Source organism: Pocillopora verrucosa, chromosome 4 (assembly GCF_036669915.1).
Source record: "Pocillopora verrucosa isolate sample1 chromosome 4, ASM3666991v2, whole genome shotgun sequence".
Taxonomy (NCBI): Eukaryota; Metazoa; Cnidaria; class Anthozoa; order Scleractinia; family Pocilloporidae; genus Pocillopora; species Pocillopora verrucosa.
In genome coordinates, this window is record NC_089315.1 from 15247354 (window position 1) to 15371502 (window position 124149).

Here is a 124149-nt window from a genome sequence, read left to right on the forward strand (position 1 = left end):
ACCAAATTGGTGAAATCCATGATAACTTCAACAAATAGCTAGGTATTGCCTTCGAAAAGTAGGCGGCATCCATCGTGATTCGTGGTATCAAAACAAATGTCGGAATTGGCCACATTTCGCGGTGAATCACCCATTTAACATCGCTGCAGAGCTGAATTTTTTTCCAAAATCAGAATATAAACTCTCCATGTCTGGAAGCTGAGGGAGAAATGAAGGTTTTAGGCTTCTGAAGTGAAGAAATAATCGCTTAAATTTAGGTCCAGTTCGATGTTATACTGTTCTCACAAAGGTCCGCACAAAAGAGAAGACCGCTGATAGCTTGTGCCGTACGTTGTGCCGTATGGTTTTGTTTTGTATCCCAATGTAATATTTGGAGAGAAAAATTTTGGACGAAAAGAATAAATGCTTTTACCTAGAGTTTGATATCATATAATTAATAAATCAATTTCAAATATCCTGAGCTTGCTTCTCTCGGTTCCGCGTCGATTGTATCCACAGAACAACAACCTGTCAATAGCCGGAGAAATCGGCTACCAACGTGTTAAAAACTTGACACATGCTTCGTATGAACAGATGTTATAAGTGTTGCTTTTAGTAAATTTTCAATCGATTTCATCAAAACATTTCACTGACTACTAGATATTATAATATAATACACTATAACAACGCCGTCAGAACTTGATATCGGAAGTAAAGGTAGTTTGTATCTGTAGAGCATATTCTACACTTTCAGCCACCGTATAAGACATTGTTTACATAAGTCTACTGAGAAACACATTGAAAATCACTAATCACGTCCGACAGTTTGTCTAATCACTAATCACGTCCGACATTTTGTCACTCAATTTTACAGGGACCTCAAAATGACTACAGATGGCTCTCAACAAAGGCACATTGAATTTCTGAGGTGTGTTACTGTGGTACCGTTCACACAGGTCCTACGTATCGTAACAGATTGGATGTGAGACTTTGATCACTTTGTTAACTTTGTCTACCAGATCTTGTCTCTCGGAATTTTCCTGGACGCATGGGATATCTTCCTCCTCATCCAGCGATATCCCGATCACACCCTGATCTTTTCGCCGCATTGCTGCTAGCCGGGAGAAAAAGCTCTGAACTTGGCTCTCTGTCAGCCACTGTCCTCTAGTGAACAAACGTGCATTTGATTCATTTTTCGCATTTCCCATGTCCACTGCAACTTGTAAACCGTGCCGTTAGGTATTCTTTAACCTTCTCTGAAAATCTAACGCTGCCCCTTGGTTTGCTTACGGCCCATCTTGTTCGTAGAGACGAGTCCAAAATTTTTCTCTCCAAATATTACATTGGGATACAAAACAAAACCATACGGCACAACGTACGGCACAAGCTATCAGCGGTCTTCTCTTTTGTGCGGACCTTTGTGAGAACAGTATAACATCGAACTGGACCTAAATTTAAGCGATTATTTCTTCACTTCAGAAGCCTAAAACCTTCATTTCTCCCTCAGCTTCCAGACATGGAGAGTTTATATTCTGATTTTGGAAAAAAATTCAGCTCTGCAGCGATGTTAAATGGGTGATTCACCGCGAAATGTGGCCAATTCCGACATTTGTTTTGATACCACGAATCACGATGGATGCCGCCTACTTTTCGAAGGCAATACCTAGCTATTTGTTGAAGTTATCATGGATTTCACCAATTTGGTTATTAGAAAAATGCTGAAGTGAGCCATGAAGCCGGGCTGCAAAGCGGGTAAGCTGTATTTATGACGAAATCTGCTCCAGTGGTTCGATTTTGGTGTAGGCGAAAAAATCGCGAATGCTCGTACATGTGCTGATTCAAACGGTCATAACTTTTGAAAAATCGAAAACGTACAGGGGTTTTTGCATATTTTTACCTCTAAAGGTCTAAAATTAACGGCTGTGTAGGATAGAATCGTCAACCAGGTCCCAAATCCCAAAACTTAACGTCTAAATCAAGGTTATTTACGGCCATCGGCCGATGGCGATTTCTAGTGGTCAGAATATGCTAAAATTCGCCTTTTCAAATATATTGAGAGGGCAAATTCTAACTTTCTTGGCAAACTAGAAAGGTTTTTAAGCAATCTGATATAAATTCTGTGGCTTAACTATGCGAATCAAATATTTTACAATGTTACAAAATATGCCTATTTTTCAATTTTCGAGACGTTGCGACGGTCCCTACGGACTGGAAAATAATTATGGCCCCTAATGCAGTCAGAAAATTATTTCGAATCAAACCAAATCTAATTTAGTTCTTTCCTAGGTAAAGTCTTTCTGTTGACAGAGTTTCAGGAAAAATTATTTTTGACGCAAAATTGACCGGGTGGAAATAAGAGAGACAGCCTCTTAAAAGCTAATGTTAACATGCATCTGACAAACAGCGGCAAGTCACCCAAAATTTACTACTACTACTTTCATATTTTGTAGCGCAATATGTCCTAATAATTGTGGTGCAGTTTTTTGTGAAAATATATTTTAGTTCTCGAGAAATGATTTTTTTTCGTTCGACCGCTCAAATATGCAAATTTTCACCGTGAACATTACCCGAGTTGTGTGACCTCATGTAACGAATTTACCTGACCTCCGGTATTTCTGTCAGCATAATCCTTTGTTTTATCATCTAAACTTAATCTCCTGTCATTATTGAAGCTGGCAAAGAAATATTTATTTTTTGGTGAATATTTTTGTCCAACATACTTTTTCTATGACGAAAAGTAGCATCAAAACAAAGACAGTTTTAACAATGACTGATATGACAGAACCTACTGAGCTTCTAGGTTCTAAAAGACAAAAGGATGGTTATAAAGTTACTGTAAAAATTTCATTGTGTATTTGTGTTGTGCTATCGTGAGACGAACTCAAAGTCCGGCAAAATTTACTTGCGAGCGACTATGAAATATACATGGCGTGCCTACTTGTCGCCACCGTTTACCGGCATAAATCACTACAATTTGTAAAAAAAATCTAACATAACACTCTTATTTATGATTTTGTAAGACCAATAGGCTGGTTCGGTCATTATATTACGCTTGGGTATTACTTTTTGCCAAGAGCCCAGGTTCTACGTTGTGTTTTCCCTTACTCCATTTATATCATAACCTAGTCACGCAATAATTGATACCAACACAAATGAATATTTACCCTGTAGGAAGATTTTTGTTTATGTTGAATTGACAATATTACAATATGTTATTTTTGTGGTCACTGATCGTTGTTTCAGTAGCAGTTAAAAGCGGGTTGTTGCTTCAACACTATTGAATTTATAGCGTTCTGGCAGGAAAGCAAAGTGTGATGCTCTGGGAATAAAAACTCTTAGGGGCCTTTTACATGATATCGGAATGAGTTGTGTTCAAGAACGAGTTCATCCCGGTTGCCACATGATACCACAGTAAACTTATTCGAAACGATTCATTTCTGAATGAGTTTATTGAGGTTTTCATTCCAGAACGAAACACTCGTTCTGGACGACCTTTCGTACCTGTATAAAGTAAACGCGGTACGACACTCATATCTGTAAGCGTAGAAAAAGGACGTAAATACTTGTTTTTTACAAGCTAAATTATCTTGCATGTAAATGCGGTATGAAATTCATTTCGTTCCGGAACGAAACCCGTTTTGGATTTATGTAAAAGGTACCTTAGGGACGGACCATCAGATTTTGCGGAGGGGGGGGGGGGGGTCTTTTTGCCAATTGCACGATGTTTTTTCTTTCATTAAGGCTGTGCTCGATTTTTTCGGGGGTTATTGCCCAACACCCCAACACCCCAACACCCCAACACCCCCACCAATCAAAAATCTAATGGTCCGTCCCTAAGATGCTATCAGGTCCTACAACTTTTTATGTGACGAAAGAATTTGGATATATATGTATTACTCGCGTTGTTGTTGTTTTTTGTATATATTACCAAGCGAATTTCAAGTGATAATTTGAGAAAGTAACAAGCAACAACAAAAGAATTCCTATCAAAGCAAGGTACCATTTTCAGTCGTACCCGGTCGAACACCTTGAAAAGAAAGGATGACACGCAAGCAGTTTACTGCAAATTTGACATGAAAATAATTCTAATGCCTCTTTGACAAGAAAAAAAGGCTTGAACAGTAGACATCGCAAGATCTTTGGCTATGATACAAAAGAATACTTACTGCACTAAAAGTGCACACATCGAGTTCTGGATGCACTTGAATAGTCTGCTTAACAAATGCAGACGTACAGTTGTTTTAATCCCTACCAAATTATGTTAAGACGAACAAAACAAAAAAAGGTACAGCCGTCCTGCCTTGAAGCAGGACAGATTTTGTGAAGTATCGATCGGAAATGGGTGAGGATGCTTGTCGTACCTTTCAGGGGTCAAAATCAATGATCTAGCAACTTTAACGGTATTAAAACTTAAGTGGACTACCAGAGACCTAACTGGTACCTTTTAGGGTCTTCTTCGCTCAATAAAATACCTGAAATAAGCATTACTAGGAGGATTTTAAAGATCTGAATTGAACCTCTGGAGCACATCGATAAAGGAGTTTTTATTTTTGGGATTTTTCAATTTTTTGTGTTTAAATTGGTACTTTTTTGGGGTAAACATCAGTTGTTGCCGCTCCCACACGGATATAAGACTCAGGTACCTTTTATTATTTTATAGTGGTCGTTTTCGAAATTCCCGGCCCGCATCCCAGCCCTATTATGTATAGGGGTTCCTTGGGGGTGCTGATACGTGCAGCACACTTCAAATTTAGCAAGAAAAATTTTGATGTGATTTTCAGTGAGAGAAAAAAGTTTTTTCAGCGTCTTTTAGCTAGTGCGGAAGGGCCCTTTACAGCTGTGTGCTTAATTACGCGTCCCGCCAGACGCTAGACGGCGGGAAGCCCACAAAGTGCTCAGACATTGGTATAGAAAACTCTGCCTCTGTCTCTATTTTTGGTAGCCTATTGACCAATTCCCAATCGAGACCTTAGTCTGACGGGGCGCGTAATTTTGCACAAGGTGGTAAGTAGCCAGGCTATATGAATTTTCCAGATGTCTTGCGTACTATCTGTGGTACACGCTTGCCCATTCCCTAATAGGCATTTGGAATCGACTTAACCCTACCTTTACCATGGCCGTACACTTCTTAAGGCACTCTACATCTATTAATGGAACCACGACTCCACCCAACACCGCTACCGAGATTTGATCTATAAGTGGGGCAAATTGTAAAATCATCGATATCTTTTGGCCTCTCGAAGATGCCGGCGCGCGACAAAATAAGATCAACTTCAGTTTCTGGATCTCCACAAGTGACTTGAAATGTCTCTTTTACAACTACGCAAGGGAACGACCTGAGATATGCAACGTCGTTCTTCTCGATAACTATACACAAACGTCCCACCAGCGAGCGATTTAAATGAACAGCAAATATTCTTGTTAGGATGTAAGATGAGACGCTTATACAACAGATCAATTAGCTAAATCAGTATGTATCTTGTCAATCGAATTGACTTTTGTGAACATTCTTTGACTTCCGCCGGCAAAGGAATCATTGATGGATCTGTACATTTTAGTTTTCAGAATACAGTAATTCTTGGACGGTTTTTATAGATATGCAAAGAGGAAATTAAAAAAACCCACCTCTTGGTAATTCGGAGGTTGACTCATCTTTGAATTTACATGTGTCACGCTTGTCATGCAACTGATATAATAATGTAGAGAATATTAATAAACTGCAAATTAAATCTGGCTAAAATGTGGTAGAGCATAACTTGATCATCGAAACAGCTAATACAATCATAAATAAACAAGGTAAGAGTGTTACGTTAGATTTTTTTAACAAATTGTAGCGACTTACGCCGGTAAACGGTGGCGACAAGCAGGCACGCCATGTATATTTCATAGTCGCTAGCAAGTAAATTTTGCCAGACTTTGAGTTCGTCTCACGATAGCACAACCCAAATACACAAGGAAATTTTTACAGTAACTTCATAACCATCCTTTTGTCTTTTAAAACCTAGAAGCTCAGTAGATTCTGTCATATCAGTCATTGTTAAAACTGTCTTTGTTTTGATGCTACTTTACGACATAGAAAAAGTATGTCGGACAAAAATATTCACCAAAAAATAAATATTTCTTTGCCAGCTTCAATAATGTCAGGAGATTAAGTTTAGATGATAAAACAAAGGATTGTGTTGACAGAAATACCAGTGGTCAAGTAAATTCGTTACATGAGGTCTCACAAATCGAGTAATATTCACGGTGAAAATTTGCATATTTGAGCGGTCGAACGAAAAAAATCATTTCTCGAAATGAAAAAAACTAGACCACAATTATGAGGACATATTGGGCTACAAAATATGAAAGTAGGAGAGAAAACGAATTTTGGGCGACTTGCCACAATATTTCAAATTTGTTCAATAGATGCTGACATCCTCTCTTAAAACAAGTTTTCAGTGACGTTAAACGTTAGTAGCGGAATCACTTTCCTGCCGTAATTGAATGTGGAGAACAGGTAGCAATTACGAACGTAGCGAAATTGAAATGTAGCAAATCTGGCTGTTCCTCAATATCCCTCTTGTACAAGAGCCTCGAAAACGGAGGCTAAATTTCCTTTAATAACTCCAACTAATTAATAAAATTCAAAGTGTCAGAACATAGCTGATCGACATGTTCCGATCTTTAATCGGGTTGAATACGAACGCGGTAACATTCATGAAAATAAAAGTGTATATAGTAGAATAGAAACGTTTTAAGCCAAATTTCTCAGACTAGGCGTTCTTATCAAAAACCCACTTTACAAAAAAATTTGCAAATGAAAGAAAATGACTTTCGATTGTGCAAGAATGGTAAAAACATGATTCCTAGTTTACTATTAACAGAATAATAGAAGTACAATACCAGTCCCGGTAACTCGTACCTTCACTAACTCAAACTATTTTCGGTTCCCTTAGGAGTTCGAGTCAGCGGGGTTCTAACGTAAAGACAGAAATTAAGGAAAGTCAAGTATGAAGAACATGAATTACTCTAAAAGCCATCATTATCTTTTATTCAAAAAAACTGCAGCATAAACTTACACTAAAAATTTAGTATCTAAATCGAAACAGGATCTTTTTATTCATTAACTGACCTCGTAACCTAAAAATTGTCCAATTCTCGACATAACAGAAAATTTAGAAACATAACAGAAACTACGAGTAAAATTATCGTCTTTTTTCAAATTCAGCTATCATTGTTTCCTGTATTGACTGAATTTTTCTCAAAACGCTTTTGTCTCTTAAAATTATTTAGATTTTGAGAACATTCACGTCGCATTTGGACATTTGAACCTACTTCAGAGCCTAGCTCAAGGTCTACCTCCATTTCCTGACTTATCTGGTAGTAACAGGTACCTGTTGATCTTACAACCTGGTAACTGACCTTTTAAAATTATTGACGAAAATTTATGGAAAAATTTCTCGCAATAATAGAAGCTTCCTCTGATCACCTCTAACGTAGTCTAAGCTGCAGTGTTGGGATGTACTTTTTACTTGGATCAATCAATTTAAACTGATTTGCGGTTTACGATACTTTTGAAGAACCTTTCTGAATTAAAAAGGAATGTTCTCTTATGGCAAAATAAGAGGAAGGAAAAGCTGTACATCAATCGCCCAAATGGGTGCACTTACAAGAAGACCCAAAAGATTCCTTGTCTAATAACTGTTTCACACTCCCCCTCCTTTAAATGATTATTTCTCAGCGTATTCGTTAGTGCTCGTATCGAAAAGGATTAAAATCAAAGTAACAAAAACAACTAGTCTCTTCCAATCGTTCGAAGGTTTATTGTTATTTGCCCGACTAGGATTTCGAAGAATAGGTATCATTAATTCATGAAAATACATGATATTGCTTCAGAAAAATTTCAAGTGGGCCATTATGGTGTAACACGTTAGCCTAACCCTACCTGACTTTCCCCGTTCCTGAGTCCAAATTAAATCAACGCAATTGCTGCTAAATCAGAAATATCTGAAACTTCGAAATAGATTAAGAATTCTATTGATCCATAGCCTGTTGTCGGAACAATATGTTATTCATTTTTCTAATTCAAATAGGTGATTGCCTTAATGAGTTCTTCAAGGAGGTGGAAAATTTGACTCACCTTTTAAAAGCTAATGTCAAAGTCATGCATTAAGAATCAACATATCGAACAACAGAATTACTGAACGTCCGTCACAAACTTTTACGATATATTGAACTCTCGCTTAGAGCTAAAGCACGACTCTTCAGTTTTCCGTTATTGCTCAGTGTGATCACCACCCACCACCTCTTGGTAAGTAACCATAGGACGCATAACTCCGCCAATTATGAAACCTACTTGTCATTTTTTATTTTTAAATCAAAGTCGGATAGCTTGTTTTGCACTGGAACTACCTCACTTCCCCTTTCCTTTTTAATGAGAAATTCTGCCACATTTCAAATAAGGTGCAACACGAAGAAAGTATGTTTCTGAAATTGGAATTTACAAACTTTTCTTTGTGTGCTAGATTTTAAGAAATAACTCCTCTACCCTCAGTTTTTATGTCATTCTGATCGTGGTAATTACAAACGGTACTATGTTGGTGGAACTAAAAACTCCTGGGCAAATTGCGCATTTTCTTAAATAAATCTATACCAGCACCTCATTTCATAACTGTATTAAAAAGAAAGTACAAAGTGAGAGTTTCTACGAAATCAGTCATATTACGATTTGAATTAACTTGAGACTTGAAAGGAATTCCAAAACGAGGAGAGTTTTACAATTGCTCACTCACCGGTAAGGTGCAGTAGGTGCGACAAAATGAGCTTCCGAAGCTCCACTTTAAGGTTGTTCGCATGTTGACTTTCATTAATCAGTTTTTATGTTTCCACTCATTTACAAATTTATTAGTAAACTGATTTAATGACACCCTCAACATTCCTACTAAGGAAAAAATTAATCATTTCAACTCAGAAAATTTACCATAAAGGAAAAGAAATAATTATAGTATCTCATTTGTCCCAAACCAAACAGACCGGACAAGTATGTTGGCAAACCATCGACAACGGCAACTTCAAAAACCCCCTTAGAGGACCTCTATCATTAAAAAAAAGGAAACGCGGCTCTGTTATCTTTCCTTTCACGTGCAGTTCCATTTTTTCCTTTCAATAATTTCAAGTATTAAAGAATTCAGTTCTTTCTCTCAGTGCCACGTGTCCAAGCAAGGAAAATCTTAGTTCAAAAACTCTGAAAAGCGGAAGGGAAAAAGGATGAAAGTTAACGTTTATTTTGCTCCAAATCCCATCATTGTCACGTAGAAGGCTAACTTCTTTCAAGAGATAGAAACCTGAATTTATGATCTCCTGCACATTTTCAGTCAAAATCAGTAACTTAGTATGCGGTGTAAATTTGTCATTAACAATGTAACATGCTAACCTGACCAGATTTATATTGACCCATGTTTGCTTAGCCGGGTTCATCTTAAAACATATGCTGATTGCAAATATGAAAGGCGACACATGAAGACTATTTTTCTTGCCAACGTCGTGTTACTATGATAACAATTATCGGAACTCTTTTCCATTCCGGTCAACGAATTCCCATTTGAATGCCTTTAAACTGATGTTACAACTTGATACTTGTTTGATGTAAATTTCAAAGTATTAGTAAGGTGCAGATAGGTGGAATCTGGTGAGAGAACGTTTTACGCTTAGGGGAACGCACCGGGGACTTTGTCCCTTAAGTTCTTCTTTAATCCCTGTTCTCTACCTCAGGTCTGCATAATAGATTCAATAGATTCAAGCTCTTTTCTTTAATCACAATGTGGCAGACTCTGAATTTCATCACTTCTAACTAACTCTACCTCTCATTCTTACGAAGTACTGACTTGCGAACCAACTGACCGTATCAGAATCCAGACTGACCTGCTTTCACGAGAATTTCACGAATGAACAACAAATTAGTTGACGTTTCTGATCAAAGAAACAGTCTTTGACTACGAAAGCCAAAAAGAAAGAACTTAAGTAGTGTAGGTCTTAGGCAAGAACAGAAGACCGACTAAGCCCTTCCACTATTGAATGATAGCCAAGTTAGTCAACATAGGGGATGTCATCGTAATAGCTAAAGCCCAATTCATTATAAGTTAAGACTTCGAATTCAAAACTTATCTAGACACAAATGAATCACTGAATCATACTGCCCCATAATTCACTGACTTCACAATAGTTATGAAGTAATCGACTGTCTAAGCAATTACTGAACAGTTCTTAATTCATGTCAGTCCATTTAGATCCTGCATAAGACGACCGGACCAAGAAAAATGAAGACAACAACCGTTTGGTGTTTAGTAATTGCTATCTCAGTATTAGCCGTTACCGAGTCCTCGAAAAGACACTCCACCGGTAGATACAAACAATCTATAAGTCTCTTAATTGATTAAATGCGTGAGTTTATGGTATCTGTTCGTTGTGCCAGGTCTGTCGTGGGAGTTGTACCAGCATTCGTTTCTCGCGTCTTCTATCTAATTTAGTTGTTCATTTAGTTGCTTCTGCAAAGAAAAAGACAAGTCCGGACTTGTTTTTTGGTTGGATAAATTGACTTTTTGTGGCCTGATTGTTGAAAGATTCGTCATTAAAGGACTGTGTTCTGGTCGTGGTTACGTTCTTCACTTGACTGCGTGACAGTCGTAGAAGTTGATTATGCGTTACATTTTAAACGAAAAATATTGTCGAATTTGTTGTCGTAATTTATACTCTATGTTTGGTTGTTGCAAGATTCATCTCGTATGACCAAGTGGTCTTTAAAAGGAAGTTTCCAATCTTCTTTGACTTCTATCAGCTCACCAAGGAAATTAAACGTACACCAACTACCTCAAGACAAGCTACCAGCGCTCTGAGATTACTTTTTTCACAGCATTACCGGAACAAGCCGAGGAAAACGAGCTACCTTACCCAGCGATTTGAAACCAATCAACGCTTTTAAGTTAACCTCCGTACGTTCTTATATAAATGGAGTTGGAGTGTACTTAGGTTCTAAATCGGGTTCTTAATATTTGTTTACAAAGGAGAAATGTAGTGTATTAGGACAGCAGTAGTTAGTAAATATATCGGGAACTTAAAAGTGTGTGCGAGAGCGGGAAAGTGAGGGGTGATGTACTTCGTGTGCTCGGAAGCTTATGTTTTTAAGCCTTTGTGGCTTCACTACACTACAGGAAATCTCTATTCGTGGGCGTATGCCAACCTCATAGTACCCTCAATTTACATAGTTAGTTAGTCGGATATGTTGTTGATTGATGTATTGACAGTACAGTATTGTGGCGTTACAACACTGTCCGTTTTTAGGCTAGTTTTTTTTTTTAACTTTGTGTATCGCATATGATGTACTGTAATATATTTGAAAAAACCCTGTATTGAAATTTAAGCTTAGAATAGTTTTTATGTGAAGGGTGAAGGGTTGCTTAACTGGGAAATTCTAGCCAAACATGATCGGTTAAACTTATTTTAGTTAATGAAGATTTAGATATATGAAAATTCACATATTTGCACTGCGGTGGAAAGATGAAATTAGAAGATCCTCGCAGCTAAGAACACTACTGAAACTAGTAGTTGTAAGTAGGACCTGAAAAAAAATTTCAGGCCCGTACGGGATTTGAACCCATGACCTCTGCGATACCGGTGCAGCGCTCTACCAATTGAGCTAACAAGCCAACTGGGAGCTGGTCAATGAATTGGGTACAAATAAACATCCGAGTGAATGAAGATTTAGATATATGAAAATTCACATATTTGCACTGCGGTGGAAAGATGAAATTAGAAGATCCTCGCAGCTAAGAACACTACTGAAACTAGTAGTTGTAAGTAGGACCTGAAAAAAATTTCAGGCCCGTACGGGATTTGAACCCATGACCTCTGCGATACCGGTGCAGCGCTCTACCAATTGAGCTAACAAGCCAACTGGGAGCTGGTCAATGAATTGGGTACAAATAAACATCCGAGTGAATGAAGATTTAGATATATGAAAATTCACATATTTGCACTGCGGTGGAAAGATGAAATTAGAAGATCCTCGCAGCTAAGAACACTACACTACACTTCATTGACCAGCTCCCAGTTGGCTTGTTAGCTCAATTGGTAGAGCGCTGCACCGGTATCGCAGAGGTCATGGGTTCAAATCCCGTACGGGCCTGAAATTTTTTTCAGGTCCTACTTACAACTACTAGTTTCAGTAGTGTTCTTAGCTGCGAGGATCTTCTAATTTCATCTTTCCACCGCAGTGCAAATATGTGAATTTTCATATATCTAAATCTTCATTCACTCGGATGTTTATTTGTACCCAATTCATTGACCAGCTCCCAGTTGGCTTGTTAGCTCAATTGGTAGAGCGCTGCACCGGTATCGCAGAGGTCATGGGTTCAAATCCCGTACGGGCCTGAAATTTTTTTCAGGTCCTACTTACAACTACTAGTTTCAGTAGTGTTCTTAGCTGCGAGGATCTTCTAATTTCATCTTTCCACCGCAGTGCAAATATGTGAATTTTCATATATCTAAATCTTCATTCACTCGGATGTTTATTTGTACCCAATTCATTGACCAGCTCCCAGTTGGCTTGTTAGCTCAATTGGTAGAGCGCTGCACCGGTATCGCAGAGGTCATGGGTTCAAATCCCGTACGGGCCTGAAATTTTTTTCAGGTCCTACTTACAACTACTAGTTTCAGTAGTGTTCTTAGCTGCGAGGATCTTCTAATTTCATCTTTCCACCGCAGTGCAAATATGTGAATTTTCATATATCTAAATCTTCATTCACTCGGATGTTTATTTGTACCCAATTCATTGACCAGCTCCCAGTTGGCTTGTTAGCTCAATTGGTAGAGCGCTGCACCGGTATCGCAGAGGTCATGGGTTCAAATCCCGTACGGGCCTGAAATTTTTTTCAGGTCCTACTTACAACTACTAGTTTCAGTAGTGTTCTTAGCTGCGAGGATCTTCTAATTTCATCTTTCCACCGCAGTGCAAATATGTGAATTTTCATATATCTAAATCTTCATTCACTCGGATGTTTATTTGTACCCAATTCATTGACCAGCTCCCAGTTGGCTTGTTAGCTCAATTGGTAGAGCGCTGCACCGGTATCGCAGAGGTCATGGGTTCAAATCCCGTACGGGCCTGAAATTTTTTTTCAGGTCCTACTTACAACTACTAGTTTCAGTAGTGTTCTTAGCTGCGAGGATCTTCTAATTTCATCTTTCCACCGCAGTGCAAATATGTGAATTTTCATATATCTAAATCTTCATTCACTCGGATGTTTATTTGTACCCAATTCATTGACCAGCTCCCAGTTGGCTTGTTAGCTCAATTGGTAGAGCGCTGCACCGGTATCGCAGAGGTCATGGGTTCAAATCCCGTACGGGCCTGAAATTTTTTTCAGGTCCTACTTACAACTACTAGTTTCAGTAGTGTTCTTAGCTGCGAGGATCTTCTAATTTCATCTTTCCACCGCAGTGCAAATATGTGAATTTTCATATATCTAAATCTTCATTCACTCGGATGTTCATTTGTACCCAATTCATTGACCAGCTCCCAGTTGGCTTGTTAGCTCAATTGGTAGAGCGCTGCACCGGTATCGCAGAGGTCATGGGTTCAAATCCCGTACGGGCCTGAAATTTTTTTCAGGTCCTACTTACAACTACTAGTTTCAGTAGTGTTCTTAGCTGCGAGGATCTTCTAATTTCATCTTTCCACCGCAGTGCAAATATGTGAATTTTCATATATCTAAATCTTCATTCACTCGGATGTTTATTTGTACCCAATTCATTGACCAGCTCCCAGTTGGCTTGTTAGCTCAATTGGTAGAGCGCTGCACCGGTATCGCAGAGGTCATGGGTTCAAATCCCGTACGGGCCTGAAATTTTTTTCAGGTCCTACTTACAACTACTAGTTTCAGTAGTGTTCTTAGCTGCGAGGATCTTCTAATTTCATCTTTCCACCGCAGTGCAAATATGTGAATTTTCATATATCTAAATCTTCATTCACTCGGATGTTTATTTGTACCCAATTCATTGACCAGCTCCCAGTTGGCTTGTTAGCTCAATTGGTAGAGCGCTGCACCGGTATCGCAGAGGTCATGGGTTCAAATCCCGTACGGGCCTGAAATTTTTTTCAGGTCCTACTTACAACTACTAGTTTCAGTAGTGTTCTTAGCTGCGAGGATCTTCTAATTTCATCTTATTTTAGTTAAGTTTTTAAATCAATCCGATGAAACTACCTAATCCTTGCTTTGCAATTTTGTCACCGATTATGTGTGATTTTCCTTCAGAGGAATTGCGAAATGAAGGAAAAAGATTTCTCTGGGGCGGACCTACCGTTCCCCCTTTTTTCGTTGGAGACAAGCGTCCAGTTGGCCTTCCTGACATTAGTAGAGGGATGGAAATCCAGCAAGGAACGCCCCCCTCTTTTGTTTCTCTCTTCGATCCAGTCACAAACACTCCTTTTTATTCAGCCTACAAAGTTTTACCCGGGCAGGCAAAAAACATTGGCACAAAACCGAGGCCCAAAAATCCAAAATGGATGGATCCTCCAGGTACATATTGCTACTTCCTAATTTTTTTGCGCAAAGCAACGTCTGTTTTGCAAAGAATCTCTATGGTTTCAAGAGAAATGAAAGAGCAGTCAGGAGGCTTCATACTCCCGTAATTTAAGAAAAGAGATAAAAAAGCGACATGATTCTCTGGAATGTTCAAAGATCACTTTCAGTCTGTACCTAATAATTTTATCATCTTGGGAAGGACAAAATATTATCACTATCGTCATCGTATTCAGAAGAATATGATTTGATTATTTCAATGTAAGAAGTTATCTGTATTCATGGAAGAATGTGGCTTATGATTATAGGTGTTCCTGGTGTCGATAATGCTTATAAACAAGCCAACCTAGAGGCCAAACGCAGGTTCAGGAATGAACTTACCAGAGGCCATATGAATCCCTCAGGTATCAATTCCTTTAACGCAAATTTCATGAAGGCTACTTTCACCCTTACGAATGCTGTACCTCAGTTTGAAGCATCAAACAATGGACCTTGGAGGGTTTTTGAGGATATGATAAAAGATTATGCCAAAAAAACCTGTGGGAGCCAAACCCGGCAAGGAACCCTTTACCTACTGACAGGCAAGTCCGAAAATGGCCTCAAGTCCGTAACGAAGCCGCATGTTTCGACCACATTTACAGTGGGACAAAATACAGTAACACTTGAAACTCCCCAGGCTGTTTGGACGGCGGGATGCTGTGTGTGGAAGGAGCCCGGAAAGTTATTTGGAAAGTTATGGCAAACTGAAAAGGCCGAGTCCTTTGCAGTGATGAGCAACAATCATTACGACGGAAACCAGCTACACCAGACACAAATGAGTGTAAATGTCCTGGAGACGCACTTGAGGGCAACAACATCGACAACGAACGTGGATTTGTTCCCTGGAAATACAAATTGTGCTCGAAACAACAAAATACTATAATGATAAATCGTCGAGAAATAAATACTGGGCTCTAAGCATTCTAAAGAAACTGTTCTAGAACCATCTTAAAAACAAAACGAAAAGAAATTCGCTCCTTTCATTATAGACCGTACTAAAACATGTAAAACCCTAATTTAAGACGAAGCATAAATGGACGTTAGCATTTAAAATTTATCAAGTCAAAGCTTATTTACCATAGGCTTCGAGTTAGGCAATGAATACTTGTATTTATTACAGCAAGATATCTTAGTTGATCGGGCAATAAAATGAATGGGTCCTTTATTTGCGTGACTTTCTGCGTGGAAAAGCGAAACTGGCGAAATTCATCTCCATCTTCACTCCAATACAATTTAATCCAACCCAAATCCACTCTAATTCACCGTAAGAAATTCTAGCCAGCCCTTTCCGACCCTTTATAAGTTGATAACGTAAATTGACACAGTAACGAGTTTCAAAGACTATTCATGAGGTTATGAATGCTACTATTTCCTCTTATGCGACAACTATTTATTAATTTACTCGAGTTAATATGTATGAGTCAGAGACATGTCGCGAATTAAGGCATAATTGTCGATTTTCTTTCAAAATTATGAGGGATTTCCATAAGTTTAGATTACTATCACGCCTATTCGATGAAAAGAAAGCCATTTGTCCTGGAGGGCTCTTCAAAAGCAGGATATTTACAAGGTGTAAATTTAAATTCCCTCTCGTTGAGTTGAAAATAAGGACAAGGTATGCGAGACCAGTCATGCATTTGATAGCACGCACGGCTTTGAAACAGTGCAGCTGGGATTTGACTGCAACCACCGTAACTCTTTTTAGAAAGCGGTCATGCGATAGAACTTTCAAGTATTTCTGATGACCCAGGTGGCGAAGTGTTGCAAAGCTTGAAGATTACCAAGTAGGTGGTTGCTGTGATCGACCAAACGGACGAACATTGAAACAATTTATTGAATTCTTTGAGCTTAGTTGTTTTCATTAGGATCTTTCTATCAAACATATGCTTAATGCTACTGATTTGAGTTGGATTCGACATTGGGGCCAAAACAGTTTTAGGGATGAGATCTTAAAAAATAGGTTTGGATCAAATGTAACGCCAAAATCTTAAATTACTGTTACCGGTAGGAAGCATTTCTCGTGCAGCGACAGACGGATATCAGAGAGCTGAGAAAGCAGCCGAAGGTTATCGTGGAGCGTGACCTTCATCTTATTTGGTTTCAGCAGAACACGACCCACCCACACAAAGTATCAGTAACGAATTCACAGGAGAACAACATTAAAATCAGAGCTCACACTATTTACAAGAAAATGTAAACTTCAACGTCGTCAACATAAAGCTTTCAGAAAAACAGTGCCTGAAAGCTGATGATGTGTCGTTCACGTTGATACCGAATGGGGCAATTCCTTATTTATACTGAGGACAGAGTTATTTGTACTTAAAAGATTGTGATTGCCCTGCAATTTTTCTTTGTAAAGAGAGAAAGGTTATCTACGTATTTTCATTTCCTTGAAACTGACTTTTTATAACATGTATCAAACCTAATCTCACAAGATTAAAGAAAACCTTTCATGTAAATTCTGGTTTACGCCAGTTTCGCCACATGCCGAGTTCATTACGTTTAAGTTCGCTACAAGTTCGCTTCATCAGCTAACCAAGTTCGCTACCACACAAAAAATTACGAATTAAAAGGAAGACCATTCCAATACTTTATGTACTGACGGGCTGAGAATTCAAAATATACCACCACTTAAGCTTAGGCGCGAAATGTCCTCTAGATCAGAAACTATGCCAGTAGAGGTTCGTTCAGTTAACTCTTGCTCTTGCATTTGAAACTTTAGCGTAAACTTAAAAGAACAAACAGGATTTACATGAATATGAATTTGACCGATGAAAGTTTGAAACTCCTGGTATATAAGTACGAGCTTACATCCCAGCGAGTATTTGTGATTCATCTGTTGCCCTAAGATTTTCGATTACTTCGGTGTAGAAAAATGCATCTTGAACTGAGCTGGATTAATCCATTTTCATATTCCCTTACCACTTCATAAGAGAGTATTATCTTGATTTTACTCTAACGGTTGTCTCCCATTATCCTCAAGACTTCTGGTTTAACATTTTCCATGAACTCTCTCCATCCAAAACCTACTGCTCCGCAGCCTACCCTCTTGGAGCCTAGTCCTCTGGGGCTTGAATCCAAAAGATCTTCGACATCTTCAATTCGAAATTGCCTTGTAAAATCTCTTAACACACTTGCTGATTCATAAGCTACAAATTGTGTGCTCTTGACAGTGTTGATTGAAGCCTCGAGTAGATGGTATTGTGGGGTGGCGATAATAATCATTATTATTGTACTTATAAAATAAGGTATTTAGTGGCGTTAAACGTTAATAGCGGACTGACTATCCTGCCGTAGTTGAATGTGGAAAACAGGTAGCAATTACGAACGTAGCAAAATTGAAATGTATAACAAACTGGCTGTTACCTCAATTTCCCTCTTACACGAAAGCTTAGAAAACGAAGGCTAAATTTACTTTAATGACTCCAACTTTAAGGAAAATCATCCATCGATAAACTGCAAAGTGTCCTAACATAGCTGATTCACATGTTCCAATCTTAAATCGGGTTGAATACGAACGTGATAACATTTATGAAAACGCAATAGCTATATAATGAAGTATTTAGCCAAATTTCCTGGACTAGGCGTTCTTATCATAAAGCCACTTTAAGAAAAATTATTAAATGAACGAAAATCACTTTTGATTGTGCAAGAATGGTAAAAACAATATTACAGTAAACTACTCTCTAAGCACTTTACTGAACATTTCTTAATTCATCTCAGTTCATTTATATCCTGCATTCGACAACGGGACCAAGAAAAGTGAAGAGAACCGTTTGGTGTTTGGCAATTGCTCTCTCGGTGTTAGCTGTTACCGAGTCTTCGTTTTTCCTTGATGACAAGCGTCCCGTTGGCCTTCCAAACATTGTTCGAGGGAAAGAATATACCCTAGAAACGGTCCCTTCTTTTGTTTGTCTCTTTGATCCAATAACAAACACTCCTTTTTATTCAGCCTACAAAGTTTTACCCAGGCAGGCAGCGAACATTGGCACGTAGTCGAGGCCCCCTAAGGTAAAATGGAGGGATCCTAAAGGTACGTAAATAGCTATTTGACAACTATGTATTGCAAGACCGATTGAAGGAAGATCAATCAATAAAACAAATACAGAGGCTTGGAGTATACCCTACGTTAGTACAAAACACTTAACATCACTGAAGAAGTGGGGAAAGCTATCATAATACTACTTCGTAAAATTTTTCTGTAGCGTTTTTCTGTGGAAATACTAACTCCTTAAAAGCCTCTTGATTCGTATGTTCCTAACAACGACTATTTTTCAAAGAAGGCTACGTTTCAAGAGAAATTAAAGTGCAGTCAGAAGGCTTCATACCACCGCTATTTCAGAACAGAGACAAAAAAGCGATATGATTCCCTGGAATATTCATAGATCACTTTAAGTTGCAACTAGTAAATTAATCATCGTGGTAAACGACAAAATACTACCACTATCGGCGTCGTATTCATGAGAATATGATTTAAAAATTTAACGTGAGAAGTAATCAAGTAATCTGTATTCATCGACGAATGTGGTGTTTCTGGTCTCGACGATGCGTATAAAACAAGCCAACCGAGAAGCCCAGAGCAAGTATCGGAATCAACTCACCAGAGGCCATATGAATCCCTCAACTATCAACTCCTTTGACAAAACTTACATGGAGGATACTTTCGCTCTTGCAAATGCTGTAACGAATCCACCGGAAAACAACATTGATATCAAAGTTTGTACTATATTCATAAGAAAATGTTAACTTCAATGTCGTCTACATAAAGCTCTCAGGAAAACAGTGCCTGAAAACTGATGGTAGATCGTTCCCTTTAATACCGTGTAAGAGAAGCCCTTATGACTTCGCTTTCCGTAGGAAGAGGCTATGACAACTCCTTATTTATACTGAGGACTTATTATTTGTGACTACGATTGCGATTGCTCCGTACTTTTTTTTTGTAAAGAGAGAAAGGTTATCTACCCATCCTTAATTCCTTGAAACTGACTTTTTATAACATGTATCAACCTTTAACACAAGAGTGAAAACAACATTCATGTCAATTCTGGTTTACGCCGGTTCCGCCACATGCAGAATTCATTACATTCAAGTTCGCTACACGTTCGCTGCTCATATGTCGAGTTCGCTTCATCAGCTCACCAAGTTCGCTAACACACAAAAAACAGGTATTCATTAACCTTAAAAGTTAGCAGTAGACTGACTCTTCTGCTATAGTTGAATGTGGAGAACAGCTAGCGAAATCGAACGTAGCGTAATTGAAATGTAGTAAAACTAGCTGTTACCTTAATTTCCCTGACGCAATAAAGCTTAGAAAACGAAGGATGTTTTTCAATCTCAGTTTCTGAAGTTTCACAATGTTATATATTATTTCCGTAAAATCCTCGACTTTTACTTCTAACTTGCCTGGCAATCGATTTCAGAAAACACTAAAAGAAAGGACTGTGCAAAAAACAATGGATTGAGGAACGAGCCGAGTGTGATGTTATCTGTCCACTCTGAAGAGTTATCTACTCCATATGAAGTTGATGTAGTGGTAAGGCTACGGGACAGCTAGCCTGGTTTCTTTCGTTCTTGTTTATGTGTCTCCCTGATGTTATGAGGATTGCTCCCCTATAGCGGAAAAACTGACTAACCACAGCAAATAAAAATAATTGTAATTGTAACAAAGAAGCAAGTTTTACATGAAAAGATGTACAATAAAAACCCCGCTAACTCGAAACGGCAGAATGCGATTTCCCTCTGACTACGGGTTTGACCTCTTTTTTTTTCCAGTTATTTACTATCTGCTGACTAGAACTCGGCTAACTCGAACTCCCTTTTAACTCAACTAGTTTTACTTTCCATTGGATAAAATTTACTTTAATAACTCGACCTTTAAGGAAAATCGTCGATAGGTAAACTTCAAAGTGTCAGATCAACATGTTCCAATCTTTAATCGCGTTGGATGCGAACGTGATAACATACATGAAAACATAACAGCGTAGATAATAACACGTTTAGCCAAATTTCCCAGACTAAGCGTTCTTATCAAAACGCTGCCATTAAAAAAATTACAAAATGAACGAAAATGACTGTTGATTGTGTAAGAATGGTAAAAAGAAGATTCCCTGTTTAGAATTAACAGGAATGGAAATTCAACACTAATTCCGATAGATCGGACCTCCGCTAACTCAAACCATTTTTTCGGTTCCCTAGGGAGTTCGAGTTATTTTTTCCTCAAAACGCTTTTGGCTCTTATAAGTATTTTAATTTTGAGAATATTCACAACCCATTTGGACGTTTTGAATCTACTTCAGAGCCTAACACAAGGTTCGCCCTTATTTCTTGACTTATCTGGTAGTAACAGGTACCTGTTGTTCTAAGAACCTTTTCACTGACCGTTTTAAAAGTATTGAAGCAAATTTATGGAAATCAGTTAAGCTGATCAAGATTTTACGCTACAATAGAAGCTTCCTCTGATTTCCTCTTAAGTGGTTTAAACTGCAGTGTTAATTTTTACTGGGAGCAATCAATTCAAACTGATTTGCGGTTTACGACACTTTTGGAGAACCTTTCCGACAATAAAAGGAATATTCTCTTATAGTGGAATAAAAGGAAAGAAGAGCTGTGGGTGCACTTACAAGAAGAAACAGAACAGTCCTTGACTAAAAATTGAATTTTTTTTGCAGTCCTTTTCCTTGATACGTTAGCAGTAATATCGAAAAGGATGAAAATCGAAATAACAAAGAGAATTAGTTTCTGCTAATAGTTCAAAGATGTATTGCAATTTACCCGATTAGGAATTCGAAGAATAGATATCATTAATTCATGAATATTCATTATATTGCTTTAAAAAAATCTGGGCCAATATGGTGCAACACGTTCACCTCACCATAACTGACTTTCCTCTTTTCTAAGTCCAAATTAATTAAACACAATCGCTGCAAAATCAAAAATCTCTGAAACTTCGAAATAGCATAACAATTTTTTTAATCCATAGGCTTTGGCTAGAACAATACGTTGCTCATTTTCCTAATTCAAATGTATGATTGCCTAAATGAGTTCTTCAAGCAAGTGGAATAATTTAATTCATCTCTCAAAAGCTAATGTCAAAGTTATGCATTAAGAATCAATATATTGAACAACAGAATTACTAAACGTCCGTCGCAAACGCTTACAACATATTGAACCCTCGCTTAGAGCTAAAGCACGACTATTTAGCTCTCGGTCATTGCTGTGTTCGCCACATAACACCTCTTGGTGACTAACCATGAGATGCATAACTCTACCAATTATAAAATCTATTCATTAGTATTGATTTTTGAAAGCAAAGTCGGATAGCTTGTTTTGTTATGGAACTACCAGACATCCCCTTTCCTTTATTACGAAGAATTTTGTTACATTTCAAGTAAGTTGCAAGACTAAGAAAGTATGTTTTTTAAATTATATTTTACTACCTTTATGTACTAGATTTTAAGAAATAACTCCTCTACCCTAAGTTTTTAAGTCAGACATATCGCAATTATTACAAACAGATACTATGTTGGTGCAACTTCAAATCTCTCGGAAAATTGCGCAATCTCGTTTCACATCTGTATTAAAAACAACGCACAAAAAGACTTTCTACGATATCAGTCATACCACGATTGAAATTTATTTTGGAAGAGACATTTCAAAACGAGGAGAGTTTTTACAATTGCTCATTCGTACACGTTCCAATATCAGTTCGATCTTATTTCATACTAGAGAAAACAAGAATTTATTTCAACTTAGACAATTCGCCACAAATTTTCTGAGGAATACGGTGAATAATTCTAGTGTCACATTTGTCCTTTATTTCACGAATAAACAACAACTTACCTGACGTTTCCAATGAAACAAACAACCACCAAAGCCAAAACAAAAAGGAACTCTAGTAGTGTAGGTCTTGGGCAAGAAGAGAAGACGAATGATAGCCAAGTCAGTCAACATTAGGGATCTCATTGTAATAGCAAGAACCCAAGTAACTTCAGACTTTGAATTCAAAACTAACCTAAACACAAATGAATCGATAAATTATAATGCCCCACGATTCACTAACTAAATACTCCACGACAGTATTAAAGTAAACGACCGTTTAAACACCTTACTGAACGTTTTTTTCATTCATGTCAGTTCAATTTGATCCTGTATTCGACGACCGGATTCGGCGAGATGATGACCACAACCGTTTGGTGTTTTGCCATTGCTATCTCAGTGTTACCTGTTTCCGTATCCTCGAAAAGTAACTCCAGTGGTAGATACAAACAATTGATATGTCTCTTAATTGATTAAATGCTTGAGTTTTTGGTATCTGCTCGTTATGCCAGATCTGTCGAAGGAGTTGTATCAGCATTCGTTTCCCGCGTCTTTCATCTAATTTAGCCTTTCGTGTAGTTATTTCTGCGAAGAAAAGGACGCATCTAGACATCTTTTTTCGTCGCATTAATTGACTTTTTGTGGCCCGATTATTAAAAGATTCGTCTTTAACGAAGTGTGTTCTAGTCGTGATTACGCACTTCCCCCTGACGTGTGTCACCATTTGGCAAAGAAAAGGAAATTTTCAATGTTGTCTGACTTCTATCAATACACCAAGGTGATTAAACCTACACAACTAACTTAAGACAGGCTACTAGCACTCTGAGACAACTTTAACACAGCATTGTTAGACAAAAGAGGGCGAAGAAAACGAGTTACCTTACCAAGCGATTCGAAATCAGTCAATCGCAGCTAACGAAAGCTAAGTAAAAAACCTGCACACTAGCAAAAAGGTTCTTTCAAGTTAACCTCTGTCTAAGGTTCCTTGACAAATGGTGTTTACAATGAAATTGTACTACTTAGGTTCTAAATAAGGTTCTTAATCCCTCAGTTAAAAAAGAGACTTTTATTCGTGGGTGTGGGTGTAACACTGAGCTTTATTCTAAACCTATAGTGTCCTGCCTTACATAGTTGACTGATAAAACAGTTAGAGATGTTACACAACTTTTGACGCATTGACAGTACAGTACTGTGATCTTGTTCCCTTTTTGTAACGAATACATTATACTATAATAAATTTGAAAAAACTCTATATTCTAAAAATAAGAACCTGTATTCAAATTTTAGCATAAAATGGTTCTTATGTGGAGAGTGCTTAAGTGGAAAATTTTAGCCTTGAGTTTTTACTATAACAGAGTCTTCCCACAAAAAGCATCCGGATAAAAGTGACCAATAAGCTTCACAAAACCAGAATTAGTTCAAGACCCGACTGACAGATAGGGTACCCCCGTCTCTGATGGTGAAGCCACTCAGTTGTCATAACTTTAGGTCACTGTTATTGATCTAACTACATGATTGGTCAAATTCATCTCAGGAAATTAGTTAAATTAAACCGATGAAACCGCCTTATTCTTGCTGTGCAATATTGTAACCGTGCGATTTCCTTTCAGAGGAATCGCAAAATGAAAGAAAAAGATTTCTCTGGGGCGAACCTACTGTTCCTCCTATTTTCGTTGTAGAAAAACCTCCGGTTGGCCTTCCTGACATTAATAGATGGACAGAAATTCAGCAAGGGACGCCCCCTTATTTTGTATCTCTCTTTGATCCTGTCACAAACACCCCTTTTTACCCAGCCTACAAAGTTTTACCCGACCTGGTAGCAAAACTTGGCAAGCATAAGGGGCCTCCCATAGGTTGGAAGGATCCTCCTGGTACATAAATGGCTATTCGGCAGTTATTTATTTCAAGACGGATTGGAGGACAATCAATCCATAACACAAATACGAAGGCTTGGAGTATACCCTGCATTACTAATAAAACACGCAACGTCAGTAAAGAAGAAGGGAAAGCCATCATATTGCTGCTTCTTAAATTTTTCCCGCACCGTTTCTCAGTACAGAAGTTATCTGTATTCATCCAAGAATGTGACTTATGATTATAGGTGTTCCCAGTGTCGACGATACTCATGCTCGAGCGAAAACAAAATCCAAACGTAGGTTCAAGAATGAACTTACCAAAAAGGCCATATGAATCCCTCAGGTATAAACTCATTTGACCCAAATTTCATGAAGGTAACTTTCACTCTTGCGAATGCTGTACCTCAGTTTGCGGCATCAAACAATGGACCTTGGGAGAAATTTGAGAAAAAAATAAGAGATTATACCAAAATTACCTGTGGGAGCCAAACCCGCCGGGGAACCCTCTACTTACTGACAGGCAGATCCGAAAATGGCCTCAATGGCGTACCGAAGCCGCACGTTACGAGCACATTTACAGTGATAAGCAATGATCATCATGACAGGACCCAGCTAAACCAGACACAAATGAGCGTAATTGACCTGAAGAAGCGCTTAAAGGCAGCAGCATCGACAACGAACGTGCATTTGTTTCCAGGAAATACAAATTGTGCTCGAAAAAACAAAAGACTATAATCATAAATCGCCGAGAGATAAATACTGGGAACAGGCTATAAGCATTCTCAAGGAACTGTTCTAGAAACCACCATATTCGTTCCTTTTATTGTAGACCCACTAAAACATACATATAAACCTTAATTTAAGACGTAACATAGTTGTAGATTAGCAATTAAATTGATCGAGTAAAAGCCTATTTGCCGTATGCTTAGAGTTAGGTAATGAATACTTTTATTCATTGCCGCAAGATATCTTAGTTGATTATGCTATAAAATGAATGCAACTTTATTTGTATGACTTTATACGTGGACGAACTAGTTTTACTTTCTATCTGCTAAATTTACTTTAATAAATCAAACTCTAGGGAAAATCGTCGATCGATAAACTTCAAAGTGTCACAACATAGCTCCAATCTTTAGTTGGGTTGAATACGAACGTGATAACATTCATGAAAACCTAATAGCGTATATAGAATAACATATTTAGCCAAATTTTCCAGACTAGACGTTCGTATCAAAAAGCCGCTATAAAATATTGCCAAATGAACGAAAATGACTGTTCATTGTGCAAGACACAAATTAGAGAAAGTTTAGTATGAAGAAGATGAATTGCTCCAAAGGCCATCTTTATCTTTTATTCAACTAAACAGCAGCATGAACTTTCACTGATAATTTAGTATCTGTGTCAAAACGGGATTTGTTTTTTGTTATCTGACCTCGTAGCCTGAAAATTATCTCATTCTCGACCTAAGAGAAAATTTAGAAACTACGTAAAATCATTGCCTTTTTTCAAATTCAGCGTTTTCCAAAACGCTTTTGGCTCTTAAAATCATTTTAATTTTAAGAATACTGACAGCCCATTTGGACATTCTGAACCTACTTCAGAGCCTAGCACAAGTTCCACCCTCATTTCCTTACTCATCTGGTAGTAACAGGTACCTATTCATCTCAAAACCTGGCGAATGACCTTTTAAAATTATTGACGAATATTTATGGAAATCCGGTTCGCTTATATCTTCAAAATTTCTCACAGCAATAGAAACCTCCTCTTTTCTCCTCTAACGTGGTTTAAACTGCAGGGTTTGGATTTAGTTTTTACTTGGATCAATCAATTAAAACCTATTTGCTCTTTACGATACTTTTGAAGACGAAGACACAAAAGAGCCCATGTCTAAAAATAGATTTTTTTTTACATTCCTTTTTCTTGATACGACCATTCCTAAGAGTATTCCTTTTTACTAATATCGAAAAGCATGAAAATCAAAGTAACAAAAAGAGTTACTAGGTTTATTGCTATTTAACCAACTAGGAATTCGAACAATAGACATCAGTAATTCATGAAAATACATTAGATTGCTTCAGAAAAAGTTGGGGTCGAGGGTGTAACACGTTAGCCTAACCCTACCTGACTTTCCTCGTTCCTAAGTCCAAATTAAAGAAACGCAATTGCTGCGTTTCTGAAACTTCAAAATAGCATAACTATTTTAATCCATAGCCTGTTGTCGGAAAAATACATTGCTCAGTTCCTAATTCAAATGAGTGATTGCCTAAATGAGTTCTTCAAGCAGGTGGAATACTTTCATACATCTTTCAAAAGCTAATGTCAAAGTCATCTATTAATGAAGAACACTAGAACAACAGAATTTCCGAACGTCCGTCGCAAACGTTTACAATATATTGAACCCTCGCTTCGAGCTACAGCACGACTCCTCGGCTTTCCGTTATTGCTGTGATCGCCACTTATCACTCTTGGTAAGTTACCATGGGATGCATAACCCTGCCACTTATTGAAATCTATATATAATTAGTGATCTTTAAAACAAAGTCGGATAGCTTGTTTTGTTTTAGAACTACCACACTTCCCCTTTCCTTTTTAATGAAAATCTGTGCCACATTTCAAGTAAGTTGCATTACGAAGAAAGTACGTTTTTTAAGTCGTATTTTATAAACTTTTCTTCGTGTGCTAGATGTTTCTATTTTAAGATGTTTCTATTTTTAGATGTTTGTATTTTTAGATGTTTCTATTGTTAGATGTTTCTATTCTATTTCCTCAGTGTCTATGCCACACAGGTCGCGGTAATTACAGACGGTACTATCTCTCGGCGCACTTTCACACCTTTTTCACACCTCGTTTCACACCTGTATTAAAAACAAAGTGCAAAGTCATACTACGATTTAAATTAACTTAAGACTTGAAACACATTTCAAAACGAGGAGAGCTTTACAATTGTTCGCTCAAATATGTTATTTCGGTAAGGTGCAACAAAATTAGCTTCCGAATCTCTACTTTAATGTTGTTTCTATATTGACTTTTTTTAGTCAGTTTATGTTTCCACTAATTTACAAATTTATGAATAAAATGATTCAATGACATCCTAAACATTCCTACTAGGGAAAAGAATTATCTCAACTCAGACAATTCACCAAAAATTTTCTAAGGAATAGAAATAATTCTAGTGTCACATTTGTCCTTAATCAAACAGACCAGACAAGTGTGTTGGCAAACTATCGACCAAGCGACCACAAAAACCCCCTCAGAAGACCTCTATTATTAAAAACACGAAAAAGCAGCTTCATTATCTTGTCTATCCACGTGCAGTTCCAATTTTTCCTTTAGTAATTTAGAGTATTAAAGAATTCAGTTCTTTCTCTCGATGCTACGTGTCCAACAAATGAAAAGGTAATTTAGTGTTAACAACTGAGTTGAAAGCTTAAATTTGCCGCCGTAAAGAGTTCAAAAAGCTGCCCTTTCGAGCGTTATCCCTTCGTCTATTGCTCTGACGAAGGGCTACCGCTCGAAAGGTCAGCTTTTTTTACTTTTTACGGTGGCCAATTTACGTTGTCAACTCAGTTGTTAACACTAAATTACCTGCTATACTCTCCCACCCACGCAGCACCAGACTTTCTTTAGAAACTTACCACCTTCAACCATTGTAAACCTTAGTTCAAAATCATAAAAAAAGGGGAAGGAAAAATGGATGAAAGTTAACGTATATTTTGCGACAATTCCATCATTACCATGTAGAAGGTTAAATTCCTTCAAGACATAATAGCCTGAGTTTATGATCTCCTGTTTATTTTCCGTCATATTCAGTTACTTAATAAGCTGTGTAATTTCATAATGTAACATACTAACCTGACGAAATTTGTCTTAATCCATGTTTAGTAAGCCGGGTTCATATTAAAAAATATGCTTGTTGCAAAAATGTAGGGCGACACAAGAAGACTATCTTTCTTACCAACGTCGTGTTACTACGATAACAATTTTTGGAATTCCTTTCCGTTCCGTTCAACGAATTCCCATTTAAATTCCTTTAAACTGATGTTATAACTTGATACCTGTTTGATGTCAATTTTAAAGTATTGGTAAGGCGCAGATAGGTGGAATCTAGTTAAAGAACCTCCAATGATAAAAGGAAGGCACCAGAGACTCTGTCCTTTTAACCCAAGTAACTTCTGACTTCGAATTCAAAACTTACCTGGACACAAATAAAGCACTGAATCCTACTACCTTATGATTGAAGTATTGAAGTAAACGACTGTCTAAGCACTTAACTGAACAGTTCTTCATTCATGTCACTTCATCTAGATCCTGCATAAGACGACAGGACCAAGAAAAATGAAGAAAACAACCATTTGGTGTTTAGTTATTGCTATCTCAGTGTTAGCCGTTACCGTGTCATCGAAAAGTAACTCCACTGGTAGATACAAACAATTTACATGTCTCTTAATTGATTACATGCGTGAGTCTACGGTATCTGTTCGTTGCGTCAGGTCTCTCGTGGGATTGTTTTAGCATTCGTTTCCCGCATCTTCCATTGAATTTAGGCTTCATGAAATTGTTTCTGCGAAGAAAAAGACACGTCTAGACTTGTTTTTTCGTCGCATGAATTGACTTTTGTGTCCTGATTGTTGAAAGATTTGTCTTTAAAGAAGTGTGTTCTGGTCATGGTTACGCACTTTCCCTTGACGTGCGTCCCGGTCGTGGGAGTTGATTATGGGTTGCGTTTTAAATAAAAAGAAAATAATGGTCGAACTTGTTGTCCTAATTTATACTTTATGTCTGGTCGTTGAAAAATTCATCTAGTAATCCAAGGAAATTAAACCCGCACCAACTAACTTAAGACAAGCTATTAGCGCTCTGATACGACTTTTTCACAGCATTACCAGAACTAAGAGGCCGATCAAAACGAGCTACCTTAAACAGCAATTCTAAAACCAATCAATTGCAGCTAACGAAAGCTACAGTAACATCCCGCATATAAGAACCTAAGTTTTTTTACGGTAACCTCCGCACGTTCTTATATAAATGGTGTTTACAGTGAAATTAGACTACTTAGCTTCTAAATCAGGCTCTCAATATTTGTTTAAAAAAGGGAAACCTCTCTTCGTGGGTGTAAGTGTGACACTGCGCTGTATGCCAGCCTCATATTACCCTGCTTTACATGGTTAACTTGTACACACAGTCGGATATGTTGCACAGCTATGGATGTATTGGCAGTACAGTACTGTGGTCTTATAACACTGCCGGTGGGTCATTGCCATCGATCTAACTACGTAATCGGTTAAGTTAATTCTAGTTAAGTTGTTAAATTAATCCGATAAAACTACCCTATCGTTGCTTTGCAATTTTGTCACCAATTATGTTTACTTTTCCTTCAGAGGAATCGCCAAATGAAGGGACAAGATTTTTCTCGAGCGGACTTCATGTGCCTCTTTTTTTCGTTGGAGGCAAGCGTCCAGTTGGCCTTCCTGACATTAATCGTGGGAAAGAACTTAAGCAAGGAACGCCCCCTTCTTTTGTTTCTCTCTTTGATCCAGTCACAAACACTCCTTTTTATTCAGCCTACAAAGTTTTACCCGGGCAGGCAAAGAACATTGGCAAGCATACGAGACCCAAAAATACACATTGGAAGAATCCTCCAGGTACGTAAATGGCTATTTGACAACTATTTATTACACGACCGATTGGAGCACAATCAATCCATAAAACAAATACAGAGACTGGGAGTATACCCTGCGTTACTTAAAAACACGCAACGTCACTAAAGAAGTGGGGAAAGCCATTATATTGCTTCTTCCTATTTTTTTTTCCGCGAAACAACCTTTGTTTTGCACAGAATCTCTATGTTTTCAAGAGAAATGAAAGTGCAGTTAGAATGCTTCATACTCCCATAATTTCAGAAAAGAGATAAAAAAGCGACATGATTCCCTGGAATGTTCAAAGATCGAACTTATGTAACTAGTAATTTTATCATCTTGGGAAAGACAAAAAATTACAATCATCGTCATCGCATTCAGAAGAATATGATTTGATAATTTAAATGTGAGAAGTTATCTGTATTCATGGAAGAATGTGGCTTATGATTATAGGTGTTCGTGGTGTCAATGATGCTTATATGCTAGCCAACGCAGAAGCTAAAAGAAAGTTCAAGGGTCAACAAATTGCCAGGGGCCATATGAACCCCAGCGCTATCAATTCCTTTGACACAAGTTTCATGAAAGCTACTTTCACTTTTACAAATGCTGTACCTCAGTTTACGAAATCAAACAGCGGACCTTGGCAGCAATTTGAGAAAAAGATAAGAAATTATGCCAAAACTACCTGTGGGAGTCAAACCCGCCGAGGAACCCTTTACCTACTGACAGGCAGATCCGAAAATGGCCTCAAGGGCGTTACGAAGCCGTCCATTACCAATACATTTAAAGTGGCAACTAAAAAAATACGCCTTGATACTCCTCGAGCTATTTGGACGGCGGGATGTTGTGTGTGGAAGGTGACCGGAAGGCCAAGAGCAGAGTCCTTTGCAGTGATGAGCAACAATCATTATGACAAAACCAAGCTACATCAAACACAAATGAGAGTAACTGACCTGGAGATGTACTTGACGGCAGCAACGAAAGTAAAGTTGTTTCCAGGATATCCAGATTGTGCTAAAAACTACCATCCCCTACCATAATAAATCGTCCAGAAATAAATAATAAGAACAGGCTCTAACATTCTAAAGAAATTGTTCTAGAGACCGTCATAAAAACAAAACCGAAAAATTCGTTCTTTCATCACAGACCCCCGTAAAACATGCATGTAAAACCTTAATTTAAGAGGGAACATTAGTAGATGTTAGCATTTAAAATTCGTCAAGTAAAAGCCTATTTGCCATGGGTTTCGAGTTAGGCAATGAATAATTGTATTAATTGCATGCAGCAAGATATCTTAGTTGATTGTGCAATAAAATGGATGGGATCTTTACTTGAAGGACTTTGTGCGTAGAAAAGCTCGCGAAATTCATCTCAGTCCACTCCATTGCACTCTAATACAATTTGAACAAACCCAACTCCACTCTAGTTCACCATAAGAAATTCTAGCCAGCCATTTCCGACCCTCTACAATCCAACCCAATCTACTAGTTTTAATTTCAAAGTACTTCAGCCAAATTCGTCAAAACAATTTATTCCAAATCAGTCTAATCCACTATAAAAGGGTAAGTTTCTAAGAAACTGCGGTGCTGCGTCTATGAGAGTATAAAAGGGCAATTTCAAGTGAAATAGTGTTCACTTGCTTGGATTATAGTGGATAAGGTAATTTAGTATTATCAATTGAGTTGATAACGTAAATTGGCCATCGTAACGAGTTTCAAAGCTTAGCCCTTCGTCATTCGCTCTAACGAAGGGCTAACGCTCGAAACGTCAGCTTCGTAACTCATTACGGCGGCTAATTTACGTTATCAACTGAGTTGATAATACGAAATTACCTAATCCTCTAAAATCCAAGCAATTAAACTCTAGTTCACTTGTGTCCACCCCGATACCTTCTTAATAGAGTGTCTCTGCAAGAGCGGTCCGTTTGATTTTGCTTGAGACACGGATTTCGCTCATTTCTTGTGTGTTGTAAGATATTTATGTATCTATACTAAAATCACAATTCGTTTGATCAGATCTCTTTATTTTTTCAGAGTTTACGGAAATTAAATTTCACTCGAGCGAAGGCTTGTGCTTGTGACACTTTTTAGTTCAAGACTTTAATTTAGACAACTTTGGAGGACAATTTACAAAAAACTACGGAACTCAGAAAAAAAACAAATACCCCAGCCATGTATCTTGCTCTATCTTATCTATTGAGGCGACTTTCGTGAACATCACGCGTCAATCAAGCAAGCAAGCAGGAAGACTTGAATGACACCTTATCGGTTCGCCTTAGTCACACACGCCAAAATCGATCAAATTCAAAGTAAATTTTTGAAAAAGTAAGGCGTTCTTAACTGATCCAACTAACATAGCTAGGAAGTAGGTGCCATAGAAAAGGTAACTACAGAAAAAGAACTTTGCGGCCCGACCAGCCACTAAGTGAAAACAGTACGGCTCAGTGGTGAGGTGCGTGGTGTGGGGTGGGTGCGGGCAGATCATCAGAAGATTTTTGGGAACATTCGAACATATGCATTAAAATATCATAATAAGCATTAGGACTCTCATTCTTAAAGCGAAGGCATGCTTCGTGTTGCAGACAACTTTTGTTTTGCTTAGTATTCTTTATCCTTTCAATTAAATTTCGTTCCAAATAGGACTGGCATCAATTCATAGATTTCTAAATAAATCTTTACCACGTAAATAAATATGTTTAGATAATCGAGATAACCATTGAACCTCTTGTATCGCATCAGAAGTAACATGTCTTGTCTTTGCCCAACTCTGAGAGCGTGTAGCGGCAAAGACATGAGACACAAGTGTCGCGTCTCGTGGCTTCTCCGTGCTCACAGGATACGCGTGACCTCACTTCCTTTAAGAAAAATAAGAGATTGCTCGGAGTCTGTATTCCGTTAACCATTTCATAAGTGTGACGCGAGTCTTTTCAATTGAGTGAAAAAGTAACAAACCCATTCTTTACCTCACGAGCGTAACTACTGACCACTCACGAACTACAGTAACCTTCGCCTTTGGCGCGGAAATTGAAATCGTATCGAGTATACAAAGTTATAGTGAGTTCCTTTAGATCTCCCGAACTTCTATCACGTCGGAAACAATTACAAGTACTGGAAGAAGTCGTTCGCTAGCGAGACGTTCATTATGTCTCAGGACTACTTTTTGAATAGCAAAGATGGAAAAAACTTTGGTTCATCACGTGGCTTCAGTGGTTTGGTACGACTGTCTGAATGTAATTATGAAGAAAAACATCATTTGATAAGCTGCCACCTGTCTAAAGAGGTCTTAAGTGAAAATGAGCTAATCTTGGAAAGTACTGGCTTATTTCACCTCGCTCAGGAGGATAAACAAAAACTGTGGATTTGCTATAGGCATCGCCACACTTTGGGGAAGTTTTGGAGAAATGCAAAGTAACATCTCAGTATCCTGATCATGATGGTGTCAGGAAGCGTATCCAAGGCAGAGATGTGATTACTCTGCATATGTCTCAGGACATTCAAAAGCTGTTTGGAGTTATTATTCCAGTTGAATCAGGTAGTCTTCGGTAACATTGTCTGTTATCTATTTTTGTCCCGTGACATATCTGCTCGAAAATAGAAGAAACTCTTTATTAGATTAAGGGTACTTAAGTACACATTATGTTGAAGAAACATAGATCCATGTGTTAGTGCTTAATTGCAGGTGGAAATATGTACAATGGTTTGGTTGATAATCAATAATGTTTTTGTAGAAGATCAAATCACCTGACAACGCAATTCATGCGTACGGTTCATAATTATTTGCGGTCAGTTTTCCTCAGTTTTTATGATCCTCATTAACTAGTAGGATTAAATTTGCAGACTAAACACCCCTTATTTGATTAAGAATAATTAAATTAAACAGTGTATGTCGCTTTTCAATTCCTGATGGATGCTACTAGGCTTCATTTTGACTGAGAAATTTGCAATCGCTTACCTCAGCTCTCTGTGTTCCATGCCGTAAGAAGCACAAAAAAAAAGGTTGAGGATAGTGATTCTTGGTTGAAACAAGAAGAATCAGAGAAGAATCTATGGTCCCCAGGAACGCCACTTTTAAACACGAGACAACTAAGGTAAATTGAATGGAGTGGTGTTTCTTTTATTGAAAACTATCGTTCAGATTATAAGATACGCGAATTACTCTCCCTACCGATTTTTTCTTACATTCTGTAAATCAAAAATTTCAGTTATTATTAAGGCTTTCTTATTGATCTTCTTAATAGAAACAGTTTCCAGGACCCAAAGGGAGAAAAAGAGAAAACAATTTCTGTGTAGTTTGGTAAGGCAACGTACCGGCTTTATACTTCTTCCGGCTTGATAACGATAATGATGACAACAATGGGTGAAAAGCACCGTCTGCTAATAATGACGATTATCATAGTTATAAACAAATCACAGTTAAACTCCTAAAAAAAACTCAGGGGGTCCTTTGTCTGTACCACGAAGTATACCTTCACTGTTTCGACTAGGAGTCCTGAAGCTTTTAAAGCATGTATTCGAATATCTTATGGCGATAAGCCCGCCACCCACCCCACCCCGCGCTATACTGTTTTCACTCAGCGGCTGGTCAGCGGTCACGTTTATGAGGTAAACATGGCGATCGCTACCTGATCACCGTTCTTGTCGATCCGAAAATCAAAATACCAGCGTGATGTTGCCTCGTAGATGAAACAGTTTTGTTATTTGATTCGTACTCCACATTCTTTTGTTTTGAAAGCTATACCGAGAGAGACTTACAGCGGAATATTTCTCATTTCAAGGAACTTTGGAGACAGTAGTGAGATTGTATCAGTGGTGAGCTAGGATATAGACTTTGGTGGGCTTAATTCAGTTTACTAACGATAAGTATTGTACTACTTTTAGGAGTCCTTTCTTGTTCAGAACATCACTCGCTGTTTAATAAAGTAGTTGAGTTTGTAGGATTGTGGTGTTTTTCTGTCGGTTAGGTTATACCGTAATACTATAGGGCAATAAAAATTCAGAAGAAATCTTTGATTAACCTGACAGCTGAGAAGAAGCAAATCTTCTTATTGGTTATACACAATGTACACAAACCCTATAAGTGATTGAAATTTTATTCGACCAGATACATGCAAAGCAAAGGAGGATATTAGCTTGCACAATTCTAGTTTCCCTTCTAGTGTTCTGTGATCTTGTTTTCTATCAAATGGTAAAGTTCATAATTTCCCCAATTCCATAATTGTAACTTGTTTTTTCTTCTTTCTTGACTGTCTTAACTTTTGTTTCCAAGAAATTTGAGGAGAAAATGAAATATGTACAGTTATCATAGACACTGTGTAATCATTTGTACACTGGAAGAATATTCTCTAAATATTAATCACTGCAGTAAGGGCATGCACCTACACAAATTCTTTCAATTTTTACACCTTTGAACCTTAATTGGACAAAATTCTCTTAATTCCTCCACCTTCCAATCTTTATTATGTAACCAAAAATTTCATGTTGATATTTATGAGTAAGAGGTAGGTCACCACTTAAAGCATGATTGTCGAATTGCTTAAATTTCATTATGGCATTATTCATTTATTTTCATGGAGAATAATGAATGTGTAGCGGGCAACCAACACTGTTTATTAATAAAAAACAAATAAACATGATAAAGAGTGTAAGCACAGCTGTAACAGGAGCACACGAAAACAACCCCCAGGCGCTGGGTGTCCCAGCTCGTGCAAAAGAAAAACTTGGTTCTAAGCAATAATGCAGCAAAATAAATTGAGGCAAGCATCTTACCGAAAAACCACACGGAATAAGTGGAGACAAAAGAAAATAGGCTAGACTAAATAGAAACTAGGGAAGCACCGACGAGCATCCGCTGAAGAAACAACGGGGAATAATCCCGGCCCTATGGACAGCACTTCCCAACCTGCTGGGTTCTGTCAGAAATTTAACGAAAGACTAAAGGCCTGGATGACCCTAACAGCTAGATATACTAGATATAGAGCGAGTGACCTCAACAAAATTCTCAGGAAGAGCCTCATGATACCGAAACTTAGATTTAGGATTCCTCCAACCTACATGTCGGTGAACCAGCACAGAGTCAAGAGACTGGAACCCAGATCGTTAGCTCCACCAATTCTAATGCTATGGGTGCTATACATACGAGCATCAGAAACAAACGGAGAAATATGAGATCGAAAGTCACTCAAGACAGTTGAGTAACTAATTCCTAACGACTTGTGGAATTTCTCGGATAATTAAGATTTAACAATCCTGTGAACAACTGGATAGCAGGAGTTGTTGGTATCAGGGGTAGGTAGGGTAGGTAGGCTTGCGAAACCTTGCTAGAACTGAAATGCTTGCTGGCTTCAGAACGGGGTAAAAATACCACTAACAGGCTAATCGTTGAACCTAACTTAGAAACTGCCAAAAGCATAGTCGCTGGCGTCGCAGAAAATAACTGCTCCGGGAGAGAACTTTGGCTGAATCCCATAACCGTTAAATGTCTCAATATTAAGAAATCCAAAAACGTAACCCCTCCAATAGAGGAACAGAATTAGGAAATGAACAGTCCCAGCCAGACTGCGCTTGGATAGTATAATGAATCTGCCAGGTAAACAGACCAGCATTGGGACCGACTATATGTGTTGCGTTTTAAATGAAAAAAATATAAAAAACAAAGGAACTTGTCGTCGTAATTTTAACTTAAAGCGTCATGTATGGCCGTTGCAAAATTCGTCTAGTATCCCACGTGGTCTGGGAAGGAAGTTTTCAATCTTGTTTGTCTTCTGTCAGTTCACAAAAATGATTAAACCTACACCAACTTACTTAAGACAAACTACGAGCACTCTGAGATGACTCTATCAAAGCATTTCCAGAACTAATAGGCCGATGAAAACGAGCTACCTTACCGAGCGATTCGAAAACAATCAATCGCAGCTGACGAAAAACCTGCATATTAGAACATAGGTTCTTTTTAAGTTAACCTCCGTCTAAGGTTCCTAGACAAATGGTGATTACAATGAAATTAGACAACATTGGTTCTTAATCTGGTTCTTAATATTTGTTTAAAAAAAGGGAAACCTCTATTAGTGGGTTGAGTGTCACACTGTGCTGTATGCCAACCTCATATAGTGCCCTGTAGTTAGTCGGATATGTTGCACACCTATGGATGTATTGACAGTACGGTATTGTGATCTTGTGACACTGCCAGTGTTCTGGCTAGTTTTTGTTGCCCTTTTTGTAACGAATGTAATGTACTGTAACATATTTGAAAAATCTCTATATTCTAACAGTAAAAACCTGTATTGAAATTTTAACCTTAATGGTTATTATGTGAAGAGTGCTTAACCCTTTAACACCCAAGATCTCATTAGTATTTCTCCCTACTGTCTGTCAATTGATTATCACCATGTTAGTTTGGAGAATTTAGTATTGGATCAATTAATAATCCCATGATTTATGTTTTCCTTTATTCTTCTCACTTTTCTGCATGATATTGTATACATATTGTAAGGAGAAATTCTGTGGGGGTCACTCGCGGGAGTTAAAAGGATAAAGGGGAAATTTTACCAAAGAGGATCTTTAGTTTTAAGTTATACATGGGTTTTTATTGTTGTTGAGTCTTCCCACAAAAAGCAGCCAGGTAAAAGTAACCAATTAACTTCACAAAACCAGGATAAGCTAAAGACCCGACTGACAGATAAGGTACCCCTCGTCTCTGATGATGATACAGCTCAATTGTCATAGCATTAGGTCACTGTCATCGATCTAACTGCATGATCGATCAAATTAATTCAGTTAAGTAGTTAAATTAAACCGATGAGACTACCCCATGCTTGCTTTGTAATATTGTAACCGATTATGTGTGATTTTCCTTCAGAGGAATCGCCAAATGAAAGAAAAAGATTTCTCTGGGGCGGACCTACCGTTCCCCCTTTTTCCGTTAGAGACAAACGTCCAGTTGGCCTTCCTGACATTGATCGAGGGACAGAAATTCAGCAAGGAACGCCCCCTTATTTTGTTTCTCTCTTTGATCCTACCACAAACACTCCTTTTTACTCAGCCTACAAAGTTTTACCCGAGCAGGCAGCGAAACTTGGCACGCATAGGAGACTTAGACAACGTTGGAGTGATCCTCCAGGTACGCAAATGGCTATTTAACAATTACTTACTTCAAGACCGATTGGACGACAATCATTCCATGAAACAAATACAAAGGCTTGGAGCATACCCTGCGTTGCTATAAACACACAATGTTATTTAGAAGTGAGGAAAGTCATCATATTTCCTCTTCTTAAATTATTTCCGCAGCGTTTCTTAATAGAAGTACTAACCCCTTAAAGGCCTCTTTACTCGTATGCTCCTAGAAAAGCCTTTTTTTGCAAAGAGAAATGTGCAGTCAGAGGGCTTCATACTCCCGTAATTTCAGAAAAGAGATAAAAAGAAAAAAGCGACATGGTTCCCTGGAATGTTCAAAGATCACTTTTAGTCTATAACTAGTAATTTCATCATCGTGAGAAACAAAAAAATATTACCACTATCGTCATGGTATTCATAAGAATATGAATTGGTTATTTAAATGTGAGAAGTTATCCGTATTCATGAATGACTGTGGCTCATGATTATAGGTGTTCCTGGTCTCGATGATGCTTATAAACAAGCCAACCGAGAAGCCATACGCAGTTTCAGGAATGAACTTACCAGAGGCCATATGAATCCCTCAGGTATCAACTCCTTTGACATAAATTTCATGAGGGCTACTTTCACTCTTACGAATGCTGTACCTCAGTTTGACACATCAAACAACGGACTTTGACAGGAGTTTGAGAAAAAGATAAACGATTATGCCAAAATTACCTGTGGGAGCCAAACCTGCCAAGGAACCCTTTACTTACTGACAGGCAGATCTGAAAATGGCCTTAATGCTGTACCGAAGCCGCACGTTACGAACACATTTACAGTGGGACGAAGAAGAGTGAGACTTGAAACTCCTGCGGCTGTTTGGACGGCGGGATGCTGTGTGTGGAAAGAGCCCGGAAGGATCTTTGGAAACTTATGAAAAACTGAAAAGGCCGAGTCCTTTGCAGTGATGAGCAACAATCATTATGACAAAAAGCAGCTACACCAGACACAAATGAGCGTAAATGAGCTGGAGGCGCACTTGAAGGCACCAGCATCGACAACGAACGTGGATTTGTTTCCAGGAAATACAAATTGTGCTCGAAACAACAAAAGACTATAATCATAAATCGTCGAGAAATAAATCCTGGGAATAGGCTATAAACATTCTAAACAAACTGTTCCGGAAGCCATCATAAAAACAAAACGAAAAAAATCCTTCCTTTCTTTATAGAATCTTTTAAAACATGCATATAAAACCCTAATTTAAGATGAAACATAAACGGAGGTTAGCCTTTTAAATTTATCAAGTAAAAGTTTTTTTTTTCCATAGGCTTCAAGTTTGGCAAAGAATACTTGTGTTTATTGCTGCAAGATATCTTATTTGATTGTGCAGTAAAATGAATGTAACCTTAGCTTTACTTCCACAACTTTGTGCGTGGAAAAGCCGGCGAAACTCATCTCAGTTTACTCCAATGCACTCTAATACAGTTTAATCGAACCCAAATCCTCTCTAATTCAACATACGAAATTCAAGTTAGCTCTTCCTGACCCTCACCAATCCAACCCAATCTACTAGTTTAAATTTTAAAGTACTTCAGGCAGATTCGTCAAGACAATTTATTCCAAACCAGTCTAATCCACTAGACAGGGGTTAAGTTTCTAAGATACTGCGGTGCTGCGTCGGTGGGGGAATATAACAGGGCAATTTATAGTGAAATAGAGTTCATTTGCTTGGACTATGGTAAATTAGGTAATTTAGTACTATCAACTGAGTTGATAACGTAAATTGGCTATCGTAATGAATTCACTCCAAAGTACACCACCTTGCCTCAACTGCATTCATGTCAAGAATCGATAATCTCAAAATTCCCTATTTGGAATGGTTGTCAGCATTCCTAAGAACACCGTTATTGAAAGCTTAAGCCTAAGCATTTTCAAACGCCATTCAATTAAACTTTCATGTTGCAATGTGGTACATGTAACTTAAGCAAAATTATACTTACACAATTCTAAACAAGGGATGTCAGCCTACATACTCGCTCGCTACAACTTTTGAGGGATCAAAGAGAAACAAAGAACAAAGAAATGAATATGCGAAGCAGTAAAAAAAAAGTTGGAAGTTTGAATTCTAAAGAGAATCTACATTACAGTCATCAAATCCTTAGCTAATCCTATGTATCCTCGCAAATATATACGTTCAATTATTGTCATAACTTCGCCCAGGCATTCATGCTTTCAAGGAATCATTGAGTTTTGCCTTTTCCGGAACAGCCCACTCAGCCTATGCTCTAGACTGAATTCGGGCCGATTATATTGTTGAGACTTAACCTGGGGCTTTCAAATGGAAATTCGGTAAAAGTTATCCAGCACTGAAATAAACCTAACAAGTATAACTTTCTTTCTTTGAGTACTAAGGCAGCTAAAAAAATCGCTGGAACTGCGAAATAATACAATTATTTTCATCCATAGCCAGTCGCCGTCGCCAGAACAATACGGTGCTCACCCTAAATGAGTAACTCAGCAGGTGAAATTATTTATTACATCTTTAAAAAGCTAATTTCAAATTTATGCATTAAGAAGCACTTTACTGAACAAAGGAATTACTGAACGTCCGTCGTAAACATTTACAATATTTTGAAGCGTTTTTGGGACCTTGCAAGACCCTATGGCGTTCCGTCGTTGCCGTGTTTTCGACATATTCCTCCTTGGAAAGTAACCCTCGGATGCATAACCCTGCTAAATAATATTTACCCTCATTCGATCATGTACTTTTTTATAAGATTTTTGAAAGCAAAGCTGGATTCCATGTTTTCTTCTGGAACAGCATAACTTGCTTCTTTTGTAGAGGCATTTTACCACATTGAATATCTAATATGAAGAAAGTCAGTTTTTGAAACTGCAGTTTATTGGCTCTTTGCGAACCAGAATTTAAGGCCCCCTGTCTCTACCCAGAGTTTCATTATCAAACAGACAACTGATGTTAAAAACGGTTAATGTGTTGGTGGAAATTCACATCTCACGACAAATTGCGACTTTGCTAAATCCATATCAACACTGAACTCTTAATACAACTGTATCAAAAGCGAAATACAAAAAATCATATTCTACGATACATGTTTTACGATATAAATCATACTACGATTTGAATCAATTTTAGGAGACATCTCAAAACGAGGAGAGTTTTCACAATCGTTCATTTGCCGTTTATCATATTACTTTCGAATGGACTTTATTTCGGTAAAGTGCATCCGGATTTTTATTCTTAGAGTAAGCAATGTATGTACGCGCGTCTCCCGATATTCAGCTTAAAAGTTTCCACTCATTAAATCAAATGTTTTACAGACGCCCTCATTATTCATGCAAATAAAACAGTCGACGGGAAACAAGCCAAATGGCCAAGAGTTTGCCAAATAATAATAATTATTGTAACATTAAAAATACGAAATAGTGGCCTCATTACCTTTTCATTCCAGATGCAGTTCCATCTCTTTCTTTCATTTGTTTCGACGATTAGAAATTTCTCTCAATGCTACGTGCCCATGCAGTGGAAACGTTGTTTCAAAATCATTGAAAAGGGAAAGTAAAAAGGATGAACTTTATCGCTATTTTGCTACAGTTGCAATCACTGCCTTGTGGAAGACAAACACTCTTCATTCAAGATCCTTTACCTTGCCATTTAAAATGTTATATGCTGGCCTGACCAATGTTAAATCGTCACACTTGTAACAGAAAGAGAAGCCGGCGCGCGAGGATTAACTTTCTTACCACGAACGTTCTATTATACATGATATTAATTTCCCAAATTCCTCTTCGTTTCGATGAACGAATTTCCATTTAAATGGCCTTTAACTGGTAGAATAGCTTGATACCTGTTTGATGTCAATTTCATAATATGGTCACGGCGAATTAATATAGGGGGGGAGTTAAGCTGCAAAGGCCACATACTTGAGACAAACACCACACATCCAACGCCGTTTCGACTTCAATCTTTTATGTAACAACATAAACCGTAGAACATGTATAACTTGACTGCCAGAGACGATCCAATCATTGCAAACACATCAGTAAATGTATTTTCTAGAAAAACAGCCACATCAGCAGAGTGCTTAGTGAGGTGGCTATACACGAGCGACTTTCATCTTTCTTTTCTTTAATCCAGGATTCGAGGTCGTGCAGAAGTCTACATTTCTCTTGTGTTCTCCAACAGGTGTGGACGATTAATGAGTACTTCGGACTAGTGTACCAAACCCGGGATGTAAAAAAATCAAACATTCCCAAGTCAAAGATTCGTCGCATAATACATTGTATTTGGTGGTCTTCGTGTTTATGCATTTGGCGTGAAACCAGGAATCACGCAAATCGCATTCAATAGCGTTTTGGTTTCTCCTGTCCATAAAATCATGTAGGCAACAAAAGCAATCACATTTCTAAACTTCAAAACTGCTGTACACTCTACCGATGGCGACTGATTTTCGTCTTCATTGTACTTCCTAGACGAAATAGAATGAAATGCTTCCCATTACAGCCACTCCATATGGAGACATTATTCGCGTTGTTACCTCGCTTCTCTGTAGATTTCTGGCACTCCAAGCTGATGAAGAGAGTCAGTCAAACTCAACTAAGTAGGAACGAGAAACATTTGTTTTCCCCTGCCTTTATGCAAAATAAGACTCAGTTCACCTAGATCCTGCATTTGACGACCGGACCCGGCAAGGTGAAAACAACAATCTTTTGGTTTTTCGCATTTGCTATCTCAGTGTTACCTTTTACCGTATTCTCGAAAAGTATCTCCACTGGTTAATAAAAGCAATGTACATGTTTCCTGAAAGATTATATGCAGTCTTCAATGTTGTTGCCGAGCAGACACCCGTAATTCGTAGGATCCCCGGGGGCAAATTCCATAATGTAGGTGTCGGAAGCTGGTCTTTAAACTCTCCGAGAAAGTTACCGAAGGAGGATTTGATTCTCTGGGAAGGGTCGAGAAGATGACACTGTCTGTATCATTGAACAGGACACGTTCTTGTAGCACATCCATAGCATCGTAGAGACAAAGATGGGTCCAATACGTGTTGAAACAAAGATTTCCAGGTTAAGTGAAAAAGGATCGTCTTCCGTCTCGTGTATGAAATGAACTTCTCTCCGGCATGGGGATGACGTCAGTACCGGATATACTTGTCACTTTCGTCGAACTCACTGAATTTACGGGGTTCGTTCAATTCTTACACCTGGGTCTAACCCCTAAGTTTTCCCCACATAGAGTTGAAAATCTTTTTAGCCAAGGAGCGCTTTCCAGGGTTCTTAGCAATCTTTGAAGGGTCGAATTCGATACCTTAATGAACTTTTTAGGCCACCAGAAGTTCTTGGCTTTGTGTGGATTGCCACTCAATTATCCGCTGGGATCCTCTTTGTTAGCGCTTCGTGTTCACATAATCTCGGAAGAATTTGTGGAAAGGAATGATTTGTACCCGTTCTCTACTACTTCCTCTTAGTCTGGAGTGCAACACGAATTTCAATCAGAGAACAAATTTTAGTTAATTTCTTAACCTTGTTGTTAGTCTTTGACTACCATTTCTATCATAAACTGAAAGTAAGACACTCAGGGAAATAACCTTGGACTCGCCATGGAACATATTATTATTTCCCTCTTGTTTTATTTTACTTTCAAATATCAGTTCATGTCTTTCTTGTTAGAAACATGGTCAAAATATCTTTACTTTTTATTTTTAATCTAAACACCAGTTAAAAAAGGAAAAACAATTATCCCACTCTTTGTCATTCAAAATGCAATACCAGTTGTTATTGTGTAGAGTTGTTCCATTGGATACAATGCAATAAATTACTCACTAAACGGCCATTTGCTTGCTCCTCTTGAGGTCGAAGTTATTTTTATCGAGGAGGTTGGATAAGAGAGGTGACGCACAATTTTCCGTTTCCCCGGGGTTTGACACGAAATTTTTAAAATGTTTACTATATGAAATGCAAACAGAAAAATTGAATTTGAGAGATTATCACGAAAACCAACCTATTGATGGATATTTATGTCTGTCTTTGCCTGTATCTGTTCTCCTTCTTCATCTGCTTTTCGGTTCTTTAAGTTAAGCTTGTACAAGTTTCTCCCTTTTATAAACACTAAACAGCACAACATCGAAGAAAAAAAAGTTGATAAAAAAAAAGGGAAAAAATATTCCCCTACAGGCTAAAACTAGTCACAACACATGCATAAGACATAAGCCCTTCTTAAGGCCATTATGTTTCACAACAGAATAAACAAGACAATTAGACAGGACATCTTTTATTGGTGTAACAATAGCTTTGCCGATGCGAAGCACTCACATAGTGGGGTTTTATTTAGCGCAGTAACACCAGCTGCTGGCCACAAGTATACAGTTAAGTACTTCATGTAAGTGATAAGCTTGCGAGAAATTATTGACCTCTTAAGCTCTTTTCACAGTTTTTATATATAGAAAAAGTGTAAAATTCCTTGCATTCCCATAAAATCAATAATGTTGTAACTCTTTAATAAAAAAAAACAAACAAAAATAAAACTAGAGTTCTTCAATAAAAAAATACAGGCTAAAATAAACTGGTGGATGGCTTATTTCAGCTCCAAAACCAATTTGTTTGCTTATTCTAAAATGACAACACATCATTTAAGTAGAATTAACATAAACAAGATTGTTAGAACTTTTCATCTTTATTCTCATTTTGTAGTTGTGTGACATATCTGTTAAGGTCCCACATGGCAAAACATGATAAATTATTCAGTGAGAAGTTTCCATTTTCATAGTCGTGAGTTACCTGACTATTTACTGAGGAATAGCTTCGTGAAAACTAGGGGTTGAAACCGAAGAAGGAATTTTTACAACTAATGTGCGGTTATTGAATAAGTAATTTTTTTTGCCTGTGGTTGGGGAACCTGGAGCAGTGATAGTAACCAATGAAAGAGGACGACATTCGATGGGAAACAGTGCTATTTTACATTTTTCTTTTATTCTTTCTTACATTTTCTTTTTCTTTCTTCAGGTCTACCTCTTCTTTGTTACAAACACTATGAATATTTATCTCAAGTTTTTCATAGCAATTTCATTAAAATTTCAAAATACCAGTTAAAACGCATAAACTGGTGGTGAAAGTTGAGTAGAGTTAAGCCATTGGACACTACATTATAAGTTATTTACCAGAAGAAAATTGGCGTGCGGATCTTGCGATGTCAGTAGTTATTTCTTCGAGAACCCAAGAGTTGAAAGGTAAGAGTGTTGCCAAGTAATTTTGTTGGAGAAAATCAGACTGGCTCAGAGTTTTGGTAATTTTGCACTACTAAATATGCGATGAATATTTGACATTTGTCTAGGAGATTTTCTAATCTTAGTTCTAGATAATTAAAAGTCGGCAATATTTATTCAGGTTGGTAAAGATGACTTTAAAAGAGTTGGTGATCTTTTGTTCATGGTGCACTAGATAGGTAGTTTAGTAGTTGAAAAAACATGGTAAAAACCCATTATTCATGCGTACTGACTTTAAGAAGAGAAAGCATAATTCCAGTGAATTTCATCATGAGCATTTGACCACCTTTGTAAGATAGATCTTGAGAGTAAAATACTCCAAGACAGAAATTGGTAAAAAATAGTTGCATCCCCTTCAACTCATGAAATCACCAGTAAAAAAACACAAATCACTTTTTTTTTTTTTACCGAAGTGGCTCATCAGGCTGTAGAAGAACTTTACTCGTTGTGTTTCACAATATCCATGATAAAGGGAAAATGCCTTGTGAAACAATTGACAAGGGCGAAGTGACCTCCGAAGACGAAACAATGTTTATCTCATTATTTTCAGACCGCAACTCGGACATAGGACATAAACGTTTCTTTACAAGTCCTATGTAGAATGATGTTACATGTTTATGTTACGATCCATTTATCTAAGGCAGGAGCAAGGTCTGAACTTAAAAACGAAAGAAGAGAAGAAAAGGGAAAGGAGTTTTAATTCCTTCAATCGCTCGATTTCTCAAGTTTGCTCGTTTAATCTATGTTTTTGTAGCGTTGAAATGATGGTAGCTATCTTGTATAATCTTAACTGGCCTCACGTGTACGTTTAGTCTGCGGGAACCACGACATAAATACCCCCATTAAAAAAATCGAGGCATGTTTTTTTTTGGTCCTTGCAAGTTTGGAACTTCTTAGCTTAGAGAATTTTGACGGATACATATAGTCTTATCATGAATTACAGGAAAATATTTAAGGGAGTATATGGGCTTCTCTTGTAGGACTCCTGTGAAGACGAGCGTCTTAGAAAAAGAATACTTGAAGTCTTCTTTTTTACTAATTTTTGAGCGCCAAACGTGAAATTCTTTATTCCAAAAAATATGAACTTTTATTTACATGCATCAACGGGCAATAAGAACAAGTAGTAAAAATTGCTTGAAGGTTTCCATTGGACGAGACTTCGTATAAGCAATCAATTATTCACTGAACAATAGTGTTATTAACATCACGTAAATGTACTCGTCATTTCTGTTCAAGAACTAGAGAGGATCGGTAAGAAACGAGACATATTCTTTAAAAAAGTAAATCACATTTTGCCTACGTGAATTTAAATGTTTTCATAATTACTTGACTACTCTGAAAAATTCAAGGAGAAGTTCACCAATTTTTACGAGAAATAGGATATCACATATCCCAACCTCCTCTATGGTATTAATTTCATCTGCTTTTCGTCATGGATTATTGTTTAATTTGAGGATATCAATATCAACGTTTGATCTTACTAACATAGCCGCTAAATTCTTATTAACGTCGAAAGTAATGCGAGCAAGGCTTTTAGCCAATAACTTTTCGCTTAGTGGTGGGAAAAATCAGTTCCTGTGCCCTCATTGAGACCTTTTGTGATCTAATATTATGTAAAAATCTGTAATTCATTTATATTGTACTTACAATGCAGATAACAAAATATCATATGGGAAAGGAGTGGCAGAAAACGTTGCTGCAGTTTTTATTCCTTGCTTTGAGATTTGATAAGTTTAACGTTAGGTGGGTGATGGGTTTTTTCCACTGTATGACAATTAATCCGCGGGATAAGAGTTATTTGATTTCTGAAAAGACCGGGGCCAGATAAAAATGTTCGCTAGTGCTAGACTGATTTTCGGTATCGTATCACTAATTAGCCATATATTTTCAATACAAGTGTTAACTGAAGTGTATTGGCAATATTACGTATTACCCTTTATCAAAAATTGACTGTCAAAGACTGCCTGCGGCCACTGGTATAACACAATTTTTATAGCATTGAAATGAATTAGAGCTCGTAAAATAACGCTAGAAGGTGGTGTTGAAGGATATTCGTCTCAAATGCAAAACATGAAACCTGCCACATCCCACATATTTATGAGTACCCTGTTCCACAAGAGAACTAATTGACATTCAACCAATGCTTAAATGGTAACAAATAATAATATTAACTACAATAATTATAATAATGATAACAATAGTACTGTAATAATATCTTAAAGGGGCTAGCTCGAAAGCTTTATAGTTCCCCCATCCCCTGAGCTCCAACAATGATTACCTATGCTACTTTCCATTTCGCCTGTTTACACTGCACACGGTATGCTATGAATGCACGGCCGAGCGGTACACATAAATAATTTTCTAAATTTATTGCAATTTTTCGTTTCAAACAAAGAGGCATTCCGCGTTTTAGGATATTCCGTCATTCCGCGTCTTAAGATATTCCGCCATTCCTCAGTTCCATCATTTTGCCGAATAAATCAAGGTATCGTATTTAAACGGAAAAAAAAATTGTTTAAGTTTTCATGATGTACCGATCGCATTCATGGACATATTTCTGCAAGGAAAAGTTTTGATTTAGACTATACGTCGGTGGATGCCACTGTAAAGTTATTAAGATATTTTTTTCTTCTTTTGTTGTGTCACGGCAAGAAATGAAGAGATTACATCTTCGGATCTACATAATTTGCTGATTTAGACAGTAAAATGCTCTATCTTCAAAGACAAACATCTTTCTCAAGTTTCATGATACGTTTTTAATCGCGAGAAATCCTGAAATCATTGTGAGATGCTTACGTAGCGTCATGGCGTGAACTGTAAAGATAATGTGCTACTGTCTTTAAGCCAGAAATCACAAGAGGAGAGAACTCAAATGTGTATCGAGTACAATTGTCGAACTACTTAGATACTCCGAAAAAAACAATAAGTAGCACTGGGAAACATCAGGTTAAGATCGGAATTCTATTACACTCACTCACTTATCTCGAAAACATATGTAGCTTCTCTTCCTAAAGGAAGTAGTAGCCGCAAAAACTGGATCATTGGATAACGCAGTTCATGAGCTACCATTTGCTAAGCCGTCATGACTTATGAGCCATTATACCATGCGCGCGCACGAGGAGGAGTTAAACTGAAAGTGTTTTGTACAGTGTAACTTTCCGTTTGTTCTTACTAAGTAAAGTTGGGAATATCTATCTCTATTTTGGGGCGTTTTTGATGCAATAATTATTCCTCTCTTTCTTGCTGTATATCAGATGATTATATCTAGCTCAGCCATATGGCCATCATAGGCTATCTGTAAGGTTGAATTAAGAGATTAATTACGTAACCTCCAATATTTTGTGTGTCAGATACTACTAGTCCAATGGCTGCCCAGAGGAGTCTTCTTTCGTTGGTTGTTTTGCTTTTGGTTATAAACTGGCCACATGTGGAGAGTAAAACCTTGCACAAAGAGGTCTCAGGTGTCAACGATGGAGTCGCATTGAGAGAGAAGAGATTCGCAGTGGATCCTCTGAGCGCAATCGGCCTTGCTGTGAGTGTTGCCTCAGCCATTCAAAGCGCTGTTTGTACGTTTTCAAGTGTCTGCGGTGGTGATGAAGTCACTCATGCGCTCGAAAGGATGGAGGAAAAGCTGGATGCCATACAGAATGACGTCACAAGTATCAGGCATGATGTGGAAGAAATTTGGAATGAATCAAAACGCAAATGGTACTTTAAACATATAGATAACATCATCCAACAGAGGAAGGCGGTTATCGCCGACTTAAAGAATAAAGACTACACTCAGCGGGCTAAAGACAAGCAAACCCGATTTATCCTTGAGGTGTTTGGTACCACATCAAAAGACGAGTACGTTGAAAAGGCACTTCTCCACATTCCAAAACTAGTCACAGATGAGGGACTCGTCACCCATTATTTCGACGTCCAGATCAGAGATGGAAAATCTGTCAAAGAAGCTGCGAAACTGACATGGGCATTCATAAGGAAAATCTTTCGATACCAAGAAGATGGCTATGCCTCTATTGTCTTTGCAGCCTCCATGAAGTATAAAGATGATGAAGCATCTTACAACAGCACGATGTCTGAGGTCTGCGCTTGGTGGCCAAAGTCCACAGACCCCGAATACAAGAAGTTCTGTAAAAAGTTTGTTAAAGATACGACTGCCGAGAACCGAAGAAAGAGTCAGGAGGACTTCCTCTACGTTATAAGAGATCTGGCTCTTATTCCAGTTCAACTTGTGCAAACGGACTGCAACAAGTTTGCGGATTCCAATGGGGTGCACTACTCCGAAGGTCATCTTTATGTTTCACAACCTCAAGCCAAAAAGATCTTGATCGTGGACCCAAAGACACTGGATGTCGTCAAGGCCCTTTCGGTACCGGGATCTGAATGTGGTGGAGATTGCCATCCAATTGGAGTAAGCATTAAGGCAAAGGACAACTTGATGGCGATTGGTGCAAAGAGCAGTTTGCCTGCGGGTGAAAGCAAAGTCATGCTGTTCAAGATAAAGGGCGACCTTACAAAACCAAGTGGCATCAGCATCGAGCACTACTATACAATGCTTCAACTCTTTCCTGTTAATAGAAAGGACGCCGATGTAAGAGACGTTGCATTTTGTGGAAATCGCTTTGGATATGCCGATTACAATGGAGTCATATACAACTGGAGAATGCCTGACGAAATGTACTATGGCTGGAATGATGGTAAGCCGGTGCCCGACTTGTATGACCGCAACGATTGGTCACTCAGAAACCAATATAACGTCAAAAAAGACCACCAATACTACCTTGGATGTTCAAACAGCCGAAGAGACTGGCTGGTGGAAAAAACAAACCGGGCTACAAAAGGAGATGGAGTAGGTGCAGTACCGTCGGATTTCAGTGGGTCCGTAAGCAATATCTTGGAAGAAGGGGCGGAAAACGTGGTTCTGTATGAAAATTGGCATGATGTTGGAGATGGGCGCTCACGGATGAATAATTTGAAGGGATTAGCCATGGATAGCAAGAGAAACTTTTTCTATTCCTCTGGAAGGCATTGGGCAAATGGTGTCTGTGGAGTGTACCAACGCACTTACGATGGCAAACGCCGCTACATAAGAGAATGGAATAAAGAGAGCAAGATCGAAATGTTTGGCATGGCAGTAGATGAAAGCGGCTTCCTGTTCTCAATACAGAAACATGGCTCAAAAGGAAAATGTCTTTACAAGTTTCACCATGAGATCGACTTGGAGGATATCAACGTACCTTAGAAAGACGGCGTAAATATTTCAATCATTCAAGCTGCAAAATGCACAAGATAATGCATAGTATTAAACCAATAAAGATGTCCCAAAAAGGAACAGCCACAGTAATTTTTCTTCATTAAAGCCTTTTTCTAAAGGCTTAGAATCTCTCTCTGAGTTTTAGCATTCAAATTTGTCCAGTTTTGGTAGCTGTTAACACAGTGCAATTACCACGTTCATAATGATCATCCAAGTTTAACGACCCAGTTTACCCTTTGCTTTTATCATATTTCTCTTTGACAATCGGAAGTTCACTCTTCCCTAGAGGAGTGCCCAATACGTAATGAACAGAATAATTAGCCACAAAGATGGGTGGAAGTTTTTACAATTCAGTCACCATGTTTACCATTTCTATATCCTCGGGTGAAAACTTTCGTAGCGAAAGGGACATGTTTTAGAGGTGTCGGGATCCACCACATTTTCCTCGTAGAGCAGTTGGTACATTTCGGTTTGCTCCATAGCAGCAATAATGTAACTTCGTCACAGACTTGGCATAGAGAGCACTATTTCCATTTATACAGGTATATGAACAATGGAACAAGCTAGCGCAAACTTACAACCCGGGTTTGTATAAAGTGCATATTTTTAGCACTCTTGGTGATTCAACTCAGAGTAAAATTCAACCCAAGCCTCTGTACAGAAGCCAAAGGAGCTACTTGATTTTTTCTACAAGAAAAAAAGAAAAAGCTTAACTTTGCTTTAGAAGTCTCTGTAGACAATTAACCCTTCCACTAGGTTAATATTGGTACCCTGAGATCGCTTACTGCAAAGTTGCCTATTTTGGAACGTCAACAGTTTTCAACCTCTATCCCCCTAAAATCCCTTTAATCCACAGGGAACCTCTAAAAACACCTGCGCGATATTCAAACGCCGTTCCCGTCCTCTCCACGCTCCAAAAAGACCCTAACTTTAATTAGCAAGTTTCTAAAACCGGTTCCTCTCTTCAATACTACAAACAGAGCATTTTGAGCTACACTTAACCATGAAAGAAAAAAAGAAAAAACCAAGAGCACTGCTTTGATCACGGTTAACATCTCCAGCTGTGAAGTAATAGTATGAATAAGAAATCATTTGGTAAAAGATGGAATTTTGGTTCGGTCGTACGAAAAGCTGATTCATTTCATATTGAAACAAGTAGTAAAAAACGTTTTCGATGAGTTCCAGTGATTCATTGTACTCGTCTATTCCGTTATTTTATTCATTTAGTTAATCGTTTATCATTTTTTTCTTTGAGTTGAGAATCGAAGGTATTCATGCTGAGCTCATAAAAGTATATTTGTCTAACTGAGCATTATGATGATGAATTCGTGGGTTCCTTAAAAAGGTTTATTTTTAATACAATAAACCCTATATGAAATATTAATATTACGTAGTTCTTCATAATTTTACATAAAGCAAACAAAAGAATCACCACTTATTTAAGAGGTGGCTGTAACACAGACATCTGACGATCAAGATATATTATCTTCATTTTGTCAGTTTTGAGAGAACTGTATTGACACAGAGTAAGTGACTTTCTCGATCTACAAAACATGAAAATCCTCGACGCATTTCTAATCCTAGCTATCTTCAGAATAGCCTTTACCATTACTATCGCGGCTAAAGTTGACGCTGATTGCAAAGTTAAGACAGGTCTGGGCCAAGCCCTCACAGGGCATAGTTTCTCAAGTTTTACTGTGAAAGACTTTCAGGATTGCTACCAAGAATGTAAAGCCAATGAACCAAAATGTCGTAGTATGAATTACAATGGTGACCACAAACGCTGCGAGCTCAATAACGCAACTGAGACATCGCATCCGCAAGATTTGAAGGAAGTCCCTATGTCTGTATATTTTGAGAGCCGTCATCGAGGTAAATGAAATGAATATAAAGGAGATATGCTGGCGTTTAGGTACCTTGCACAATATAAAAACGTTACGAGCTGAAAGAAACCTTTACTTTTATGTTTAATTTAAACAATGTGAATACTTAATCCACTTGCCTGTGAAACAGTTGAATTCTATTGCAAATTGTTCAAGCGACTTCTGGAAGTTATCAGCTAGCTAAAATATATTGTATATTACGTTGGCAATCGTGTAGACACTATTTCATATCTTTCGACGACCACTTATTTTGGGAAAGATAAAACTGTGCAGAGTCGTTGTTCGTTAAGAAGATCAGAGTTTATTTATATTGCTCTGAACTGTTACACACTGGAGCAACAGCGAACTCAATTTGGTAGTAAAGCAAAATTTTATATTACAGATGATTTTTAATTTTTTCTGCTCTTCTTCTACCCTTGCTTAGTCTTGTGACGAAAAATTTACATGTACATGGGACGCACAAAAAACACTGAAATTAAATAACTGGCTTAATTCAGGATAAACGTTTGAGGCTTTCCTTTTTTTCAATTATTAGTATCTGTAGGCTCTCAACGTCATGTCGCTGGTAAAACATGTCAGGAAATCTTATCAAGAGAGGAGTCTGCAAGCGATGGATTCTATTGGCTGAATTCAAATGATACAGAGGATCCATATGTTTCCTTCTGTAACATGACAAATGGAGGCGGTAATGTTTAAAGAAGATTCAAGCGTTATAATTTAGCAGTCTGTTAAGTAAACAAATTTTCCTTCCAGGAATTCTTAAATGATTAAAATCATTCTTCGCATGTCTAATAATTGGCTTTCAAAAGAAGAAAGCCTTGATTAGAAAGCTGCCATTAAAATTTTCACTCCCAAGATCTAATTAGTAATTCTCCTTACTATCTCCCATATAATTCTTATAATGTTAGTTCAGAGAATTTGGTATTGGATCAACTAATAATCCCATAATTGATACTCTTCTCTATTCTCATTTATTGATATTGATATTGTATTGATATTGTAAGGAGAAATTCTGTCTTGGTCACTTGTGGGAGTGAAAGGGTTAAGCACTTTGTGTCCTAGATTGTGGAAGATAAGTTCGCCACATACGATTGATTTTTGAAAAAAAAAAAAAAAAAAAAAAAAAAAAAAAAAAAAGAAAAGAAAAGAAAAAACAGACGTTTTTATCCACTATACATAGCCTATCATGCTCCTTCACAGTAAAAAATTCAGACTGTCATTTATACGACAATACTCGTAACACTGACTCAAAATAGTGAATACGCTCTGCTTAGACCACTTACTCTCTTGTTTCGGGATCATACACGATTACTGCGTTCACCAGGGTCGAAAAAGGCCAACGCTAATGGTAATACTTTCTTCGCAGACATCAGTGCATCGTATGACTTGATATTTCTGGACCGTAACACAACGAACTTCGTGGAACTGAATACCTCTTTACCAGACCTCTCCGCCTTCACAGTATGCTTTTGGTACAGAGCCTGGGCGCGACAGTTGGTTTTTTTGTCCTATGCCACCGGCAACATGACCGATGCTATAATGATGTTTCTTTCTGAAACCGGATTATTTCGATTCTTGGTGCTCAATAAGCAAACGTGAGTAAATAATGACTTTCATTATTTAATCAGTAAGACTATTTTCGGGGAGACACAGTATCCTTCCCCTTTGTTGGCGACTGAGTATCAGGTGGAAGGTTTGGGTTAAAAGGTTAGGGTAATGGTTAGGGTTAGGATTAGAGAAAAAGCCTTTTTCTTCATTTAAGGTCATTTTTTTCTCATATAAAACTTATACTCATATAAAACTTTCCTTACGTTGTCGGGAGTCGAAGGTTGGTCAGAAATCAAATGCAACACCGAGAAATCATCACAGAGTTTAAATCTGCCCTCTCATGCATCGAAAAACTATTTCTACAGGCACAGTCATACCGGTACCTATAATGATAGAGTGTGGCATCAAATGTGTGGCAAATGGACGGACAGTGATGGTTTTGTGCACCTGTTTGTAGACGGAGAGCTTCAGATACGCGGTGACACAACAATTCATGGAGTCGTTCCTGGCACTGGAAAATTAATTCTGGGCCAAGATCAGGATACTTTTGGAGGTGCTTTTGATAGAGAGCAGAGTTTTGTTGGTGAGATGAGCCACCTGTATCTCTGGAACACTGATTTAGAGGACAGCGTAATAAAAAGCTTGAGCATGCACTGCAAAGAGTATCCGCATCCAGGTTACATCTTGAGGTGGTCCGATTTTTCGACGGGGATAAACGGCAATATTACGAAACGTGACAATTCGAGATGTGTTACAAAGCAAGATGTTTTGCTTTAGAACGAGCCTTGAAAAGGAAAAGGTTCGTGGCCTGTGAAGGTTTTGTATTACTTATTTCAAGTCATTATAGAGTCACAAAGAAATACATTTGGGTGGAAGAAAACCAAACATTTCCTTTAGATGCACAAACAGTGACTAAGTTTCTTTCCCATTAAAACTGGGAAAATCTATGATTGTCAGTAAACCTTTGCACTGCCACCTTGTTATCTATAATCAAAATATATAAAAAACTCCGTAATCATAAACTCATAGTTTGTAAAGTTTTCATTTTTTCCGCCAAGTGCGATTGAACTTAATGAAAAAGGACAGTTTACAAAAAAGATCGAAATTTTTCGTTTTGCAAGAATTCATGAAGTCCTTGCTTAATTTCCAGAAACCTTTAATTTCAAATTTGATTTACTATACAACCGCCCTAATTGCTATTGGGTATGTACTTTCCTTTGTATGTTTCTTACGGCTATCAATTATTTACAGAGTGATGCTCAATTCTGTTGTTCACAGATATGACAATTTATAAGCAAACTACCTTTTTGACTGCTCTCAACTGACACTTAGAGGAAATATTTTCACAGTAGCGTCCTTATTTCAAATAAGGGCCTAGTTTAATAAACATTTCAAAAAGGAAATCAACGAACAAAACGTAACATGACGACTTTGTGTGATTCGTGATGTCTGAAAGTATACTAAACTGTGGAGCTATGTAAAATATGGACGAAAACTACAAGCAAGGAAGCGTGTGTATTAAAAGTTTTGCTCGGATAGAGTCAGTGCGGATGTTCAGCTTTGGTCTTTCCTATTTCATTTGATTTGCCAAAACCAAACAGAACCAGTCAAAGCCAACAAATAGTACAGAACAACTCCATTTACGAATTAGTTATTTGAATTCAGCTACAGTCATTTTAAACCTTGTAACTCGCACTCGGTTAACATGATCGAACCGAGCTGACCCAAACTCCCATGTATGTCAATTTTTTTGTTTGCCGGACAGTTCGAGTTAGCGCGGTGTTCCACAGCACTGCCCACCCTAATAAGTCAACGCTTACATTGTTTCATGTAGGTACGTGCTTCTAAATCTTGAGTTAAATTTTTAGCTTCATTTAGATATTGTACCCATTAAAATTTAACCATCCTCGACAGAGCTTTTATCTAACAATATTCACTACATACTGTGGTTTAAGATTCCAATATAATTACAGAAGCATTTAGACTTGTCTCCAAATGTGCAGAGTACTCGACTTCAAATGTCGCCATATTGAAAACTACTCAGGAACCTAGCCGCACACATGGCTTGGTTACTGAGTTACCAGATGACGGGAACTGAATGGCGAATTGAGACCTTGACGTGCGCTTCACCAAAAGCTGCAACTCTGGTTCACTAAAACATGCAAAAATTTTCATGCAAAAATTCCCTGCTGTGTAGCGTAGCGCCTATCTGTTCAAAACGATCGCCAAGAGCTGAGGGAAAGACGAGTAAATCGGGGTTTTGACACAGCAACCGGTTAATCTTTCTGGCCAAGAATGAACGTAACAGCACATTAAGGCAAATTTCATTTAGTTAGGGCCGTATTCCGAAGCTGAAAACGCTCTCACTTTGAGTCACAATTGTACATATAAGACTGAGACTATATGGTTTCTAGGAGTATACTTCTCTTTTAAGAAACACTCAAGAAAAAGCTAAGGCCTCTTCCCCCCCCCCCCTCCCCCCTCTCCCCTCCCACTACCCTTTAGTAAACCTTAAACGGGCTTGTTGGCTTGGCACGACTAGTAGTGAGCACCCTTAGCCAAGTCATGTAGAACTTCCAAGAATGTGCTTTATGGAACGAACTGATCAGGTATAAAGTCAGAATATGAATGTGAAATTAACCTGGACTTCAAAACCTGGAATGATAAGTTGCTGGCAAACTTATTACGATTTTGTAAGTAAAGTCAATTTACAAATGATTGCGTCGCTCGCGACCTATTTACAGGTAGAGCAGCTGTGTCTTTTGGAGTTCCTACTGTTGCACCTGATCGCATCGAGCGAGGAGAAAGCCACAGGGCCTTAATATGCCTTCTGAAATCTTTGCTCTGAAAACAGTAGATAATTGGATTGGCAGCCGAGTTTAACGAAACCAGAACCACTGTCGTCGTGTGTACTACATCACCGTGAGAATTCAAACCGTAGAAATCAAGAACGTAGGCAATGAGGTTTGGAAGCCAGCATACAGCGCACACAACTGTCACGGATAACACCATTTTCGTGACACGCTTGCGTGATCTGACCACTGCAAGCTGAGGGAGGTCCACAGGCTGTGATTTTCTCACCCAAAGCTGATAAACAACTCGGCTGTACAGAACGGACATGATGGTAACCGGCAGAATACCAATCATGATGAGCCATCCCAAGCTGTAAGCATTCATGTACCAACCAGGGGGCCAGTCCTCGTAGCAGAAATCTAAACTCGCGTCGTATTTAACGAGCAGAAACAAGGGGAGATTCCAGCAGATGGAAAATAACCAACAAGCTGGGATGATAAATTTGAGTTTTTTTTTCGAAATACGACGGTTCTCGTCATGGGGATACAGCACCGCAAAGTACCTTTCAAACGCAACTCCAATTAACGATACAACCGACACCACTCCCCCTGTCCACATAAGGTTCCCACCAGTGCATAGTTTGCATAAGTACTCTCCAGTGAGGCCATTCGGATGGTTAAACGTATGGAGGAATATATATTGTGGTGATATAAAGACGGCCACCATCATGTCAGCGCAGGCAAGGTTGATAAGCAGGAAGTTCATGGCAGTTCTCATCCGTCTGTTCCGCCAGACCACCAAGCAGACCGATGAATTGCCAACGAGGTTGACTGCCACGATCAGCGAAAACGCCGTGCGAAGACCGATTTGTGCCGCCTCAGAGTATGTAAACAAAGACATGGTGTACAGAAGATTCCAAACTTGACAGAAAGGAAACCGCTCAGATCTGAAAACAAAGTTTCAAGATATCAACAGATCGTATCGATTGGCACATGTTTTATCTTTTCCTACTAAGAGCATAAATTTTGAGTGCATTGTATTAAAATCAGGCATTCCAAAATATCTCAAATATGTCTTTGCTTCTCCAAAAAATTAATATGTCTTTAACCTCACCACAGTTATTGTTTGACAATGGTTAGTGACTTTTATACTATGCAAATGTTGCCGAGGTTTAAGTTTCTACGATTCAAAGCTAGTCGTGTTTAACCAAAATTGATTCCACACCAGAAAAAAGGGGCGAGATTGTTATTAAGCAGAGGAGTTCTGGTTAGAAAATCACTGCCCCTCTCGTTGCATCCGTTTCATAGCCTACATAAAATGCCTTTGCTTCTATTGAGAAAAAAAAAGTTAGCGTCTTTAACTTCACCATTGTTAAAGTTTAACATTGTTTATCTTAAAATCAGGTCTTTTAAGCTATGTCAAACATGTCTTTGCTTTCCCCCAAAAGAGAGTTTGTGTCTTTAACTTCACTATTGTTATTGTTTGACATTGGTTATTGACCTACCATGCAAATGTTGCTGAGGCCTTAGTTTCTACGATTTAGAGCTCGTCGCTTTTAAGCAAAATTGATTCCAAACCAAACAAAAAGCACGAGACTGTTCTCAAGAAAAAAAGTTCGTGGAGGAAAATCAGTGGAACTCTTGTTGCTTCCGTTTCATCACCTACATAATTCCAAGTTTGACGGAAAAAAATATAATTTGGCACGATTCATTTGTCTATCTGCGTTTACACAACACCGAAAAAACTAAATAAAACCTAAGAACTTGAAAGAAACCACCAGCCACGGAAATAATTAGATAGCTGTACTTCGAAAAGGCTTTTCATTCATTGGAGAATTTAGGCTCAGCATGACATTCATGTCAAAATGCCAAAACTCCAAAATTGAAATTATTAGCCGCGTTTACTCTATGAGGTAAGAGCTTGATTTTTTCATTACCTGAGAGATGTGGATAACGTTATTCACTTTACATCACTGCACAAATCTTTTGCAAGTAGATGTGACCTGTAAAAAAAAACTTAAGTCAAATCCTTTGTACAAGGGTAAAAAAAAATAACAGCCAGGTTTGGCATCGAAGACTTCTAAGTTCAAACATGAAATTGAATGACTTATATCTTTTGACGTATGGCAATTTCTTCATCCTAAAACGTCAAACTCTGACTGCCAGTCAATTGAAATATGACAATTTCCTCTTCCGAACACTATAATTGCTAATCATGGCTCTCATTATTTGAACTGGGTGGAACAAAGTAAGACGTCACAATGTTAAGCTTTAAAGCCTTAAGGACTAAGACTGTGATAAAAAAAAAATTAAAAAAAAAAAAAAACTCGATAATTAGCCTTCTCCCTTACTTCAACGGACTCTCCTCTTTTTCCTGTTGCCATTTTTGTTTTGTTGTTTTTTATTTATTCGTTCTCTCTTTTTTATCTTTTTTTTTTGCTTTTCGTCTTTTATTGCTTACATTTCTTTTTGCCAAAGAATACCATACAAAGTACATCTCACTCGATAATGTGCAAAGAAGTTGAGGGCGATCGAAAACACGCTAACCCAACGATAATAATTGAATATAGATGAATTCCTGAAAAAAGGGCAGCTTTTAGTAAAACGGTCTTATCTGGAACCGTTCTGGCAAGTGGAAATTTCAATCTAAAGTCTAAAAATTTGCGTTCGAGAGAAAAAGCACCACTTCAATTTTGTAGGCAATGATCATATTTTCCGGTGTAATTCTGGAAATCTCTTTACAAACGGAATCGACGTTTACCTTACACTACAACTTTCCTAAAATCGCAGATCGACTGACACACACCTTTTTCAGAAAGAATTATTTGTCAAAAGGCAGGGCGAAACTAATTTAGGCCTAATTCTTTGATTAAGGCGATTCGCTATTGACGGAAAAACGGAATAAAACACCGATGTAGCTTATAAAACTTTTTAAAGACTTCATTAACTCTCCCAGAAACTTGTAAGTTCGATATTCGATCCTAGTAAGCCCTGTTGATGCAAAAATACTGCATATTTGCCTTTTAGAAAGAACTAAGGAAAATACGGAGTTAGGATTGAAATGACTCTGTTGATGATGTCGACGATTAGCATCAGTGAAATCATAACTTATTTTTATCGGTTACCAAAAGGGGATGATCGTGTCGAACTCTTTTCCTTCGTCTAGATTTGAATCTCACGAATTGTGGACTGCAATTTTATCGTAAACAATTGTTCAATAGCCACCGTGAATTTATTTTCTAGGTAAACTGCTTTTGAAATCGCGCATCACTGAGCAAAATGAGATCAGTTTGTTTGCGAACTTTATTAAACGTAAGTATTTCACACACTACCTTTGAATAAGCAAGTAGAGTCTTTAGCTGTTGGCATTAACTGTTGTACGCTACTTTCGGTTGATAATTTTTTGTTTGCCTGCATATGCACTATGGGTCTCAGCTCAGTGGGGAATTTTTACCTCGTAAGCATAATATCCGTAATCTCTGTGTAAACGAATATTAGATCTTTTTTTCGTGGTTGAACGAATGGTGGCTTACGCATTACACAGCGATATGAAATCTAAACCTTAATCATTACCAAAATTAAGATCATAAAGCAGTCATATTGCAATATTACCTTAAATACGGTAATCAATTGCTCAAAATTGCATTTTATCAATTGAGAATCTCTCACTGAGTCTGCTGTGAGTATGGCGTATATTTTTCTTTTCGTTTAACAATAAGATAAGATACCCTTGATGATGGATTTTTGGCACGGTTTTCAAGCTCTTTAATTACCTTTTTTTCACCAGTTTTAAAAGTCTTTCTTGTGTTTTCGTTTTAATTCTCGACAAACACTTCTTTTCCTATGCCGGCTTCTTTCTCGTAAGAGTTTCGAAAGGCATAATTATATTACTGTATTTATCAACATCGGTGGAATATATCCAACCCTTGGTCATGTATAATAGTTCAGTTATAGAATAGGGCACAAAATTATCGTTTGTTTTTTTGATCGCTATACTGTTAACAAGCCAAATACAAAAATATTTTTTCGCGTCATCTGTTATCTTTCCACACCAAGTAAAAACCTTATCTCTCCGTCGTCTGATAAATAAATTACCATTTACACGATGAGATTCTGGGAAGTTTACCATTGTAATGATAATTCAATCAGTTTTCCTTTTAAGAGGCAAAGCTATAATGACATGGCCTCATTATCAGTTTTATCTCCTGGATTGCACATTACTGACAAGACGAAGCTCTAAATCTCTTAATAAGAATTGATGACACAGGAAAAAAAAAAAAAGATAAATAAAAAGCACTTATAAAACACAGCTGGAATTTTCCACTTTCCCACAATGGTAATTTTAACTTGTTAGCCAGTGTATTTGTTACAAAATAATTCGACGGCCATCAACTAAGTTGGTAAATGTAAATTGTCCACCAGACAGGGTTTCAAAAGCTGACATTTCGAACGAAGTATCAGTGTTTCTGTTATTTGTTTTTAATAATTAAATCTCAACAAGTTAGAGTAAACTCGAACTACCCTTTTTTGCCCTTCGGTCCATTAATGATTATTCATGAATTAAAAGAGACATTTTAACGAGGGATCACTGTGTCTTTTCATAGCGACAATCTTCAGTTAACACGCTAAAAGGTTGAGGAGAAAGCTGAAGATCTTACATCATCAGCTTAGAATGACAACGAACACAACGTTCATTCGTCGGTTGAACTTTTAAAAATGCTTGAAAAAGATGCATCAAAATACCTCTTTGAAACGAAGCTAAAGATAGTTTTGACACACCTCGTTAGCAGTGAGCCTAAAACAAGTTTTAATACTCACCTTTAACACTTCAACGCAAACCTGCTCATAGGTGATTTTTCTTTTTTTCCTTGTAAAACCCTCTCCTCCGTTGCCTTCGTTTTACCGTATTGGTCAGAATTTGGTCGATACTTGCCTTGGAATAAAGTTAAGGAAAAACGAATGAATAATTGAAATAAAATATCTCATGATATCAATGAAATCACCACAACTGAGTTTGATAAGTTGTCACCATGGCATTACCTTTATGTATTCTTTTCATTCGTCCAGTTTTAAGCCTGTCGGATTGTGAACCTCACTTTTTGCGTTAGAGGTTCTCCTCTGTTGCCTTCCTTTTATCGCATCAGTCAGAATTTGATCGGAGCTTTGTAGCGGCGTAAATTAAGCCTGTGGGTCTACTTAACCTTTCCTTTTTTGATGAGATCTAATGTTTAGATATTAGGGACGTTAGGACTTGCCAAAATTTTAGTTATTAAAACCAGAACCGTGCGAAATGTAGGCGTGGTCAAGGAACAGCTTAAAAGAGAAAATGATGTTCTCCACCTTGCCTTCCACTACGCCGACGTGGAATAGCCATTTCACTCTAGACACAAAATTTTGTTAAAAAACGAAATATGAATTCAGGTTAAAAAGATGTGGATGTTTCGAATCTCCTGTTTTATCCACTGATATTAAACATATCACCTTTCTTGATTAAACGAAATTAATAACCGAACAAGTAATGTGTGGCATGGCAACAGAATACTTTTAGAGCTGAAATTGTTTTCAACAGTTTTTTTTAATTAAGGAGATATTGGAAAGCTGAAAATGACCGTGTAGATAACTGCTTTCTTCACTTGCAGTTATCACACGCTTATATCGTTGCTTCCTGTTGAGTGAATCTGTGCGGGAACAAAAAAGAAAACTGAGCCATGCAAGTAGAGTACCACCAAGTTATCCTTACGTAAAAAAAAAAAGTGATGCTCTATTAAGGTCCCGTAGATAAGCTACCTGCTGTTGTTAAAATTGCATCAAAAGTTATTTGTTTTCAAATATCTTTAATCACAACATTATCTTTTGAAATTAGCACCTTACTAACGGGGATATCGACCCAATGTTAAAATGGTAAAAAGCTCTTCTTTAAAAGCACAAAGTCATGTTGGTATACCCGGTCACCATGGCGTCAATGTTAATGATCCTCAATGAATAGAACGTTTTAAGCGCACAGTAAATGTATCGTGTTTAAAATTCAAAAGTCAGAAGAAATTCTAGTTTTTCATTGATATTTATGTCATAAAGCGCATCATAGGTGAAAATTTTCAAAGCAGTTTACATTTCTACCTAATGATATTAGCAGTATATTTTCGCTCCTGCTTCCGGATAAAGCACACAGAAACAAACCTTTTGTTTCTTAAGTTTTTCGATCTCAGACTAGTCAACTTTTAGGATACTCTAATGCTTAACAGTCATGAAGTAAAAAATCCAAATGGCTTTCTTGAACTTGGGAAATTTTTCAGTTTTCCAAAATGTTCTCAAAGATAAAACCGTTAAATTTTTCAACAGGTAAATATTACCCAAGAGCATCGAATATTTATGATAAAATGTAATGAATTTTTTATGTGTTCTAAAATCACCTCCTTGCTCTTCCTATAAATATTGTTAGTTGCCTTTTTCAGTTTTCCAAAATGTTCTCAAAAGATGAAGCTGTTAAATTTTTCAACTTGATGGTACACAATACATATGAAATTGCACCTGTCAGTTTAAGGGTGTCTTTAATGGAAAAAAAGGCCAAAAAAATTGTTTCAAGAGGTTATTATTGGGAAAAACTCTGCCAAGAAACCATTGACTCGAGACTTTTGTGACATCTTTTGTTGAACAACTTGCTTTTAATACTAATGAATGACAGTGAATGATACAAGCATATGTACAGTCAAAAAATATGTAAACATTTTCAAAGTTAATGTTTTAGAAACTTTAACTTACTTTTACTTTTAAAAAGTAGTAGTATTTTCCAGTCAAGCTACTGGACGTACAGACTGTGCGACTGTTTTTAAGATAATCATTGCTGAAATGAACACAAAAAACAAGTGTTAACGAAAGCAAACTGCACATTGTAGCTGAGTGAGCCACACACGAGAGGGACTGCAGGAGTCACCATAGGATTTATAATTTAGTATTCATTGTTAGCATGAGTGACGGTAAACTAACTTATTATCAAGAGCTATATCAGAAGTAAAAACTGACCAATTCTAAAGATAGTTCCTAATAAAAACTGAAAAAAAATGTTTCTGTGCTTTTATATTATAAGTTCTTTCAGATCACTGGATTGTTTTCCAAATTTGTCACAGGAAATTATATAGGTAATTGACAACAGTTTCCCTTACCCGGAAAACACCTTGTTTTAGCCAATCAGCAATTCATATTACTGTTTTAAAAACATGTCCAACTCTGTGAAACGATGTAGTTTATGAGGGTCTCACTTCTGACAGCCCTCTCCAGCCCTATCTGTGACAAATTCCTTCTCAGCATTTTTTTTGTTTCATGATACTGAGATATATAATTTTGATGATTAAAGAAACAAAGAGACATTAACTGGGTCTTGCCTCAGCTACAGAACAGCTAAACTCAGCCAGAGCTTGCACTCAGATTGCTTTCACAATTGGCATCCTGCATAAATTTACATATTTAAATGAGATATGTGTCTAAAGTAACCTACTAAAATGTAAATCTAGTCTAATATATATTTATGGTGCATTTGTAACATAAAATTAACCATAAAATTAACCTTTGTTCCCTGGCTAAACTTTTCTTACCTGTTAAAAATCATCAAATCCTAATTTAAATTATGGGTGTACTTATTTCTATTATTTTCAAATCAATTAAGGCTGTTATGTAAGAATTAATAATTGTATCAAAGTGATGTCAGCATATACATTCAAGGATAAATTTGGTTCATTGTGCCATTCACTCCCAAGACTCCTTACTGTCTGGCATACAATTCTAATGATGTTAGTTCAGAGAATTTGGTACTGGATCAACTAGTATATCAGTGCTTTTTCTCTTTATTCTCAGCATCTGTCTCCTTGACATTATAATAAATTGTAAGGAGGAATTCTGTCTTCATAACTCATGGAGGTTAAATATTTAAGAAATAATATCAAGCACTTTGAATTTTAGCCTTGTTATTTCAAACCAAATGGTAGTAAATGATTAAAATCAGCAATAGAACCTTTTATAAGCAGAATGTACATAAATAATAAAAACAAACAAGAAATTTAATATGTAACCAATTGGGATGATACCAGTGACTATCCAGAGCCCATCCCTTTCCCTGTCTCTCCATCTCTTACTCAGTTTCTAATTCCTGTGGAGAGTATGGTGGTGGTAACTCTGACACATCATAAGATGGTGGAGGGGTAAGTGGAGTTTGGTTGATGGATTGACCTGAAAGAATAAAAATTAATCAGGAAATCTATTTTAAGCTGCAGTTTTAGATGGCTGGGTGCAATCTTGACCCTTTTTTCATTTCTTTGGTATTGTATTAACCTTTTCATTAGGGATGGTTGACCAACATCTTTGTGGACCATCAATCACTGATTTCTAATTGCATGCCTTGACAAATAACAAATAATATCTTCCCAAAGAAAGGATATTGGAAACATTGTCAGTTGTCATGGTCAATTATCGCCTTTTTGTGGCAAAACAGTTTTACATATGCAAAAGAACCACACTGGCTAGTGATTCCTTCAGATATTTCAAAAATTTTGAAGGTGCCCTGAAGAGTTATGGCTGTCTCACACAAACTCCTTTCAACAGCTCCACCTTCTGAATGGGACTTTTTTTAGGGAAGTATGATTCTATGCAAAGACTTCTCTTTTATTTTATTGGTTTGTGCCTATACTATTCTGTAAATTATTAGGAAATGTGTCAGTGAAGGCATAATAGAGCAAGTTTTCAGGTAAGGGTTTGGAAATAGGTCAGTAATTTTGTATTGGCATGAGACGGAAGTCAAGGCTGTGTGTATCATTCAGTACCAGGTTTTATAAGGAAGGGTTTCTTTAAGTTATTTGTCAAATTAAAGGTGAATGAAGAGTCTTCGGATTTTTTTTTTTTTTAAGGACAATGCATTCACATCACATTCTCATCTCTAAAGTTCATAAATTTATCTATTCCTTTACTGAGCACTAAACTTATCATTTTTCTTACGTAATCTATTTACAAAGATGATGCTATTGTCACATCACTGATCATGGCAGTATGCAGGACATGTCATATATGAACTTCGTAATGGGCCTCGCTCACCACAGAGTCTCTGTAGCTCAGTAGCAGAGCATTGGAGTGCAGAATTGACCTCCCTCTTGGGGACTCAGAATTTTTTTTTTGTCCCACGCTTGTGATAAGACAGAAAACATATTTCTCTATATCAAGCTCTTTCTGCTCAATTGACTATGTTTGCTCTAGTGAAACAGGGTCTACTGAAAAGTTCCACTGCAAAAGTCCTGTCAAGCAAGATTACCTGGTTGTTGACCTTGTGTAGGTTCTATCTCATCTGGTGGAATTGGAGCCCCAGGATCTCCAGGTCCTGGTAAATTGTTTAAATCTACTTCACATGTATCTGGAGCTAAACCTGTTACCATAACAACAAGCTTTGGATCATCACATGGGGGAGATAAGCCTCCATCTAAACCAGGTGGTTCTGCGGGAGGTAGCTCTTTAAAACCTGCAAAGTAATAAATATTTTCTCCAATGGAGACAAAATGCCTGTGGTTCTTGAATATACATGTACTTGAACTGGACAGAGTGGGCTCACTTATGATTAGGCTCACACAGGTTAACAGATGGGAGCTTATGCTCTAAATTCTGTCACACTTGGCCACATCAATGCATAAGGTTTTCCTCAACTTAGGGACATGGATACATTAATCAATAAAAGAGCCCCTAATAAGTCATAAACCTAGCATTTATTGCATCAGTAAACTCATTGAAAATTGAAAAATTTTAAGCTTATGTCAATAATGGTAACACTGGACTGAGTGGAGTCCAATTCAAGGGAAATCAAGCCAAAATTTTTCGAGTAAATTTTGGTTACCATCAAACTTGGGAAAAAAGGAAGTGTTCTTAATAATGTGTCCCTTATTTAATCTTGGCCTAATAAACTCAGCTAAGTTGAAAAGAGAACTTGAACAGTCGTGTAATTTATTCCTAGTTTTAAAGGGATGATATCAGAATTTGATATCATTTTCACTACATCAATTCATTGAGTACCAGTTATAGTTAATCAATTTAGATTAAAGCTTTAGAAGCGACACTTAACTACCACAAAAAAAATATTGCCTACTATAATCAGCTTATACGTTATAATTAAAACGGAAGTTTAAAATATGTTTAAATTTGTAAAGAGGCTTACTTCGCTCTTGTTTCTTCCTATCAAAAGTGGTGAGGATAATGTCTAATAAATATTCTTGTCCCTTGCACTTCTTCTGAATAGCAAAACACAACTGGTCAAAAGCAGTGGGACCTTTATCGCCCAGAATGTCCAAGAATTTTGCTCGTTTCTTGGTTGGAGTTCTCTCTGCTTCAATTTCATCGCAGTCCGCTCGATCAAATACTCGCTTAGACCTCAGATAGTCCAAAGTTTTCTCATATTGCAATTTGTCAACAAGCAGTTCCCTCAGTTCTATCAAAACTTCATTTTTTAAGGACCAGTACACTTCAGACTCTAAAGCGGAAGTCATAACGTTGAACGCCATGTTGGAATGTTGAGAAAGCATTCGGAATCAAGGTATACACGACATACTTATGGCTTTCTGATGATATCCGCAGCGTGATCTTACCGAAGACTCATAAGTAAAGATGGCGGAAATGAAGGCGGAATGCGCCAAGTATTAGTGACTGTGAGACTTGAGATGATTTTCTGGGAACTTTGAATAATGGGCTTACCAAATCTAACCGCAGAGGAGGAATACCTTCTTAGAAAGTTCGCTTTGTTGAAGAAAAGGGTATGACATCTTGCTCCAGTCCCATATATTTAAAGAGATTGTTATTGATTTGAAATTAAAGGATCTCAGTCTGAGGGCGAAGGTGCTTTATTTCATTCCAGAAAAAGGCACTGCAAAAGTCTAAAGAAAAGGTCGAAAATCCCAGCAGTATCAAGCCGGGTACGAAGCGTGGTAAGAGATTCAACATAAAGCTTTGATACTGTGTGTGATCAGGAAGTTAAATGACTTAGGTCGAGTTTAATTTTGAGACAACCTCATAATCTGAATCTTTTAGGGGTCTATCGCCAGTCTTTCGAAAGCCCCAGTAACTGAACAGGTCCATAGTCATATTTTTAAATCAAAATTTAAAGAATTAAGAAGCAGGTTCTGGCGCTTTAACCAGTTAATTTTGTTTCTTTAGCTAAAAGTTTTATTGTATGATTTTCAAGACTTCTGAAACCCTATCTAGATCTTAAATGAAAACAAAACAGCTTTGCAGGCCTTTAAAGTTAACGGAACCTTTTATGGAATGGGCCCCAGGTGTCCTAGGTCTCAATATGTAAGGTCCAGGTTTTTTAACCAGGTTTTTTAATGGAACCTTTTATGGAATGGGCCCCAGGTGTCCTAGGTCTCAATATGTAAGGTCCAGGTTTTTTAACCATGTTTTTTAATGGAACCTTTTATGGAATGGGCCCCAGGTGTCCTAGGTCTCTATATGTAAGGTCCAGGTTTTTTAACCAGGTTTTTTAATGGAACCTTTTATGGAATGGGCCCCAGGTGTCCTAGGTCTCAATATGTAAGGTCCAGGTTTTTCATTACCAGGTGTTTATTAGTTGTGGTAGCCTCTGGTGTTAATTATCAGGGAGGCCTATTTATACTTGTATACAATTATTATTATAGTTTTCAAATTAATGTCTCTCTTGGTGCAAAATGTAACCTCTATCGATTTATTTTAAGTGTGTGAGGTTAAAGTTTATCCCCCAAATTGTCAAATAAAAATAGTTTTGGAAATTTTTTCATTCCAGATGCTCCAGCAGAAATTAGCCATGATCCACAGGATGCAAAAGAGATTGCCAAGAAGCTGATTGCCTCAGGGGTATGTTAAATGTAGTTTACATCTGTTTCACCTCTAACTGGAAGGCCATGAGGGGGAAAGCTGTCAAAGACTAGCAGTAATTGAAACTTCATCATCAGTACAATTAATTAGTCTGAATCCTACATCATAGGACAAATGATCGAACCTTTATTTATCTATAGAAACCATGATTAACAACAGCATTTTCTATAAAATTTTGTTTACCTTAATCCTTTCTCTGGAATATAAATAACAATACAAATTTGTGATTCCTTAGTACCCTCAACCACTCTATGAATTCTAGGTTTATTTCCACCTGCCATCAGTCTGATAATTTTTTGAATACTGTTCACAAGTTGCCAGTAATTGGAATTCTCCTCTTAATCAAGGAAGTGAAGATTAAAAAAGATCCTGTCCATAGGGAGTTCAAAAGGGCTAAAGTAGGAGAAAGAAGACAGAAGGTAAGATAAATTTTAAAGATCATTTTAAACTAACATTATAAACAATAGGGAGCAGGGATAGCACAGTGTTTGTCTCCCACCAATGTGGCCTGGGTTTGATTCCTTGAGTTGGCTTTACATGTAGGATTTTCTCTGGTTTTCTTCCCTCCACAAACACAATACTCCAAATTCTAGTTCAATCTGGAAACAATGGACGAGAAGAGGCACTTAGTGAAATCTCCATTGTTAAATTCCCATTTTTTAAAAACATCTATTATTGACTTGTAGAGTACATTTCAAACTGTTTATTACTAGGTTTTACCCTTTTAAAGTGTTGGTGTTGAATGACGCACTCACCTGAAGGCCTAGGTATTACAAGTTAGGTTAACTATGTACAGTGTATGAGAATACCACGAGGCAAGTGTAAACTTGTGTTAACATACAGTATGTTTTGCTAATTGTTCATTTTGATTTTTTGATCAATATAGGATTTCTTACAGCAACCAGCATCCAACAGGAATGAGCAGCAGGTAAATATTGCTCAAGAGTATCGAATATTTATGATGAAATGTATTTTATCTTTTATGTGTTCCAAAATCACCTTGTTGCTCTCCCTTCAAATGTTTTTAGTTACCTTTAGTCCATGTTAGGGGTTTAAACCTTGACGAAAAGGTCCACAAATTTTACAGTCTTCAAACAGGTCATCTGTCAAGAGTGAACTTTAAAAATTGGTTGAACTGTTGTGGTTCTGAGTACTGTGGAATTTTTCGCAACGAAGCTATCTTTGGCATAAATGTCAATCATTTCATTAATTTTTATCTTTAGTGGCTAGATGACTAGCTGATTTGATGAAATGAATTAGACCTTAACTTTTCACTTTTACCATGTAAGAGATGTATATTATGTAATACATGATCCATGTTCTGTTTTGCTATAGGCACGTGCTGAAGCAATAAGAAATTTATATCACGAAAGGTAAGAATTTGAGTCAATTATAACTGTATAAGTGGCATATACTCCATATTTTTTAGGTCCTTTGAAACTTTCTATTTAGGTTTTTCTGGGCAATTTTTATTGTACACTGCTCTTTCAGAACTATTTATGCAAATGGTTGCTCAGCTTTAACCCTTTAACTCCCAATATTTCATTTATCTAGTATTTCTCATTACTGTCTACCATACAATTTGTGATGTTAGTTTGGAGAATTTGGAATTGGATCAACCATCCATCCCCTAATTGATATTTTTCTTTATTTTTATTACTTATCTGCTTTATGTTATACTGATAATGTAAGGAGAGATTCTCTCTTGGTCATTAGTAGGACTTAAAGGGTTAAGTACTCTGTGAGTACCTGTAGCAATGTTGTCATTGAAATGTTTGTTATATTTTTGTTTTTTTCTTTTTTGGTTTTGATTAGCTTTATACCTTCTTCTACCTCACAGAACAAGCGCTTCTCAGGAGGTATTTGTTTGACTTTAACTCCTCTTTATGAAGTTATGTCTTCTTGTCTAATGATGCATGTTTATTTGTATTCTGTTAGCCAATTTGATCAACAATCCTTTTGAAACTTGGTTATCAGTTAAGTATCTTGCAACTTGTTCAGTCTAAGTGTTCTGCAAATTTTCTTTATTTAAAAATCTTGTTTACCAAGGATACTATTCATTACATACATGTATATAATAAAGTATTGCAATCCCTTTTCTTGAATCATTTTCAATTTAGGACAAGGGTCAGGTCGAAGAAGTTGGTCAGATGATCAATCAAGAAAGGTAAAAACAGGCTGATGGCTTAAAATATCATGCTGTCAAGGACTGGCTTTGTTCTCTGTATCAAAATTGGTCAGTTTTTTTTAGAAGATGTACATGTAGAGAGTTTGAAACAAGGTTCATCTTGTTCTGTGGTGATATGCAATAAAATTTGAGATCTTAAAGTACATCCATATAATTACGCTTATAATTACAATACTGTCCTCACCACAAGGTGCTGGAATTTATAATCAACAATTTCTGAGGCACCCAGGAGTATAGTATTACTTAACTGCAGTAGACAACTGCTGTGGCACAGAAGAGCCAAAGAAGGTGGCTTTTTTACAATTGGTTTATTGTTATTTTGCTATCACAGTCACACTTTGCATGTTGACTGTTTGTATTGCATCCCACAGGGAAACACGATCTATGTCAATGGATATGGATTAACAGAAAAAATCCTCCAAGAAGAGTTCACTAAATTTGGTGAGGTTACATGTAACTCCTAAACCCCTAAGAGTTACTACATCTAATTTATTCTTGCATCATCACCCCTGAATCACACATTTTGGTCATGAGAATAATTCCAATGATCATCAACGTAAGAGACCCTTGACTATTAAACAAATTTAAACTTAATATGTAAAGTTATATTTCAAGCACTCCCCCTCTTCCAGCTTGATCCAAGGAAAAAAATAGGAAAAACTTAGCTACAGAAACTTATATGCTGATTTTTAATATTTTATGTTTGGTGAGCTAAGCTGGAAACTACACTAAAAGGGACCACTCAATGAGTCATATTCCAAGTTCATGATGGTATATGAGTTTTCAATTCCCCATGTTTGGGTCATGTCACTTCCATCATGTGTAATTCATGCAAATTGGAACCACTTTTTTATTCTAGAACATGTAGGATAATGACAGGTATGCAAACCTAAAACAACACTATTTACAAACAACACCAGTGCCACTGCTACCACTGACATGTTTATGTTATGCCATATTTCCTCCTTCCATTGGACAAACTGGTAAATCTTCGTAACTCGCAATGTTTTCAACCTTTCTGATTCTTCATCCACTTAACTTTGCTTCCACTACCCAACCGGGCACACAAAGTGTTGATGTTGTTGGCCAGCCAAGCTATCGTACTGCTTATTTAACATCAATATGCTTACAAGAGTTTATTATAATTACGACTGAAGGAAACTAATTGCGCCAAAGCCAGACAGGAAAACCCTTAAAAACTAGGAGGTGGTGAAAATGGGGAACATGTACCCCCAACCAACCAAGGCAGTGGTGCTACCCTTGGGGTTTTAGAGTATGCTTTGAATAACATGATGTACACAAGTAGATAACAGTTACTGAAGGAAGTATGCAAGTACAGATCTAAGTAAAACCTGATGTAAACATGACAATATTTCAGGAAAAATAAAAAACTAAATAAATAAATTTAAATGAAAACAAAACTGGCAAAATATTAGCTTATGCTAATTATAATTGTCACAAATTACATTTTTAGATGAGGGCCCAGGTAGTGGCATATAATTTCCTGGTGCAGAAATGAACATTGTGTTGGCTAGATCCCCTTCTTAGCCAATTGATATTACACAATTCTGAAATTTTTGTGCTACTCACTCTAACATGCAAGTGGCAAATTGGCTTTGCCCAAGATTGAACAGCAGCTTTTATAGTTGTGGTAAACCAGTATATAAGTGCCATTAATTCTTGCAAAATGAACCCAACTTGTTTTTCAATCAACTGTTAGCAGGAACAAAAACCCTTTTTTTTTCGTTTTAGTAATTCTTTCTATTTCTCTTTTCAGGTAAGGTTCAACATGTTAACTTTGAAAGAGAAAAGAGGTACAATTGTGTACTTATCTGTCACATCAGTCATTTTGAGTTAAAAAAAGATCAGTTTTAATTTGATTTCCTTGATTTCATCTAACACAACTGATCTCGATTATGACAACAGTTTTTCAAAGCATTTTCCTTCATATTTCTGCCTCCTCTTTATCCTTTAACACCTGTAACTTGGCTAAGGGACTGGTCATTACTTATTGCCTATAGAGGGGATCGGAGGATTTTGGTTGTTGCACAATAAATTTTACCTGACCCCCATCACACAAAGTGCTATTAGTGTTCTAATGATCCCCACTCATTGGCAGTTGTAATTTTCATGATTTCCCCTCCCATGGCAGCTGAGGCTATGTGCAAATACCAATGTTAAAAATCTATGCTGGTGGTACAAAGTTAAAGCCTATCACTTTTAAAAAGGACTTTTACCATTGTTATTTCAATTCTATCTTGAAGTTCTCATTTGATGTTGTCTCTAATGTTTTTTTCTTATATCTTCATAGCCAAGGTTTTGTTACACTAGACTCCTGTGAAGCAGCTGAAAAAGCAGTTGATGAGGTATGCAGAGGAGAGAAAAGCACATTACTGTTGCTAGTGACCTTGACCCTTTCAATCCCAAGATCTCATAAGTAGTTCTCTTTACTGTCTTCCTATTATGTTAGTGCGGACAATTTGGTATTGGATCAGCTATTAATCCCCTAATTTATGTTTTATTATTATAGTAGATATTTTTCTTCATTCTCATAACTTGTCTTGTTTTTGAGAGAGAGAAATCCAATTATGTGTGTATCTAAGTGATTTTAATTTCACTGACTGCTGGGAAGCCTAACATAATTTTAAACAAGGCGACAAAGCCAGAGAAACGAGTGGATATTTACTTTTGACAAAACTAACCTTTTTACTCTACACGGCGGCCTTCAAAACTTACAAAATTAGCCGGTAACATGGGAAAGTTGATTTTCAAGGTCTCCCTTTTTTTTCAGATGAATGGTATGATGGTGTCTGGTGTGCATATCAAAGTAGCTTTTTCGAGGAGGCAACCCAACATGGGAGACACACAAGGATATCGAAGACCTGGTCTGGGAAGCAGAGGTTAGATTTGTCACAATTAACTAAGGTTCTTTTTTTAAAAAGACGTTAATTGTTTCATTTTGTAGCAATCCAATGAGTCTATATTTTGATCAAAAGGGGTAAGCTTCTAAAGAAACTGTGGTGCTGCATCGGTAGGAGAGTATAGCAGGTAATTTAGTGTTAACAACTGAGTTGAAAACGTAAATTGGCCTCAGTTAAGAGATAAAGAGCTGACGTTTCGAGCATTCGCCGTTCATCAGAGCGATTGAAAGAATTGTGGGTTGTGTGTGGGTTTATATGCGGAAAATGGAGCTACGCTATTGGTGGGAATAATTGGCGACGAGCAAACAAGAATAAATTAGTTGAACGAGAAGCGCTCGTTGACACCGTGGGGATTAAAAGTGCCGATTTGGAAGGAAAATTAGATGTAAGGAAAGGCCGCAAACTTTCCTTGCATCTAGGCTGTTCAGAAAGCTGCAAAACACTAGAACAAAAATTTATCTTCCAAATCGGCACCTGGTTCATATGCGTTAGGCGATTTGCGTAAGTTGCGTGAGACCTAATGGTCAGATCAGAAATGTGTCGAAAGCGTCCTGTGATTTCGATGGTTCCTTTTTATATTTTGCAGATTCAAGAGGGCACAGTTCAGGTTTACAGTCGCGAGAAGCTAGAGAAATTGTTTCATACGACGACCTTTAGTGTTAAATTACATCAATAGTGATATTCGATAACGAATAGCTGCTGTACCTATTCCGAGTGGCAGTTCATAATTTTTCAACCATGATAAGTATATGAAACCGTTAAAAGGGCTGATGCAAATATTTCGACTTAGTCGTTTGGGTCTATTATCCACTTTGGCTTATTTTCTAGCGAACAGAATTTTACCTAGAACCTTTGAAATATTAGTTCACTGAAAAGCATTAGCTCTTCAGATTTGATACAGACAGCGTGAGCCTTTTTTTCATATCATCGTCTTGAACGCCCCGGTGGTTCCAAACAGTACCTAAGCGGTTAAGCCTTTTTCACTATCGAGCTCTCTGTAGGGCATCGGAGCGCGAGGTCTGACCTTTCAACTGCTCTAGGGTACACAGTCTTTTTCCGCGTCCCAAGCTCGTAACAGAGCAAATACAATTCTCTTAAGAGGTTCAAAAGTTTGCGCACCAGATAGAGAATTAGACTGTCACATGTATTATAGGTTATCAAGATGTCTGTAAGGAACCTTTAAATTATATATTTAATAAAAGCTTTAACGAACAAGTAACTGAAATTAGTGTGGATGTTAATATCACCACGAAGACTCTCTTAAAACTTCGAGTCCTGTAACTGCCTTCATCTTTGAATAACTTTGAATGGCCACCCTGGGCGTTCTATTCACCGACTGGAGTTTTCCCCATCAATGTAAGGTTTTGAGAAAATTTCTTTAGGTGAGTGAAATTTTTTTCAAGTCTTTCTCTGTGTCATTTCTGGGTGATTGTGGGTTCTTAGAAAATCCATACTTTGTATGTTCTCTTAACTCTCTACACCCTAACATCAGTATGTGCATTCTCCAACCTGTTCTCTATACATTTCCTGAAGTGCTGACAAGGAGAATTTCTTCAACAATCAAAAGTCTCTTTAGTTGTATATCATTTCCTTTATTCTCGAGACCTTCATTTTTGATTCAAGGGTAAAATTGTGAGGAGAAATTAGATGCTAGTGACTCTTAGGGGTCAAAAGGTTTAAATTAAAAACAACCCTCTCTCGGACTCTCAAGATACCAAGAAATGGACGAACACTCGATTGCAAAAAAAATTAATTTGCTAGAGTCACACCTTTAATCAACTAAAAAGGCCATAACGACATTCTAGACTGAAAACAGACCAGATAGAAAACATTCTTTTAGTACAACGTTAAGAAACCACGACAGTGCCCTATATACAGCTTTGTTAATAATGTGGCCGAAGATATAATTATAAAAGCACATCCTCCTTGCATGGCGTTATTACACTTCGTTCTTTGTGGGAATGGGGTTTACAATGATACTTTCAATACACTCGAACACGGTGTGAATATCTTGATCGGCGTTGATGTGCTGCGCAGACTCCTCGTAATACTCCGCAATCTCCTCGATGTAAGCCTGGTACTGAGCTATTCGTGAGTTGACCGCTGATTCCACGTCTTTCGGACTCTGATAGGAGGTAAGAACATAATTTACTACATGGCTAGCTCCAATGCCGGGCAAGGTAAAGAAAACCATCTGTTCTGATTGGCTTGCCGAGAGACCTTATAGTGGCTTATCTTGCTTTCGAAGAATTTTCTCCGCGGTCAAGATGGCTGTAAATTTGCAAAGTTTTTATTACCGTGGACTGATACGATGCCAAAACGTACAAAAGCAATCTGGTCAATAGCCGATAAACGGCCAGTATCGAGCTGTTGGCGATTGGCGATTGGCTAATTATACCTGCATAACGGGAGTAGATCTGGGAACTCTCGATGGGTAAGGGGGTCCAAACTTTTATTCAGAAAACACAGATTTCTTTTTTTTAACTAGAGCTTCAAATACGAAAAATTTTGTTCCCGAGATACGTAACTTTTAAATACTTTAAGTTGTGTGTAATAAGCTATCCTGTCGTTGTGATAATTTTGGTTTCAGGTAACAAAGAAACAAAGAACCCCACAGTGTATGGTGGGGGGGGGGGGGACCGGATCTACTGCGACCCCTCTCCCTAGGTCTGTCACTGTAAAATTCGAAGCACCGGTTACTCTTGTGATAATGACGATTAGTACAGCAATAACATATGCTGAAAACTTACCGTGTGCAACCTCTGCTTTACTTCGTTTGTGCGAGGTGGATTATAAATTAAGTGATACCTGAAGAGGAAAGAGACATCCCATTAGACTTGCCTTAGTTGCTGAATCCTCCCTCATGGAGGTTGTGTCAGTACGCGAAAGCTAAATTGTGCCCTTTTAGTTTTGCGACAAAAGATTAGCATTTCCAAATTTCGGTATTTCACTGTATTCTCCATTTTGACCAACAACAAAAACGAAACGGCACCGAACAACACCATAAAAGGATCAAACAGAAATATATGCGATGAAATTTATTAAATAATAATAAAATACCTCAGTGCCATTAAACCTTAGGACAAATAGGAGACGAACTTTGGAACGGTATTACGGAATTACACCCACCTTTCACCTGTGACTGGATCTACACTGCGCAGAGTCAATCTTTCAAGAATGGTGTCAGTTGGAACGTCCATAAAAATCACCCTAAAATATCAAAAAAACCGCTCTAAGAAATATCGCGAAGCTAATAATTCGGAAATATTCAATTATTGCTCAATTTGCCTTATGATTAATGTAAAAACTTAGGCAACCTGGACTCTAGAACAACCATTGCACAGATATAACCAGTCGTGACCATACACTGGCGTTTTTCAGCGCTGCAAGCTGTATCCTTGTTTAAACTCTGCGTTCTCATTAACACCTTTTGAAGTTTTTTTTGTTTTTACGAATGGCTGCCGTGATTACTTTGGTTTGGTTTTGTGACACTTAATCTAAACGTGCAATCGAATGGAGCCATTACATTCTGTCTTATCTAATCCTTCCGACCCTTCCAACTCTTCCTAATCCGCCTTATCCAACAAATCCGATCAGTTCTCCCAGGCCACTCAATATGGTCGCAACAAGGGAACATACAGAGTTTCCGTGATGGTTGGTATTTTCATTACCTATTTGCTTCATAGCCAGCCCTAGCCAGTGACTCTGCCTGTTCTCTTGTCTTAGGAAAGCCATGAATGACCCAGCCTTTGGTAACAGCATCCAACTGGGCCAGGCGAGACTTGAGTAGTTGTAGAACCAAATCATCGGGTACTGTTAGGAAATTAAAAAAAAAAAAAAAACAAGTATGAACATACTATAGGACATAACTTGGCCGTACATGGTGACGAAATTTATCTGAAAGCGTTGATTACGAGGAAAGGGAAGCTATACTCATGGTTGTTCCTCCGAAAAAAAAAAACAGGAAGATCCACCAGGCTCGTGTTCAAACTTTGTGTTCAAACTTCACGAATTGCTAGTTCCATGTTGGAGATTACTTTATTGGAGACAACCTTAATATGCTTGTCTGAGTGACATCATTCCAGTTTTGCACCTACCCAACATGTGCCGATCAATATACGGCCTCACTGCTTCACCAAGTTTAGAATCATCTACCAACGATTGTTTGATCAGCTCTGTGCAAGAAACTAACAGAGAAATAACATCAATGATTATGCTACTGTATTAAGTAAACTAAACTCCGTAACCTGACTGTGCTGAGTAAATGGAAATCGAAGTGTTCACATCTAATTTCATCGCAAAAGTGCTTCTAAATTCATCAAAATTCTTCTTTGCTCCTGTTTGAGTCCACGAAAAAGGGTAAAAAACAACTATGTAACGCTTTATTAACTACGACCCGGCCCAGGTTTACGCAATATTCACTCAGGGTTCCTCTTTTCCTGCAGATACATCTCAAGCCAAGGGCAGTTCGAAAAGCGAGTTGTTTGTTAAATAGAATTTTCTGTTGTTCATCTTAGTTCAAAATATAAATGAAATTTTAATCGTTTGTCTCATGATACAGTCATAACAAATTGTAAATCGCACCGTTTCGACAACTATACTGCTGGTTTCAAAGAGAAGTATTATTGTTTGTCTCACAATGTGGTCACTGCGGATGTGGATTGCAACGTTTCGACTGCATACTGCTAGTCTTCTTCACGCGATGAGGTCGATTGAGCACGCGTCACCTGTAAACTGTTGTGCTCAGCTGCGACACAACTGATTGAATCATATTGGGCGTTCAGTATTCTCTTACCATTAACAAAGCCATATTTACTGGCCAACAGTTCCGCCTGGACACTCTTGCCACATCCTGTTGGGCCCAGGAGAATCAATCGTGGGGTATGAGGGGCATTATTTCGATGATTCATCTTTAGATAGGACAGCACTGAAAGAACACAATAGTCAAGGCTGTTGAGAAATCTTAATAAATGTAACTCCTTAGAGCAGTAGATGTTCATTGAAAGGTTGGGCAGACCAGCCACTGCAAAATTGGGTGGTCAAACAGACTCTAAACACTTATTTTGTGTATAAAGTTAAAAGTAAATAAAGTGCATACACAAAAGGATGCATTGCAATAGAAAGGAAGTAAACTAAACATTAATTATCATTATCTCCTGACCGGATCTCTCAATAATAATTTAGCCAGTGTACATCCATCCCTCACTCCTAAACAATGATAACTACTCAAAGGTAAAAATGTTACATGTACTTGCTGTAATCTGCCTTACTTCACAACTTTTGTTGATAAGTGAATGTAAAACAAAACTAAGAACATTGATTAAATTACTCCTCTGCCTCAGCTACATCTACCACTGGAAGTCAAAATGTGTACCTTGTGAAAATACATCTGCTTTTGGCTGATCAACGTTTATGGACTTATGAATCTTCTCGAAACATATCAAGATTCCGTCAATATGCCTAAAAAGAGTAAGACCGTGTGAAACAAGAGTTCTTTTGACAATAATCAATAACCAATCAGATCAAATGTGAACAAAGCCATGAGCCAATGAGAACCCAAATTAAATACATGCACAGCTTGCATGCAACTGGAATCATACACAGGAAAATGCAGGGGACTAGACACAGTTGGTTGTAATGAGACATCTGATTGGCTTAGAAGGGGGAGCGAGTTTGTAGACCAATCAAAAGCAAAGTAAAGCAATCCCAGATTACTCTCAAACCTCAGTCCAAATTGGATTTACCAAAAATTTAGAATTTTTCTGTTGACGTGCACTTGCTTTTAGAAGTAATTACCTGTGGTACTCCATCAGTCTCTGAATCATGACTTTCTCTGAGGATTTAGAGTCTGGTACAAGACGCTGCACAACTGCTAGGTCACTAGGTGGGTCAAATGTCGAATGGTACACATCTGTTGAGAGAAAATATTAAAAAAAAAAACTGAAATAAAATCTCAAAAGGCCTCTAAGATTTCAAAACATAAAAATAAAATAAAACCAGAAGAAGAAAACCTTTTTGCAAATGTTTTTGCTGTTGTTCAGCCCATGCCCTTCTAAGGTAATCATTTCTTATTTACAAGTGTTTCAAAGATAATTTCAAACTCTGTAAGACACAGTGCTCAGATGACAAAAGACTTTTTGACACTGTTACTTCCAGCCTTACTATTAATATAATGTCTCTTTGTGTTGACTACGTATTTCATGACTTCAAGCCAAATGTTTTTCTGTCCAGCCCTCCTACTCAATCAATGAATACCTATTAACCTCTTCACTCAAAAGGGGTGATCAACCAGAAAAGTCTCCCTACAATATCATTATGTAGCACAGGTAAAGAATGGCAAAGATGTATGGCAAGCGGCAAAGAAATTGATTCTGTATTAATGAAAGTGAAATGGTTTATACGCAGTATATTTAGAATAGCTATAAGTACTTACCACCAGTTTCTGGATCAATTCTTTTCCCCATCACTCTTTCTATCAGGACTGTGTCAGGAGCCTCCAGGAGAACTATTAAATAAAATCATTAATCAATAATTAACTGACAATACCAATATTAAATCACTACAAATTTATCTCCCTCTACATAAATGCAGAAAAATTATAATGCTGTTTTTACAACTTTTTGTATTACTGTTCTATCACTTTAATTAGTTTCCTGATTCATTTTCCTTGTTGATCTGTTGAAATTGGCTCATTTATAAAAATCAATACCATTTACTTGGAATTAAAAGTATACATATGCAAAATTTAAAAAAAAAAAGCCATCTTTCTTAATAAAAGGCACAAACAGCACCAACTTAAAAGTGTAATCATTGGAAGTAGACAGTATTCACCAAAATGTCTTGGGTTGATTCCCTCTGCTTGAAGTGCTTGGGCCTACAAGTACAAGAGAGATTTTTTTTGCTAAGAAAACCTTTTTGAAATAGACATATTGTTTTCTTTAAGAATTTATTTAAAACCTTTTAGTGACAGTCATGTTACATTAACATTGACCAGGGAGGAAAACAAATGTATGCTTACTACATGTAGAATATGGTTAACTGTTATTATTAAATTCTCTCAGTCACTCTGATGTGCTATTATAATTAATTATCTAAATCAATCTACGCAACAGAGCATAATTAAACCATTTAAACGTCAAACCTGCTCTCCTTGTACTGTGATAAGGCTTCTAGCAACCAGCCCTGAGAGACATGTAAAAATGAAGTAGAACTTTAGTTTTTATTCATCCTTTTGAATCCTTCAGTACTGCCAAGATCTCATTAGTTATTGTCCTTACTGTCTGCTATACAATTCTTACGAAGTGAGTTTGGAGAATTTGGAATTGGATCAGCTAATAATCCCCTAACTGGTGTTTTGTTTTTTTGCTTTTGAGATTTAGCAAAAGTACAATGGTAATAATTTTTCCTCTCCTGCTGAATACTTGTGAACAAAAACTAAGAGAAAAATAAAATTTTTTTTTAAAGACAAATATGATGACTAGCAAGTATAAAACAAAAGCCATGGTGACCATGATTAAAACTGTTATTTAATGATTCAGCTAAAAGTGACTTTACCTTACTGATGCAGTCTTCCTTCTGTAGTCTTTCTTTGATGAGACTGACCCAAATATGAGTAGGTACCGTCTAAAATAAAAAAGTGATAAACATTATATTCTGACCTCTGATCTGAAGAAGCACAAAGTATATCATTTCTACTAGCCCTGAATGGACTTCAAACTCCTGTACATAAACAATTTTCATTTTGAAGTTCTTTTGATTACCATTATTGACTTGATTACCATTAACAACTGATAATTCTGAAAAAATTACATCCCCATCCCCAGTTACTTAATCCTCTTTGTGCAACCGAGTTAACAGACAACAATTAAAAAAAAGACAATCTATTAAAAGTTTCAATTTAGAGGCTTGGAGCATCAATCGCATCTCCTTTAAAGTTCACAAAAAAATTTAATGTTTACCAATTGTTCTAAATCTATAATTTTGATAAAATGATTTAATTTCCACTAAATATTAGGACAGTAGAAAAATAATTCATGACATTTAAAAGCAGAAAATTTGCATTCAAAGACTAGAGATTTGCTTTGTGTTAAATCACTTTGTTGTAACAAAGAAAGTCTGTACTCAAGCCTAATGGCCCACCTGACCAAAGTTTTTATACTCCTAGTTGGAGAGAGGCACTGTGAGAGTAAAAGTGTCTAGCCCAAGAACACAACACATTGACCTGGCCTGTACTCAAACCCAGACCTCTCAGCCCAGATTCCAGTGCACTGACCATTAGTCCACTGTGTCTGACAAGTTATCCACAACTAATCACTGAGCTCATAGATCTCCTAAACCATCCATTTTGAAAGAAGTGAATCATTACAAACTAGATTAAATAAAAAGTAACACTAACAATACCTCTTTTGCTGATATGTACTCCTGAGCCTTAAAACAAGGGAGACAAATCATATTAGTCATTTTAAAAATCTACATGGTTAAGACTAATTTAAGAAATTTCCAGTGTTTTAAAATTTTTAGTCAATCCCACATAACACTGTTCAGAGTAAATCATTTGTTCTTTGTGAGAATTCAATAAAGTAAATATTTCATATACAACCCTGAGCTGTAAGCCAGGTGGATGCAAAATCGGTTACAATTCAATTACCTTCTTTGCTGATTTTGAATCTGATTCTGCCAGGAGATTATCAAGTGTGATATGGACACAGTCAAAATGTTTTGCTGCCATCACAGACTAAACAGGAAAAAAGCTAATAAATTAACCAATTACATTAAGTTAAACATATTTTTTCATCGACTGTTGTGACACTAAAACCAAATGAAAGGCTAAAAGTAATCACAAAAACCAGTAACATTTTAAGCATTACAAGGAGCCAGTGAGATCCCAAAATTAACTAATCCAACCTATTTCAAACGTGAAAAAAGGTGTATGAACAAGTCTAAATTGTTTTGAATTTTGCATCTGATTGTTTCACCCTTGATTCCCATAGGTGATTAACAATTAACTTCTCCCCATAATATCTGAACATTTTCTTGCAAAAAGTGACAAAAACTTGTAAGGTCAAAGTTTTTATCTTGATCTAACTCCAAATTCTTGTAACTAATTTACAAGGAAATGTCTAGCAGCTAGAGGGAAGAATTAACAATAAAGGGTTGAGAGGCACAAGTCTTCAAGACCAACCACAGAACCAGAAAAACCTGAGCCAATGCAATTCTTGATTGCTTTTGACATTTGATTGAAAACTTCCCCTATATCTGATTGATTTAAATTTTTTTTTTTTTGGTGACTCACTCCCTATGGGAGTCATCATCATCTCCCCTTCCTCATCTCCTCCATGACTGTAAAATGACTCTGCTCTATGGGACACTTAAAGGCTAGTTTCTACAGATAGATACTTCTTTATTTCACCAGAGATCAACAGTTTGATTATAAAGAATAGATGTAATAAAAAGTGTGTAGGTCTCAGGGTTAATTACCATTTTCTCAAAGGAGGCCTTTCCACATACTAGCGTGGGGTTATCATAACCTTTCAAACATTGCAAACCCAGTAGAAATCAAATGTAAATATGAACTTACCATTGTTCTCTTTCCTGCTGCTGGAGGTCCATGAATAATGATCTGTGGAACTATATGATCATGAAACAATAATCTTGAGTGCAAAAGTGATACAATATTTGATTCAAGTAACATTAAGTAGAAAAACCTTTTTATTTCCTCTTAATATGCTGTTCCATCCATTTTTCCTCTCCCATGAGAGGTCAGTGGAAATCTTAGTAAGCTATTGGGTTTCAAATGCTTTTAGCATCTTTAATGGCAAGCTATTTGGTCATGAGCTTTAAGTCAAAGAAAAAAATCAGTGGGGGCAACACAAATTTTTGTATGATAGTCCTATAGTTTTCTTTAAACTAGAGAGCAAGTTCTAACCTTCACTTTCTTGTTCCAGAAGACCTATCATATAGGTCAGTGGGTCTGCAGGCTGTTCTATTATCAGTTTTGTCAGAAGGGACTAAAATACAAAACAAAATTAACTTCAATGTATTCATTTTTCATTAATTCCTCATTGCATAACCTGATGGAAAATATGTTGTATACTTAACCCTTTTACTTCCAAGATCTCACTAGTAATTCTCCTTACTGTTTGCCATACAATTCTTATGATGTTTTTTCAGAGAATTTTGTATTGGATCAACTTATAATTTTCTATTACCAGTAATTCTTTCTTTATTCCCATCACTTGTCAGTGCTTGATGTTGCATTAGATATTGTAAAGAGAAATTCGGTCTCGGTCACTCACGGATTAAGACATCTGGGAAAGCTTCTCATGCTCAAAGATGTTATGTGACTTAACAGTAATAACATGGTATGGCCCAGTTGGCAGAAACTCTGACTTTGTACATGAGTGTGTAGCTGCAAAGTTGCAGGTCAGGGTATTTCACACATACACTAAGGTCTCAACAAACCAGCCCAACCTTATGTGCACTTCCTATTTCAAGGAAAATGACAGAAGCAATTAAGTCTCACTAGCAATTACCACTGATATACGGGTTTGTCTCATGACACACCAATTGTAAACAAGCTGATGATACCGTATCATTGCAGCTACTGGGGAGACTTGGTGCATGAAAACTGTTAAGGCTGCGTTGAGCAAATGAATTTGAGCTTGATTTTCAAAATTTCGCACTGTTTCAATGTTAAAATTGTCATTGTGAATGATGAAGGGAGGTCAAAACGTAAACATTAGTGAATATACAGAACCAAATTATGCCTACTTTAAAATCTTAGGCATAACTTTGAAATGACTTTTATTTGGAACACACCCTGGCCTAGAGGCCCATCAAGAGTTCAGCCCTGACGTGAAACAGAAGATCTACTGCTCTTTTCAATAAGATCTCAGTTACTTAGGGGTTTCAGCGACCAGATTAACAGAAATTGGTCTCAGGATACTGATCCGGGCTTGTTCGGTTAAACTCTAAGGCATTATTTGCCGATAAAAATAATATGAGAATTTGAATCTTCGACGCAGTCACGAACTTTTACCAGTCTCTCACCTCATAAATCTGAAAAATACCATGTTTTTCAGCATAATTTGAGAATTCAGGTGGAATTAACAATGGTTTCTTCGTTGCATCCATCTTGAATTTTCCCTCTCAGTTGCTACGATAAACAAGAAGAGCCTGCAGTTCCTTACTCCAGCAGCACGGATTTGGCGTCCATAGCAACTGTGCGGATATATTCATAACTCGCGTTACAACAGATGATCGCTAAATGGAAGGTCATCGAAAATCATAAGATAATTCCGTGAAATCTTTTCTTATAGAGAGGTTATAATCTGTTCAAAAGGTATGTAATTGTTTTCTTAAAAGTAATGAACAAAACGTTTTTGAAAACCGTCATGATTTCGACGAAAGTAGATCGCACTTTTACTTCGCGTATTTCGCGCGACCTGATATCGGGTTTACAAGCAGAGTATGCTACAATCTGAGATACGGACTACAGAAGAGGTCTGTCGATTTTAAGGCTGTCTTTCTATATTTGAAGATTCAGTTTGTTTAGGCTAAGTTGTGAATAATGTGGAAAAAAAAGACGGGAAACCTAAGGAATAATTTTGTGGAGATCATATTTCATGTTGGCTGTCGCACATTCATTTTGCTGTGTAAACAAATATTCTTTTGTAATCAAAATCAACAGTAATCTGGCATGCAGTTAGAAAGAAACAAATATACATTTTTTTTTTAATTCTTACCTGTAAAACGCTCTGAGGTTGAGCGAGTAAACTTAGAATCTAATTCCAAAAATGTTTTGTGAGGTCGTGAGATGACCTGTGTAAACAATGTTACCCCGATCTTGAGCAAACAATGGGTTTCAATTTTCGAAATCGTGTGAAATTACGCCCCGCTGATCTCCCCTATATTCCGTACTCTTGGTAGTTTTAGGGCTAAAAGAAAAATTCAAGATGAGCAAGGACTATGTTACGCTGGGTGTTCAACGAGAATCTCTGATAAATAATCCTCTTCTACAAAAGGTAACAACCACTTTACATGTATTGCCTCTTTTTTGTTTCTACAATCGACAAGAGTTATCAGGGGTCATTTGAGGGGGAGGTGGTGTACAGCAGCTTGCAAGTGATAAAATGGTTGAAATACTAGTGCAAGCTTCAAATACCCAAACAAAACGTCTCAAAGTTTTTTACTCAGACATGCTCATTATTTCCCTTAGGATGTTCAAAGAGGGTTGGGGGGGGGGGGGGTGGATGGGGTAGATGCAATTCAGATCTTAGCCTGAAGTGTTTCTTGGGAATTTCCTGTAATGCAAATTGTGTTATTTTTCCTGGACACTTGGGCCATATTTCTATGTGATCATCTGCATCATCCCAATCATTCCTGTTTTCTAGACAACTGAGACAATACCAGCAATCATATGGAAAGCAGCCTAAAGCATAAACTCTGTTCAGTGTAGAAATTTCCCTTTGTCATGTTTTTTCTTCCATTTATTGTGCCTGGTTTCCTGGTGATCACTGCATTACCAAACTGCATTATCATGGAGAAACCAGAGCTTTTTTTGTCAAAAGGTGGAGTGGTGTTGTGAGGATTTCATTATATCATGAGTATACCTAATGTAAATCTTTTGCCATTATTTCATAAATCACAATTTCTTTCAAGTCTATTTATACAAGCAATATAATACTTTCTAGTCTGAACTTGGAAGACCACTGCGGCGTTGCTTTACCCTTCCCCCTGATGGGTTTACTTATGGAAAGCCAAATGAAGGAAAGGACAGCGGTGCCGCTGATGGTAAGTACATTTACACTCCACTACTGAGCTCTAGCTTGTTTACAGCTGTCCCCTACCCTCCAAAGAAAAATTGGGAGGGTAGGGGCGAGGCTGCACAGAGGTCATTAAGCTCAAAATTTACCATAATATTTTACTCTCAAAGGTTACACTTTATAAGTTATATAATCATTGTTGCATTGTTATACTTATTCAGTGGTTACACTACAAGTGCATTTTTTTCTCTTTTAGCACTTGTATGGAGGTCTGCCCCACTGGCTCCCCTCTATCTTAAGGAGAAAAAAGCTCCAAGAGATTTTATTGGATTAAATAAAGGTGCAGTTCAAGCCGGCCTTACAACAGCTCATGAACATTTTCAGTACCGTGCCACACATGACATGAGGAGGAAAGACTCTGGCAATGAAAAGACATCATTGAAAGTTAAAAGAATCCCACCTACAATGGTCTTTGGTATTCCTACAAAGTATGTTTAACTTATTGAAATAAGGCCATATCTCAAAATTTAACAAAACATAGTCAGATAATTTTTGGTTATGTTTTAAAATGGGAAAGCGATAAAAGCTTGTGTTTCTTAGATCACTTTTTTCTGTTATTCGACCACTCACTATAATCCAAAAATGTAAACCTGAAATTATGGAAATGGTTTGTTATGTAGGTTGTTTATAATTATGAAATAGCTCACAAAATGAGTAACCACCTCACATCAGAAGTAGTTTTTTCTCGTTATTAATAAAATTCAAATTGTCTCTATGTAGGCCTTCCACTCCAGTTTATGATCTTCTGGGACATAAATATCAGGACCGCTGGATAGAAGAAAGACGGAAAGCTGAGGGAGCAGCCAGAGCAAGGCAAGAGCAGAAGGTATTATGCACAAATGAACAGTTTTCTGTGTTTTTGTTTCAAAATTGTACCTAAATTCTTTAAATGTACTTCCAACTCCTATTCTGAAGCATACAGTAAACAGCTCATAAATTTAGGTTCTAAGTATAAACTTAACGTTATGCCATCAAGTTGACCAATTTTTTGTTGTTTTTGTTGTTTTTGTCTCCAGAGACACGTTGATAAAACCATCTATGAGACAAGGACTTCACTGCTTAGAAAATACCAACCCCCTGTGGATCCATCTCCACTATGGCACATGAAGAAGTTTGAAAAGGTAATTGTTTAAGTTTGTAATATATAGTTTACTGTGACACTAGTACATACACTGCATATGGCCTTTCCTTAATCCTTCTCAGCTTATTATTGCTTCACCAGACTGAAACATTCATTCAAATTGAAAATATTATAATTTTAAGTTACATTTAACATTGATGAGTCTGATTGATATAATGCTCATTTAGGTTAGCATACAGCCAAAGAAAAAACCAAAAACTCTATGAACTGCTAAAATATTTTGAGGCTCCATTGTTTTCTGAAACTGACAGTATTTTAAAGTTTTTCATTATGAGAGTTCATAGATGAAAACTCTCGACAATGAATGATATGGCAACTGAAGCCTAGAAAAAAATCAGTCTATGAGCAAGCCCTCCTAATAATCACTACTGGACATGCATTTGTCTTCCTAAAGAAAGATTTGAGATGAGTCTGAAAGAGGTGTGGCATTTGCTGTGCTACACGTGGACCCCTTTCAGACCTGTTGTCAGCATATATCGCTCAAGGTTTCAGACTTTCCCACAGGCAAACAGAGTTTTTACCCTTTTTCAGAAACAAATTTCAAGGACTTTTCCAGGACTCCAATTGATTTCCCCATGACTCTAAATTTCACCTTAAAGCCTTTCATTCCCAAGATTTCAAAATCAATTCTCCTTACATAAATTGTAAATTTATACATTACTGAGAATGTAAATTCTGAAAACTTTACTGCTCAAGATCAGCAAATTTCCAGTACTTTCCAGGACCTCCAGTCTTTTTCTAGGACTTTCCAGTGCTAGAGAAATGTCAAATAAAATAACAGAACTTTCCAGGTTTTTCAGGACCTGTACAAACCCTAGCAACACTCAAAACCCTAGGAACACTCATGCTGGAGTGCTAAAAATGAGTACCTACTCACTGGAAAGCTTGCAAGGAACATTTAACCCCTAAGAGTGACTAACATCTAATTTCTCCTTACAACATCACTACTACATCAAACATTAAGGTCATGAGAATAAAGCAGATCGCCAACTGAAGAAGCTATTGATTGTTGAACAAATTCTCCTCATCAGAACCCTACAAAATGTCTACAAAGTAGTATGGAGAATATGCATACTGATGTTAGGGAGTACAGGGTTAAGGGACCTTTTACAATAAGTCAGTTAATTTGTCTTGTTATTTTCTCCTGAGTCAATAAACAATTGAAATTGTCTCCACAGATCCCAGCTTATCTCAGCACCTTTAGATCAGATCAAGCTAAAGATTCTGCTTTCAAACACCATGCAACAGACAGCACCTCACGACAGGGAGTTTTTGGTCATGGAATATATGAACCTGCTAAGAGCTAAATACCAAAACAACAATTTTCATCACGTTTAACCTTTAAAAAAAAAGAGTGGACAAAACATTTTTAAAAATATTTTAAGTTATGATTCCAAAGATGACTTAACCCAAGAGTGAAAATCAACTTTTTTTTTCCATCAAGAATCTCCTAGAAGTTTTTTGAGCATTATTGTTTTATGATCACTCAAAGTTTTGTGCCTGTAAGGACTTGGAAAAAAAAGCAACCTGGAACCAAAGAGCTCTTTTCAGATATGAAATGGTAATTTTATTAGCACATACTGAAAAAAGTGCAAATGAATTTTATTTGTACCCTTTGATTCTCAATCGATAATCTCAATAAGTAACAGAGTTACACAAAGTCTGTTGCTGCTCAACATTGTTCACTGAAAAACAATTATTTTTCCTCTTGCAACTGTTGTTTACAAATAAAAACAATTGATGCACATCTTGCCTTTAATAAATGTTTTGTAAATACTATCCACAAGAATAAAAAAGATTGAGAGAATGAATAGATTTCCATGTATCAGGCTCTCATGAGTAGACAGCTCTACAAGTCAGATACTTAGTTGTAAAAAAAAAATGGAACAAGAGGCATGTTTTATCCAGTCGATAAGATTGCAACTGCATGCTTTATATAAGTACCATTATGTTCAACTATCACTGCTCGAATTTTGCTTTCTTTTGAGATGGTTCTTGTGAAGTCTCTCCCTTGTCTAATGCTTTCTCCTGTTTCAAAGGTGATTTTTTGAAGTATGAAAATAAAGTTCCTTTAATAGGCTTTTCTTGTTTTTGTGTCCTTAAAAAGAAAAAAGAAATACCTTAAATTTTACAGCAGCAACAACAAACATTTCATCAAAAGCCAGTTACCAGCAGTCTATTGCTACCAGTTTAGCTTACATGCAGGCTCCCATGTTGGGGTTTTGCCTCACCACTTCTTTTCTGGGCACAGTCACCTGCATTACACCATCAACAGCTGCTTATGAAAAGAGTTATTGAACACCCTGCTGCAATCTTGCTCAATTGCAGTAGGGACACTTTTGTTATTACTCCCAAAAGCTTGACCGAAATGTGAACTTTATCTGTTGTAAAAAGCACTCACATAACAAGATTCCAGCCTCTTCTACTTCCCCTCCCCAAATAATTTTGAAAACAAGTGCTGCTTTTCTTAATGTTTCTAGGATTCTTCCCAACACTGGAGAGGGAGAGAAGTACTGTTGACTACAAAGTCACTAGCTCAGACAAAGGGCTAATGCTCAAAACATCAGCTTTGTTACTCTTAACAGTGGCCAAATTGTGTTATCAACTCAGTTGATAATTATACTAAATTACCCAGTTTTTGGAATGTGTTCATTTTAAAGTATTTTGTCCTAAGTGTCCCAGTTTTGTTGAGGATTGAAACAAAAAGAAATAGAAGAAAGTTCTTGGTAAAACTTTTGTAAAAAATATAAATCACTGAATATGTAATGGTGTTACTTACAAGTCAATTGGCTTGATGCAGTCTGGTGATTTATTCCTAGAATTATTCACAACTGTAGAGACTGGATGCCACTCCAAACAATCTTTGGGTTTTACAAGGTTTAGAGCCTACCATAGAACACAAAGTAAATTCTGTTAAAACTAGATAGGGCTTACTGATTTCAAGAGTACATTTAAATTTCTCAATATAATTTTCAATGGTACATAATTATTTGGCACCTGTGAATTACCTTTTGCCACGGAACTTCTCCAAAGTCTAGCCAGCGGCCAATCTCTTCTTCCCCCTCTAGAATAGCCTTCAAACAAGAAGAGAAAAATATCAAGTAGGGAGATTATCAGTTGATCCAATACTGAATTCTCCTGACTAAACTCCAAAGAATTGTATGGTCGATAGCAATGAGAATCACTAAATAAAATGAGATCTTGGTGGTGAAAGGGTTAAGATGCACTGATTGTACTATGGACACAGGCCTTGCCTCCATAATATAGCTGTGAAATATATGTGTATTCCAGTAAGGTAGTAAACACTGTAATCATGATACACGATTGTAGAATCAAATTCATAGTAACAACTGTTAAATGGAAATTCCAACTTTAAGAGATAGTCAGTTAACAAGCTGATATCAAAAATGTAGTTAGTGATTCAGAGAGCCTATACCCAACCACAAGACCACTAGCTGCCTTTTAAAATCTAAGTACAACTGATTTTGTAAAAAAGCAAGAATAAAAACTTCTGACTTTCTTTTAGTTGTAAATTAAAACATATTTTCTTTATTGAAAAACTTGGTTGAATTTGCTTAATTTTGAGATAAAAGGATATATACTAAACATTACTCACTGGCATTCTGTTGTGCAGCCATCTTAGAGATGGAGATGAATCCACTGTGATGATAGTATAAGAAAAGAGTTCTTCATCTTCATTACCACTTCCCTAGCGACAAAATTAAAAGAATTCTGACTTGCATTTCTGCTTTCAATTCCCCCTCTTTAACATTGTTCATTCTATCCCAGATAAAGTTTCAGGCTAGTTAACCCCTTAAAGCCTAGGAGAGACCAGCATCAAATTTTTCCTTACATAAATACTGCTAAATCATTCATTGGGATCATGAGAATCACAAAAATGATCACCAACCTAAGAAGCTCGGATTGTTAAACAAATCCTCCTTGAAAGTACCAAAGGAAACGTAAAGAGAAGTATAGAGAATATAGATACTGATGTTAGGGTGTAGAGGGTAAGACAATAATTTTTCCCTTACCATCACACTGCTGAGAATGTTATAGAACTTTTAATATCTAGCAGTGACTAGAAATTAATTTCTATACAGCCAATGAATCACATACATTTGGTGGCTTCCAACAATCAAACAAGCCTGCCATGGTTAAGAGACGCTTCTCTCCAAACTGTGCGTCTTCTTCTGCTTTGACTGCTATGGATTCCTCTGGTTCCTTTTTAATGTGAAAATCTTTCACATCTGTCTCCTTTTCATTATTGTTTTCTCCTTCAATCTCTGTCATTGTTTTGTTTTGTACTTCTATCTTTGTGTCTTCCTTGAGGTAGATGTAGTATGGCTGTTTCTTTCCTCCCTTCAATGTCTCCCACTCAAAGAATCTGTTGATGAAAAAAATTTTACTTTTAAAGCACTAAATATTGGTCTGAATTTATTCTATGAAACACTTTTCTAATTTGAGTCCAAAATTATCAGAACAGTATTATTTATTAGGTAACAAGTAAGCCATAGCTGTGTCTTAACAACAGTCCTATTTCCTGATACTTTCTAATCACATTATATGGTATAGCTCCTGGAAGATAGGGTACATGGGCATAATTGGACATGTCAATCACATCCATAAGAAATTTGGGGCAGCAGCTAGGTCTGAATAAAATATAGTCAGTAATCTGGTAAACACTTTTTTAACCCTTTCACCACTAATGGTGATTGGCATCTAATTTCTCCTCACAATATCACCCCTGAATCACACAACAAGGTCACAAGAAAGAAGGAAATGATCACAAACTAAAGTAGCTCTTGATTTTTCAATAAATTCTCCTTGTCAGGACCTTAGGATATGTATGGAGAACAGTAAGGAGAATATGCATATTGATGTAATGTTGTAAAGGGTTAAAAACAAGAAAAAGAAAGAAAATATTAGGTAACCACTCCACTTTGGTTCAGTTACTTACCCTTCAGCTAAAACAACGCATCTGTTACCCTTCTCTAGAGGAGATTTGAAAGATCTTTTGTCCAACAGAGTATCACTACGAGCATTGCTCATATTGTAGGTGAACTCTTTGGGATCTCCACGGTGCCATGATGGAATTAAACCCCATCTCATGGGTTGAAGAACCCTTTCACAAGGCTCTTCTGATGCTAAACTGTTAAAATGTTGACTTGACAGTAACACTGGACTAAAAAATAAGAAGGCATTCATTCAGTTTATCAACAAGATAGATCTACAACTACATGTAACCTAGGATAACCATTGGCTTAAAATTAAAATTATAGGTGTTGAGTAATCTTGACTTACATCCTCTCCCGGAGGGAGAAACATTACTTTTGGTTGCTTCATAGTACAGCACCAGGATAGGCAATGGCCAGATAGGTCATGGGGCTGGACTACAGACTTAACTTAAATCAGTTGGTGTTGTATCACAAATCCTATGATCTGATAGGCTAAGCTGCTCAATATCCAATTTATGATAGTGAGTTGAGTGAATTATGGTCAAGTCACCGACAGTTCAACTTGTCAACGCCAAGAAGTAAAATTGAGGAGGAACATCGACGAGCTAGTCTTCAATCCAGTACAACTTATTAGAAGTTAAACATATAGAAAAGTAAAAGATATTTAGTACATAAACAATTTTTTCTCTTCATTAAAAGGATGTCAAGGCAAATAAAGCAAGGTGAATATTGCCAATGACCAAAAAAGACACAAACAAGTTCTTGTGAAAAATAAAATTTAAAAAAAATAAAAATGGAAATCAAAAGAATTGTTTTTTACTAAAGATCCTGTCTAGAAAGCCAACTTTTCTGAAAAAAATCTGACCGATTGACATGATGAGTCTTTACAGTGTTGTTGTCACACAATAACTCCTTCGTGTCTGAAGCTTTTATTGTCATTGGCAATGTTTACCTTGCTTTATTCGCTCTGAGATCCTTATAAACTTTGTTGGAAAAAAAAAATTGTTTTTTCACTAAAGATCTTTTACTTTTCTATATGTTTAACTTCTAATAAGTTGTGCTGGATTGAAGACCAACTCGCCGACATTTCTACTCAATTTTACACGTCAGCGAGTTGGTGTTGGCAAGTTGAACTGTTGGTGACTTGACTAGATACCAGTTAAGTGAGTAGCATATCAGTCAGCAGTTGTAGAGAAAAAAAAAACAAGGAAAACATGAGTCTGTCTCATTGTTCAGTTTTTGACAAATGGTAGATTTAAACTACACTGATTAGATTACTTGAGTAAGTATACCATCAATCTACATAATGCTGATCTCTTTTGCAAGAACTTTAATTGTTCATTGAAGAAGGAAGCAGATGTCCTGCAGAGTAACCAGGTATGTTTACCAGCCGCCAGTTCTCATACTTAAAGCCCACTGTCTGACTACAAGAGAATTTACTTAACTCTAAAAGTCAGTTTAGCACTGTGCCTAATTTCATTAAAAACTGGTGATAGATGTTTGTATTACGTGCATTTTGTGTGGGTGGAAGGGTGCAATGGCCAAGGTAAAAATGTGTCATGGAATTAGTTAAATGACCTCAAAGGATCGGGAAGATACGTTTTAAGTATAATACAGTACTTCAAAAACACAGATTAACCAAAGCAACAAAGTCGATGGGCTTAGTTATGTTGTATCCTTGAAGCTTCCTTTCTTGTTTCGTCAGAGCTTAACAGAGCTCATTCAACAACAGACATTCCTTGCATTTTTAGAATGTATCTTTTTCAAAACCCATTTAATCATCATAAACAAAAAACAAACTAATTTAGTATGTCATAAAAACTTACGTGAAGGATTGCGGACTAATATTGTGGGAAGGATAGTATTTTCCTCTATTGAAGCTACCATCTCTCCAAGCCGGTTCCTGGATCTGACCATTCTTTCCTTTGAATGTGCATGCCTTCGGGAATTCATCAGGAGCAAGGGTACTGAATGACAAAAGAAAATAGAATCTTAATCACTTGTTTGTTCGGAAATAACTTCACTTCCACGAATCATCTATTTTTAATATTGACAAATTTACATACATACCAGGCCGTTCTCCCACACATTTTGAGCAAAATCACCCCAAAATGTGCCAAATAGTGGATTAAATAGTTTCCTACAATTCAAGGGATGAAGGTAACTGCTTCTAAGAGTTAGCCTTTGCTCTCCTTTTCATTAAATTTTGGCGCGTTTTATGCCCGTAGGGTCAGCGGTCTACCACGAAATGCTTCCTTAAGCTTTTTTTTTCGATTTCCTTTCGTTATGCTCCAAAAGTGCTCATTAAACCCAATCACTGAAAAGTAAATTGCTCATGGTAGCTCAAAAACACCAGGCTGTTGTTAGATTCTATAGCCAACTTGATCGAGAAATACCGCGAAAATAGCAGAATATTGTGTAAGACGGTCTTGTCACGTGTGAAATTAGCCACCCAAGAGCCTGTTCGAGCTACGGAAGAACTTCTTTGGTTGTTATCCGTACTTTGGTATCCGAGACTTTTCAACGATTCTTTTCTACTTTTGAACAATTTTTGTAGAACACATTGCTTTTTAAATAATTTTATATATACTTATCATTGATAAGAGCTCATTACTTGCATTGGTGACCGTTTCTAGACCGTTGTTCAGTCTCCAAGTGCCTGTTTAGTTGTTTACTTTAAGCTTTGCCGAAAGCTATGGCCGGTCATGGTTGAGTTCCACAACTTTGTTGAAGACTGTTGCAAATCTCCAGGCATTACTTTGCATCCATCGATAAAGAATGAGTCAGGGAGGAGTCATTATGGTAAGAAAATCATAACAGTAATGAGCATTTGGAGAATTTTCCCATGTATTTCATGTGATGCAAATAGTTGATGCATTATCTTGCAGTACGATGGAGGCCGAGGAAGACGAATTAGTAAGGCAGAAGACTATAACGCCAGTATGAAAAGGTCTGGTTCCGAAACGCTTCTTAAAACGGATCTTGAACAGTCCAAAGAGGCAATTAAAGCTGAAATTCGCAAGCAGCTTAAGTTAAAAGAGGGAGCAGAAAATTTAAAAAAGGTTGCCACTGACAGGAAGACTATCGCCCAATGCAATACAATTTTAAAAGATACTACAGCTAAACTTCAAGATTTGCACGACGATCTTCAAGACCTCAACGCTCGAGTCTCTGAAGACATGCCAGGTGAGTAAATAAGTTGTTGGTATAGATAGCAGATACAATATTACTGAATGCATGGCATTCCGTGACAAGTTGGACCTATTAACAAGCTAAATCATTTTGATCCTTCGCGAAATCGTTTCCTTTGCAACGGTAAACTCAAGCATCATTCGTCGCATTGCTTTCGAATTTCAATTATCGTGGGATTTGATTGTAAGCAGCTCAGAAAAAAATCGTTTATTTGGTAGTACTTTAGATAGTTACTTCTAATTACTGGTGTATTTGTGGCGAGATAAACTCTCGCTGAACAACATATAAGAAGTACGCGCTCGACCAATTACTATATTTTTAGGCCAACATATGTCAGTTGGAATGCAACGTTTTTGTACATGGTTGCACTTGTTGCTTAAAATACAGTATAATATGTTCCATTCGACTTTCCACAGCGAAAACCTTTCGCTTCAGAGCCAGAAACTTGCTATATTTTGATGAGTGCATTTTCGTCACAAGGAATGGTTGAAATTTTTGAGCAAAGTGTGTACAATGAAATCCCTTGATGCGTGGCGGAAACAAACCTCGATTTTGATAACTCAACGAAAAAGCTTACTTAGCCGTAACTTTGGATTTCAAAACTTAATAGTAACCTTAATCCAACATAATATATTATAATATCATCTCGGGAGTGCGCCGGATGGTGCGTATCACAACGTACACTTAAACATCGTTAAAGTATTTAAATGGTCACCCTGTGGGATTGTTAATTTTTTATGTACATGTCGCCGTAAACCCTTGGAAAAAGTTACGGGTTTTAAGAGCGTTATTCTTTGATAACCGCTAGACTATGACGCTTGGACTCGTTGTTTTCGCCACCGTCAAGTGGCTTTAAATATTTGGGTCTTTTCGGTTGCGTTTGTGACAACAACCAAGGATTGTTTACATTTGATCGAAGGAAAATCCTTTGTTTGCTTTTTCCTTCTTGCGATGAGCTTTTCTTATCGTATTCTTTATCCTACTGTGCAAATCGGGAACTGTCTGGCTGGTTTTTTTTCCTTCAGCTGCATTTGTTTATTGTTCAAATCCTTGATGAATTTTATCTAGAGTGCTTGAAAGAAATTACCTGTTTCCGCAAGGGTTATTACGAGTAAAACAACCACTTGGTAACAATAGTTGACAGATATCCTGTGATTTTTAGATCAAAGAGCTGGTATTGTGTTTCTCGACATTTTTGATTCAGTTTTAAAATTGCAAGTCTATCCATCTTTGATTGGTTACTTTCTTGGTACAATATTTGTTACTCTCCAAGAGTTTGACATTTTTAGACATAATAAATGTACTGGCATGAGTTTTAAGTTACAGTCTCTGTCAATTAGATTGGAGATTCTGATTTCCTTGAACATATTTTGAAGTTCTTGCCAGGATTTCCTTCATCTCACTTCTGTGTGATTGAGAAATTAATTCAAGTGATATTTGCAACTCATTTCAACAAAATGTTTGGATTGTCCAACATGATAACCTTAGTTTATGTAAAATACACCAAATTAACAAAATTTACCTGTTTTGTCTGTTGGATAAAATTTCTCTTATCATCTTTTCATGCTCTTATCTGCCATGGCCCATTGACTTAAAGCCCTAGATTATTAACAAAATCCCTCAAGGGAATTTTGATTTTCTATGTTGTTTTCTCCAATTCATTGAAAGAGGATTGTACTTGTACTTGTATACCATTTCAAGTCCAGCAATGATCTTGAAATTAAATGAAATATATTTTGACCTGTGAATGATATATAAATAAATAAATGATCCATGCCGATGAGCTGCAATTAAAGAATTACAGAAAAGAAGTAAAAAAATCTAGGCTTTTGTGATGGAATTATCTTGTCTAGTGGCAATACTTTGTTGATAACAGAAGCCAGTTGTTGTTAAGAGTGATACCAAATTTCCTATCAAGGACTATGAAATTTGTACATTCTTTTTATAAAGTTTTATTGAGTTGGACTTACATATATTTACATATATTGTCTTCTTTGAACAGTTTATACATACTCAATTTGTTGATGTATAAATTCTCAAGAGACTTATGCTCCAGAAACTAAATAATTTTTTTCTCCACTATGAGAAATTAGATGCAAAACTACCTTTCACTGTTGTTTTGACAGTTGCTGCTCTGATTATTGCAAAACTGAAACAGTTGCATGCACTGAGAAACTGAACCTGAGCACCAGCTTTACCTATCAGAACAAAAGTAATTATGGGAACCAAAACATAGTAGGAAAATGTGTATTTACATTCTAAACTGGAGAGTTTTCTTCTGGTGATGGATTCACTAGTGGTAAATTTTTTTTTTGGCAGAAAAAAATATTTTTGGGCATCTGTAGCTGTACCTTTCTCTGACTCTCTAATGTTAGATGGTACACACCCTTTGTTCCAAGATCCAATGCAAGATCAAATGCAATTCTGTAATGCAAGTTTTAATCACAGTAGCCATGTTTATACCAAAGCTTTCTCTTGCACTCTGAAAGTAGCTAAATCAGCAAAATCAATTTATTGAAGGAAGTTGCCCTCTCATGATATGACTGTTTCTTTGCTATGACTTTTTCTACAGTGGACAATGAAGATGTCCTCTCTCCTGACAAGACAGATGGTGTGTCAAATGAACCAGCTATAAATGGCAAAATTGATTCATTAAAAAAGCAAATTGCTGTGGAGATGAAAGTAAAGCAAGGTGCAGAGAATATGTTAGCAATGTACAATGCTAGTGGATCAAAGAAGAAAGACACCAAACTTATTGCAGAAGCTCAACAAATGCTGGAAGACTCAAGGACAAAGATAGAAATTATTCGAATGGCACTACTACGGGAGCAACAGCAAGGACTGATAGGAAAGGAGGATGGAGTAGTGTCAGGTGGCGCAGGTGGTAAAGAGAATTCTGCACCAGGATTAGGACTCTCTCCTTTGGAATTAAGAATAGAAGATGTTCGTCATCATATTGAAATTGAATCTAGAGTAATTCATGGTGCAAAAAACATGATTAAGTTTTTACAAAAGTCTGGTCGTGATAGGAAAGGTTTAGAGGAGGTAAGTAGTTTTTATTCTAAAGAAAGTAAAAATGTATGATGTTAGTAGGACAAAAGTTGACAAATTTTGTGCCTTGTTTGAAAAGTAGTGCATTCCCAGAGTCATTTCTAAGACTACAGAGTAAAACAGCTTACAACAACTCTCAACTGCAGTAGCATCAAGAAGTCCTATCAATTTTCCTACTGGTTACCAAGCAGGATTTGATAAACTTCATCAGTTTCAATTTCAACACAGGGCTTCTATCTCCAAGAATATTAGAAGGAGAGATGTGTCTTGATTTAACTGACTGGAAACTTTCCCTGCCTTTCCCATTTGTTGATTGCAGTCAACCAATATTTGTCTGACAATTCCTTATATATCAAATACCTTTGATCATAAGACTTCAGTATCTGATAATTAATTCTTACAGTAATGTTAAAAAGACAGTTAACTGTGATGATTATTTAACTTGGGCTTTCTGGAAAAACTTAATTTGCTTCTTTGCTAAGCTTGGAAAGGAGAGTCACACTGTAGAGTTTATTGGCTCAATCTATTGAAAGTTATTCAAGAAATCTTGCAATTGCATTGCAATCCTCAAAGGGGATGATGACCACATGATAACTTCAGATGTAGGTCATATGGTGTGTACTTAGTTGTGAATGTTCAACAAGTTTCACTGGGGACTCTAGGATTTCCTAAAGGGGAGGAAAACCTCATTCATCCTCTTGATCTTTATACCGATTCTTCCTGCTTTCTCAATGTGTCCTCTTCTAGCTGGCGAAGGGGTTAGTTAGAAAAAAGTAAATAACATTTTGCTTTTGTTTGTTTTTTACCTAGGTTGAGAGGAGGTTTCATGAATCAAGTCAAAAACTAGACTTACTTCAGTGTTCACTTGCGAGACTTATGGGAGAACTATCTCCTGAACAGGCAGCTGTAGGTATTTATATAGATAAAGACTATGTAACAACACCTCCATCTTACGCTGACCGCAAGGCTGTTGGCTTGGGAAAGCAACAATACACAGCAATAACTAAACCAGCAGCGCTGACTGGAGAATTATATGTAAGTATGCTAAGCCACAGTTTTATTGAAAGAGTAGAATTCAGTTTGATCATTACTGAGTGTGTGACATGCAAATATGGGTAATGAAAATTAAGGCCCTTGAAGAGGTGTTTATTCCTATGAAATGTGGGGCAAAGGCAAAATTTTGATTTCTGGTAAGTGTTGGATCCATAGTGGGTCAAACATTCTACATGCAGCCTTGAGCCACAGGGAACTTATGGTGTAACAGACTCTGTACTTGGTTTCCTGCTTTGTGGCTTGAAATTTTAATTATGTACTTTAGACCAATGATTAGTGAGTCATATAAGAGTATTACATGGAACTATTTGAAAAGTACATTATTTTGTATTCTATGGAATGCAAGTATTTTTGCTTATTAATTTTGTATTTTGTAGTAACTTCTGAACATTGCATTCATATATTACGCACTACTTAGAGGTGTTGGTGAGTGATCATCTTTATATTTTTCTCCTATCTGCTACGAAAGACATTTTCAAAGAGCTACAACTTGACTCTTCTTTCTCCAGGTCCACATAGTTGGCGCTGACAGGCTCCTGGCAGTTGTTCCTAATAGAGATCCTAGGAAAACAATCAGTTTAGCAATGGTGAGCCCAGATGGCAAGCTGGGAGACAGATCAGGTTCTAGCAAGAGAAAGAGTGGCTACAATAAATGGAATGCTGAAGAGAGTTTATCAGGTATTTACAGAAAGCCACATTATCAAATCTGTGGGATCAATGTGATCATGTCATGATTTTTGGAAACTTTTTCACAAGTCTTATGATGTTGAATTTTTGTTTTACACTGTCCTGGTTTATGAATTTGCAGCCATCCAAACTCCTCGGACAAGTACTTTGTGTTAAAATTAAAAGACTTCCTGCGTTCACCTTTTGTCATTTTCCTTTTCACCATTCATGGACACAATTCCATTGCCTTGATATAGATGGAGAGAAGCACTTGCATCTCTCAATTAGCCTTTACACCTTTACATCGGTATGCTTATTCTCCATACTGTTCATATACATTTTCTAAGTTGCTAACAAGGAGAATTTGTCTGACAATTAAGAGCATCTTATAGTGATCATTTCCTTTATTCTCATGACCTTTTACATTTGATTCAGTAGTGATACTGTAAGGAGAAAGTAGAAGCCTGACACTTTAAGGGGTTAAATAATTAATGTAACAGCAATATGCAACAAAATGGCAGGAGCTGAATCAAGCTCCCTCAACTCTTTCACCTCCAACATCTCAGTAGTAATTCTGCTTACAGTCTGTAAGTTTGTATAATTTTAGTCTGTAAGTTTGGGAAATTTGGTCTTGTTCCCTCATGAGAGTTAAAGGGCCAAAGGCAGACAACTTTACTAGTTAGTTGATGAGCAAGATAAACTACTGAACTTCTGAGAAGTGTTGGATGGTTATGAATTGAGCACTAGACAATAAAATGTTCAAAGCATCTGAAACTGAAAGTCAAATGAGATATCTCTTCATGTATTACTATATATGATATGATATTTCCTTTTTTCTGTTATTGTTAGTTGAAGTGTGTGCAGTCCTCAAATTGGATAATTGCTATGTGGGACAAACATCCTGGAAGACATTGGGAAAAGATTGTTGGAGTCAACAGTTTCACATTGAGTTAGACAAGGTAAAGAAAAAGAGATGATTCACACATTATGCAAATTATAAAAATTGTAGCAATTTTTGTGTCTCAATATTATATATTATAATCACACCAGTAGACATTATTTAGCATTGTTTACTCAACCTGAGGATATAACTTATTTTAGTGTATGATAACTCAAGTGATTGCCAGAGGTACAGCATCTTCTTCCATCTCCTATTTCTTAAGAAATATCATGAAATCTCACTTTGACTGTTTGGAAATAATTGCTTCAGTATTTTAGTAGAGTTATATACAGCTTGATGTAATCAAGCTGAGTAATCATGATAATTACAAGTATCTCAATTTTGGGGGAAAAGATGAGGGCTGGGCTTGGCTGTGGGCGATAACTTCTCAAATATAGGTGATGACTTCTGTAATTGAGTTACAGCTATAATTGGACTCAAAGCACTATTTTTGTTGTACATAAGTACAAAATAAGCTAGAGGGAAATTTCAGGTAAATTGACCTAAATTATTATGACTTTCACCTTTATGGTGTACTTACAAGAGTTTCTTGTTTTCTTTTAGTCAAGAGAGATTGAGGTAGGGGTGTACTGGAGAGATCACAGGTCCCTCTGCGGTGTGGCATTCCTAAGACTTGAAGAGTTTCTTGACAATCAGCGGCATCAAATTCAAGTTCCTCTGGAACCACAAGGTTGCCTATTTGCAGAGGTTTGTTGCTTGTCTTCTTACTTTTTTTATTTTTTCTTATTCTTGCACATGCGTGTATGTTTTTAAGGGATGATAGATTGCAAGGGAATGTGTAAATCTGATAATCTGCAGTCCTCCAGTTTGTCTCACTTACAGTATGAGTAATTCCATGTTAATTGATATACTCAGTATTGTCCATCATTTTGCTTTGGTTTTCATTTTTTCATGTTTAACTAGTGTTTGTACTCAGCAATGAGTTGTTCTGTGTTATGAAAGCTTTTTGACAGGACATCCTTATTACAAAATGAGTGTTTGGAAAAGTACTGCATGTTCCTAGAATATATTGCAATTGTGTGTTATTACTGTTTTAAATGTTTTAAGCAACCAACACACATGTAAATCAATGCAAAAGACAATCTTCACATCTGAAACCTTTGCATTTGGTTCTGTTTTGATCTTCCTTGTTTCTCAATATCCCATTATTTAAAGAACCTGTATAGAGTACTTCTTTGCCAGGTCTCTCAGGGCAGCAGTATCTTTCTTGATGAATTTTTGTTTTTGTACCACTTATTCTGCTCTAGAAAAATGTATTAAGCTCAAAACAGTTTCCCTTTGTTGATTTATACGGTTGGAAAATGAAATTTTTTGCTTCGATTTGCTTTTCACTTCATGATTTCTTTTGAGTGAATTTGGATTTCCATAAGCATACTCTATTTAAGGCTTCACCACATTTAGAACCATGATGTTTGAATAATTTAGTTTTTGTATGAATTTTTTATATGTGATATGTTTCAAGTAGAAAGTAATTGTTACCATCTGCTTTCAAGACTGACAAATAAATGATATCAATAATAATTTGGTTTTTGAGCCTTGAAAAGGATGAAATCATTTCAAATGTTGAAATCATTAAAAATGTTGAAATTCAAGTGATGATAGTTGATCATGCTGGCAGATGTTCAGAGTATATAATTTGTTGTTGAAGGAAAATTTTCCAGAGTCTGTATTTTTTTTTTCTTTAGAATGTTCATTTCATTACAGTTTTTAAGTTGTGTTTTCAAAAAACTAGACCTATGTAATGTAATTTTTCTTTGCTATGATTTACTCACATAGAGTTCATGTACACACCACATGCAGCATTTTTCTTGGTTTTTTCAACATCATTTGCATTTTCATCACTTTTTTCAGTGACTTATTTCCTTTGACAAATTGAAAATTTCTGTTTGTTTTATATATGTTGTTAATGGGAAAAAAGTCTTGATTTGTGGGTTGGTGAAGAAACAAGTTCAATTCAGTACTTTTTTGAAAATTTGTTCCTTTTTGTAACATCTAGGCTGTTCCACTTGATCTCCTGCCAGTATGTTTGTATCTGTGCCCAGTCTTCCTAATTATCATGCTCCAGTGGTTTTCTTTGTGTTTCCCAGCACATGTTCACTGTTTGAATTTTGGTGACAATCTTTGTAGTTTATGTGATCTATCAATGTGGACCTATGGGGCATGAAATTGTCATCTATTTTAAATACAGTCTTCCTGTTTCATGAAATGTACTGTGCTGAAAGTCTCCAGCCATTTTTTATATTTGTTCTATTGCAATTTCTGTTTTTCACACCTTTGGTTAAATTCAAAGTGTGTGAACTTCAAGATAAATTTACATAAATTTCGTGATCACTTGACCCAGGGTGAATCAAATAACATAGTTCTGTGGTATAGTGAGAAATAATCCCCCTCAGAAGGGGGATGATTGATTACAATTTTAATAAATCCTTTACTGCCAGATTTCAATATCACACATAAACATGGAAAATAGTATTCTATTTAAAGAAAAATATTTTTTTGTCTTTTTTGTAGTTTGCCTCTGGTCCTAGAAATGTTTGTATATTCCTACTTTTGAAAACCCTTTTTTTAAACCCTCCTAATAAAACTCCTCAGAAGAGGTGCCTATTATAAACACTTTCAGTAATCTGTGAATATGCAAATTAAATTTACATACTTTTCAGACAAGACAGGTGCTTGTGATTCAATGTTTGTATTGTTTCTGTCATGTGAAGCCAATGAAGCCTTACTCTTTGACAGGTTGTAGCAGGTGAATAGCTGTCATTGGCTGGTAAAATGATGAAAAAACTCCTAAGCAATTAAGAGGCAGCCAACTGAATCTTCCACGAAGTTTTAGAGCTTGATTGGTTTATGAAAGGGACAAAAATTATTGAAAATGCCTCCCCTGCTTCCACAGTGGCTGTGCTTCTCATGCTGATCTTTATTCATGAGCTTTTGGGCTTTTATGGCTTGATTATGGAAGGCCAAGGAGATTTGTTATTGGGTCAGGGTATGCCAAGATTTCTGATCTTTGATCACCTAGGATATGCAGGTGGAATTATCTCAAATTTGTCTGATATTTGCAATTGAGAAGAGCTCAAAAACAGATCATATTTCCTCCTCCTTTTTTTGCCTCGGGCATGAAATGAAAGTTGGATTTGAAAGGCTTCCTGTTTGATCTTCATTTGGGCAAATGTACTATTTTACTTAAAATGCATTATTTAGTAATTTGAAAGGTGAGAACAAGTGGCCTGGCTGAAGGCCATGTATGGTGAAAATAATTAAGGCTGATTGAAATTCAGATTAGCTTGACAATGAATTACAGTGAAGATAGATCAGATATTGTGGGGAGAGAACAAAATGGCTTCCTTTATCAGGGAAGGCTTAACATCACAAGCCGCAAGATTGAGAAGATTTACAAGCAGTGGACCAAGGAACTGGCAAAACATGACTTTGAAGGTGTGAAATCAAGGAAGGTTGAAAAACTCCCTGTAAATTCTGAATGGAAATCCTCAAGGAAAGAAAACATCTGTGTGAATAGTAATGAGCATAATATTATGAGCAAGAAAAGCTTTGGACCTGGTGGATTTTCAGTTAAATATTCTGTTGATGACAAAAAGTTGCCTCCTTTTCGTACTGGAAAATATATTCCCAAGGATGATGTTTATTCCTGTGGCAATTGTGTACCCAATGAAAAATCATTGGCTTTGTCTGGGAAATCTAAGGAAAGCTCAACAGAGAAAATTGTGTCTGGTTTGAGTTCACCACCTCCATTTAGAACAGGGAAATACATGCCAAATGATAATTCTATCTATGTGAAGAGCCCAGAAAAATTGGAAACACCATCTAGTTCTCCCTCTCATGGTTCACCAACACACAGAGCAAGAAGGCCATCTTCAGAGAAAATTGTTGGAAAACAAAATGGTTATTTTGCCAGTGGACGAAAATCACCAGGATCACCCAGAAATAGAACTCTAACAAAGTCTCCTGCCACAGAAGGAAAGAGAACTTCATCACTTGAACAGATAAGTCCAACCACTTCAAGTACTGGTTCAGCAAAACTGAGATTAAAAATCTCAATAAGTCAGAGTGCGGAAATAGTCGGCAGAAATGCTTCATCTCGCCCAAAAAGTTCTGCCATGGAGAATTATGTGAATTCAAGGACTAGAACCCGGAGTGAAAATATGCTGTCTATCAAATCTTCTCAGCGCCCTAAGAGTTCAGTTTTAGAAAACAGCACTCATCGATTTAAATCAATTGTACGAGATATTGACATAGGAGCTACTGAAAAATGTAAAGCGACTGTCAAAACTCAAAGCAGACCACGTAGTGCTGTTTTGGATAACTCACTTTCTAGTCGTTTGCCTATGAAGATTGTAACAAGCACAAAAGGTCAAGCTTCTCTTGGAAGAAATCTAGTGTTGGATAGGTCCCCCAGTGGGGAATCCAAGAGATACCTCAGGAAGGGGTCAGATTCTTCAGAGAGAGGGCATCAGCGCTCTAAGACAACAACTTCAATCAGCAGCAGCTGCAGTGAAAGAAGTTACAATGCAGTGAGACTTAGAAAACCAAGGCGCATGCTTCATAGAAATGCTGCCTATGTCAAACCCAGAAAGAATAAAAACTACAAGCCTGTGGAAAGGAAACAAGGCTCTCTTCAAAAGAAACCTCCCAGGTCCCCAAGAAAGGGAAAACTGGAATCAGACAGAGTGGATGGATGTATTGCTGAAAAACCATCTGCTTCACAACGGTCATTTGTGTTTTCTTTATTCATGGACAAGTTTTGCATACGAACAAGAAAACTTAGGGATGGTGGCCTGAAAATCCCTACAATCAAGAGATATCGTGTGATGGTGTGGAAGATAAAAAGGATTTCATACCTGCTCTACGAAAAGGTGCTAATTATTTACTACAATTATTTTCATCTCTTTATCACTTGCTGTAAAATTTTAATTTATACCAAAATTGTTGGGATTTATAATGCTTTGCTATATCTGAAGGAAATTCTTACGCTGATTTCACTTTTAGTTGAACCACATGTGACACCATTACATTTTGTTAAATAATGTGTTTTATCACAAGAGTATTCTTTTATTCCTTTCCCTCTGCCGGGTTAAATATCTCTTCTTTTCTTTCTCACTTTGCATGGTTTCAGTCTGGTTGATTCTTCTTTTGATTTTTGACACAAATCTATACTGTGTCAGCATCTTCTGCATCTCAGCAAGAGAAACACATGAATGCATTTTTCTAAAATGTAGATCTTTTGTTGTTAATCTTGAAACCACGAGGAAAAGAAATTGTTGTCTTTAAAAGCCAGGGGACACAGGGAACATCAGTTAATTTACTTCCCATGATTTAATTTTGCATAGTAACTCACAGTGGTGTAGAATTGATGGCAGAGTGTTTATTGAAGGGGAAAATTGATTGCATTTGTTGTTTCACTGTTATCATGCATGAAGGATAACTGTGTGTCTGCCTTAAATTATTATATTGAAGTTGGCTTTGTGGACATACCATGTACACTTGTGTCATCCCATGATTATTCTGAATATTGTTTTTGTGACAAGTGGGTTTGTCAGCATGTATTGCAGTAAATAATTTTTTTTTTCTGTCATTATTATTCACACATGAGTTGTTTTGGTTTTTTGAATATATGGGCATCATAAGTAAAGAGCATTTTAAAACACAGCTGTTCTTTGTTCTTAGGTGCTCTCCATTGACTTATTCCATTGTGTTCAAATACAGCTATACATCAGAAACTTCAGCATACTATGTCTTGCATTGAATAATATTTCCTCAAAGCCATTTGTCAAATAGTGAAGCTTGCCAAATTAAGAAACATAAAGTTGTAACATGGATTTACCAATATTTGAAATAGATAAAGCTGGGTGTGGAATAGTATTTTTGTAATTTTTGTAATTTTTGTTCTTCTGATCAGCATATTTCCTGCCATTATGGAGCAATTTACAGTAGGAATAAATGCGGTTATAACTGACAACTGGTACTTGATAAAGGGAAGCAGGTTGAATTTTTGATAGGGTCACTTCCACAAAAAAAAAAAAGAAATAAAAAATAGAATATTTGATTTTTTCCAATTGATGATTATTGCCACTGAATTCAAAGCTCTAACAGTGGAGAGAAATTACATTACCTCCTCCCTTGAGTTTATTTGTACTTGTTGTTAAAAGTGCAGGATGTTTTCAGTTTGGCCACCACCTGTTGTTTCTGAGCCGTTAATAATTAATCTTTCAAAGGAAAAACCAAATCTTGTTGTATGAAGCCATCCTAGACCTTGGGTTTTTCTCAAGGATGATCATTCTAAATTGTACTATGTTTGTGTTTCCTTTTAAATGTGTGAATCAGGTTACATTTCTTAACCCAATGGTGACAAAAAAGCCAAGACTTCAGCGGCAGAAGAAGTTGTTTCACATTCAAAAAGGTGAGAACTATTGATAGTTTTTATGTTAATTCATTATCACTGGTGCTAGATATTCCTCCTCTTAAGGTTTTTTATTTCATTGAGAATTTTCAAAGTCAAGGTCATTTAGATAAATTTACCCTCTAATGTCGTAGTATCATAGTGTTCAATGAGTTTTGTTAAAATAAACTTGGTTGTGAATTTTGTTGATGGTTAAACTTGTAACTCTAACATGTGCTTTGTTCAAAATTAAATCATTTGATTTTATGAGAATGACTTTTTGCAGTTACATGTATGTTCCATTTTTACACTGATTTCATATTTTCAAGTTTATTCATCATATCTATTCAGGTGTAGGTTAAAATGTTGTAGTATTTATGAAATGAATTGTGCCAGAGATATAGATGGTTTGTTATAATATTCATGAACAACTGTAAGAGCCATCGATGTGCATCCTAACTTTCTTCCCATTTCAAGACTTTGTTGAGTCTTTATCACTGCACTTCTAATCCTATTTTACAATTGATGATTGCAACAAATTATATCATAAGCTGATTATTTCTCTGTTATAGATCATTATCTCCAAAATGCTTTTGAGAAGTCTTTTGAGTGGATTAAGAAACATTCTAGTGGAAATTTTACACACCTAATAGCCCAATTGTCAATCCTAGCAGGCACAAACAAGGATGTTTGCACTAAAATTTCATTAGTATAAGATAAATATAGAATAAAAATCTTTTTTCCTTCCTTCATTTTTGTGCCTCTAACATGGCATAACTTGTTGTAAAGAGGAGAAAAGAAATAAATTGTTTGAGAATATCCAAAGCAAGATAAAACAGGTTGGAATCATAACATCAAAATTAAACCAGCACAACAGTTTAAAAAAAACTGTACATTCCTGTTACTTTCATAGTGCAGCTCTGTTCATCTTGAAAATATAACAATCAAAGATTTGGTTATTTTAACCCCTTTTAGAAGCTTGTTCAGGGCCATCACAAACAAATGTTTCTTTTTTTTCTTTTAAGCCCATTGCTGTAACACTGAGTTGAACCTACATTGTTGATAATTGTGTTGGAAAAATATTGGCTCTTTGAATTAGACAGTAGCAGTAATTAAAAGACAAAGTTATTGATCAACAGGGTTTAACTGTTTAAGTAAGAAAGGAAGTTATATTTCGTTCAGGTGCATTTAGGGCTCTAACTGTATTCTGTGATGGGTTTTTCTTCACAGGGAAAAATTTCCTGCGAGCTGGTCAAATGAACACAAATGTTGCAACATGGGCAAGACTCCTGAAAAGGGCAGCTCCACCAAATTGTTCAACAAACAATTCAACATTGAGCCCAAATTCTACATCATCCTCAAGGCAAGTATACAGGGAACATCAAGGATAAGATATAAGTGAGGCAAATTCATCACTCTGGTTTCACTAAGCTAATGTGGAGACACCAGGGAAGTTTGCTGAATGTTCCCTGAACATCATTTTTTCCCATTGTTGATGAGTGCAAGGATTTGACTATGCTATTGCAATGGCAAAGTTGTAATTAATTTTGCTAAGCTTTAAGTTCCATCTCTCTGTCAAGTATTCCAATCAGTGATCCGGCAAAGTGTTGACTACATGACTGATGTTGCCACTGGCTTTCAAGTTGTGTCAGTCGTCAAGTTTCTGAACAAGTAGGCACATCCCTGATAAGAATCTTTTCTGTCCAGATGTGTGCTCTGAATTTTAAAATTAAAATTTTTTTGTTTCTTCCGTAGTGCCCAACAAGGTTCTCAAATGCAAACACCTCCTAGACAACCAGACTTTGACAGCACCACCCCAGCCAAAGGGCAGAAATCAGCAAACAGTGGTGAAAAACAATCAAGCTCAAGCACTAAGAGTGCAGTCAATGAAAATGAAGTCCAGGTATGATTGAAGAATAAACTGGCCCAATTTAAACATGCTTTTCTCATAGCATAAGTCCTTGCAATTCTCTCAACATCAACTCAACATCAAATGACTGTAAATCAATTACAGAAAATTTGCTCTTACATCAAGATAGCAACTTCTACCTTTCAAGTTTGAGTATTTTTATTACCTGTTTGCTGGACAATGCATGGATTTTATAGGGAGAAGTTACATGTTAATCGTTTCTGGAAGTTAAAGGGTGAATTGAGTACAATTCAATAGTATTAAAGCATCTATGCAGAAAGGCTTGAATGGAAAAATTAAATTGAATCTTCTCTCGTGTTGAATCTTCTCTTGTGCTGGTGCATTCTCCCCTCATGACGTACAGAAAAGGAAAATGAGAAAGGGCCCCTCAGATTTAATTATAATCAGTTACATAAATGAGTATGATGTATGATTACCTTTCTATTAAATGGGTATGAATTGTTATTTATTAAATATATTTACCTCTATTGTTTAGCTCTTGCATTCAAAGTAGATGTTATGTATTGTTTCAGGATGCTCTTTCAGCATTTGGATTCCTTGACAGCCCTCAAAGTCCACCAAGACCAAACATACAGACATCCCCACCAAAACCAAGCCCTCCTGTTAGGAGAAAGTTAGTGTTCACTTTTTTTTAATGCTGCTTACTTCAAAGGATTGATTAGCTCTAAAATTTTAATACCGTATTTCTTCACCTATAAGCCAAGCAATTTTTTCAGAATTTGACACAAAAGTTTTGGATTTTTTTTCAAGAGAAACGGGGTTCAGCTTATAGTTGAGGGTTTGGGGTTCAAAAACAAGCACAATTGCAAATTTAATGTTAATGCGAAATGACCGTAAATTCCATGACTGCGGCAACTCTTTACGTGATATGTTTTAAAATGGTCATGACAACAAAGTTTTCTGACCATCAATTAGACACTTTGCTTTCCATGCATTAAGAGACAATCTCACTCAACTTGGAAAAACTCTGCTCATTTCACATTACAAATGAAATATGGTAGTTGCAGGGAACTTTTGGGAAGTGTCTGCATAGGAGGCATAGTGAATTAGGGGCTATTTCTGATCTGGCAGTCTTATTTTTAAATCCTATGCTGATCACTGGAGAGATTTGTTCTTGAATAGGTCAAATTGAATCCCTCCACCACAATTGAGAATATATAAAGGTCTTGCTCCAGCCATTTGGTTATGTGCTCTTACAAATGTCTTGATCCATTTGGAACTTTTTTCTATGATTTTTGTTGTATAATGCCTTTAAACTAGCAGGAGTAGCTAGGTGCTCTTTGAAAAAAAGAGAAAGAAAATAATTTGAGGTCTTATCATTAACAATTTCTTTGTTTTAGCATCACAATTCTTACTTTTTTTTTAATTTGTTGTGACATGTAGATCTTAAGTAAACACACGCAGATACTTGACTGAGTGAAAACAATTTAGAATACAACCATTAAAAGATGGTGACACACACAGCTTTTGTACCTTTGGAACTGCTGAGACTTTGATGCTTCTGTTAGCAAGTGATTTTGTGCACTTATGATATACTTTCCTTTCTATAAAAACCTCTCTTTTTTTTTTTTTCCTTAACACAGACCTCCTTCACCTCCAACTAGTTTAACAAGTCATATGAACATCGACAGCTTTCGCTGCATTAGTGTGTTAGGTAGAGGACATTTTGGAAAGGTAAGTTGCAGTGTTATATGAGCAACCACATTATATTTTACTCATTTCTATCAAGCTACCAAGAAGGGTGATCCCCAGACCATCCAGATGGATTGGCAAGTTATTTTACTTCTTAGGAACAGATCCTTTTGCCCTCTGGAAGAGATTCTGCTGTTCTGAGCTCTGCGCTCTTCAGAAACTTAGCCTAACCTTTGTCCTCTGAAAAAGATTATTGTTATGATACTTTATTAGGTTAAGGCTGCATTACCATAGAAATCATTTTTTGTCTGTGTTGGTTGACCTTTTTCTGCCCTTACATATTTATCATTAATTATCAGAAGAACCTTTGTAATCATTGGGAAGGAGTATTTTTGGAATAAGGGATGCAATTGTAATTCACTTAGTTTTAGTCTAAATAATTTTTTCCTTTTCTCATGGTACCAGGTTATTTTAGCAGAATACAGGAACACCAATGAATTGTTTGCAATCAAGGCTCTGAAGAAGGGTGATATTATCGCAAGAGAGGAAGTTGAAAGGTAGGCTTTTGGGGCTAACTGAATTTTAAAACAGTTGTTTACTTTATTTAAATTGTAAAGCTTTATTAGAAGTCAAGTTAGAAAATGTTTGAAAACTTTTTCAGTATTTTTTTGAGACAAGGACCTCATCGTTAACCTAAGCTACATATGTTACTGATTAATGTAATGAATTACAGTTGAATTTGTATTAGGCAGCATCACATTAAGCGGTCACCCAGTATTGGACAGTCATATGTCAAAGTCCAGAATTTTTTTTCCTTGATCACTATAATTTTGACCTCTATTAAGTGATCACCTCTATTAAGTTGTCCTGGTCACCCTTAACTAAGTCCCAATTCCCTGTTTTAATTGTCTTCCACCTGTATTGAACTGTCGCTGAAAGTGGAACCACTCAAATTAAAGTAAGAATAATCTTTTGAGTAATTTTTAATCCATGTTTCTCTCCCAAAATCAAAGAGATTCCATACATCAAGTTGTCCATTTTGGCATTAAGTGGCATTGTTTATTGTACTTATATAATACCCAAAGTCTGTGGTACCTGTTTAAAGTGGTCAACCTGCTTTAAGCAGTCAATCTGTATGAAGCGGTCACCCCACTATTCCCCGTGGGTGACTGTTCAATACAGGTTCAACTATATAGTCTTAATGCTTGTTATATTAAGAGCTTTACATTTACCTGGCTATCTTTTATTTTGCAGTCTATTATCAGAGAAAAGAATTTTCTTGACAGCAAACAAGATGAGGCATCCATTTCTAGTTAACTTATTTGCCTGCTTTCAGACCCATGTAAGTTTGATATGAATATTATTGCAAGTCATTTTGTTTCCCTGTGTGACTTACTTAGCAGTTCGGCCTTTTGCATTTTTGTTCCTCCTTTCCACATTGTGGGTAAGTTATCATCCCACCCCTGGGTTTCTCTGGCATGGTCGTCATAGTAACCTTGTTGCTTACATGATTGAATCCCTTGACTGTCTCCACATTTTGACACCTACCTACCCTCCAATCCCAATGACACAGTCTTCTTCATTTTGCTTATCTTTTAAGTAGTTCTTCTATTAGATTTGTTGACAGATTTTTTTTTGTTTAATTTGAATAGGAACATGTGTGTTTTGTAATGGAGTATGCACCTGGAGGTGACCTTATGATGCACATACATGCAGATGTCTTCTCAGAACCAAGGACAGTGTAAGTACTCTTCCATGTAATATGTAAACCTAAACATTGTTTTGTGGTGATATCTGTTGATGTTGTGGGAAAGGCACTGGGCTCCATCTTAAATAAACTGTGTTTGAGCCTGGACAATGGCCATCTTCTTACACTGCTAAGAAAGGCAATTTTCCTGTCATAGTGAGTTTCTCCCCATTGGGCTTAAATTACAGCATTTGCTGGCTGAGGAAAACCTCATGTCCTGTTAGAGAAACCTCATGAAATACCAGGATGACCAGCTATTTGCATCCCATCCTGGAAGGGGGGGGGGGCTTCACTTCTCATTACTGAGTGTTCCAAAATAGGATATGAACGTCAGTAACTACTGTATGCGAGTCGGTCTCATGGAAGGCATTGCAGTGTGTCTCTTCAAAGAATATCAAGCTCATTCAGTTTAGTACTGGTAGTCGTTTTCTTGAGCCACTTTGCTCACCTATTACAAAACTATATCATAAGTGTATGATTTTCATTTACCGTAAAAGTGGTCTCCTCGGGGAAAAAGTAATACGGTCCATCTTTTAAAATGAAATGCTGGTGTATTGTTTTCAGGTTTTACACATCATGTGTGGTGTTAGGATTGCAGTATCTCCACGAACACGAAATAGTTTATAGGCAAGTAAATTCGCCTAACATTTTGTTGTCTTTGTTTACTTTGACTGGCAGACGTTGTTACGGTTAAAGGGTTGTATACACGTTTTAATTATTTCTTCGTGAAAGGGTCAAGGCAGTGTTGATTTGTATGAACCATGTAAAAAAACTCGAGTTGTGCGTTTAATTCGTGTTGTATTTCAAAGAAACTGGCTAATGAAAAGTCAAAGTCTTTAGCTAGGGAAGCGCGATAGAATGTCAAGGTGTGGTTGTTATTGTCTTTTCTATTGTTATTTTTATTGTTATTACTATTATTATGTGGTATATAGATAAATTCTTGTATATTAAGCAATTACTCAGCGAGTGCGCGTTGGACATGAGATGATAGATAGCCAAACACTTCCGGTAGATAATTAAACTTTTCCGGTTTAACTCGTCTTTATGCACGCGCATGGTATAATGGATAAGCCAATGAAAACACTTAAATTGCATTATCGAATGATCTCCTTTTTAATTATTATTATTATTATTATTATTATTATTATTATTATTATAATAGCACAAAGGTCAATTCTCATAACCATACCATGTGTTATTGGGTTAAGTAATTTTGTAATTATACGCAGTTGTTTCAGTGTGCTTAAGATGAGGCACTTCACATTCTAGGGATTTGAAGCTGGACAATTTATTACTGGATTCTGAGGGTTACGTCAAGATTGCGGATTTTGGTTTATGTAAAGAAGGAATGGGTTTTGGAGCAAGAACAGGCACCTTCTGTGGAACCCCTGAGTTTTTAGCCCCTGAGGTTAGTGCACGATTGAATTAGAGATGTTCTGCTCTCATTTGTTCATTTTTGGGGGGGGGGGAGGGGGAGAGGGGGGACGGACAGGCTTGGTGTTTAAAAATTCAGATGTTCTTTCGATTTGTTCGAAGTCAACACATTGTTACTCACTTTCTACTTTCAGGTTCTTACAGAAACTTCGTACACGCGAGCTGTGGACTGGTGGGGTCTTGGAGTGCTCATATTTGAAATGCTGGTCGGAGAAGTAAGTTACCATTATAAAAACAACATTATCCTTGTGTTACGAGAAAAGGGCGCGATAATTCACCGGCATCTTTTTTTAACTGCGAGTAAAGGGTCAGTAGACACTCTCAATACTAGTATTAATGAGTGTTGACTTCGCGAACAAATTGATAAAGTCAGAGGCAATTTAGGAGGTTTGGAAATGCGTTGAAGGAATTTTCCACCTTGTTTACTTAGTATTTCAAAGTGAAAGACTGGTTTGCAGCTAATGAATTTTGGAAATGCTCAATGAAATGGTTCAACTCTTGCGAATAATAGCGTTTTTGTGAGTACGTTGTTTAAAAACTTTACCATTCCTTACTTTTTTAGTCACCGTTTCCAGGAGATGATGAAGAAGAAGTTTTCGACTCTATTGTTAATGATGAAGTTCGATATCCAAGGTTCCTTTCAACAGAAGCCATTGCTATCATGAGAAGGGTGAGTCTTGGGGCTGTTATCAGCAATAAACGTGAAATGTTAATTCTTCTTGCTAGCTAACTTGAATCCTGTTATGTTTAGAGTTTGGTTTAATATCAATGCTATGCTCATCTTGCTTTTTTGGTTGTTTAATATATTCTCTAATAGTGTCCTTGTTTTGGTGTTTCTCTTGGCAATTTTTCTGTAAACAGGAAATTGTCTGTGTCTAGAAGTACAGTAAGTGGTTATTTTATCCGTAATTAACCATTGGAGAAAGAAATTACGACGAAAGCGCAGATTCTTAGTTGATAATTTTTTTTACTAGTCCATCGTGTGTTTGCGCTTGCAATAGAACAAGTTTTCTTTCATCAGGTTCTTTCAGTTTCACTGATTTGTTTCTTGTTTTCAACCCACTTTAGTTATTGAGGCGCAATCCCGAAAGACGGTTAGGAGCCAGTGAAAAAGATGCAGAGGATGTCAGGAAACAGCCATTCTTTAGGGTAACTGATGATCTTTCCTGTTTATTTGTCTGGTAAACTGGGAGCAAACTTGGTACAAAGTGCAAATGGAAATGCACCTGTGAACATTTCTGGGAAGGTTAAAGGTTAAACTCTGAAGTGATTCCACGTGAGCTTGAAGGCCCGTTATTAAGTTCAGTGTAAATGCTAGATTTTTATCTCATTTTAGTTTCTTTAAATTGGAAAATAATAATATTGAATGATTACTTTCTGTCTCTTGTTGTTAGGATATGAACTGGGATGATCTCCTCGCTCGAAAAGTTCGACCACCGTTCGTTCCAAGTGTGGTAAGTTTTTGTTTTGTATGCTAAACTAGTAAACATTCGCTTTTACAACATACGTCGTGTTTCACACTTCAGTTTGAGTCTTCTATTAGTTCCGCCCTTCAAGAAAATGTTTAGACTGTTTCCACTATTTTTCCGTAATCCTTCTTTTCGAATAATGTAGAAATATTAGCTTGACCGAGTCCATATTTGTAGCCTAAAAAGCCTTCGCCGTTACGGGTTTATTTATTCTATCATAATTATTGTCTTTTTTTTACGTTTTGGGAAATATTCCGAGCTGTGTTTGCGAGTTGGAACGATTTATTGGTTCTAAGTGTGGTTTTACAGTCGTTGATAACCTAGCAAGCCTCGCTACAAAGCCTGAAGCATTTTAAGTAATGCCAAAAAACGTAATGAAAGTTCTGATGTTTCTTTGTAGAGACACGCGGAAGATGTGAGTAACTTCGATGAAGAGTTTACCTCAGAAGAACCTGTCTTGACACCTCCAAAGGAAGCCAGACCGTTGAACAGTGAAGAGCAGGTGAAAATCCTCTTGCTGGTTTTCAACTAGGGTGAAGGCAAAAAATATGCCGCAGAGTCAGGAAATTTCCTTCGGTTCTCTTTTCTCTAAAGTGGTCTCAACGTCTGAATGTTAATTCTCATAACTGGGGACTTAAAGACCTAAAAGATTTCTTTGTTAGCCTGTCCTTAGAATTTGATGCTAGAAAAATTTAAAAAATGCTAAAAAACCCAACCCGTTAGCTGACAATTTACTAACTATTTAATTCCTGTCTCAGACAACGTATTTAAATGGCCTGGAGAATTTTACATCATTCCTAAGAACTGCAGGAACAAGTCTGTTGCCTTTACCTTGGGGAAGTCGACCCGTTCGTGTTTGTTCCATTGTTTTCCTTGTGCAGGACCTAGAGTAATAGAGTAAACCAGTTTCCCTATAAAAATTTATTTTAATTTTCAAATGTGACAGTAATGGCTTTCTCTTCTTCTACAGGTATTGTTCGCTGATTTCAATTACACGGCCGACTGGTGCTGAGAGCATTCAAAAGCGAGCGATTATTTTATAGAGTAGTTTAGCTAGTGACGGATTTTCATTTTTACAGTCCCCAGGAGCAGCAGCTCAGTTGTAAAGCAGTTTTATGAAAGAGAAAAGTGCAATGATTTTATTTTTATCTTAACGGGCTTGTATTTCCCCTTCATCGTTTTCCTCATCTCCGCCACGCTGAGCAGATGGCGTAAAGTGTAGTTTGGGATGTAAATATATATGTAACATAAACGTTGTCGCCAATCTTAACACTAAATTCTGGCTGGTTTGGCTCTATTTTTGAAGAAACAATTGCGCGCGCTCTGAGAAATAACAGAGAAGTCGCCTTATTATTCTTTGTATCATAACTTGAAATTACTCGAAGAATGTTCACAACTTTCGTGGGATTTTGATACAACATTTCTCCTTTGAATCTGTTGCTAAAGACTTATAGCTTGTCTAGAATGTTTATATTATTATTATTTGTGGCGGGGAGAATACCACCGAATGAAGACAACGACTAACACATTCCATCTCGTGCACGAACCGAAAGTAATAAAATTTAACTTACTCCTTAAGTTTCTCAGTACTGTTGATTTTCTGAAATACAAGATGGTCGTTAGTTTTTGTCCTCCTTTGGTGGAAGAGAACTGAAATTAGAAATGATCTTACAATTAAACTTGTACATAATAAGAAAATTCTCTGCCAGGAGATTGTATATCATTTATTTTACAGTATCAATTTGAAATTAAACCTTGACGGATTTGAGTTTAATAGTCGGAATATTTGATTTATATTACCAATAAAGAGTCTACGGTTTGTTTTGACTTTCATTTTAAATCGACGTGAGGGATGCTGCATTCAGTATGTGGCGCGTTTAGATAATAAATTCTTGTGAACCCTTTGAACTGTGTATCTTCGCTGTGTATTGTATTGTGACTGTAAATACCTTCGCTGTAATTGTCGATAGTGGATCAATTTTCAATCGATTGTCGTTAGTATTGTAGGATAGCACGACTGTCTTACTTCTCACTGTTATTGCTGTAGAATACTCGCGCCACCCTCACTATGAACCACTCGACTGCATTGCTAAAACCAAAGGCATCTTGGTCATCAAGGCGGCGCGTTTGTTTTTATTGTTAGTTCTCGGGCCCCTTGTGCCGTTTTCCTCGACTGTACCTGACAGTTGTGATTACACGACACTCAATAAGAGCTACCCCATTCAGGCAATCCGAAATACTGAATCGAAAATAGCTCAATCGGTGACTCTCTCCATTTAGTAATGGTCACAGGACTGAGTGAAGTCCAATTCGGTCTGTTATCAAACGAGTGTTAACAAAGTCAGACGACCGCGCATCCTCTCGCTGGTTTCTAACTCTGGTAAAGACCAAAAAGATGCTGCAGTCTATACTCGAGTAATTCAGGAAATTCTCTTCAGTTATCACTTCACTACAGTAGCGAGATGCTAAGCCTCGACATCTGAATGCTAATTCTCATAACTGGAGACTTCTAAGTGTTAGAAGATTTCTTTGTTACTCCAGTTGTTATAAAAAAACCCTACTGTCAGCTGACAATTTACCAACTTCTTAACTCGTCTTCGACAATGTATCAAAACTCTCTAGAGAATTTTAAATCATTCCTAAGAGTACAGGAACTACAGGCCCCCTGTGCTAAATTCCTTGACTGTGTCTGACAGTTGTGATTACTTGGTTTTGGTTTCACGACAGTCAACGAGAGCCACTCGATTCAGACAATCCGAAATACTGAAAATAGCTCGAGCGGAGACTCTTTCCATCTAGTAATGGTCACAGGACTAGGTGGCCGGAATCTAATTCCATCTGCAGTCATACGACTGATAACAAAGTCGGACGACCGCGCAGTAGGAGTCCGATTTGTTTATCACGAGTAGATTACAGACCAAATTGGACGACACGAAGTCTTCTTACCGATTAATCATAAAATTACAATTTTTAAACCAATCTCAATCGAGGAAATTGTGATTTTTTATGATTTATACTGTAGAAAAGGGCTGTTCCAGTTAAACTTGTCTGTAAGGTTAGCGAAAAACTGGAGGAGATAGAGATTACGAGCCTACCTTAAAGGATGTAAAATTTAACGTGTCTCTGACTCCTGTCCCCTCTTCCGACTCCCCCCCCCCCCCCCCCCCCACCCTCTTCCTTTAAATTCCGAATGAGGGAGATCAGAGGCAAGCTCTTAACAAAATTTTGCAGGATGAGGGAATTTGACAAAAAACCAGTTGGTACCGAACCTATCTCAGGCTCCATCTCTCAGGGAAATGGCAGTTGTTGTCAGGGGTAACCTTTGAACGAGGGGCTGGCTCAGGTTACAGTTTGTACTCCGTAATAGTAATCTTTTGTTTAAACCTTAACACCGCTAAAACCATCATGCTTATTCATTCTCTACACTGTTCTTTCTACATTTCTTTGGTGTTGATAAGGAAAGTTTGTTCAACAATCAAGCTATTTTAGTTGGCGATCATGCTCTTTATTCTCATGATCTTAATGTTTGATTCAGAAATGATGCGAAAGGGAGAAAATAGATGCTGATCACTCCTGAGAGTTTGACTGACAACTTTCTCGGCGATGTCGTTGCGTAACTTGTCGAGACCTCACTGGACAGGTCTGTGCGAAGCCACGTGTAACTACTGTTCTTTCGACCTGCTCTCTAAATAATTACACAGCAGCAGATACATTCATTGACGAAAGAATCCGAAACTACAGCACCACGTTTGGTGTACCTTCTTCTCCGCCGTATTTGTGAATTACTTCGATAACAACTCAGTTCGTTTTCATCACATTCCTCCGCCTCGCTATGCGTTCGGTAATACACGCTACCGCTCGTGATGGCCCGAACGCGTGACAAAGAGTCTGATGATAATTGGGAGTTGTCAAAGGCAACGCTTGCGTCACAAGATTCGTTTTGATTGGCCTCTCGAATAAATGACACCTGCCGCCGACTTGGCGTGACAGCCCCGTGACGACTCTGGCCCGTTGCATGATCGTTACTGAATGACAAAGAGGTGGGTCTCTGTGATTTCTCTTCTGAGTGAATGTATTGCTTTTCGCTGTTACTGATCGAAAGACTCGATTCATCGCTGGGTTTTCCCTCTTTTCCCTTTTCATTATTCTCACTGATTCCCTATTTTCTTCATCTCCACTCAGTAAAGTTCTCTGATCCTTAGTCCCTATCGGTTGGTCGTTGTAGAAGGAGTCCTCTCTCCGCGCTCTTGTTTCTTGCTCATCTTCGTTGATAAGTTTTGTAGAATCATTTCCTCCATAAAAACTCGCAATACTTTCGTCAGCCATTAAACGAGCCTTCTGCAAGCTGCAGAAAAAAAAATCATCGCATTTAGTCTAGAAAATTGAAATGATTGAGGCTGCTTGTCAAGCACTATCAACGAAGACATTGTACTGATCCGGTACTCGTTAAGACTAATGCTGCATCAGAACAATTTTAAGTTGAGCAGTTTGAATGAGCGGACATTTAGCTTTAAGTTAGAGGCATCGGTTTTGGCTATCTTTATTGAGGTATTTTAACTCTAAGCCCTTACAATTTGTCGCTTTTGTCGGCTTTTTTTACGTTAGCATTTGAAATAGCTATATCCCTGAAAATGGAAAGAGGCACGAAACATTCATGACCTTAGAATAAAGGGGGGTGTTCTTAAGAAACTGTGGTGATGCGTCGGTGGGAAAGTATAACAGGGTAATTTGGTATCATCAACTGAGTTGATAACGTAAATTGGCCACCGTAAGGGGTTTTAAAAGCGTTAGCCCTTCGTTAGCCCTTCGTGCATAGTCTTGGGTTTTGGACGTGGGAGCCCTGACAACAATAGCTGCGCTAAAAAATCGACACTAAAGGATTCAGTGTTGATCAAGACAGTACAAATGTCATTAGTAGAAATAATGTATCACATTAACGACACCACCATCAAGACTTCCCCGTAGAGAGCGTAAATCGGGCCAATTAACATTTTTGAAACCAGAAGTACAAGCGATAAGAGACTAGCAGTACCAGTTATTGGAGAAAGCAGATTACGCAAAAAGAAGAAATTTGTAGTAAATAAAAAACTTCATCAATTCGCCTTGCTGGCAGGTCTCATGACTATCACGATTAGAATTCTTACTCGTATTTATTGCTCTATTGTAAAGACTGGGTTTGGCACAACTTAAACTGCGGAAAAACCTCTAGAAATGGCCTCTACTTGGAGTTGATCAGAGTCATTTCCCTGTTTGACCGCTGGTCAGAGGAATGGGGACTCTGAAGACGAGATTGATTGCATTTGTTTAGTTTGCTTCATAACAAACACGACCTCAAGAAAACGTTCACAGGACAAGCCTATGCATTTTTTTACATGACTTAGAGCGGCTAAAAAAATACTACAAATCACGGTGAAAATGTACTACTATAAAAATTTTGTGATCACCGGAGAAATAGCACTTCCATGCGAGAGACGCGTGAAGCGATGACGAAAATTCGGCATAAACTTATGTTGCTGTCGAAGTGTAACTGTTTACGTCCGCAAGCTCCAATTCTTATTCGACGCCTTTCCAAAATTTCTCCTTGTGTATTTGCACTGACATTTTCAGAAAAGTTATGGTTCAGCAACGAAATCGTAGATGAATGCAGATGCGACCAAGATTAGTACTACTCAATTTATGTGAGACAGCAACTAATATATGTGCGCTTACATAAGAAACCTCTGCGTTGCTTAAAAATTAATTCCATTTTTGGAGCAGGAAACTCAGCTTTCAGAGAGAACCAGTGATTTTGAATACTGAAATGGTAAATGATTTGAGTAAACCGGTTGATGCTGCAATCACTGAACGAACCGGCTCGCTGAGATTCGATGAGTACCGCCAGTACTACAGCACTGTATTCCTCTCTGACATTAAGTTGACCTCCTGAGAGTTTCCTAACAAATTTATGCCCTGTAGGATTTAATATTTTGCTTTAAAATCACGACAGAATAGCTCTTTGGAAACTTCAACATCAATTTTCAACACTTTTGGCATCGTGTTTGAACATAACAATTTCGATACGGATTTGATACGGTGCAAGTATATCTTACGGTTAGCAATACACTTAGACTATAAAACCTACCTGGCGAAATACTGCTGTTATGCAAGTGTGCACGGATACATGGATTTCAAACAAGAGAACCATGAGCCTCTTAGCTACTTTGAAATTCGAAAACTGATTGCGAAATATTTATAATAAGCTCGCTGCAACAATAATAGTCAATGATTAATTGTTTTAACAGGGTTTTGAGTAACACAGTGTTGTGTATACATGTCTTAGACTGATGTCACACAACAAAAGAAATGGATGCAAAGTGCTTTCTCAATTTTTCTCAAAGTCACCAATTCAGTCATTGGTTTTTGAGTGAGTGGTCGGCATCAAAGATAAGCTGTTCTCAGGGAGTGAATCACAATTTAGTATCTCAGTGAACTGTCATCCCAGTGGGAATCATTGCGAACAATAAATGTAAAACTATATTAAATTAAAATCGATGAACTATCTGTATTATCATATTCTGACAGAGCTGTATCTGGTTACGACTAAAGTTAAAATATATAAACAAACGGCCACTTACTCTTATCTCATTGAATTACTCTACATCCTTTGTGTTCTGCCTCGTTCTTCGAAGCCTTCCTCATGTAGTAGCTCCCGACGAAAGTCACGAGCCTTGTTTAGATTCCCATGCAAACTCTAGTTACATTCCCGTGACCGACTGAAATCATTTTCAACTGAGGATTGCGATTTTGAAATTCCTTTCTTTTTAAGTTCGTATTAACGATCTCCAGCCAAAAGTTGGCTAATGAATCGTATTGAAATCAGTCACTTTCCAGCGCCCTCTTGCTGTTTCATATTTCAGTGAATGTTATGTTGCCAGCACTTCACTTAATATTTTATTATTAACTCAGCGGGAAAGCTCCCGTGGGTAGTCATGATCTGTCACTTACATTTCACGGATACTTCAGCATCCGTTCAGGAGAGCTTTTTCTTCATAAAAAGTAACTGAAATTATTGAGGCAAATGAACGGTTTATATCAAATATGTAGACGCATCCCCGAGGCTAAGTTTTTATCCCTGAACTTGTTACTCTTGGTGAGCCCGTTTACAGTCGTCCCCTTTTCTTTTGGAGAATATGGGGCGGCTATATACAAGCTAGCAAAGGTCTTTTTGCTTGGCGGGAGTTACCAAAGAGTCATATGGAGTTCGGTTTCATCTTTCTCCATCAACGATGAATTAATTCAAGTCCAAGAAATCGCATATTTTCATTTAGACTGAAGCATCATAACAGTATTTCCCTGATATTGGAGAATTTTATGTAGGCTTGCTCGCAACAAACAGAGAAGAAAAAGATTTGTAAAACATATATTTGGCCGCAGTTTGTAACACCGCCGCTTTCTGAGTATGTGTACGTTTGGATTAGTTCTAGATGCACGCTGATTTTCAGTCTTTCTGGAGCCGATTCCTGTACAGTAAGGTTTGAAGATTAGTCTTATTAAGTACAAAACAACATTATTTCACTGTGTCTACATAGCCGAACCAAGCCCTCCCATTGGAGATTCCTCTGAAGGAATCACACATACGGTTACATTATTGCAAAGCAGGAGAAGGTAGTTTCATCGGTTTAATTGAACAACATATTGTGGTCTCATAACACTGGCAGCGTTTATGAGACCACCCATAACACTGCTATTGTTGAGACCACAATACTGGACAGACAACACATCTATAGCTGTGCAACATATCCGACTATTAACTCATGTAAAGCAGGGTAATTGAGATTGGCATACACCCAAGAATAGAAGGCTTCCCTTTTCAAACAAATATTAGGAACCTGTTTTAAAACCTAAGTAATCAATTTTACTACAAACACCATTTGTCTAAGAACGTACGGAGGTTAACTTACAAAAGCCTTGGTTCTTATGTCCAGGTTTTTAT

At 37.1% G+C, this 124149-nt stretch overlaps 11 protein-coding genes and 3 pseudogenes across 18 annotated transcripts; 9 read left to right on the top strand and 5 right to left on the bottom strand.

Moving 5' to 3' along the window:
- The first annotated feature begins 1299 nt into the window (after positions 1–1299).
- Positions 1300–15592, top strand: LOC131796197 (uncharacterized). 3 transcript variants are annotated; one of them, XM_059113825.2, is made up of 4 exons: positions 1300–1731; positions 10239–10359; positions 14271–14534; positions 14846–15592. In XM_059113825.2, exons 2-4 carry the CDS (start codon positions 10278–10280, stop codon positions 15457–15459), a joined length of 960 nt encoding a protein of 319 aa, XP_058969808.1. In that variant the 5' UTR covers positions 1300–1731; positions 10239–10277; the 3' UTR covers positions 15460–15592. The 3 variants fall into 3 exon arrangements, with proteins under 3 accessions (XP_058969808.1, XP_058969810.1, XP_058969802.1); XM_059113819.2 differs by lacking the exon at positions 1300–1731 and adding an exon at positions 8176–8272; XM_059113827.2 differs by lacking the exon at positions 10239–10359.
- A 3529-nt stretch (positions 15593–19121) lies between these two features.
- LOC131795855 (uncharacterized) lies at positions 19122–24982 on the top strand (annotated as a pseudogene).
- Positions 24983–26415: 1433 nt separating this feature from the next.
- Positions 26416–31194, top strand: LOC131796288 (uncharacterized). The gene is made up of 4 exons (XM_059113877.2): positions 26416–26715; positions 28553–28664; positions 29626–29889; positions 30337–31194. The coding sequence occupies exons 2-4, from the start codon at positions 28583–28585 to the stop codon at positions 30921–30923; spliced, it is 933 nt and encodes a 310-aa protein (XP_058969860.2). The 5' UTR covers positions 26416–26715; positions 28553–28582; the 3' UTR covers positions 30924–31194.
- A 6524-nt stretch (positions 31195–37718) lies between these two features.
- LOC131795844 (uncharacterized) lies at positions 37719–39099 on the top strand (annotated as a pseudogene).
- An 8563-nt stretch (positions 39100–47662) lies between these two features.
- LOC131795835 (uncharacterized) lies at positions 47663–50564 on the top strand. Its single transcript, XM_066165796.1, has 2 exons — positions 47663–47747; positions 48613–50564. Exon 2 carries the CDS (start codon positions 48627–48629, stop codon positions 50508–50510), a length of 1884 nt encoding a protein of 627 aa, XP_066021893.1. The 5' UTR covers positions 47663–47747; positions 48613–48626; the 3' UTR covers positions 50511–50564.
- Positions 50565–52075: 1511 nt separating this feature from the next.
- Positions 52076–54828, top strand: LOC131796452 (C-reactive protein-like). The gene is made up of 4 exons (XM_059114044.2): positions 52076–52394; positions 52941–53090; positions 53772–54000; positions 54319–54828. The coding sequence occupies exons 1-4, from the start codon at positions 52076–52078 to the stop codon at positions 54728–54730; spliced, it is 1110 nt and encodes a 369-aa protein (XP_058970027.2). The 3' UTR covers positions 54731–54828.
- A 1640-nt stretch (positions 54829–56468) lies between these two features.
- LOC131796377 (QRFP-like peptide receptor) lies at positions 56469–62217 on the bottom strand. Of its 4 annotated transcripts, none has more exons than XM_059113957.2 (3): positions 61585–62217; positions 58683–58748; positions 56469–57692 (listed from the first exon to the last, which is right to left on the bottom strand). In XM_059113957.2, the coding sequence occupies exon 3, from the start codon at positions 57644–57646 to the stop codon at positions 56657–56659; it is 990 nt and encodes a 329-aa protein (XP_058969940.2). In that variant the 5' UTR covers positions 57647–57692; positions 58683–58748; positions 61585–62217; the 3' UTR covers positions 56469–56656. The 4 variants fall into 4 exon arrangements, with proteins under 4 accessions (XP_058969940.2, XP_058969947.2, XP_058969955.2 ...); XM_059113964.2 differs by having other exon boundaries at positions 61564–62217; XM_059113972.2 differs by lacking the exon at positions 61585–62217 and adding an exon at positions 60078–60180.
- Positions 62218–63369: 1152 nt separating this feature from the next.
- LOC131796045 (B-cell lymphoma/leukemia 10) lies at positions 63370–67295 on the bottom strand. Of its 2 annotated transcripts, XM_059113708.2 has the most exons (4): positions 66929–67295; positions 66038–66241; positions 64824–64965; positions 63371–63586 (listed from the first exon to the last, which is right to left on the bottom strand). In XM_059113708.2, exons 1-3 carry the CDS (start codon positions 67290–67292, stop codon positions 64868–64870), a joined length of 666 nt encoding a protein of 221 aa, XP_058969691.1. In that variant the 5' UTR covers positions 67293–67295; the 3' UTR covers positions 63371–63586; positions 64824–64867. The 2 variants fall into 2 exon arrangements, with proteins under 2 accessions (XP_058969683.1, XP_058969691.1); XM_059113700.2 differs by having other exon boundaries at positions 63370–64965.
- A 56-nt stretch (positions 67296–67351) lies between these two features.
- On the top strand, positions 67352–74938 carry LOC131796035 (negative elongation factor E-like). The gene is made up of 13 exons (XM_059113691.2): positions 67352–67520; positions 67622–67691; positions 68525–68595; positions 68964–69035; positions 69503–69544; positions 69952–69989; positions 70432–70475; positions 70737–70783; positions 71176–71245; positions 72582–72618; positions 73116–73170; positions 73596–73704; positions 74312–74938. Exons 1-13 carry the CDS (start codon positions 67452–67454, stop codon positions 74380–74382), a joined length of 795 nt encoding a protein of 264 aa, XP_058969674.2. The 5' UTR covers positions 67352–67451; the 3' UTR covers positions 74383–74938.
- A 384-nt stretch (positions 74939–75322) lies between these two features.
- LOC131795991 (adenylate kinase 8) lies at positions 75323–84871 on the bottom strand. Its single transcript, XM_066165744.1, has 17 exons — positions 84775–84871; positions 83651–83732; positions 83303–83352; positions 82373–82459; positions 82126–82152; positions 81280–81348; positions 80860–80907; positions 80557–80599; positions 80159–80230; positions 79522–79636; positions 79100–79185; positions 78521–78652; positions 77823–77912; positions 77397–77538; positions 76855–76935; positions 76476–76533; positions 75323–75850 (listed from the first exon to the last, which is right to left on the bottom strand). The coding sequence occupies exons 1-17, from the start codon at positions 84856–84858 to the stop codon at positions 75665–75667; spliced, it is 1452 nt and encodes a 483-aa protein (XP_066021841.1). The 5' UTR covers positions 84859–84871; the 3' UTR covers positions 75323–75664.
- A 79-nt stretch (positions 84872–84950) lies between these two features.
- On the top strand, positions 84951–89271 carry LOC131795999 (cilia- and flagella-associated protein 77-like). Its single transcript, XM_059113648.2, has 7 exons — positions 84951–85066; positions 85654–85748; positions 86418–86517; positions 86746–86977; positions 87270–87375; positions 87566–87670; positions 88869–89271. The coding sequence occupies exons 2-7, from the start codon at positions 85680–85682 to the stop codon at positions 88995–88997; spliced, it is 741 nt and encodes a 246-aa protein (XP_058969631.1). The 5' UTR covers positions 84951–85066; positions 85654–85679; the 3' UTR covers positions 88998–89271.
- A 5-nt stretch (positions 89272–89276) lies between these two features.
- On the bottom strand, positions 89277–94968 carry LOC131796426 (abasic site processing protein HMCES-like). Its single transcript, XM_059114014.2, has 8 exons — positions 94719–94968; positions 94475–94615; positions 92651–92875; positions 91810–92077; positions 91307–91399; positions 90699–90764; positions 90470–90576; positions 89277–89788 (listed from the first exon to the last, which is right to left on the bottom strand). The coding sequence occupies exons 1-8, from the start codon at positions 94736–94738 to the stop codon at positions 89650–89652; spliced, it is 1059 nt and encodes a 352-aa protein (XP_058969997.2). The 5' UTR covers positions 94739–94968; the 3' UTR covers positions 89277–89649.
- Positions 94969–95083: 115 nt separating this feature from the next.
- LOC131796412 (serine/threonine-protein kinase N2) lies at positions 95084–117951 on the top strand. 2 transcript variants are annotated; one of them, XM_059114002.2, is made up of 23 exons: positions 95084–95450; positions 95537–95834; positions 98413–98885; positions 99702–99926; positions 100454–100622; positions 101460–101569; positions 102115–102258; positions 107911–107986; positions 109196–109328; positions 109721–109868; positions 110408–110508; positions 111479–111569; positions 111993–112084; positions 112782–112869; positions 113180–113268; positions 113839–113901; positions 114544–114682; positions 114843–114923; positions 115271–115378; positions 115777–115857; positions 116103–116162; positions 116578–116679; positions 117148–117951. In XM_059114002.2, the coding sequence occupies exons 1-23, from the start codon at positions 95427–95429 to the stop codon at positions 117187–117189; spliced, it is 2937 nt and encodes a 978-aa protein (XP_058969985.2). In that variant the 5' UTR covers positions 95084–95426; the 3' UTR covers positions 117190–117951. The 2 variants fall into 2 exon arrangements, with proteins under 2 accessions (XP_058969985.2, XP_058969977.2); XM_059113994.2 differs by lacking the exons at positions 95084–95450; positions 95537–95834; positions 98413–98885; ... (2 more) ...; positions 101460–101569; positions 102115–102258 and adding an exon at positions 104115–106442.
- A 1415-nt stretch (positions 117952–119366) lies between these two features.
- Positions 119367–121209, bottom strand: LOC136276790 (uncharacterized; annotated as a pseudogene).
- Between the last annotated feature and the right edge of the window lie 2940 nt (positions 121210–124149).

Coding starts and splice junctions, on each gene's coding strand:
- LOC131796197 (XM_059113825.2), top strand. CDS start 10,278: ATGAAGACAACAACCGTTTGGTGTTTAGTAATTGCTATCTCAGTATTA. Junction 10,360..14,270: donor CTCGAAAAGACACTCCACCG/GTAGATACAAAC, acceptor ATTTTCCTTCAG/AGGAATTGCGAAATGAAGGA. Junction 14,535..14,845: donor AAAATGGATGGATCCTCCAG/GTACATATTGCT, acceptor TTATGATTATAG/GTGTTCCTGGTGTCGATAAT.
- LOC131796288 (XM_059113877.2), top strand. CDS start 28,583: ATGAAGAAAACAACCATTTGGTGTTTAGTTATTGCTATCTCAGTGTTA. Junction 28,665..29,625: donor ATCGAAAAGTAACTCCACTG/GTAGATACAAAC, acceptor CTTTTCCTTCAG/AGGAATCGCCAAATGAAGGG. Junction 29,890..30,336: donor ACATTGGAAGAATCCTCCAG/GTACGTAAATGG, acceptor TTATGATTATAG/GTGTTCGTGGTGTCAATGAT.
- LOC131795835 (XM_066165796.1), top strand. CDS start 48,627: ATGGCTGCCCAGAGGAGTCTTCTTTCGTTGGTTGTTTTGCTTTTGGTT.
- LOC131796452 (XM_059114044.2), top strand. CDS start 52,076: ATGAAAATCCTCGACGCATTTCTAATCCTAGCTATCTTCAGAATAGCC. Junction 53,091..53,771: donor TAACATGACAAATGGAGGCG/GTAATGTTTAAA, acceptor CTTTCTTCGCAG/ACATCAGTGCATCGTATGAC. Junction 54,001..54,318: donor TTGGTGCTCAATAAGCAAAC/GTGAGTAAATAA, acceptor CTATTTCTACAG/GCACAGTCATACCGGTACCT.
- LOC131796377 (XM_059113957.2), bottom strand. CDS start 57,646: ATGTCTTTGTTTACATACTCTGAGGCGGCACAAATCGGTCTTCGCACG.
- LOC131796045 (XM_059113700.2), bottom strand. CDS start 67,292: ATGCTTTCTCAACATTCCAACATGGCGTTCAACGTTATGACTTCCGCT. Junction 66,242..66,928: donor TAGGAAGAAACAAGAGCGAA/GTAAGCCTCTTT, acceptor ATTACTTTGCAG/GTTTTAAAGAGCTACCTCCC. Junction 64,966..66,037: donor TACACAAGGTCAACAACCAG/GTAATCTTGCTT, acceptor TTATTCTTTCAG/GTCAATCCATCAACCAAACT.
- LOC131796035 (XM_059113691.2), top strand. CDS start 67,452: ATGGGCTTACCAAATCTAACCGCAGAGGAGGAATACCTTCTTAGAAAG. Junction 69,990..70,431: donor AGAAATTTATATCACGAAAG/GTAAGAATTTGA, acceptor GGTTTTGATTAG/CTTTATACCTTCTTCTACCT. Junction 70,784..71,175: donor CAGATGATCAATCAAGAAAG/GTAAAAACAGGC, acceptor TGCATCCCACAG/GGAAACACGATCTATGTCAA.
- LOC131795991 (XM_066165744.1), bottom strand. CDS start 84,858: ATGGATGCAACGAAGAAACCATTGTTAATTCCACCTGAATTCTCAAAT. Junction 80,908..81,279: donor AGGAAGACTGCATCAGTAAG/GTAAAGTCACTT, acceptor CATGTCTCTCAG/GGCTGGTTGCTAGAAGCCTT. Junction 75,851..76,475: donor TAAAGCAGAGGTTGCACACG/GTAAGTTTTCAG, acceptor ACCTCCTATCAG/AGTCCGAAAGACGTGGAATC.
- LOC131795999 (XM_059113648.2), top strand. CDS start 85,680: ATGAGCAAGGACTATGTTACGCTGGGTGTTCAACGAGAATCTCTGATA. Junction 85,749..86,417: donor ATAATCCTCTTCTACAAAAG/GTAACAACCACT, acceptor AATACTTTCTAG/TCTGAACTTGGAAGACCACT. Junction 86,978..87,269: donor GTCTTTGGTATTCCTACAAA/GTATGTTTAACT, acceptor GTCTCTATGTAG/GCCTTCCACTCCAGTTTATG.
- LOC131796426 (XM_059114014.2), bottom strand. CDS start 94,738: ATGTGTGGGAGAACGGCCTG. Junction 91,400..91,809: donor ATTGTTGGAAGCCACCAAAT/GTATGTGATTCA, acceptor TTTTGTCGCTAG/GGAAGTGGTAATGAAGATGA. Junction 90,765..91,306: donor GGCTGCACAACAGAATGCCA/GTGAGTAATGTT, acceptor TCTTGTTTGAAG/GCTATTCTAGAGGGGGAAGA.
- LOC131796412 (XM_059113994.2), top strand. CDS start 104,862: ATGAATTACAGTGAAGATAGATCAGATATTGTGGGGAGAGAACAAAAT. Junction 109,329..109,720: donor AATTCTACATCATCCTCAAG/GCAAGTATACAG, acceptor TTTCTTCCGTAG/TGCCCAACAAGGTTCTCAAA. Junction 114,683..114,842: donor CTGAGTTTTTAGCCCCTGAG/GTTAGTGCACGA, acceptor TTCTACTTTCAG/GTTCTTACAGAAACTTCGTA.